Genomic DNA, 136,017 nt, shown 5'->3' on the forward strand with positions numbered 1-136,017 from the left:
GTGTAGTGTGCAGTCACTCTCTACTCAAAAGTGACTTATTCATAATGCATCTCACAGAATGCATTGCACTATTATAATGCTAAAGGACCTGCAGGGGTAGTCAAGAAAGTATTGATAAAGGTGGTGATTGCCCAATTTAAAATAGATCTTTTAGAACTTGAGTCCTTTGCAGGGGCGGACTGACAACTCATGGGGCCCCCGGGCAATAGGGGATCATGGGGCCCCTGTGTCCTTGCCCAAACTCAAAAAAGCCTATGAAAAAGGTACCAGGGTGTTACGTACCTGAGTAGTGAGCCTGACGCAAAGAGGCAGACCTCTCGTACAACCCCGGCTCGGGAACCTCTGAGAGTGGAACAGCGGTCGCAGGAGCTCGGTGGGGAAAGAGGGCCTGGGATCTGTCCGGTGAAGCAGTTGGACTGGTGAGAAGCAGACCAGAGCAAGGTGCGGATGGATCCGTGCAGGATGGATGGATGAGCAGATCAGAGCAGGATGCGGATGGTTCCGTGCAGGATGGATGGGTTCGAATGATTTTCTGATCATGTGTACTAGGCTTAAGGAAATAACACAAAAGGTAAAGGATCTTAAAACCTGTTACAAACATGTTACAATCTGTTTGTGCAATCTACTTTAGGTTTACTGATAGACATGTAATGCTGAAACTACTCCTGTAATATGTGTTGCTGCCTCCTACTATAAAGGAATTATAGAGAAGATGAAAGAGTTTACAATCTATGGAAGAGATAAAGAAAGTAGGAGAGCTTACAATCTGAATAGTTAAAACGCTGAGATAAAAAGGTAGAAGAATGTAAGATGTCTATGCTATAAGATAACTATACCAAGGGCATAAAAGTTTGCAATGGCTTAGTTTCTATAGGAAGTGCACAGCAGGCAAAAGACATTCAAAACCCTTAAACCTAGTACACACAGGCCGAATGTTGGACAGCATCAGCCAGTTCAATAAAAAGCGTCCGACATTCCGCCTGTGTGTATGGTGGCCGGTGCAACAGAAGCTAGATGTTCAGACAACTTCTATCAAAGGGGCATGATCAAAAAAGGTCTGCCGATCTGCATCTCATCAGCACTCTCAGCCAATGGCTGAGAGCATTGGCTGGAGTATTCTGGCAAGGGGGGCACCCCCCCTGTCAGAACACAATAGCTCAGCGGGGGAGATCACCATACTAACATTGGATTGTTAGTACAGCGGCTCCTCCTGGGCTCTGCTGTTCTTTTTCATTCAGTCTGCTGGGTTGAACGAAAATCAAAATATCTAGTGTGTACCAGGCTTTAGGCTTATGCACACTAGCTTAAAAAAACAGCCAGTGTTGTTGGCAGCAAAAAAAAGCTAATTTTGAGCATTTTTTGTACTAATGTTTAGGAGCGTTTAGAATTTTTTTTCTGCCAGAAAATGCTCTCAAAAATAAAAAAACAGAAGGGTTTTTTATTTTGCTTAAAAACGCTGAGCTAAGAAAATGCCTCTAGACTACCTAGTGTGCATGGACACATAGAATAACATTAGTTCTTTCTACAGGCAAAACGCTAAGCTCTACTAGGATCAGCAGTTTTTTGAGCCAGTGTGCATGGAGCCTTAAACTGGCCACAAACATCTTATTGTAAAATATCCTCTAAATCTCTCTTGTATTAAAATGTATTGTTGCTGTATTGTCTCCCATTATAATGTAAAGTGCTGAGCAAACTGTTAATGCTATATAAATCCTGTATAATAATAATATATAGATATATACCTCTTAGATTGTAAGCTCCAAGGAGCAGGGCCCTCCTAACCCTCTTGTATTGAACTGTATTGTTGCTGTATTGTCTCCCCTTATATTGTAAAGTGCTGAGCAAACTGTTGGCGCTATATAAATCCTGTATAATAATAATGTCGCACAACTATACAATGCTTGGAACTACCTGACTAGATATAAATTGAATAGCTGCTAACACTACTAACTGATGGCAAATGTAATGGACATTATACAGGGTTTGTATAATCGGAATGTAACATGCGTGACTTACACTTTTTTTTTTAGTGTGAGGCATAATAAAGATTAAAGACTAAACTCTTTGATTCTGGCCATACAGGTACAAAAAAGCAACCACTTGAAAGATAGAATTAAAGCGGTATGAAACTCAAAACCAAAAATGGAATGTATTTCAGATTACCATTCCTTAGATGTGATGGCTGAATTTCCTTTTTTAGCCTTTTCCCCTCTGTTTTCCCCTTTGATCTGCCCAGCAACACACCTCCAGTATTAGGGTCCCCCACTCAGGATGACGGAGCACAGAGGACCCTTGGACAGCAGCATTGTTAGTCTGGGGAGAGGGGAGTGTTGGATGTATTAGCAGATTTAGATACACTAACAAAGTGAAGCCAAACTCCAGCTCACACTTTATAGGCAGTGTGAGAACTAGCATCAAGTGTAGAGCTTTTAATGCACACAGCCACTCACTTTCTTCTTTTTAAGGGCCATTTTTACCAAATTTTTTTTAACCATTAGCCGCCCGGCCAAAATCCTTCAGCGTTCCGGGTGGACACCATATGGCCTCCTCCCGGGCATGCGCAGTTTGCGCGCCTGCAGAGCCACGCAGCAGCACGATCTGTCACCGGCCGTGTACCTCGGACACGGCCGATGACAGATCTGAGTACCGGTACCACGTGACCTGCTGTGACCAATCACAGCAGGTCACATGACAGTTGTATACAATGGATGGCTTTATTCATGCCATCCATTGTATACTAGTGTCTAGCTGTGAATGGTCACAGCAGGTCACATGCACATGTCATGTGATTAGCCGTGGCCAAATCACAGCTAAGCGCAAAAAAAAAAAAAAATCCTGAATGAATCTATGTTATTCAGGTAAATGCTTGCTTATAGCAAAGTAATTCTTTGCTATAAGCAAATTGTGTAAAAAAAAAATACTGATCACTTTGCCACAGTAGTACAATGTTACTATGGTAACATTATACTACTTTGGTCATAGTGAAATATGAAAAAATAATCTTTAAAAAAAAGAATAAAATTTAATAAATAAACAATAATAAAAAAAAAAAAAAAATTATACATATATTTTTTTCATACTGTTACCAGTCAGTGTCCCTGATCACCGCCATGCCAGTTATATGATGACGCTGTACTGCACTGTTGACAGTATGTAAAAAAAAAATAGTGAAAATAATTTTTTTAATTTTCCGAAAAATTATGACAAAAAAATACAAATTCAAAAAACTCGCCATGCCTCTTATGAAGTACGTCGAACTGTCTACTCTGCAAAAAGGGGTCATTTGGGGGATATCTGTACTGTTCTGACATTCTTGGACCTCAAGAAATTAGATTGGCCATCAGTACTTCAGGATTGATCAATATTCAGATCTATACCATAGTTTGTAAACTCTATAACTTTCCTACAAACTAAAAAATACATCCTAATTTGGATTATTTTCACCAAAGACATGTAGCAGAATACATCTCGGCCTAAATTTATGAAGAACAATTATTTATTTGCAAACTTTTATAACAGAAACAAAGAAAAACGTGTTTTTTTTATAATTTTCGGTCTTTTTTTGTTAATTTAGCAAAAAATAAAAACCCCAGTGGTGATTAAATACCACCAAAAGAAAGCTCTAGTTGTGTGAAGAAAATGATAAAATTTTAGTTTGGGTATGACCGCGCAATTGTCATTCAAAATGTGAGAGCACTGAAACCTGAAAAATGGCCTGGGCAGGAAGGGGGTAAAAGTGCCCGGTATGGAAATGGTTAAAAGAAAGCTCCATAAATTTCCCTCACAGGGGTTTTCAGCATTTCACTCTTCAAGAACACAGATATTTAGCCTCCTGGCCAGGGGCGGACTGACGACTCATGGGGCCCCGGGCAATAGGGGATCATGGGGCCCCTGTATCCTCGCCCACACTCAAACCACACCCAAAAAAGCCTATGAAAGGTACCAGGGCAATTCATGGGGCCCCCTACTGACTCCGGGCCCTCGGGCAGTGCCCGAGTTCCCAAATGGTCAGTCCGCTCCTGCTCCTGGCTTGTACACACAATTCTGCTGCTCTGGCCTTCCACTTCAGGCTGCAGACTCCTTCCTAATTGGCTGTTTTGCACACAGCTAGCAGCCCCTGGCTGCTCTGACTCCCACCTCTCCTAGGTGGAGCTCTCCTGACTCCTGGGCAAAGACCACCTTTCTGTCGGGGTGGAGCCCAGTACCCTAGTCAGGTTATTATTTAAAGCCCTGCACACACCTGTACAATTAGTGTGCTGGGGGCAGGGGCGGACTGACCATTTGTAAACTCGGGCACTGCCCGAGGGCCCGGGGTCAGTAGGGGGCCCATGAGATGCCCCTGGTACCTTTTTCATAGGCTTTTTGAGTTTGAGCAAGGACACAGGGGCCCCATGATCCCCTATTGCCCTGGGGCCCCATGAGTTGTCAGTTCACCCCTGGCTAGGGGTTCAGAAAACATGGACTCAGGATTGGAGATTTCATCCCTCCCAGATCACTGTGAAATCTCCAGGCTCCAGATCCCAAAACGGACTTTACAAACAGATGAGGAAACTGAAAAGCCAGTTTCCTCTGCATTAAGTAAACCCTCTGGAGCCCCTCAACCTGTTTAGTTGAGAATCCTGGGATATAACCTTGATTCTCACAGTGACAGTGCCCAGATCTGCCACAGCAGTTACAGCAACATTTTTTCTATTGGGACAAAAGTTTTACATAAATAACTAAACGCCGATCGTTGTAAGCATTGCTGTCAGTGGTAAATGATTTGTATGAACACTGTAACTGCTACATTTGCAGGAAAGATTGTTCTATTGAAACAGAACAGACTTACTGGCCAGATCACCATGTGAAAATAAAGGAATGAAAGCCTAAAAAGAATACGAATGCAGCCATTGCAACTAAGAATTTGTAAGCTGCAATATAATATGTTTGCTTTTGGGTTCAATACACCTTAAGTGTTTCAAATGATCATTTAATCAAAAATGGCCATTTATTACAACAATGAAAAGATCAGTTTGATTGGTATTTTATCAGATTGTCCACCATAAAAATGTAGTCTTGTCGAAAATAATAATTTATAATTTTTTTCAAAATTAGAATTGTTTTGCCAAAATGACCACTATATTGAATCATGTTGTTATGTGTACGGCAGCATTACTTTCTCTATAGACACACATAGAAAGCTTGTAAAATCTGCAACTCTGACAGGACCTCAGCACACACATCCATCTCTTATAAGTATCCACATTACTACACATGTTCTGAACCCCTCAGTGTCCAAGTCCCTCTTGAGGCAGCCATACATGGATTGAACCTCGGCTGGTTCAGCAGGGACCCACAGAGATTCGATCCATGTATGGGCAGCCTGATTGTACTGAAGTCAATCCATCAGTCAACTTGAGTACAACCGGCCTGTCAAACATTTTGCATGTGATTAGTGCCAGTGGCTAAAGCCACCATCAGTAATCATTTTGCTCTGCTGGCAGGGAAGGCTCTACTATAGCGCTGCAGTAGGAATTCCCCCATCAACATTGACGGTGTTGATGGAGAAATCGATTGATTTTCTTTCCTGCAACTCGTGGTTGCAGGAAATAAAATTGCATCTTCTATGGCTTGCCTTATATACATGTTGCAGCTCTCCCCACTATCTACACTAGCCTCTGTCACAACTGATGAATGTCTGTTCTCACCTCTCTCCACCCCAAACTCCTTACTGCATGCTGCATTAAGTGTGATACACCCTTTGATTGTCAAGCTATATACTGTATAGTATTCTGTAGTGAATCCTGCAGCTGCTGACTTATTGCCACCTTTAGACTTTGGATTCTGTGACCCCTCCTTTCCACAATGTTGTCCTTTGGTATCTGCATGCTATCACTATTGTTGCCTGGCTGCCATAGTGGAGATTTGCTTTCTTTTTTGAACATTGCAACACATTTTAGACAATGTTTTACATTTATATTATAAAAAGAAACTGTGGTTAAAAGTTTTGGATAGTAAATCTAGGTTCACACTGCTGCAATATGATTTTGATCTGACTTTCAGTGCAATTATGTAGTGCTACATGGATGCAACTTTAATAAGGTTTGTATATTCTATAACAAAAAAAAACCTAACTTTTCCTCTCTCTCCCTACTCTCTATCTTACAGAAAGAAAATAAAACAAAGGTGCTTTTATGACAACTGTAACTAATTGGTTATGATGCTGTATGTGCACATACAGGCCTTATTGATGTAAGCCTTGCTGGTATAACCGCTTTATAATAGTGCATTTAAATTAGTATATAAGCCAAGGTACTTACTCCACCCAGCGGAACAAGTAATGTACGCCATATCAAAGACACCAATAGTTTTCAATTACTTGCCCATTTCAAACCCCAAGCCCAATTGCTATTGGAGGTAATATCAATCAGAGTAATTATAATACCTTTGACAAACACTACAGTACCACCCTGAGATAAACAACATTGGATTTGCTCATCTCCTCCCACCTCCCCTCTCCATTCACATGGAGCAAAAATTTCCTGTTCATGAATCCCCCTCTAATCCTTCTGCCTGAGGGCTGTGTGATTGTTCACGCACATCCAACCATTGTACATAGGTTGGATGCCAGGGACCTAAAATCATGGGAGGCTGGTAAACACTAGTCTGAAAGTCATTAAATTCAGAAAGTATTACTGACGTATCTTAACAAGCATCAAACAGCTTTCTTGAATCTTTTACATTATTACAACTATAGGCAAAATAAAAACAATTTCCACTGAAAGATCACACTGACAAAAGAGCATTATTTGGGACTGGTTCACAGCAGATGCAGTCCAATGCATTTTTATTCTGCATCAAAAATACATGGACAGTGTTTAACATGGATTCCAGTGGCCCTAGTTCACACCAGTGCAGTATGTTGTGGTGCAGTCAACAAAAGTAGAAGGTGTTGCATTTTTTCCTGTATGGAACGCATTGGAATGTGCAAAATGCATAAAAAACACATCTTAATGCCTCAGTTGAGATTAAGAAAAACAGAGGGGGAAAGAAACGCAAAAAGGTATTAAAAGTGTACATGCAGAAATACAACTGGAACTCAGAAATTGTGGTATGAACCAGCCATAAAACTTATAAGCACTGTTTCATTACACAGCTAAAGAAGGTTTATCAGTTTTGTCGCCTCTGAAAATCCTCCTCCTCAATGCCAGTGTTGGCAAAGCCTATCTTCTTTACAGGCTTTGTAATTGCTATCCATACCTTCTAGAGCACAGAGTTAGTGACACAGGGTGCCCTCTTCTACCTTTCCTTCCAGATCCAGAGGCCAGAAGATTGCTGTAGCCCCAGTCATACTATGTCCCTATTGAAATAGAGGTCAGTAGGAGGAAGCACTGGCCATATCAGTGAACAAGAAGATTGACATTTCTGGAAGTGTATGTTTCTCTGCGGACATCATGAAAAGATTTTTCATAAACAGAGCAGTGTTTGTATGAAAAGCGAGAGAAGGGGGATCCTGGTGGTCCTTTGCTCCTCCCATCCTGCCCCTGACTAGTCTAGATATTCCCGGGCCTTCATGGGATGACTCGCAGAAACCCTCTTCTGTTCTACTCTACTTCTGCTCCTTTCTCTCTCTGTTCTTCCTTGCTCTTCTACTGCTTTTTTCCTCACCTATCTTCCCCCCCCGCTTTACCGTTTCCCTCCCCCCCCCCCTTCCACTTAGGGTTGGAATAATCTACCCTTACAAGCTACCACACCCTGGGTCCCCGTACCCAGAAATATGTTGCCATTTCCAGCACTGGCTGCTGGTTGCTTTTTGCTCTCTGTTTTGGATTTTTTAATACCGCAATATGTTTGTAATTGAATGTTTAATTTGAGCCTTAGTCCCCTGCATGGTACTCAACCGTTTAATTTTGCTTTGTAAACCTTTCTCAATAAAAATTATTGCACCAGAAAAGCGAGAGAAGTACATATTTTTTCCTCATCTTTTGCAAGACTTCTGACTTTCTTGATCTAATTGTTTGTCTAGGTCAATGACTCAAAATATTACGCCCATGGGTGAGAGGCAGGCAAATATAATTTTCAGAAAGAGATCAGCAATGGTGACCTTCATACTTGGAGGCATGACAGGTTGACTTTCAACATTGCTTAAAGCTTGCTAAAGCCTTCTAAAAGCTTATTCAAAGCTACAATCCGATCTTTCATTTTGATCTTTGTTCAGAACATCATAAACTGGAGCTATCCCTTAAAGGGAACCTATCAGGATAGAGAGACGTGCACAACAATTGCTTGGTTTTAAGTCGCTAGTTTATGGGCTGTTATCCTTATCCTGGCTTCCTTTTGTAGTAAGGCTTCCTTTACAAGTAAATCAAATTATATGAATATCTCCTATCGGCTTTCAGTATCACGCCAATGGCACAATATGTACATGAACATGTTTAAGTTATATGAATATGCTGAATTAGTAAAAATTTGAGTGTTAGTAGCCCTTAAGATGTCAAAATTGAAGGAGCCAAGGTGGAAAATTGTCAGCCTAACAACAACTGCTTCTAATCACATGCAGCCAGTGTTTGGGTATTTGGACAACTATGGTGTTGAAGCCATCTGAATACAAAAGCTGGCAGATTCTTCCATCCAAGTTGATTAGTATGGATGGGGGAATCAAGTAATCTTTCAGGTTCAGTCCCATGGGGCTGACCAAGAGAAATCTAGCAGTGTATAGCTAGCCACACACAAGTTTTTTCTCTGTCACATATTAAATTGTAAGGCTCCATGCGCACTAAGGATGACAAGCTTCTTGCTTCCACCTTGAAAAACAAGTCACCAATGGCAGCTCATATGCTATCCTGTGTGTGTTTAATTAAAGGAAACCTGTATAAAGAGAAAATTTGTGGGCTGACATTGCTGATTGTTCATATATAGCAATTAACTATAGCAACCATTCATCTATCTCTACAGTAAACTAAAACAATTGGTTGACATTTAATACCATATGTTGCACATTTGCTTTTCTATGTTCAGTAAGCCCAACTATGCTAAATAACGGATACTCGTGTTGTCAACTTTGCTACCCATATGTCTCAGTTATAAAGACAAGGTAAAGATTAAGAGAGTACAAAACATCAACAGGTTTGCTTTTTGATATGCCAGCCATGGAACACATTATTCAGGTTCAATGATGTGTTCTTTGAAATACTAAAGTGTTGAGAACTTCCATATTTACAGGGATTTTTATGATATGATTGCAATATGTCACTAGTGAGACACCGCTGTCCTCCTTCTTCCCTTAAGAATAATAAGACGTGTCAGGCTTCCTCTCCCTGTCAGCAACAATGTATCATTGTAAGCTTGACATAATACATCTACACCTCCTCCTTTGGCAAACTGATACACTCCCATGGCTTTAACTATCACCTCTACGCCGATGACACGCAAATTTACCTCTCCACCCCTCGCCTCACCCCTTCAGTCTCCGCCCGTATCACCCACCTACTGAACGACATATCAGACTGGATGTCGCTCCATTTCCTCAAATTGAACCTTTCCAAAACCGAGATCCTTATTTCACCCCCAGCTCGTGCCCCCTCCCCCCCATCCTCTCCATCACAACCAACAACGCCACCATCAGTCCCACCTCACAAGCCAAAGTCCTAGGTGTCACTCTAGACTCAAACCTGTCCTTCCAACCCCATGTCCAGTCGTTGGCAAACTCATGCAGGCTCCACCTCCGCAACATCTCCAAAATACGTTCGTTCCTAACCCCAGACACTACTAAACAACTCGTTCACTCCCTTATTATCTCACGTCTGGACTACTGCAACTCCCTCCTCACCAGCCTACCTCATCACAGATTATCCCCAGTCTATCTTGAACTCAGCGGCCAGACTCATCCACTTTACTAACCGCTCCGCTTCTGCCACCCCCCTCTGTCATTCCCTCCACTGGCTCCCGATTGCCCAACGCAATAAATTCAAACTACTAACACAGACATACAAAGCCATTCATAATGCTGCCCCAAACTACCTCACCCACCTGATACCCAAATACCACCCTACCTGTAATCTTCGCTCCTCACAAGACCTCCTACTTTCTAGCTCCCTGGTCTCCACCTCCCATGCCCGACTGCAGGACTTCTCCAGGACTTCCCCCATCCTCTGGAACTCACTACTCCAATCCATTAGACTGTCACCTACCCTCCTCACCTTTAGGCACACCCTGAAAACCCATCTCTTCAGGGAAGCCTACCCCGCCCTCACCTAACAGCCAATCTCCTCCACTCCTCCTACCACTCCATCCCCCACAGCCACTTCCTCCTGTACCACTATCACCTCCCTCCTAGATTGTAAGCTCGAAAGAGCAGGGCCCTTGAACCCCTCGTGTTCTGTTTTGTTACTGTATTGTCTCATGTACTGTCCCCCACTATAATGTACAGAGCTGAGCAAACGTTTTAGCGCTATACAAATACTGTATAATAAATAATAATAATAATAGCACCTACTCTTTAGTTTCCATGAGGTTAAGTTTATATTGAATCTGTTGGCACTAAATTAACAACAGTTTGAGAATGTTACCATATTAAAAATAAAGGCATCCTTAGCTAACTGCTACCACTACTTGAGACCTACCAGACTGGTACCTCAAAAACAGATGGCTGTACTTGGGCAGCTTGTAAATCTGAATAAAAAATTAAGACCAAAGAAGTAAAGCTGGCCAGAGATGGTTCGAATCTCAGCCAATTCAGCAGGGACAGGCCAGGATTTGAGCCTGTAGGATATTCATGTGATTATTGCCAGTGGTTATAGCCACTGGCAATAATCACTGTTGCCGTAAAGAAAATCGCATCGTCTATGACTAGCCTAAGTCTTCACAGTAGGTTAACCACTTTAAGACCAGACTATTTCTCCCCCTTCCTGCCCTGGTCATTTTTGTCATTTCAGCTCTGTCACATTTTGAATGACAATTACTCAGTCGTGCAACGCTGTACTGAAATTAATTTTATATAATTTTTTTTAAACAGCGCTTTCTTTTGGATGGTATTTAGCCGTTTGCCGACCGCCTCACAAGTATGGTGGCAAAGCAGCTTCTCTGAGCTGGATCACGTATCTGATATGTAATCCAGCTCTTCTGGGTAAGGGGAGCATGCCCACTGACCCTGCTGTGCTGTGATTAGGTACAACACAAGCCAATCAGTGGGTACCACCAATGATTGATGATCAGGACCTGCCGATCGGCGAAGCTGATGATAGGACAGAGCTCTACATTTGTAATGTAATGCAAAGCAGGGAATAAAAACTGGCACACTCCTTAGTGAATCAGCACACAGTAAACACACCAAGCATTGTAAGGCACACAGTTAACCCTTTGATTGCCCCTAGATGTTAAACCCTTCCCAGCCAGTGTCATTAATACAGTGTCAGTGTATATTATTAGCAATGATCACTATATTAGTGTCAGTAGTGTTGTGAGCTAGTCAGTTCCCACGAAGTGCCAATTAGGGTCAGATTGCCTGCTGTACTATTACATTCCTGCCACCATTACTATTATAAAAAATTAAATTAATAACAATTCCAGTATATATTCCATAGTTTGTAGATGCTATAACTTTCATGAAAACCAATTAATATATGTTATTGGGATTTTCTAACTAAAAATATGTAGAAAAATACATTTTGGACTACATTTATGAAGAAATCAGATTTTTTTAATTTTTTTATTGGATATGTTTTATTGCAGAAAGTAAAAAATATCGTTTTTTTTTTAAATGTTTGGCCTTTTTTCATTTTATATAACAAAAAATTAAAAACCCAGTGGTGATCAAATACCACCAAAACAAAGCTCTATTTGAGCGAAAAAAATTATCTAAATTTCATTTGGGTACAGTGTTGCATGACCGTGCAATTGTCATTTAAAGTAGCACAGGGCCGAATAGCAAAAAAATGTCCTGGTCAGGGGGATAAAACGTTCCAGAGAGCAAGTGGTTAATCACCACTGGGATTTTTTGCTATATAAACGGAAAAAAGACCAAATATTTTGAAAAAAAAAGCATTTTGTTAGTTTCTGTTATAAAACTTTGCAAACAATTTTTTTTCATAAATTTAGTATTCTGCTACAATACAAAAAATAGATGTATATTATTTATTCTGTGTGAAAGTTTTAGCGTCTATAAACAATGGTAAATATACCTGAAAATTGACCAGTGTACTGACTGCCTATCTAATTTCTGAGGCCCTAAAATATCAGGGCAGTAAAAAATACTTCCCAAATTACCTCTTTTTGAAAAAGAGACAGCCCAAGGTATTTAGCAAGAGAAATGCTGAGTTTTGAAGTTGGATTTTTTTGTCACTTTTTTTGAAAATTAAGAGATTTTTTTTTACAAAATTATCATTTATCAAGGTTTTTTTCTCACACTTAGCCAAGGCATACTTACAAATACACCCCAAAATACATTCTGTTACTCCTGAGATACCTTGGGCTTTCAAGGAGCATAAATTATGCTTTATTGCTATGTGGCTGCCCGCAGGAATGCCATGTTCACTGGCCAGGAAGTACATTAGGCTGAAGAAAGGAAGAACAAAAGAGTTCCTGTGGTTTTATGAGTGCAGTTTTTCAGAGTATGGGTGGGACTAGTGTCTCACAGAAGCGTAATCAGTGGAACTCACAGATGGGCTAGTGCAGGCAACAAACAGAGACAGGGTAAGCAAAAAACAAAGGCAGCAGGCAGAAACATGGTCTATAAACAGGTCAGGTCAATACAAGTGGCAGGCAAAGGCAACACTGCACTTGTGTGGCGATGATCAGGAACACTGATGTTGGATGAACTGGTCTGGCAAAGCTGGGGACTAGTGTGGTAGCAATCAGGAACACTGTTTCAGCATACACTGGTCTTGTGACACTGGGACTGGTGAGGTTGTGATCAAGGGCAATGCTGCTGGTTTACACTGGTGTGGTGATACTCGGACTGTTGTGGCAGTAATCAGGAACATTGTTGCTGGATTAAACTGGTCTGGTGGCACTGGGACTGGTGTGGCAATGATAAGTTACCATGTTGCTGGCTGCACTGATCTGGTATGCCAGCAATCAGGAACACTGTTTCTAGCTATACTGGTCTGGCAACACTGTTACTGATGTGACTGACTTGCTCACACATGAGGTTGGGGGTTGGTAAAATCTCCTGGGGGCAGAGGAGGTGTACTCATGTTGTGCCTGTGATACTTTGTTTTGCAGCGGTGACAAAAATTATACCCCCTGTACACCTGCCAATTGCAACATATTTAAGTGAATGGAGGTGCTTGCACAGGGTCCAAGGAGTAATATTTAGGCATTTCCAGTGAAGGGTATTGTTTTAGCTACAGAATTTAAAGGCATTTTAGGCAATTTTGCATTTCCAACCTTATGGTAATAGTTTGGGCAAGGTCCTGTTCTCTTTCAGCATGATTGTGGTCTGTGCACAAAACCATGGCCATAAAATTATGGCTTGACCAGTTTATTGGCTTGCATATAGCCCTGATCTCAATCCTACTAAAACACCTTTTGGATGAACTGGAATGCCCCACATCAATATTTGACCTCACAAATGCTCTTTTGGATGAATGTTCAAAAATTCCAACAGGCACACTCCAAAATCTGGTGGAAAGCCTTCTCAGAAGTGTGGAGGCTGTTATAGTCATAAATGGAAGGGATGACTCCATATTAAAGTCATTGGTTTGGAATCAGATGTCCAATATGCTCATATAGATATGATTTTTAGGGTTCCACAAGCTTTTGGCCATATACGTTATCTGATCTGTTACTGTGTGCCCAAGGGGTAGGAGAGGTGAGGTATGAGACAGTAGACCTAGAATGAAAGAAAGTATTAGTCCAGTCCTATTTGGCATCTAGTAGTTGGATAGCTATATTCAAACATTGTTAGAGCTCAGCCTTCTAAAGGAGACCCTGTGACCAGGCAATTTATGTCAACATAAACCTTTCTTTAACATTATATATGCATTTCATGTATTTTATGCATGTTATTTACCTGTACAAATGTCCCTTGTGTAGACATCCAAAAGCTCTGAGACTGCTGCTCGATTCTGCCATCTTTGCTGTAATGTCAGCAGCTTCAGCAGACTCAGAGCTGTCACCCAAGTGACACCCCATAGTATTCCCCTTTGCTCTTTCCCAAGCAGCTACATGGAGGAGTTGGGCCAGCACTGACAGTTATTAGACTAGGGGTTGTGCTGGGGAATTGACTTATGCAGGAGTGATTCATTTTCTAGCAAGTTCAAAGGCACATTGTGAGTACATAAAAAATAATTTATGGAAAGAGAAAACACTACAAGTATTTACAATATTATATTTCTGTATATTTCATAAGTTTGAACAGAGTCTCTTGAGGGTGTCTTTTCTCAACGTGATGCATTTCAAGGGATCTTCTTTCTCAAGCTTGTGGAATAAATGTGAACTGGCAGGTCTGCCATGGGGACAAGCTCAAGCAAGATATGTATATTACCTCCTATCTTTCAAGAAAGAAGATCTGCCCTAACATTAGAGATTGTCTTAAAATGTAAACTTGATTTGACCATTTTCTGCCACAGGAATATGTAAACTTTATACAGCTGAACTAAGAGAGATAGGTAAAAAAACATGGGGAACAGCATGAAACTGCTATCACAAGAGGAACAATAGTGAAAAGAACACATTTTCCAACCAGTTGTTCACACTGACAGCAATGCAATGGTGCTATCACAGAAATTTAATAATCTCATACTCTACTCATTCAGAGATTTCTCTTCACTTCCTGTTTTAGTGACAACATTGCAACTGTGACAGAAAGTTAGGGAAAATCTTCACTGGGGTCACAAATAATGATATAAAGCTGATGGAGATTATGGCATTTTCAAGTCTACCAAACATTTTTTTTTCACTGTTTACCAATGTTTTTACTGCTGTATTGTCCAGCTGATTTCCGATACTATTGATATTGTTGTTATCAGAACAGGAACTGAGGGAAAATCCCCCAAATGAGACCATAGACTGCAATAAAAACCTAGCAGGGGTTCTAACCCTTCCTTAACCACTTGACCTCCAGAAAGTTTTACCCCCTTCATGACCAGAGAATTTTTGCTAATTAGCTCTGTGCTGTTTTAACTGGCAAATGCTCGGTCATGCAGCACTGTACACAAATTAACTTTTTTATCATTTTTCCCCACAAATAGAGCTTTCTTCTGGTGGTATTTAATCACCGCTGTTTTTAGAATTTTTCTATATGAATGAAAAAATACCAACAATGTTGAAAAATGTTAAACAAATAAATATTCTTTCTTCACAAATTTAGGTCAAATTGTATTCTGCTAAAATTCAATACAAAATAACCAAAATCAGTGCATATTATGTAGTCTGTGTGAAAGTCTACAAACTATGGTATATATTTGAAAATTGATCAATTCTAATGTACTGACAGCCTCTCATTTCTTGAGGGCCTACAATACCAGGACAGTACAAATACCCCCAAATTACCCCTTTTTGAAAAGTAGACAGTCTAAGGTATTTAGTAAGATGCATGGCTATTTTTTTTAAGTAATTTGTGGTCACAATTTTTTGCTTTTGCTACAATTTTTTTATACATACTGTCATCATATGACTGGTGTGGCCAAGATCAGAGATACTTACTGGTGACAGTATATAAAAAAATGTAACATTTAAAAAAACATTTTCTAAATGTTTTTATTTTTTTTTTATTTTTTTAATTATTTTTTTTTACATGTACCATAGTGTCCTATTCTGGGGGGGTGATCAGGGACTTTTTTTTCTTCTCATAAGCAATAGTTTTAGCTGTCAATGGGTTTGCATTCATGACAGCTTAGTTACTGTTGACATGCTGTGAGTGGCTACAGCTAATCACATGGTACAGGTAGCTGCGGACCAATCACAGCGTCGCAACAGTAATCAAGCTGTGATGAATAGAAACCAAATTCTTGACAGTTTGATTACATAAATATAATGTGATCACCATGACTGGTCATAGTGATCACATGGAGCGGTTGTGTACCGAGCACCTTGATCCACTGTGTCCATAGTACACAGAAGTCATGGGATTGTGCCTCTGCATGGCCCAGGGATTGTGCTAGTGTGCATGTCCTGGGGGAAGTACCAGTATGTTTCCCAGCCTAGCTGTGCTACAAAACTACCGTGGGTGGGCAGCATGTAGTTAACCTATCAAAACCATATATACATTTAGATGAAGATCCATTTTCTCAAGAAGTCTGTCATGAGGGAAACATGCAGGAAGCCACTGACCTTTGCTTCTGCAAATGTTAGTTGCTTGGCTGTTTGCTTCAATACTTTGAAATGCTAGCCCAGATCAAGTATTCCAGTAAAGTTTAATGACTTTTCCATGACTTTCCCTATCTGTATATGCGTTATTAGCCAACAGCTTATAGAATATTATGATAGTGGGCCAGAATCACAGTCATCCAGCACTTTTAGAAGGAGGTCAGCGATGGCAGACTTTGTATTTCTGTCATCAAGAGAATTGTAAACAAAATACAAATTCAACAGAATACAACTACAGTAGTGTTGTCTATAAAACATTTAATTTATTCCAAGTCTAAACAGGGCTTGCCTTTAGCAAACAAAAACAATGTAATAAAATGAAACAAGGTAATAACAAAAAAAAACAAAAAAAGAAAACCTTGCAGATAAGAGGAAAAAGTCTCTACAGACATTAACATATAATGCTGTGCCCAGACCTAAAGTGATTTCTCCATTTACTTACAAGGAATAGTTTATTCTGTGGCACCGTTTAATAATAAAGTTATCAGATGTAACTATAGCACAAGTAGGCGACTATTTACAGTTGTCTTTGTTACCTGTTTTACTTACCAATCATTAAAGATATCATATCATCAATGGATATTTGCTTAAGTTTTAACAAGATTACTATTACTATTATCAATGTAGCTGACGTTCATTGTTATAAAGTATATTTTTCAAATTGTTACATGCTGAGAATTTCAAAATACTGCAACATAAAGACATTTTGAAATGCCTGATAAATGTACACAATCAAATGTTGTTTTGGGCTGGAATCAAATTGTTTTATGTTTACACAAGTCTGCTTAGCCTAAAGCTGGTTATACTCTAGTAAAATTTTGTTTGAAATTTTTAATTTTAAGGATGTTTGTTTCACTTTTCTGTTAGTGGAGTCAAATTGACGTTTGTGTTTGGTCACAATGATGAGAAAATTTGAAGAAGCAGGATGGAAATTTTTCTCTTGAAACAACAGTGAATGCAATTTTCGTTTGAGAAATTACATTCATTCCAAGACTGAATTCCAACACTGGAACCCTTTAACTTGTAAAACAACCCAGTCTGCATAAATAGAAATGCAAGGCAAAACATTTGTGTGTGTGTGTGTTTGTATGTATATACACACATATATACATACACAGACTGCTGCTACAAACATTTGTGAAAGAATGGGTCATTCTCAGGAGTTCAGTGAATTCAAGCCTGGTACCATAATAGGTTGTCACCTGTGCAATACGTTCATCTGTGAAATTTCCTCACTATTAAATATTCCACGGTCAACTGTTAGTGATATTATAACAAAGTGGAAGCAACTGGAAACAACAGCAACTCAACCATGAAATGGTAGACCACGTAAAATGACAGCAGGGTCAGCGCATGCTGAAGCACACAGTGCGCAGAAGTTGCCAACTGTCTGTAGAGTCAATAAGTAAAGACCATCAAACTTCATGTGGCCTTCAGATTAGCACAACAACAGTGCATAGAGAGCTTCATGGAATGGGTTTCCATGGCCGAACAGCTGCATCCAAGCTTTACATCACCAAGTGCAATGCAAAGCGCCAGATGCAGTGGTGTAAAGCACGCCACCACTGGACTCTAAAGCAGTGGAGACATATTCTCTGGAGTGATGGATAATGCTTCTCTGTCTGGCAATCCAATGGAAGTGTCTGGGTTTGGTAGTTGCCAGGAGAACGGTACTTGCCTGACTGTATTGTGCCAAGTGTAAAGTTTGGTGGAGAGGGGATTATGGTGTGGGGTTGTTTTGCAGGGCTTGGCCCCTTAGTTCCAGTGAAGGGAACTCTTAAGGCATCAGCATCCCAAGACATTTTGGACAATTTCATGCTCCCAACTTTGTGGGGACAGATTTGGGGATGGACCCTTCATGTTCCAATATGAATGTGAACCAGTGCACAAAGCAAGGTCCATAAAGACATGGATAAATGAGTTTGGGGTGGAGGATCTTGACAGGCCTAAACGGAGTCCTGACCTCAACCCGGTAGAACACCTTTGAGATGAATTAAAATGGTGACTGTGAGCCAGGCCTTCTCGTCCGACATCAGTGCCTGAACTCACAAATGTGCTTCTGGAAGAATGGTCAAACATTCCCATAGACACACTCCTAAACTTTCTGGACAGCCTTTCCAGAACAGCTGAAGTTGTTACAGTTGCAAAGGGTGGGCCAACTCAATGGTGAACCCTATGGACTAAGACTGGGATGCCACAGAAGTTCATGTGCGTGTAAAGGCAGGTGTCCCAATACTTTTGGCAATATAGTGTTATATATAAAAATATATATAATTCATAAAGTATTCAGACCCTCTTCGCTTTTTTCTTTTGTTATTTTGTCACCTGATACTGCAGTTGTTTAAAACCACATAATTACATAATTCTGAAAACAGAATTCTGGAAATGTTTGCAAATGTATGAAAAAGGAAAAACTGAATTATCACATTGACATAAGTATACAGATCCTTTGCAACACTACTGGAAATTTAGCTCAGGTGCCTCCCATTTCTCTTGATCATTGCTAAGAAGTTTCTGTGCCTCAGTTGTAGTCCACCTGTGGTAACTTAAATTGATTGGACATGATTTGAAAAGGAACACACCTCTCTATAAAAGGCCTCACAGCTGACAATACATTCTGTATCAGAGCAAAAGCCATAGGTCAAAATAACTATCTGCAGAGCTCTGAGACAAGATTATTGCAAGGCAGAAATCTGGGGAAGGCAACAAAAAAATTCTGCTACACCTGAAAGTTCCCAAGAGCACAGTGGCCTCCATAATTCTCAAATGGAAGAAGTTTGGCACAGCCAGAACTCTTCCAAGAGCTGGTCACCTGGCCAAACTAAGAATTCGGCGAGAAGGACCTTAGTAAGAGAGGTGACCAAGAACCTGATGGTCACTCTGACTAAGCTCCAGAGATCCTGTGTGGAGATGGGACAAAGTTCCAGAAGGACAACCATCACTGCAGTCCTTCAATGATCTGCGCTTTATGGCAGAGTGGCTAGATGGAAACCTGTCCTCAGTGCAAAACACATGAAAGCCCTCCTAGAGTTTGCAAAAAAAGCTCCTGAAGGGCTTTCAGACTGAGGAACAAGATTCTCTGGTCTGATGAAACCATGATTGAATTGTTTGGCCTGAATTATAAATAAATATATTTGGAGGAAATCAGGCACTGCTCATCATCTACCCAATACAATCCCAACAGTGAAGCATGGTGGTGGCAGCATTATTCTGTGGGGGTGTTTTTCAGCAGCAGGGACTGGGAGACTGGTTGAGGGAAAGCTGAATGGAGCTAAGTACAGAATCCTCAATGAAAACCTGTTCCACAGCACTCAGGACCTCAGCCTGGGCTGAAGGTTTACCTTCCAACATGACAATAATCCTTAGCACACAGCCAAGACAACACAGGAGTGTCTTAGGGACAACTATGTGAATGTCCTAGAGTGGCCCAGCCAGATCCCTGACTTGAACCCTATTGAACATCTCTGGAGAAACATGAAAATGGCTGTCCACTGATGGTCCCCATCCAACCTGACTGAGCTTGAGAGGATTTGCAAAGAAGACTGGCAGAAAATCCCCAAATTCAGATGTGCAATGCTTGTTGCGTCATACCCAAAAAGACTCAAGGCTGTAATTGTTGCCAACGGTGCTTCAACTAGACTTGTTCTGTAGTATTATTCTGTACAGGGGCAGACTGACAACTCATGGGGCCCCCGGGCAACAGCGGATCATGGCGACCCTGTGTCCTTTCCCAAACTCAATAAAGCCTATGAAAAAGGTACCAGGGGCATCTCATGAGGCCCCCTACTGACCCCGGGCCCTCGGGCAGTGCCCGAGTTTCCAAATGGTCAGTCTGTCCCTGGTTCTGTAGCAATCCGCCAAACATCAAGATGTAACACAACTCTGGAATCTCAACAGCTGATGCATGTCGAGGACTTATCTTCTTCCTCAGAGCCCACAAGACTGTTAGTTGCTCCTAGATTGATATATGGTGTATATCAGTCTGAGAGCAGTTAACTCTTGTTCAGGGGCAGACTGACAACTCATGGGGCCCCCAGGTAATAGGGGATCATGGGGCCCGTGTCCTTGCACAAACTCAAAAAAGCCTATGAAAAAGGTACCAGGGGCATCTCATGGGGCCCTCTACTGACTACGGGCCCGTGTCCTTGCACAAACTCAAAAAAACCTATGAAAAAGGTACCAGGGGCATCTCATGGGGCCCTCTACTGACTACGGGCCCTCGGGCAGTGCCCGAGTTTCCAAATGGTCAGTCCGCCCCTGGTCTTGTTAGCAGCGTCAGCCTGTTGAGATTCCATCGTTGTTACATCTTGATGTTTTGTGGATTGCATTGTGCTGCTTTCATGATATGAACATGTACTTGTATCCATTTGTGAGTATAATACTTACCATTTTACACATTAAAGCTAATGTTTAAAGGATAATGCACTAGGCCAGCACGCCCGGTTTGTTCATTATTGCAGTGTCTGTTATACATGGTTGGTGCCATGTGTTCTTACAAGCCAAACATAGTTTACTTTTTTTTTTTTAACTTTCTTGAGATCTGAGGTTGACATTTCTTTTTAGTCTATGCAGCAAAGCAGAGCCAGATGAATGAGCTGTGTTTTTACCACCCAAAGCTGCAAAGGGAGTTGGACGGGGATATACAGATGCTGTAGCATTTAGTGCGCATTCAAATAAACTGTGCCATGCCAGTGTGCAGCTGTGAGGGCTTTACAGGGTTAAAACAGGCACTGAGGAGGAAACATACCCCTCCTCACTGCCTGCCAGTCACATGTGTAAACTTCGCCTTTGTTAGTGGAAGGGGCCATTGTTTTATGTGGTTCCCCACCTATCCTCTAAGTGAGGGAATGGAGCCACTATTTCCATATAGCCGAGCTTCTCTCGTCACCCTAGCCCGATACCACGACACCACACTGCACACAGCGGAGGCCGAGCTCAGTGTACTCGAATGTACTCTGAGCTCGGCTGATAACATAGACGGCAAGGTGTGCTGCGGCATTTCTCTACACATGAGAACGCGCCTCATTGGATGGTTGCCCGGGTAACACTTGTAAAAGAGGGCGGAGCTCCTAGCATCCCCCTCTCCAGCAGCACGAGGGACACACGCGCACACAGCCCAGGAGGCGTGGTTTCCGCAGATAGTGGAATGCGCGCGCCACGCCCTGTACAGTCTCGCGGAACGCGCGCGCACGCGAAGGGTCCATTGAGCAGCGGCTCGCCACCGGTCTTCAAGCCCTCCCCCCGCCCTCGGCAGCGCGCATGCGCGACTCTCGACCGCTACAGGAGGGCGGCGCGCGCTGGAATGCTACCTTAGCACTCCTCTGGTGGAAAGACGGGCAGCGCGCGCGCAGGGGTGGGGAGTCACGGGGGGCCGGGTGTGAGAAGGCGGCGGCGGTGGGGGGGCCCACAGCACAAGAACGGACACACACCGGAGACGGCCCAAGTCCATGGAGAGGCGCGTCTGCTCCGTAGCGTCACTCCTGTCTGCCGCCAGCAGGCTGCTCTAACCCCGGGCCGGCTCTCCTCCCGCATCGGGCGCTCTCGGACGTGTAGTGAGCATAAGCGAGCGGCGAGAGTCGCGCTGACTGAAGCAGCACTCGGGGACGTCGGAGGAGCAGCCGCCTCTATGATGAAGTTCAAGCCGAACCAGACTAGGACTTACGACAGGGAGGGCTACAAGAAGCGGGCGGCCTGCCTGTGCTTCAGGAACGAGAGGGAGGATGAGGTGAGACTGACCGGGGGAGACCCTCCCCCTTCCTTCTACAGGCCTGCTGTGTCACTGCTACCCCGCCACTGGGGGGCTCCCGACAGCACTCCTCTGCACGGCTGCCCCGGGATGGATCCACATGTGTGTCTCCGCGGATCCCACCCCCAGCCCGCTGTGATCACTGCTCGCTGTATTGGTGTCTACATGTGTTACACCTCCGATTCTCATGTGTGTGTCCAGGGATCACTGTAGACGCACAAGTTTGGCGATGTGTAATGAAAGCTGTATGGTACGAGTTGATTGTGAGCCTTCTACACGTTAGCTGGAGCTCTTCATGGTTGATAGTGTAGTGATCATGCTCAGTTCAGTTAAATATGGTTGCCTTGGGTTTCTGCACATCTAAGCCCACTTTTGCTACTGTGAGTTATTTTTGCTTCACCAGTTATGGAACTTTTGTTGGGAAATTGAACTTTCCATAAAACTAGTGAGCGCAGTGTTGTGCAGGCTCTGATGTCCCAGACCGGTTTTCATCAACTACTTTCAGGGTCGTTTGGATTAAACAGGAACATGTGTATAGCAGGACGGGAGTTAGAACTTTGCTTCTTCTCATGTGCAGGTTCATGGTAGGTGTCATTAGTGTGACAGGGTCTCCTACCAGGGGGGAGATGTAAGCGTGTGACAAGGACGTATCGGAGATGTCACCAGTAAACAGAGGAAGGCAGATATAAAAGGCACAGCTTACTGGTATTACTAAAGCCTGCCTTGCAACAGCTCACATTTCAGCTGATTTCTGCTGAATCGGACGGAATTTAAGCCTAAGGTGACCCTGTCAGGACCAACTGGCTCAAGAAATTTGTTTTTTTTTAGTCGACTTGAAGAAACCTGGGTGGAAAACTGCACCCAAACAGTGGCTGCATCCAGTTGATGGACAATTCTCTCCCAGTACATGCATCTTTCAGAATACCATAGCAAGGAGATTTGCCCATCTTATTGTGGATGGAGGGATCTGTTAAATTTGTTTTATTTAGCTCAGTTGCTGAACAATATAGGTGTGCATGACCAGCTTTACATCCTGAGAGGTGCTTTTTGTTTTTGACATGATGAATGTTTTATATTTTGTCTTCTACAATATGGAAGTTGCCTGGGATACGTAAAGACTTATTTGTTTTGTTTGTTTTTAAATACTTTTACTAAAATAAGATATCTGATCTTCTGTTCTCCAGATTGCTCGCTATTTAATTAAGTTTGTGATCATGTAAACTGTTGAAGTTGGGGTAATCATGAAAGGTTCTCTAGCTGTTGTATTGTGTAGCAGTGCTAGATTATTAAAAAAAAAAAAAAAAAAAAAAGGTTTGCCGGTACTGTTCGCATTCGTAAACTTTGTTGGCCATTTAATTGCATCGCAGAGAAGACCATGGACTTGGATTGGTAGATGAGTGCCATGATTTTTTTCAGTAAAAGCACAGCTCACCCCACCACACAACACCACCCTTGTGCTGTGAACAGGGCACTTAAAAAAAAAATTTTGTTTTCTATATACTCTGCTTATCCAGTGCAGGAAAACACAGGTCATTGCACATAATGTTGAATGAGCCCTAAACTTTCTGGAGCCCTGAAACCTGGAGTGCACATACACCAACAGCTGTAACAGTGCTTGGGCACGGTCCCAAATCTCCCCCCCCGCGTATCTTTGTGTAGTGTGAGTGCTCTGAACCATGCCCAGGAACAGTTAAGTGTACCGTGCCACTTGAAAGAGGTGGCACTGGGCATGGTTCACTTGTGGTTTGGAATGGGTTGCTTCAGCATGAGTGCAGACTTTGCCTGAGCACACAACTCCATAGATCTCTGAGGTCAGAAGCAGGCATCACTGTAGTCTGGATGTCATAAGCATGCCCGGGAACACTTATTTTAAAGCACAATGTGAGTGCTGACCGGCAGGGAAGGGGGTACAATCAAATTCGGAAGGGTTAAGTTCAACTGTGATCTTGTGTGACTGAACCCTTAGAGTACTTGGTTATGTAAAACTCAGCCTAAATCACTTGGGTCCTATTCACTTGTTGGGGTAAAGCGCTGTAAAACACATGCTGGCTTAATGTGAAACTTTACTTCGAAAGTTAAGTCCTGATAGATTATTTCATGCTGGCAGCATTTGCAGGTATACAGGGGCGAACTGACCATTTGGAAACTCGGGCACTGCCCGAGGGCCTGGGGTCAGTAGGGGGCCCCATGAGATGCCCCTGGTACCTTTTTCATAGGCTTTTTTGAGTTAGGGCAAAGACATAGGGGCCTCATGATCCCCTATTGCCCGGGGGACCCATGAGTTGTCAGTCCGCCCCTGCAGGTATAGTTGTATAAAACATTAAAAATGAGTGCCTATACTGTTTCACCACTTCAGTACTGGGCACATTTACCCCCTTCCTGCCCATGCCAGTTTTCAGCCTTCATTGCTCTCACACTTTGACAATTAGTCATACTATACTGTACCCAAACCAAATAGTCCTTTCTTTTAGTGGTATTTAATCACCACTGGGTTTTTTTTATTTTCTGAGCTATAAGTGAAAATATACCAGAAATTGTTGGGGAAAAAACAGGGTTTTCTTATTCCCCCCCATGACCCCTTTTTGGAAAGTAGACAGTCCAGTGTATTTAGTAAGAGGCATGATTAGTTTTTTTTTTTTCTAATTTTGTAATTTTTTCCCTCCAACAGTTCTTTGGAAAATGAACAAATTAATTTTTTTTTTCATACAAAATTGTCATTTCTCACACACGGCATAGGCATACTTGCAATTGCACCCCAAAACACATCCTGCTACTCTTGAGTAAAGCAATACCACATGTGTGAGACACTGCCACAGCTTGGCCACATAGAGGGGCTCAAGTGAAGTAGCACCTTCAGGTGTTCTAGGGGCATAAATTACACCTAATTTTCTGACTAATCCGTTTTGAAGGCCCTGGAGCACCAGGGCAATGGAAACACCCACAAAATGACCACATTTTGTAAAGCAAACACTCCAATGTATGTTCTATAAGGCATAATGAGTCTTTTGAATATAACTTTTTTTTTCCACAAAGTTGTACATTTATAAGATATTGCTAACACGTAGCATGGACATACCAATGATTATACTCAAAAATAAATTTTTCTGCTCCTGAATATGACACTACCAAGTGTGAGACTTTTTCACAGCATAGCTGAACAAAGGGTAAACGAGTACCGGTGGTTTTAGTAGCGTAGTTGTCCTCAGAGGAGAGCATTGGTCCAGCGGGCTGGCAACAGTCAAAGGAATGTTCCAGGCAGCAGGCAGGAATATAGTGGATAAACAGGCCAGGCTCAAAACAGGCAGCAGGCTAACATGCAGGCAGGAACATGGGCCATAAAAAGTCCTGGGTCAGTACAGGCAGCAAGAAGAGATGGTCAGCACAACCAAAGTATTGGTCCAGGCAACAGCCGGGAACATGGTCCATCAAATGTCCTGGGTCAGTGCAGGCAGAGATATATGGTCAGCACAGTCAAAAGTATTGGTCCAGGCAGCAATATCAGGCTTAGGGCTTCAGTCAGGTGAGACCTGGGCACAGGGGTAGAGGCTTAGTCTGGAGACTTCGAATAGATTGGGTGGGACAAACAGGCTGTGATTCAGGAATTACAAAACCTGGAGAAAACCAAAAATTGGTTTTCTTTACTGGGAACTCTACTCTGAAGCCCCTCACTTATGTGAGACCCCTGTGTTATCTTGAGTCCCACTACTACAGTAGCAGGGCAAAAGATCAGTGCATGTGCCAGGTAAAAAACCTGGTTGATAGGCCGAGGCCAGTGCAGGTGTAAGGCAGAAATATGGTAGATAAACAATCCAGACGCTAGAGACATTGTCTGTAAACGGGCCAGGGTCAGTTAAGGTGGAAAGCAGGGACATGGTCAATCAAGACAGCAGGTAAATGATTAGTACAGGTAATAAAAATGGGGAAATGGCAGGCTGTTAAAAATAGGGGGAACTAATATTTTAGTGACAGGATTACGTCAGAAGCTGTCTCCGATGCATAGGCCTGGTTGGGAGGAACATTGGGGACAATGAAAACTGGTGTCTCTCCTAACTCCCCCTGTGCTGCATACCCTACATTTTTTTTTTTGGCTACTTCTTTCTGTTTCTGATGGTGGAATGTTCTCGGGGAAATAGAGCTCAAGAAGTCTGCTGAAACAATTTGAGCAAATGCTTTCTGGTGGAGATCCTTGCTGATAGATTAGGGCAGTGATGACATTTTCTGTAAATTTGAGGAAGGTGGTTGGTTTTTACCATCGACTTCTGATCGATGACATATGCATTAAAAATGGTCATATGGAAAAGGTATATTGCAGCCTTTTTATACCAAAAGAGGGACTTTCATGTTGATAAATAGGGCTGTATAGCATCTGTTCTATTTATGCACACAGATGTTTTGGTCAGGGACATAAAGTTCAGCAAATATCTTGACCTGGACATTACAGCTGAAAAAATGGGAATGTGATGGGGTGGGTGGACCAACATGAATGTAACTTGTTTTTTTTTGTTTCAGCCCCATGTTGATCATAAGGCCCAAAAACAATTTAAACTCCTCCACTGTTTGACGTCTCCATTCAAATGTATGGGCATAGCATGAATTGGGGGTGGTGTGAGATATATTGTTGGGCAACAAGGTTAGTCTGGTCCACAAGAAATTGAAGGAAATTATCAAGGAAAAATAAATGATAAAAATCGATGAAAAATGTTCTGTGTTGGGCTGCACACCTGGATGTGCGGTGAATGGGGGGGGGGTGTAGCTGATCCTGAGCTGGAATACACCTATATTGGGTTTGCTAGATGTGTGAATCCGGATTCTTGGGGTCTGGTGTGGTATTCCACTGCAGATACTGGGCCTTTCATCCTGCGGTCTAGCGCTGTTGGTGTTTGCCAATTGACGTGTATGGTGCTGCTTGTGGTTGCCTGGTCTTCAGTGTTTTATTCTTTTAGGAGGGTCTGCTTCTTCCTCCGATTTGATCACCGATCTACTACTTTTGATTGGCCCATATTCTGAATCCGAATCGGATGGTGAGAGCTCCCCGCTATTCTTGTCCGTCATACTGAGGATTTGAAATGCTTCTTCACTAGTATAATATTTTTTGGACATGGCGGCTGTATGATGGGCAACTGTGATGGGTAAACTGCTGATAGGCGGGAGTGATGGCGGCTCTGTGATGGGTACACTGATTAGGCTGTGTTGGTATATGGACTGAGAGGTACACGGCTAGGCTGCACTGATGAGCTGTGCTGTCAGGTACACAGCAATCGGGACACTGTAGTGAAGGTGTTAATGCTGCAACTCACTGTTCCAGTTCTCTTCCTAACACAGGATCCTTGTGTGAGGAGTAGAAACCAGTAACCGCAAGTTACCGCTGATTGTTTACAGTTGTGATTGGACACAGCCTATCACATGGTAAAGAGCCACCTCTGATCGCCACACTGCACGCCCCCAGTGGTTCTCATGAGGGGCATGACCTGGAGGATGTCATATGATGCCGTCCTGGAAAACAAAAGGCCTGCCTGGCCATCATTCTTCTATTGACCGGGCGGGAACAGGTTATAATCCAGTAATACACTCTCACTTTCATTTTGAATGGACTAAAATTTCACCACACCAAAAGTAATGTATGCACTACTTTTTAAAATGCACTGCAACTGGATTGCACGGTACAAAAGGGAGATGTTATCTGATGTGGGCAAACACACTGCGTTTTGCAACCTACGTTTGTGGTGTTATCTTTCTATTGACACCCACTGCAGATTGCAAATGGAATGTATTTTGCATGCGGTGCGAATTGCTTAGGAATGCACAGCCTGTTCCTGTGCAATGCATGCACAGGCATGGTGTGAACTGGCCCTTGATTTGAAAATGGCTCCCCAACACAATACTGTAGGTTCTGACAGTCCTGCACTGCAGGTATGTTTAGTAATTTCATACGGAGTAGCAGCTCTTATTCTTTGTTTTTGTGGTTTTATTTTATTTTTGTTTTTATTATTGTATGAAGAGACTGCTGTTTTTAATGCCTATAGTCTGGGTGCACTTATGATTTTGCTATCACATAGGGGACCGACCAATAGTCCCCTATGTGATAGCATATGAGGGACCGGTCCTCTTTGTGGGGGGTCAGTGTGTGCAAGGAGGGGGGCAGGAGAGGAGCAGTGTATACACTCACACTCCCTCACTGACTGCCCCTATGTCACTGCTGGTTTTTAAATCTAATTACCGGCTTTTTTTCCCCTTCACTATACAGTGAGGAACAGAAGTATTTGAACACCCTGCTATTTTGCAAGTTCTCCCACTTAGAAATCATAGAGGGGTCTGAAATTCACATTGTAGGTGCATTCCCACTCTGAGAGACAATTTAAAAAACAAATTCAGGAAATCACATTGTATGATTTTTAAAGAATTTATTTGTCTTGCACTGCTGAACATAAGTATTTGAACACCTAAGAAACTGCAAGAATTCTGCCTCTCAAAGACCTGTTACTGTGCTTTTTAAAAAGTCCACCTCTACTCCACTCATTAATCTAATTTAGTAGCACCTGTCTGATCTCTTAAAGACACCTGTCCACCCCACAGTCAGTCAGACATCAACTACTACCATGGGCAAGACTAAAGAGCTGTCAAAAGACACCAGAGACCAAATTGTGGACCTCCACAAGGCTGGAAAGGGTTACGGGGCAATTGCCAAGCAGCTTGGTGAAAATAGATCAACTGTTGGAGCAATTGTTAGAAAATGGAAGAGGCTAAAGACGACTGTCAGTCTCCCTCGGACTGGGGCTCCATGCAAGATCTCAACTCATGTGGTATCACTGATAAGAAAGGTGAGGAATCAGCCCAGAACTACAAGGGAGGAGCTGGTCAATGACATGAAGAGAGCTGGGACCACAGTTTCAAAGGTCACTGTCGGTAGAACACTACGCCGTCATGGTTTCAAATCATGCATTGCACGGAAGGTTCCCCTGCTCAAGTAGTCATGTCCAGGCCCGTCTGAAGTATGCCAATGACCATCTGGATGGTCCAGAGGAGGCATGGGAGAAAGTCATGTGATCAGATGAGACCAAAGTAGAACTTTTTGGTCTAAACTTCACTCGTCCCAGAATGAGCTGTCATCCTCTCCTCTGCTAAGGGGCGGGGTCACCCAGTGACATTACCCAGTGACCCCGCCCCCTAGTTTCCCTTAGTGGAGGAGAGGATGACAGCTCATTCTCGGAGCTATAGTGAAGGGTAAAAAAGCCGGTAATTATATTTAAAAACTGGCATTGTTTTTAAATGAAATTACTGGCTTTTTTCTTCGCTATAGCTCCGAAAATGAGCGGCCATCCTCTCCACTGAGGGAAACTAAGGGGTGGGGTCACACAGTGCATCAGCAGATTGTCCTACAGACTGTCTGTAGCCGTTTGCCCGGAACTCCGATATGGGCAGGAGGCTAAACTGACAGGAAGCTCAGTGAACAATCGAGTGCTCACCAGTGCACTGGTAGTTCCTTTTGAACTACAAGCAGACAATAGCAAAGAATGTTGGTACTTATAGTTTATTCACAGAACACTGAATGAATGTGGAAGATCCCCGTTCGCTATCAAAACAGGGATGGGAGAGCGGAGATAGGTGCATCTGTAACATGTTACACACTGAATATGGGTGTAACATGTTACGAAAGGTGAACTTCTCCTTTAATTCATAAAATGCGTTAAGGTTAAAAAAAAACAAACTTAAACTTTAGAACCACTTTCATGTCACCACAATACCTATAGCTACAGTGGTAAATGAGGGCTTTTGTTAGAGTGCTTTTTACAGCTTTTTCAGAAGATGGGACTAAAGTGGTTGTAAACACTTCAGGTCTGTAGGAGGCATTCCCATTGAAAGCAGTGGGAAGCTACCATTTCCCAAGGACTATGCAGACAGTCTGCATCCAGGGCCAGTCATTCGCAGGTAATCACTGCATAGTGCTTACATGTGATTGGCTACAGTTAGTTGTGGGAGCCAGCAGCCTCCCTTGCTTTCAATGGGGCTGTCTCCCACAGTTAATTGCCTGGACCTCCTGCTGATTTTGTTTCATATACATTCCCCAAGGTCCAAAGGCAGGTGTGAATGCAAATTCTACTTATTTAAACCTAAGCCCTCTTTAAGAAGAGTTAAATGAACCATTTGCCATCTGAGCCAATTTTCACTTTTCTCACATACATGTTAAAATCGGCATTTTTTAATTTTTTTCTTGATAATTGGAACCCCCAAACTTTTATATATCTTCTGAATACAGAGACCCTTGAGAATAAAATAACTGTTGTAATTTTTTATGTTGTGTGATATTTGCATAGCCATTTTTCAAATGTAAATTTTTGGAAAAAAAATACACTTAAATAGGTTTTAGTGCGCACACACAATTTAATACCTCATTTTTTGGGGGAAAATAAAAGATGATGATGTGCCGAGTGAATAGATACCATGTATGCACATTTTGCACACCTATAAAACCATGACAAACCTAAAAAAAAACAAAAAATCTCCATAGGCAACGCTTTAAAAGCCTTCACAGGTTACCATTACCTGTTTAGACTTAAATGTGAGCCACTTGCCTACTGGGCACTTATACCCCCTTCCTGCCCAGGCCAATTTTCAGCTTTCAACACTCATGAATGGCAATTGCGTGGTCATGCAGCATGGTACCCATATAACATTTTTATCATTTTTTTTTTCTCACAAATAGAGCTTTCTTTTGATGGTATTTAATTTATTTGTGCTATAAAGAGCAAAAAAGTTTCTTTATGTGCGATAAGACTGCACTGATGGGTACAGGTGGGTGGCACTGATTATCAGTGCTAATCTGTTCTTTGACAATTGCTGGTTATTGGCAGTACTTTCCTCACACTGTTACAGCGTGAGGAAAGTGCAGCTGATAAGCAGCAACTGTATTTATCCAGTGATTTGCTGTGTCATTAGACACAGCTGATCAAGTGGTAAAAGGCTGCTGTGATTGGCCTTTTACCACATCACGTGATCAGGATCATTGAGATCGCGTGAGAGGGAGGATGTCATATGATGCCCTTCCAGAACTGAACAACCGCGTTGTAGCTGTCATTTGGCTGTAGCGTGGTTGCCAAGTGGTTAAATGGATTTAAGTATAGAGCGGTAGGAAGCAGCATATACAGTGCTCAGCATAAATAAGTACATCCCTTTTTAAAAAGTAAGATTTTAATCAATATCTCAATGAAAACAAGAACAATTTCCAAAATTTTGACAAAACTGAGTTTTATAGAACATTTGTTTAGCTCATTACATGAGCTCATTACATGAAAGTAAGGTTAATAATCTAACATAGACTACAAAATCTTCAGTTTTACTCAAATTGATGCAAAAATGAATACACCCCACAACAAAAACTACTACATCTAGTATTTTGTATGACCTCCATGATTTGTAAGGACAGCACCAAGTCATATAGGAAAGGAATGAACAAGTTGGTGACATATTACAACATCTTTTTCCATTTTTCAAGAGCGAACTGTTTTTTAGAGCCTGGATGCTGGATGGAGAGTGATGCTCAACTTGTCTCTTCAGAATTCCCCATAGGTGTTCGATTGGGTCCAGACATACTCAGTCACTGAATCGCTTTCATCCTGTTCTCCTTCGGAAATGCAACAGTTTCCTTAAATGTGTGTTTTTGATCATTGTCATGTTGGAAAAGTGCACGATGACCAAGGGCACAGAGTAATAGTAGCATCTTCTCTTTCAATATAGAGCAGTATATCTGTGGACTCATGATGCCATCAATGAAATGCAGCACTCATGCTGCACCACCATGTTTCACTGTAGGTACCATGCCTTTTTCATTGTACTTCTCACCTTTGCAACTCCATACAGTTTTAAAGCTATCGGTTCCAAAAACATTTATTTTAAAGTCATCGCTCCAGAGTACAGAGTCCCAGGAGTAGTCTTCTTTTTCAGCATGGGTCCTGGCAAATTCTAGGTGGGCTTTTTTTTTTGCATGATCTTTAGGAGAGACTTCCTTTATGGACAACACCCATGCATGGCATTCCTCTGCAGTGTGTGCTGTATTGTGTTACGGGAAACAATCACCCCAGTTTGGCTTTCTGCTTTAGCTAACTGCAGTGAACTTGAATAGCTTTTTTTTTTTTCTTCAGCCCTTCTCATCAGAAGATGTTCTTGTCGAGGTTTTAACTTCTGTGGATGTCTCTGTGAGGTGGTTGCAGTTCCATCTTTGTTAAATTTTTGTCTTACTTTTGCTACAGTATTCTGACTGACAAGTAAAGCTTTGCTGATCTTCTTGTAGCCTTCACCTTTCTCTTAAGAAATTATTTTCTTTCTCAGGCCTTGTGAAATTTCTCTTCCATGTGGTGCCATTGCTGACAGCATGAAATGGGAAGGGGTTTTCTTTGTTAAGCAACGCTCTTTTATAATCAGCTGTCTGCTGGACACTTGTTTAATACAGTAATTTGAAAAAATATTCATACCCCTTGACATTTTCCACATTTTGTAATGTTACAACCAAAACCACAAATATATTTTATTGGGATTTTATGTGATGGATCATCACAAAATGGCACATAATTGTGAAGTGGAAGGAAAATGATAAATGGTTTTCAAAGGTTTTGTTTTTTGTTTTTTTCTTACAAATATCTGAAAAGTGTGGTGTGCATTTGTATTCAGCCCCCTTTACTCTACTCTAATACCCCTAACTAAAATCTAGTGGAACCAATTGCCTTTAGAAATCACCTAATTAGTAAATAGAGCCCACCTGTGTGTAATTTAATCTCAGTATAAATACAGCTGTTGTGAAGCCCTCAGAGGTTTGTTAGAGAACATTAGTGAACAAACCGTATCCTGAAGGCCAAATAACACACCAGACAGGTCAGGGATAAAATTGTGGAGAAGTTTAAAGCCGGGTTAGGTTAAAAAATATTCCAAGCTTTGAACATCTCACAGAACACTGTTCATTCCATCATCTGAAAATGGAAAGAGTATGGGACAACTGCAAAACCACCAAGACATGACTGTCTACCTAAACTGACAGGCCGGGAAAGGATTGCATTAATCAGAGAAGCAGCCAAGAGGCCCATGGTTAGTCTGGAGAAGCTACAGAGATCCACAGCTCAGGTGGGAGAATCTGTCCACAGGACAACTATTAGTCTTGCACTCCACAAATCTGGCGTTTTATGGAAGAGTGACAAGAAATCCATTATTGAAACAAAGCTATAAGAAGTCCCATTTGCAGTTTGCGAGAAGCCATGTGGGGGACACGGCTAGCATGTGGAAGAAGGTGCTGTGGTCAGATGAGGAAATATTGAGTGAAAGGGGTACTTTGAGTGTAAGGGGGCACTCTGATGGGAATCCCTGATGTAAGGTGGCAATGTGATGGGGACAACTGCTGTAAAGGAGCAATCTGATGGGCACACCTGATGTGATGGGAATACATGATGTAAAGTTGCACTCTGATGGTGACCTAATGTAAGGGGGCACACCGATGGGCACACCCTATTCGGACCTCGGCCAGAAGAAACTTTTCGTGACTGGACCTCCTTGAATTTTAATTCAATACCCCTGGTTTAGATCAAAGCATATTATGTGTTAGAATGGCCCAGTCAAAGTCCAGACCTAAATCCAATTGAGAATCTGTGGCAAGACTTGAAAATTGCTGTTCACAGACGCTCTCCATCCAATCAGACAGTGCTTGAGCTATTTTGCAAAGAAGAATGGACAAGATTTTCACTCTCCTAGATTTGCAAAGCTGGTAGAAACATACCCAAAAAGACTTGCACCTGTAATTGCAGCGAAAGGTGGTTCTGCAAAGTATTGACTCGGGGGCTGAATACAAATGCACGCCAGACTTTTCAGATATTTATTTGTAAAAAATGTTGAAAACCATTTATCATTTTCCTTCCACTTTACAATTACAGTATCTCACAGAAGTGAGTTCACCCCTCACATTTTTGTAAATATTTGATTCTATCTTTTCATGTAACAACACTGAAGAAATGACACTTTGCTACAATGTAAAGTAGTGAGTGTACAGCTTGTATAACAGTGTAAATTTGCTGTCCCCTCAAAATAACTCGACACAGTCATTAATGTCTAAACCGCTGGCAACAAAAGTGAGTACACCCCTAAGTGAAAATGTCCAAATAGCCATTTTCCCTCTCGGGTGTCATGTGGCTCATTAGTGTTACAAGGTCTCAGGTGTGAATGGGGAGCAGGTGTGTTGTTTGGTTTTATCGCTCTCATACTGGTCACTGGAAATTCAACATGGCAAAGAACTCTGAGGATCTGAAAAAAGAGTTGTTGCTCTACATAAAGATGGCCTAGGCTATAAGAAGATTTCTAAGACCCTGAAACTGAGCTGAAGCACGGTAGCCAAGACCATACAGCGGTTGAAAAGATATAATATTTAGAAAAATGTGAGGGGTGTACTCATGTGAGATACTGTATGTGCCATTTTGTGTTGGTCTATCACATAAAATCCCAATAAAATACATTTCCGTTTTTTGGTTGTAACATGACAAAATGTGGAACATTTCAAGGGGTATGAATGCTTTCACAAGGCACTGTAAATATTTAGACTTGCCTGTAGTTAAATTCTTATTAACCACTAGCCTACAGGGCACTTATACCCCCTTCCTTCTCAGGCCAATTTCCAGCTTTCAGCGCTGTCACACTTTGAATGACAATTGCGTGGTCATGCAACACTGTACCCATATGAAATTTTTATCATTTTTTTGTGACCGCTTTATTTTGGTGGTATTTAATCACCTCCTGGGATTTTTATTTTTTCTTAAACCAAAAACCACTGAAAATTTTGAAAAGTTTTTTTCTTAGTTTTTTGTTATACAATTTTGTAAATAAGTGATTTTTTTCCTTCACTGATGTGCGCTAATGAGGCTGCACTGATGGACACTGATACATGGCACTGATAGGCAGCTCAGATGGGCACTGATATGTGGCATTGATGTGGCACTGACTGCTGGCACTGATGGACACATTCTGGGGCTACACTGATCATCAGGGCACACTGATCATCAGTGCCCTGATGATCAGTGTACATGTCCCCTCCGCGGAAAGCCGATTACCGGCTCTCCTCACCTCTCGAGCTGTCAGCGTGACAGCTCGAGAGGAGAGAAATGCCGATAACTGGCATTTCCGTGTTTACATGTGATCAGCTGTGATTGGACACAGCTGATCACATGACTGAGCCAACATCTTCGGCACCTTCCGTGATCTGCTGTGTCCGAGGGACACAGTGCACCGGCGATCGCCACGCTCCCTGAGCCGTGCATGCACGGTGAGAATAGGACGTCATATGACGTCCTATCAGAACGAGAGAACCACCTTGCGCCTGTCATTGTACTATATGGCGGGCGGAAGGTGGTTAATTTAGTATTTTGTTGTCTAATATTTAGCTTTGCTCCTAAGACTTTCATTGGGGTGTATTCATTTTTTCAACCTCGTCTTGAATAAATTTGTTAGGAAAAATACTTTTTGTGTGTGCAACTGCAATCAATGGTCCGCATTTGTGGGAGTATTTTGTAGTATAGTGTCCCATAGAAAATGTTGATTCTGAAAAGAAAGTGAAGGTTTTCTGACGAAATTGTTGGGGTGTACTCACTTATGCTGAGCACTGTATATAATGGATTTCAGTCCACTTTAAAGTAAAATTTGTTTGAAAGAGAAGTTTGCAGCTAAGCATCCAATTTTGTTTTATTTGAATGTAAAAACTAAATCTATCACTTAGATTTTTGAAGAGTAAGGTATAGTTTGTGATTATTTTATAGTCTGGTTGTTTTTTAATTGGCACGCATATCATTTGTATGGGCTTATATCTTCTCATCTGTGTCTACTTTAAAGTGGAACTATGGGGAGAAATAACACTAGGATATATTTATAAATGTGTTTACATAAGTTGCACAACTTTCACCCAAGATTCATCTGAAGACCAAGTCAAATCTTTATCATGAATTTTGATCCTTATTACAAAAAGAAAATTTTAGTTTTTTTCACACTGCAATAGGTGTTTGTTTTTTGAGTGCTAGATTCTTCCTGGCTGCTTTTATTGGTGCATAGTAAAGTCACCTGAATGACAACTTGGCAGATGGTTTCATGTTCTATCTAGTCCGTTGGATTTATAATGGTAAACTTTACTGGGTTTGTTATCTGAGCTATCAAATGGTTTTGCTTTGACTCTGCTTTGTATACAGTGTATGCATAGTTTTGTATTTTTTTTTTTTTTTCTTTTTCCAAAGTGCAGCAGTTTTCTCCTTTAGTCTTGCCCTGACTAATGGGATGCATTTTCTGCTGTTTCACTTGTTTTTGTAAATGCTAGCTACAGTTTATTTTGCTATGGACCCAGGCTTTATACAATGGAAATACAGGAAAACATTTAAAAAGAGACGAGTGCACCACCTGCTGTTAAACTACAAAACTTCATGGTACATGCAGTATTTGACTAAATGTATTTATAAAACTTTTTTAGTTTGGACAATAATAAAGAAATTATTTGCAGAACACCTGTGGATTCCCTTCAAATCAAATCTGTGGCAAAATAAACCTTAATGTGATTCTAAAGGATGAGTACCCCTATAACAGGCAGCTTTCTATGGGGTCACAACTGGAGGAAGGGGGGGGGGGGGGGATATCAGGAGCAACGACCAGGGGACCCAAGTAGAGGAGGATTGCAGAAATAAAAGTTTTCAATCACTTTAAAGTAGAAGTCTAAACTTAACCTGCTCACACCCTCATTTCAAGCTGTAAGATCTCCCCAGCATCTGGCTGTAGTGAAAAGGGGATATGGCAACAATTCCTGTACAGTGACATCACCCAAAGACTTCCTATGGGGCATCAGTTGTCACTGAAGCAGCTGCTGGGAGCATGTCATGCGACCGGCCCAAAGTGGCCTCATTCTATGTAAGTATAGACATCTTCCCTTTTACAGGGTGGTTAATATAGGGCCTAAAAGGGGGTGGGAACAGGTTGGTTTCGGTGAAATTTGACCAGACTTCTACTTTTAAAGGGTAACTCCACTTTTATGGGAAAAAGCAAATGAGAAAAAAAAGTAACCTATACAGTTACTACACACGTCCTATTTTAATTGAATGTTATTAAAAATTACCTTTCCTTTCAATCTTTTGCACTGTAAATTTCTTCAAAATGCAATGTGGCACAGGGGTGTAGAAATTTTTGAAAAACCTACTTGTCCAGAGATCTGCTTTTAGGAATGTCGGGGGCTTTATGGCAACTTAAACGTTTAATATTTTTAACCGCGCTGTATATCTCCTCCTCCCCTCCCTGCCTGTCTCCAGCACCGCACACTGGGACTAGCAGGGAGGAGAGAGACCTTTTGGGCTCATCAGGAAAGGGGAGTGTCTGGCTTATACTTTATCCATTTTTGCTTTCAGAGCTGTTTTTTGAACACGTTTAAAAACTAATTTAAGGCCTGAACATTGCACAAAACCCCCAAACATATATTTTCTGAAATCAGAGACCCTAGAGAATAAAATAGCGGTAGTTTCAATTTTGTGTCTCACACGATATCACAAAGGTCTAGGAAATGCAACATTTCAGTAAAAAAATACTTGAGTTAATTTTAGGGCACAAAAAGCAATAAATCATCAAATTTTTTGTAAAATATAAAAGACGTTGCATCAAGTAAATAGATATCCAACATGTCAAACCTTCAATTTGCGTGCACTTGTGAAACAACAAACTTTATTTAGTACCCTAAATGATGTTTCGGTGACAGGTTATCTTTTTTGAGACATCCTGGGTCTAAAGGACTCTGGATATCTCCCCTGAGCTCCCCTGAATGTAATGCAGTGCACATTGCACCACGTTACGTTCTTTCCTGGCCTCAATGACCGGGAATCTGTCAGAGACCCGGAAGTGACGGCACATCACTTCAGGGTGAGGTCAAGAAGGGTAGGGGAGCGGATGTGTCCACTCTCCTCCCTCCCTTGTACCACATCCTGCTGGCACCCACTTAACCAGTATCAGGCTCTGCTTGCCCATCTGCCATATAGCACAGTGGGGAGAGGCTGGCACTGTGGACTATGTGGAAGCAGTTGGGCGGCAGCACTGCCGGCTAAATTCTTCCACCTGACAGGTGAGCCCTGCTGCTTACCCGCAGCAGGGCTAAAGGCGGTATGAATTGGCATCCTGGAGGCCTTCTGCGCACAGTTGCTGCACAGAACGTCCCCCAGTAATGTCCTTTTCCTACTTTGTGTGATTTGCTTACTTCTACACTAAGATACAGGTCAGATTTTGGGCATCCCCTGCATTAAAAATTGTTGGTGAGATACTCCGAAAGGGAAATGAGATAGATATAGATATATATAGCAGCAGCTGGGAGTGTACACATGATGCCATGGCTGGAAGCATACCACCAGGTGAATGGACTTCACTGCAACCACCATGCAACTGTGTGCATTACATGTTGTGGTGGGGTGATGCTGCATTTAAGAGGTTAAAACAGGTGGTGAGGAAGCAACACATTGCCTCTTTACCACCTGTCAAATGCCTCTGAAAAGCAATCTGAGCATGGACTGCTTTTCAGAGGAGCAGCAGTCCATGTTGCTATTATGAACAAGCCCTAAAAAGTGATAGTAAAGGAATAGGGGGTAAGGATTAAAAGTAATGTGCAAACACACATACATATAAACACATATAAGACACGTATACACACACACTCTCACCCACACTTTGGCAAAACTGCAGCAGGGCAGTGTGCATGAATCATACAAAATAAAGTGCTGCATAACACTAGAAGGTAATGAAAACCTTATAGCAAACAAACCAAAAAAAAGTGTGTATAGATAGATACAGATATAACCTTTTTTGGCACTGGGCTTTTTGAAAGCGATACAATATTTTTTACTTTTTTTCCTATTAAACATGCTCAGTAATTTTATTTATTTATTTTTTTTCTTCTTTTAAAAATCAAACTTCATCATAAATTTAGGCCAAAATGTATTCTGCTACATGTCTTTGCTAAAAATAAAATCCCAATACGTGCAAATTAATTGATTTACGTGAAAGTTATAGCATTTACAAGTGCTAGAAAGTGACAGCCGTGACCCGGAAGTGATGTTACACACGCTTCCTTCCAGGTCACAGAAAGAAGGGGAGAAGAGAGCTTTCTCTCCCCTCCACCCGCCATGGCTCTGCCTGGGCCCACAGATGGGCAAACGGTGCCTGGATACATGGCGGGGGAAGGGGCCCAGAATAGGTGGTACAGGAGTCTGCCTGTCAGTCATGCACAATCCAGGTGGCTGCAGCCGTATGACGTTCAAACCTGGCGACAAAAGGGTTAAAAAAATAAATAAAAAAAAACTAAATAATTTGTGCTTAGAAAAATAAGGGGTTGCCATAGCTGGCATTCTTTACACAACTGTAGTGGCATGGCTATCACCCCAATGCTAGGACAGACACTGACCTGTAAAAAGGATGGATTATATATCGGACCCAGGTCACTCATTGACAACAACTACTTAGACCATAGGATCGAATTAACAACCAGACAAATAACTTTCTGTAGAGGTGTGCTGTGTGAGTATGTAAATTCAACATTTCATATTCCTGATGTGTCTACTGTACCACATACCTGTAAAATGATCCTGTTCGCTTTGTATTGCTTCCTTTGTGTGAAATCCTGCCAGTCCGTCTGTTTTCCTATTAAAAACTGACCACACTAGGCAGGAAAGCACAGAGGTTAGATATTTATTTACTTGATACAACCTCGTCTTATATTTTACAAAAAATTGGGAAAATGCATTGCTTTTTGTGCCCTAAAATTAAGTGTATTTTGTACTGAAATTTTGTGATAGTATCGTGTGACATAAAAAATTGGAACTACCACTATTTTATTCTCTAGGGTCTCTGATTTCAGAAAATATATCAGTTTTTTATGTCCTTTTCAGGCCTTAAATTATTTTTTTTAAACGTGTGCAAAAAAAATGGCTCTGGCAGCAAAAGGGATAAAGGATAAGAACGACACTCCCCTTTCCTGACGCAGCCAATCTGTGCTGATTACACTGCAAGTTCTCTCCTCTCCCTGCTAGTCCCCGGGTGCTGTGCTGGAGAGAGGCAGGGAGGGGAGGAGATAAACAGCACAATGTTAAAAATATTAAAAGTTTAAGTCCCCATAAAGCCCCTTTAATTTTTAAAAGCCCCAGACATCCCATAAAGCACCTCCGATTTAAATACAGTTTTTTGGTTTAAAAATTTATTTTTTTTATATATCAGGACGAGTAGATTGTCATGAGGGACACCAATTTAGTCGCTGGACAAGTAGTTTTTTTTAAAAAAAATTTGCACACCCCTGGGGCCTTTTTACCAGTACCGGTGTGTTTTTTAGGTAGCAAAATGCACACTATATAGTTTCCAAGCCCTACTATATGTACAAACATACACGTATGTGGTATCGTTTCATTGTCTGGAGCAAAATTTAAAAAAAATTTGTTCTTTGGTAAGTTATGGTAATAGCAAGAAATATATACAGCTAAAGTAGAAGAAAACTTGTTTTTTGTTGTTTTGTTTTACTATTTTGGGCCAGTTTTTTTTCCTTTTTGATGATAAAAAAAAAAAATCTGGAGATATCCGTTCCCATTTACCACCAAAAGAAAGTCCAATTTGTCCTGAAACAAAAAGCAAACCTAACAGCTCAAACAATTTATCTCATCAGTGTTTGATGTGTAGTTTGAAAATATTTAATTGCAAAATACAGAGATTTTAATGGTTCAGAGAATCACCATGACTTATATTAACTCGCCAACAGACTTTGAAAAAGCGAACATAAGTTTATTTAGGCAGACATTAGTGTTTAGTAAGTACTATAAACCAGTCTAGTAGTCACTAAACACTCAACCCAAAGTACTATGCTTTTATGAGCATCTGTTTGAATTGGCTGTAGGGATTATCTAAAATGGCTCAAGTGTTTTTGGTATAATACCTGAAGGCTATCAGCCAAAACTTTTGTTTTGTAGTTTTTATAGAGTGAGGTAGAATTAGAGCATCTGTAAGGTTTTTGTCAGTTTGTGTCCCTGCAGGGGAGATTTGCTTTCTGTTTGTCCCAGCAACAATAGAAGTAAGGGAAATACACAATTTGCCTTAATCCTTAGTCCCATACTTTGTCTTCTCTCCCCTGCAACTTTTCTTGGCACCCGGAGCTGAATGATTCTGTGGGGTCAGGGTAACCTGCCTGAACAATAATGCAGATAGAGGGAAGAAAAGTGAGAGAAATTGCGCTTGGTGCTTTGGATTGCGGCTAGTACACTCTCTCTCTCTCTCTCTCTCTCTCTCTCTCTCTCTCTCTCTCTCTCGGGATATGCATGTTTTTCATTTCAGAGGAAAACAACCACTTTAACAACTATGTCTGTCTTTACAGTGCAATTGTGCTAGCACAGGGGTGTCCAAACTTTTTTCAAAGAGGGCCAGATTGGATGAAGTGAACATGGTGGAGGGCCGAACATTTTTCCAAACATTCTTTGAACCATTACAATTAAATGCAAATAAATTATTTTATGCCAAGTTAATTGCAAACGACATACTTTTCATTTCATAACATTAAGATCAACTGACAGCTGAGTTTTCACAATGTATTGAAAATAAATTTAAAAAAAACTTACCTGCACTAATGTGAAGGGTGAAAAAGGTAGCTGGAGCTGAAGTCTCTGCTCGGCAGCCGGGAGGGGAAGAGAAACACACTTCACGCTGGAAGCCTGGCCCTGACGTCACCGCCCTCTGTCGCTCCCAGCGCGGTGCAGTCACGCATGCGCACTGCTCTCAAGCAGAAGACTGTCTGCCACAGAAGGGAGGGCCGTGCGACAGTCGCATTTACACAGCAGGGAGAACGCGCCGCAGTCAGGCATGCGCACTGCCCTCTGCTCTCAAGCAGAAGACTGTCTGCCATAGAAGGGAGGGCCACATTACACAGAGCAGGGAGGGCTGTTAGAGGGCCGTATTAAACTGACCCCCGGGCCGTAAATGGCCCGCGGGCCGGACTTTGGACATGCCTGTGCTAGCATCTTGTGGGTTTTGTAAACAAAGTAGAAGGTTCTGTTTCTGGAATGAGCCTACACGTGCTTAGTGCTCTTGAGTTCAGATGACTAATCCTGGCACTAGCAATTGTGTATGATTATGAATTCAGTTCCCATTCAGTGTTGCCACATTAATTGGTCTGCATGTTGTCATGCTTTGCATACAGTTGTGCTTTAAATGACACTCCCCTCCCAAGGTCTTACACTTGCCTTTCCATGATCCTAGCTGATCCGTACTTTATGGCTTGCTTCAGTCTCATCCAAAACTTTGCTTTGTAAATGTCATCGGGAGGTAATGACACCAGAGCTGGTGTTGACCATAGCTGCCTGTTTGATGCCAGTGGTGGGGTGTCAAATGGGTTCTATTCCTTAAGTTTTCCTAAGTGGGCTACGATAAGCTCACCTTTTCAAAAAAATAATAAATGCGCATTGTTTTTGCAGGTATAAAAGATGCATTTATAATTTCTTTTTTTTTTTTTTTGGTGAGTCTGTAAAGTATTGTACCCACGACCAGCAGATCGTGGGTGCTATGCAGGGCTCTTGCAGGCTGTGTAAGCTGTCTGCTCGTACAGGCTGTCAGTTGCACACTGATAGGAAGCCTGAATGAGCTACCACAGCGCTGTGGTAGTTAATTGAGAACTACAACCCGACAGCTGTCAGACAGCTCTTGGTCTCTAGTAATGATTGGGAGTCACTGGGACTGGCTCCTGATCATGTGACAGCCAATCAGAGTGCTCATGTGATCATGCAGACCTGAGAGCTAGAAATAGATTTTTTTTTTTAATTAATATAGAATGTGTTTACTGTCACTTTAACCCCATAATGACAGTAACACACATATACGGTTATCCAGGAGGTGGGCTTTAAACCTGGCCGCAGATGTGTTCCTGTGTTTGTGCTAGGAGCATGCTGCATAGTGTGCTCCCAGCGCAGAGACCTGGCTCTCACTGAGAGGCCCGGGTCTTGTAGTAACAAATGGGACCTAGGACTTCCAGACTGCAGAATGAGGTGCACTCCTGTGACCCACAGGAGAAGTAGGGGGGAAAAATGGTTTTGGCCCTACATTTCCTTTAGAGCTGATTCACGTGTTTTGCAGTAAGGATTGAAGTTCAAATTTCACAGGTAATTGGCACAGTAGTTGTTCAGCAGTTCAGATTTACATCCGGTTCATGTCAGGATTTTATTCTGTTCACACATGTTCGGTTTAGAAACGGTTCCCATAGAAGTCAATAGCCTGTAATCCGCACCTGAGTTGGACCGCACTGCTAAGAAATCGCACTGAATCCACACTGCCAATGCACCAGACATATGTGAACAGGCACCATAGGAAGCAGTCTTTTTTTCATGTGTCATGTGGATTGGTTGGGGTCCAATCTGCATATGTGAACCGGCACTCAAGCAATTGGTTCTATTTTATCAGTCAGTGATCTTCAGAGGCTTTTGTTTGTATGAAACACTGTAATCTTTGCTCCTCACTTCGTGTGCATCAGTTTTTTTATTTTTGCTGTGGAGCTTCTATCATTTGTAGCACAAGTACTGGGCAGAAGGTGTGATTGTAGAGATGTGATTTCTATACATTTGCATTAAGCATAATTTCTTTCCTCTGCTGCTTAAAGGTTTTATTGCTCCAGTTTAAAGTAATGCTGCTGCTTCTTAGTTTTGAGTAACAATCTCATAGCTTTATATAATTGTTGCATGTCTGTTTTGGATCTTGGCACAACTTTCAGCTGACTGCACAGGATTGCAAGCTCATAGTTTTCAAATATATGCAAAACCTACTGCAAAATTTTTTTTTTTTTTTTTAATACACGTTGCAGATTTCTGTGTAGAAAAAATTTCCACATGATTCTAGTGTTGTGATGTGAGCAGGACACATAGAGAACTTTTTTTTTTTTCCTTCTTCCTTTTTTTTTTTTTTTTTTTTTTTTTTTTTTTTTTTTTTTGTGCCATTGCAGAACAAATGCAGTTAAACGGATGTCTTTGCATCATGGTGTAAACAAGGCTTAAATGAGAGGCAGCTGGCTTGAGCTACATGCACACGGGTGGCGTAGCCCATGTGTACTGTGTCAAATCTTGGAGTTTTGGTCACCCAGTCTGTCATAAATACTCAATACTCTACTGGGACAGTACATGTGTTTAGGGCCATATGCATTCAGGGCGAATTGCGCCGTAGGTGTGAATACTGCTTAGTACAGCATCAAGCTGTAGGATGCTGCATTTGTGCCTCCTGGATGCCTGAAAACCCTTGGATTTGATGCACAAAGGTCAAACCACCCATGTGAGGCTTTAGTATTCAACATGTTCCTAATTTTGTCAATTCCTTGATAAATCATTACTATAACCAATTAACAGTTACAGTAGGTCAGAATCAAATATGCAACCAAGGATATGTCTGCTTTGAGATTTTTTTTAAATGTTGTCCACCAAACACAATGGATAGACAATTCATGGTTTTGAATAAGCATGTTCAAATCCAATTTGGTCATCAGCAGATGTATGGAAGATGTTAGTCATGTGTCTGCTTGTCTGTCAGATACCTTTCATTCCTTTGAGAACCACATGTAAGGGAGATGCCTTGCATGCCTTTCTAAAGGTGGCCGTTATTGACAAGTGATGAGTAGTGCAGCACTTTATGAACCAGTTATTGCACATTGGATTTTAGTGGTGGATGAAAATGAATAACATTTCAAGAGTTGGAGATTTAGATTACGAATACTTATTGGTAACTGGATTGTTTTTGGAGGTAAAGGTGAAAGGTTCCCAGATGTTTGACACTTACTGTTTTGTCAATTGAGCCTGCTGAAATTACTTCGCTTTATTAATTTGTGCAGCTTGGCATATGTAAAATTTTATTTTACTTTCTTGTGGGTTTTTTCCTCATTCAATCTATTGCCAAATATATTGGGACACCCCTCCAAATCATTGGATTAAAGTGTTCCAATCACCTCCATGGCCACAGGTGTATTAAATGAAGCACCTAGGCATGCAGACTGCTTCTACAAACATTTGTGAAAAAATGGGTCGCTCTCAGGAGCTCACTGAATTCAAACGTGGTACTGTGATAGGTTGCCACCGGTGCAATAGGTCCATCCATGAAATTTTCTTGCCAGTAAATATTCCACGGTCATCTGGTAGTAGTATTATAACAAAGTGGAAGCAACTGGGGACAGGGTCAATGCATGCTGAAGTGTGCAGAATTTGAAAACTGTCAATAGCTGAAGACCTCAAAACTTTGTGTGGCCTTCAGATTAGCACAACAACCGTGCGTAGAGAGCTTCATGGAATGGGTTTTCATGACCGAGCAGCGGCATCCAAGCCTTGCATCACCAAGTGCAATGCAAAGCGTCAGATGCAGTGGGGTAAAGCACACCGCCACTCCACCCTAGAGCCGTGGAGACGTGTTCTCTGGAGTGACGAATCACACTTCTGTCTGGTAATACAATGGATGTATCTGGGTTTGGCGATTGCCAGGAGAATGGTACTTGCCTGACTGCATTGTGCCAAAGTGTAAAGTTTGGTGGAGGGGGGATTATGGTGGGGGTGTTTTTCAGGGGTTGGGCTTGGCCAGTGAAGGGAACTCTTAAGTCATCAACATACCAAGACAGTTTTAAATTCTCAACGTTGTGGGAACAGTTTGGGGATGGCCCCTTCCTGTTCTGGCATGACTGCGCACCAGTGCACAAAGCAAGGCCCATAATTACATGGATGAGCGAGTTTGGGGTAGAGGAACTTGACTGAGTAGGCGGTGTGGAAATTTAAAAAAACTACTTGTCCAGGGATTAAGTTAGGGTGCCAATCTACTTGTCCTGATTAAAAAAGAAAAAAAAAAATAACCAAAACCATATTTAAATCTGAGGTGCTTTAAGTAGTGTCTGGGGCTTTTATAATCAAACCGGGCTTTATGGCGACTTCAACATTTATTATTTTTAACTTTGCACTGTTTATCTCCTTCTCACCCCCATGCCTGTCTCCAGCACTGCACCTAGGAACTAGCACGGGGGAGAGACCTTGCAGTGTTAATGAGCACTGATTGGGTGCTTGTCAGGACAGGGGAGTGTTGTGCTTATCCTTTTATCCCTTTCGCTGCCAGAGCTGTTTTTGCATTTTTTGCACATGTTTAAAAAGTAATTTAAGGCCTAAAGATTACACAAAACCCCCAAACAGTATATTTTCTGAAAGCAGAGACTCTATAGAATAAAAGTGGTAGTTCCATTTTTTTATGTCACACGATATCACAAAGGTTTCAGTAAAAAATACACTTTAAGTTAATTTTAGGGCACAAAAAGCAATAAATTATACATTTTTTGTAAAATATAAAAGATGTTGCATTGAGTAAATAGATTTCCAACATGTCAAACCTTAAATTTGCGTGCACTCGTAAAATGGCAACAAACTTTAACCTATATTTTCTGACCCTTTCAAAGCCCCTTATAGATCATCAGTATAGCATTATGGAGAAGATCTGGGGCTAGAATTATTGCTCTCATTCTGGCATGTGTAGTCATATGTAACGTGTATTGCAATTTGTAGGTGTAGGCACCCCAGCGTGTGCTTTTACATTTGTGCGTATATGTTTTGGGGGGGGGGGGTTCACTCCCGCCCCTCTTTTTATCACATAGGGAACAAAAAAGATTTTTTGGTGACAGGTTGTCTTTGAGACACTCAAGGTCTAAAAGACCCTGCATGTTTATACCGTGAGGTATTATAAAAAATACAGCGAACTGTTAATACCTAAATTGAAGAAATATATGAACGCCCTGGGTGGGGAGATGGAGATGAGGCAAGAATCTTTACAGGCCCATGTGGTGCTTATCCAAAAGGTAGGGAAGGATGCTTCTCAGTGTTCTAGTTATAGACCAATTTCACTTTTGAACACAGACACTAAATTATATGCAAAGGTTTTTGCAAATAGGTTGAAAGATTTAATGCCGGAGTGGATCCAAGGGGACCAGGTGGGATTTGTACCGGGGAGAGAGGGTAGAGACAATGGGTTGAGAACTCTGTTGCTTATTCAGAAAGCTAGGAAGGGGAAGACTCCGAGGGTGGTGCTTTCAATCGATGCGGAAAAGGCGTTCAATAGAGTAGACTGGAGCTTTATGATGGATACTCTGGAGACATTAGGACTGGGAGTTAGAATGAGAGAGTGGATAGGTAAATTGTATAGAGAGCCCTCCGCGGTTATTTTGGTTAACGGAGAGAGGTCGGAACCTATTGGGATGGCAAATGGAACAAGACAGGGATGCCCACTGTCCCCATTGTTATGTGTATTGACATTGGAACCTTTACTGGCAACAATTAGGAAGAATACAGATAGGAGGAAATGAACATAAAGTGGCTGCCTTTGCGGACGACCTGCTGTTCTATGTGGTAAACCCCAGGATAACACTCCCAAATTTAATGAAGAGTCTAAAGGAGTATGGGGAGTTAGCAAATTTAAAAATCAACCCAACAAAAACTGAGATCTTAAATGTAAATCTACCAAATAGTGAAAAAGAAAAGATACAAAAAGAATTCCCTTTTATATGGAAAGATAGAGAGATATAAAATATTTAGGGGTTAAACTCACTGCTTCATATATGGATTTGTATAAGATAAATTATATCTCACTTTTAAATGAGATTAAGGAGGAACTAAAGAAATTGGGAGGAGGTAACCTGTCTTGGATGGGGCTCATAAATCTGATAAAAATGGTGATAGTACCTAAAATCCTATAGAAATTCCAGATGATCCCAATTAAACTTCCAGAGGTTTTTTTAAGGTGATTAAAAAGATGCTAATATATATTTTGGAAAAATTAAAAAACCCAGGATATCTTATGACAGGGTGGATTTGATTTAAATCACTAGTCAGGCTTGATTTAAATCATAGTTTTCTACATAAAGACTAATTCTTGCTGGTATAACTTTTTAATATGCAAGTAGATGAAGATTTTTAGAATAACAACTTTTCATATTCTTTTTTTTTATCCCTAGTTTAATAGGTTAATCATTCATATTTGGACAACTTTTCTGTTGTACTTAGGAAGGAGAAAAATAATCATTACCTTAATAACAATTTAAATAGATTTATTCAACTGAAACAATAACATTACAGCATATGTTATTTGCTCAACCTCCTCGGCGGTATGATTCTTTCCGATTTTTTTTTTTTTTTTTTTTTTTGTGCTGAAAGCGGTACCATTGTTTTTGCATGGAAATATGTAGTTTTTTTTATTGTAGGCTGTAATTGTTTGGAATAACTCACTGAAATCTGTACGAGTCTAGTAAACATTCCGGATATGATAAAACTTGAAACACAAAATCATAAATTATAATTTAATAAATAATCATAAAAAATAATATAATAAACTTAATTCAATAATATAATCAAACCAAAAACACTGAAATTTGAAATACAGAGGCAAATTCGCACATCGCTGAGCAAAGTCGCAAAATCGTTTTCAGTGTCTGATGACTAATTCCCCCACAAATCATCACTCAATTCTGCAAGTGGTTCTGATTTACTATCGCTGTTCTCTAACTGGTCTAAAACCGCTTTTGACGCAAAGGGACGCTTTTTGGACGCCATGGACTTTTCTAAGTTTGCAGGCAGAAAGAACAGTGAAAATGCAGGCAGGGCACAGGACAAAGCAGTAGGGACAAAATATATGTGAAATGCATTGAAACGGCAATGACAGCAAAAATGACATTTTTTTAAAATTTTGCCGCCGATTCCGGCGCCTGTACGTCCCGACGTCACAGGGACCGGAACACGGAAGCCAAATGCCGGCATCGGCCGGAGGAGATGGCCGGGGACGCTGCAGGGGACACATCGCAGGAGCGAAGGACAAGGTAAGTGCTGCAGGGACTCCCTGAGCAACGCCGCACGGTAAGCCCAAGTGGAGCTCTGGGTTACCGCTCTTGGTACTCAAATTTTACCCCGAGCTACACTCGGGAATACCGCTAAGGAGGTTAAACAAACATCCATGTTTGTTAACTAATTTGGCTAAACAAAATATATATATTTTAAGAAACTTACACTGTCAGCCCCTTCCTCCTCACACTTAGTTTCACTTTCTTCTTGTGCAGATCTATTCCATTCCAAACAATCAGAGAAATATTGTTTCTGTTCACTGAACTTCTTGAAACTTGGCACTGAAGGGGTTGATTCTGTATTCATAGGTTTGTAGAAGTTAGGATTAAGGTCTTTTTCTGTTCATGTTATAACATTTTTGCTGTGGAGAAGAGGCATGTGATCTCCGCTGAGTCAAATTCAGTTTTGAGAACTGCAAAAGTAAACCAAGCATCTGTGATAATATCTTGTAGGCAGAGAAACTGCCCAATAATCTTACAAAAACCTCTTTAAGAGCATGACATTGTGAATAGATTAATGGAATTTATTTACCAAAAAAATTAAACATATACTGCCTTATTCTACATAATTAAAAAAACTAATCTTTATTTCCTGATGGAATAACCTTTGGATGGTAATATATTTTTCCTGAAAAAGCATTTTATTTAAAAAATAAATAATAAAAATATAATAAAAACAATATATATTTTTTTTTTTATATCATTGATTTTTATCCACCCTGTCTTATGATCTGTTGAGTTGAAATAAAGAGAAGGGAGGATTGGGAGTGCCAGATTTTAAGAGGTATTATAGAGCAGCACGTCTTGCAAGAGTTTATGACTGGACACACAACCCAGAGGGGAAAAGGTGGGTTAAAATTGAAAACGAATTAAGTGGAGTTAATTTGAGTAAAATCATATGGTTTCCAGCACAATATAGAGGATTATAAGATACCATGAGTGTTTATACATTTAAATGTTTTAAAGGTTTGGGATAAATTGCATAAGCTCATAAAATGGGATTTTAATTCACAATTAATGTCACTAAAGAACACTGAGTATTTTCCTCCAGGTAGGGAGGAAGCCACAGGAAAATGGTTTAAAAAGGAGGATATCCAATTGAGGGATATCATGGAAGGACAGGAATTGAGAACACTTAAGGGTTTGAAAAAGGAAACTTTTTATTAAGATAGACGAGTGGAGATATCACCAATTAAAACACTGTTAGGAGTCTTCCGAAACCTTTGAGATCGAGAAAAGATTGGAACTTGTTTGAGAGGTTGTTGGAGTCACGTGGGGATGGGAAGCGGGGCACGGCAAAAGTTTATAAGATTCTCACTGAGTTAGATACACACACAAAACCAATGTATATAGTAAAATGGGAAAGGGAGTTGGGGATAGAGATAGATGAAGATAAACAGAGAAAAATATATAGATTAACACATGAAAATATAAGCATGAGAGAGGTGGAGGTTAATTATAAGTGTTTAACAAGATGGCACATTTTCACCGAATGTTGAATATAAGATGTGTGGGGAGAATACATTAGAGTGTTGGCGGGGGTGTGGAAAGATAGGCACGTTATATCACATATGGTGGGAGTGCCCAAAGATTCAAGATTTTTGGGAGATGGTGGTTTACTTAATTGGGAAAATCTCCGGGATAAAGATAGGATTGGATCCAGAGTTGTCTATTACATAATACAGAGATATCAGTGAACAAATATAAGGACTTGGGTATATGGTACTATCGAAATGCGGCAAAGGGTTTTATACCTAAGTTTTGGCATAACTCAGAGGTGCCGAGAGAAGAGGATTGGGTGGAAAGAGTTAATCAGATATGCAGGATGGAGAAATTGTATTATATGCAAGAAGACAAGATGGGGTTATATTATGGGAGGTGGAGAAAATAGGAAGATTTTGTGTCCAAGGTGAAAAATATGAAGCAGTAGAGTGGGATAGGTGGAAGTACCTCTTACTAAGGAAAAGATGCTATGGAGAAATGCAGAGTGGGGGGGGGGGGTTCTATTTAGAGGGGGGGTAGGTTTTTTAGTGGGTGGGGGCATGGAATTGGGGGGGGGTAAGGGTATAACGATAGGGATAGAAGGAATGATTTTGTATGGTATATGTGAGTAATGATGGAATATGTATTTCATATGGAAAATGAATAGATATTTAAATTAAAAAAAAAAAATAAAAGACCCTGCCTTTCTCCCCTGTACTACACTGGATGTAATGCAGTGCACATCGCACTGCATTACTTTCTTTCCCGACCTCGATAGCCGGGAATATGTCAACTGGGACCCCGGAAGTGACGTTACATTACTTCCGGGTCAGGACAGAGAGGGGCGCGGATGTGTTGGCTCTTCTCCCTCTATACCTGCTGGCACCCGCTGAACTGGTCCCAGGCAAGTGGAGCCCAGGACATATAGCAGACAGTGGGTTGAGGCTGGCACCATAGTGGTCTGTGTGGAAGCAATCGGGCGACAGCGCTGCTGTCCGAATGCTTTGCTTGCCCCCAGCCAGGGCTAAAGGTTTAAAAAAAAAACAAAAAAAAAACCTACCTGCCAGGCACCTGGAACTACATGTCCCAGGCAGCGGGAGATATGAATTTAACATCCCTGACAGAGTCCTGACCTCAACTCTTTGGAATGAATTGGAGCAGAGACTGCAAGTCAGGCCTTCTCCTCCGACATCAGTGCCTGACCTCACAAATGTGCTTCTGGAAGAATGGTTAAACATTCCCATAGACACCCTCCTAAACCTTGTGGACAGCCTTCCCAGAAGAGTTGAAGCTGTTTATAGCTGCAAAGGGGGGGGCCAACTCAATATTGAACCCTACGGACTAAGACTGGGATACCATTAGTTAATGTGTGTAAAGACAGGCGTCCCAATACTTTTGGCAATATAGTGTATATCTAGCATATACTGTGCATCTACAATAAGTATCTGTAAAGCGGAACTACACTCCATCTGAGCACCACAAACCAAAAATGCTATTGAATTCATTTTTCATATTCAAAGTAAACTCATCCATCCATGTCCCATTTTTTTTTTTTTTTTTCTGAGAAATCACTTTGAGAAACACCCCACCTAGCATTTGTGGTCATGGCCATCTTGAGCAAGGGCAGATTTATGTAGCATTTACTTCCTGCAATCGATCCATCCTTAGCTCAGGCAGGAGGGTGTGCTTAGCTGAGAACCCCACTCCCCTCCTGAAATGTATGACATTTGTCTAGGCAAGAAATCAGGAAGTAACTGCAGAAATGTAAAATATATAAAAATTTGTGAGAAATTAAGGCTTTCAGTAGATTGTTGATTTCATGTAGAAAAATAGTTGTGATATCACAGTTCTGTACAGTTTGATACGCTGTGTGCATAATTATTAGGCAAGTGAGGTTTTTTTTTAACAAAATAATAATTTTTATGCATATTGTCCAACTGGCGCCTGAGTCGAAGTGGAGATCTGTACCCGGTACTGATCCAGCCACTGGCCCATAAAGAGTCACTCATCTAATCCGTCCATAAAACCTCTGAAAAATCTGTCTTTCAATATTTCTTGGCCCAGTCTTGACGTTTCAGCGTATGTGACTTGTTCAGTGGTGGTCGGGTTTCAGCCTTCTTTACCTTGGCCGAGTCTCTGAACACCTTGTACTTCTGGGCACTCCAGGTAGGTTGCATTTCTAGAATATGACAGCACTGGAAGATAATGGGTTCCTGATTCTTCTCAAATCTTTGGCAATTAATTAGCGTTTTTTTTTTTTTCTCAACATGTTTCTTGCAACAAAACATTGGATCAGTTCTGTGATCACACCCCAATATCATAGCAATTTTAAGAGTGCTGCATCCCTCTGAAAGACGTTTTACAATTTGTGACTTTTCAGTCAGTTAAATCTCTTTTTTTGGCCTGTTTTGCCTGAGAAAAAGAGAGGCTGTGCGCAAACTAAGAAAATTTAAATAAGGGATGACTGTGCTTTCTCTGAATTGCTCAGCGTGCGGCTTGTAACCCTCACAACAATGGGGACGTATCTGTAGTAGAATCGCCAGGTACATTGATAGCTATGAAATGTAATTTGAGCAGAGTGGTAAATATGACCACATTTCCCACTATAAAAAGTGAAAGTTGATGGAAAAGAGACCCTGTCCAAGGGCACCTGGTGCAAACATTCTAGCACACAACAAAGCGGTTGTGGAAGTTTTATTCTTTAATTACACTGCAGTGGTATAGCACTCTATACTGGATTTGGAGGTTAGCTAATTCTGCAATTTGTCATTTTATCAGAATGTTTTGAAATCGCAGACAAAATCGTACTGATTCTGCCTGTAGTTCAAAACACCAATGTTTGAATGCAGCCTTAACAGAAAATGTACCAATTTAAGAAAAACGGTCATTTTGAAATTGATGTCAGCAACATTTCTGAGGGCCATGTTTATCACAGTGTAGCATCTCTTCTTCTTTTACCAACACTCTAAAAACTCCTGAGAACTGAGGAGACCAGTTGCTGGAGTTTTTTGTGAGAGGAATGTTTTCCCATTCTTATCTGATATAAGATTCTAACTGCTCAACAGTCCTGGGTCATCTTTGTTGTATTTTTATATACAGATTTTTCTGGCTGACTCTCGCCACACCTTAGCTAACCTTGAGTTGGCCATTCACAAGGTAATTTGTTGGAGCAACTGAACTTTTGATTGCAATTTTGCCAATATTGCAAAGCAATTGATGGTGGCTTTTGATCAACAAGGATATGGGATCAAAATTGCCCAGATTGAACCCAGTGGAAAAATCTGATTTACTTTTAAGGAAACTGTATTTCCCTCCCCCCTTTTCAGTTGGATCTTTCAAGAAACTGTATTTAGTATGTGTGGTTTGTCACTTGTTCACGATTTGGATTTGTGATTCCTAGAGGAAATGGAAAGTGGTTGAAATTGACAAGTATATGCTCAGCTTTATTGTTCTCTGGAAAAGTGTTAAGATTGTACCTGAAGTACTTAAACAAATGGGCTTATTTGTATGCAGAATTGTCACTGATCATTTAAGTTAAGCCTGTGTTGTGATCCTTTCTAGTCTGATGTTGGTTAAGAATGTTAGGCAGCCACTTTACATTGCCTGGATCTTTGGAGCAGTGACTGTTGTAATCAGGAATGTTAATGGCTATGTGTTGCTGCATAACCAGGCACAAGCTCATGAGGTGTAGGCAGTGTCTGTACAAGTTTGTGTTTTAAATACTCGCACCTCTTTTTTTACTTTTCGACTGTTTAAAAACATGAGCAGATTTAGGAATATTTTCTGTTTTTTAAAGGGAGTCCCAGTCTTTCAGATCTCTGCTCTACTATTGTGATCCAACTACAGCTCCCTTTACATTTTTTGCTCTTGTTATCACTGCATTAAAAACGGTCTCCTCCAGGGTGGATTTGATTTAAATCACTAGTCAGTAAGGCTTGATTTAAATCATAGCTTTCTACATAGACTAATTCTTACTGGTATAACTTTAATATGCAAGTAGATGAAGATTTTTAGAATAACAACTTTTCATTTTAGTTTTTTTATCCCCAGTTTAATAGGTTAATCATTCATATTTGGACAACTTTTCTGTTGTACTTAGGAAGGAGAAAAATAATCATTACCTTAATAACAATTTAAATAGATTTATTCAACTGAAACAATAACATTCCAGCATATGTTGTTTGCTTAAACAAACATCCATGTTTGTTAACTAACTTGGCAAAACAAAATATATATATTTTAAGAAACAGACTGTCAGCCCCTTCCCCCTCATACTTACCGTATTTGCCGGCGTATAAGATGACTAGGCGTATAAGACAACCCCCTACTTTTCCTGCTAAAATGTAGTGTTTGGGCTATACTCGCCGTATAAGACTACTCCTCTTCCAATGCACACCAGTGGAAGGAATAGTGCCCCATCATTGGTATCAGTGGGAGGAATAGTGCCCCATCATTGGTATTAGTGGGAGGAATAGTGCCCCATCATTGGTATCAGTGGCAGGAATAGTGCCCCATCATTAGTGTCAGTGGGAGGAATAGTGCCCCATCATTGGTATCAGTGGCAGGAATAGTGCCCCATCATTAGTGTCAGTGGGAGGAATAGTGCCCCATCATTGGTATCAGTGGCAGGAATAGTGCCCCATCATTGGTATCAGTGGGAGGAATAGTGCCCCATCATTGGTATCAGTGGCAGGAATAGTGCCCCATCATTAGTGTCAGTGGGAGGAATAGTGCCCCATCATTGGTATCAGTGGCAGGAATAGTGCCCCATCATTGGTATCAGTGGCAGGAATAGTGCCCCATCATTGGTATCAGTGGCAGGAATAGTGCCCCATCATTGGTATCAGTGGCAGGAATAGTGCCCCATCATTGGTATCAGTGGCAGGAATAGTGCCCCATCATTGGCATTAGTGGCGGGAATAGTGCCCCATCATTGGTATCAGTGGCAGGAATAGTGCCCCATCATTGGTATCAGTGGCGGGAATAGTGCCCCATCATTAGTATCAGTGGGGGGAATAGTGCCCCATCATTGGTGTCAGTGGGGGGAATAGTGTCCCAACATTGGTGTCAGTGGGAGGAATGGTGTCCCATGATTGGTGTCAGTGGGGGGTGGAATAGTGCCCCATGATTGGTGTCAGTGGGGGGTGGAATAGTGCCCCATGATTGGTGTCAGTGGGGGGTGGAATAGTGCCCCATGATTGGTGTCAGTGGGGGGTGGAATAGTGCCCCATGATTGGTGTCAGTGGGGGGTGGAATAGTGCCCCATGATTGGTGTCAGTGGGGGGTGGAATAGTGCCCCATGATTGGTGTCAGTGGGGGGTGGAATAGTGCCCCATGATTGGTGTCAGTGGGGGGTGGAATAGTGCCCCATGATTGGTGTCAGTGGGGGGTGGAATAGTGCCCCATGATTGGTGTCAGTGGGGGGTGGAATAGTGCCCCATGATTGGTGTCAGTGGGGGGTGGAATAGTGCCCCATGATTGGTGTCAGTGGGGGGTGGAATAGTGCCCCATGATTGGTGTCAGTGGGGGGTGGAATAGTGCCCCATGATTGGTGTCAGTGGGGGGTGGAATAGTGCCCCATGATTGGTGTCAGTGGGGGGTGGAATAGTGCCCCATGGTTGGTGTCAGTGGGGGGTGGAATAGTGCCCCATGATTGGTGTCAGTGGGGGGTGGAATAGTGCCCCATGGTTGGTGTCAGTGGGGGGTGGAATAGTGCCCCATGGTTGGTGTCAGTGGGGGGTGGAATAGTGCCCCATGGTTGGTGTCAGTGGGGGGTGGAATAGTGCCCCATGGTTGGTGTCAGTGGGGGGTGGAATAGTGCCCCATGGTTGGTGTCAGTGGGGGGTGGAATAGTGCCCCATGGTTGGTGTCAGTGGGGGGTGGAATAGTGCCCCATGGTTGGTGTCAGTGGGGGGTGGAATAGTGCCCCATGGTTGGTGTCAGTGGGGGGTGGAATAGTGCCCCATGGTTGGTGTCAGTGGGGGGTGGAATAGTGCCCCATGGTTGGTGTCAGTGGGGGGTGGAATAGTGCCCCATGGTTGGTGTCAGTGGGGGGTGGAATAGTGCCCCATGGTTGGTGTCAGTGGGGGGGGGGGTGGAATAGTGCCCCATGGTTGGTGTCAGTGGGGGGGGGGGTGGAATAGTGCCCCATGGTTGGTGTCAGTGGGGGGGGGGTGGAATAGTGCCCCATGGTTGGTGTCAGTGGGGGGGGTGGAATAGTGCCCCATGGTTGGTGTCAGTGGGGGGGGGGGGTGGAATAGTGCCCCATGGTTGGTGTCAGTGGGGGGGGTGGAATAGTGCCCCATGGTTGGTGTCAGTGGGGGGGGTGGAATAGTGCCCCATGGTTGGTGTCAGTGGGGGGGGTGGAATAGTGCCCCATGGTTGGTGTCAGTGGGGGGGGTGGAATAGTGCCCCATGGTTGGTGTCAGTGGGGGGGGGTGGAATAGTGCCCCATGGTTGGTGTCAGTGGGGGGGGTGGAATAGTGCCCCATGGTTGGTGTCAGTGGGGGGGGGGGTGGAATAGTGCCCCATGGTTGGTGTCAGTGGGGGGGGGGGTGGAATAGTGCCCCATGGTTGGTGTCAGTGGGGGGGGGGTGGAATAGTGCCCCATGGTTGGTGTCAGTGGGGGGGGGGTGGAATAGTGCCCCATGGTTGGTGTCAGTGGGGGGGGGGGTGGAATAGTGCCCCATGGTTGGTGTCAGTGGGGGGGGGTGGAATAGTGCCCCATGGTTGGTGTCAGTGGGGGGGGTGGAATAGTGCCCCATGGTTGGTGTCAGTGGGGGGGGTGGAATAGTGCCCCATGGTTGGTGTCAGTGGGGGGGGTGGAATAGTGCCCCATGGTTGGTGTCAGTGGGGGGGTGGAATAGTGCCCCATGGTTGGTGTCAGTGGGGGGGGTGGAATAGTGCCCCATGGTTGGTGTCAGTGGGGGGGGTGGAATAGTGCCCCATGGTTGGTGTCAGTGGGGGGGGTGGAATAGTGCCCCATGGTTGGTGTCAGTGGGGGGGGGTGGAATAGTGCCCCATGGTTGGTGTCAGTGGGGGGGGTGGAATAGTGCCCCATGGTTGGTGTCAGTGGGGGGGGTGGAATAGTGCCCCATGGTTGGTGTCAGTGGGGGGGGTGGAATAGTGCCCCATGGTTGGTGTCAGTGGGGGGGATGGAATAGTGCCCCATGGTTGGTGTCAGTGGGGGGGATGGAATAGTGCCCCATGGTTGGTGTCAGTGGGGGGGGTGGAATAGTGCCCCATGGTTGGTGTCAGTGGGGGGGGTGGAATAGTGCCCCATGGTTGGTGTCAGTGGGGGGGGTGGAATAGTGCCCCATGGTTGGTGTCAGTGGGGGGGGTGGAATAGTGCCCCATGGTTGGTGTCAGTGGGGGGGGGTGGAATAGTGCCCCATGGTTGGTGTCAGTGTGGGGGGGGGGAATAGTGCCCCATCGTTGGTGTCAGTGTGGGGGGGGAATAGTGCCCCATCGTTGGTGTCAGTGGGGGGGGGGGGGAGGAATAGTGCCCCATCGTTGGTGTCAGTGGGAGGAATAGGAAAAAGTGTCAGTATGCCGTATACCGGCGTATAAGACGACCCCCGGCTTTTGAGAAGATTTTCAAGGGGTAAAAAGTCGTCTTATACGCCGGCAAATACGGTAGTTTCACTTTCTTCTTGTGCAGATCTATTCCACTCCAAACAATCAGAAAAATATTGTTTCGATTCTATTCACTGAACTTCTTGAAACTTAGCACTGAAGGGGTTGATTCTGTATTCATAGGTTTGTAGAAGTTAGGATTAAGGTCTTTTTCTTAACTCTGTTCATGTTATAACATTTTTGCTGTGGAGAAGAGGCATGTGATCTCCGCTGAGTCAAATTCAGTTTTGAGAACTGCAAAAGTAAACCAAGCATCTGTGATAATATCTTGTAGGCAGAGAAACTGCCCAATAATCTTACAAAAACCTCTAGAAGAGAATGACATTGTGAATGGATTCATGGAATTTATTTACCAAAAAAATTAAACATATACTGCCTTATTATACTAATCTTTATTTCATTATGGAATAACCTTTGGATGGTAATATCTTTTCCTCAAAAAGCATTTTATTTAAAAATAAAATTAGATTTTTTTTTTATTTAAAATCGGATTTTATTTTTTTTTTTTTAAAAATCATTGATTTTTATCCACCCTGGTCTCCTCTAATAATTCAGTTTGGAATTCTGGAATTTGCCAGCATGTGGCACTGCAGGGCACCTTTACAAAGCCTGTAAAAGCCTAGGAATTGTGGCAGGGGAACTTTCAAATCAGTATGGATTTTCCATAAACGTTGGTAATTCCTTTCTTGTACAATTCAATCTTCTACAATTCAGAGTTTTTTGCCTGTTTTGGATTGTCTTGCTGAAAAATGTAAGCTAAACTCTGTGCACCACAATTTTAGTATCTTTCAGTAGCTATTCATTACATTGTGACCGTGTGCATCACACCAGTGCCATTATCACAGGCTGTGCTTTGCGAATGGGATCGCTTACACAGGGGGCTAAGAACTGACACCAACACTGCTATTGATCATAGTTTGGGCAGGTGGAAGTACATCAGAAGCTGTACCCACCAACATAAATTATAGGCGTATTTTTGTTTGTGCCATTTCGAGTATGGTCCTTTCACACAAGTGTTCTGATCAGATACATCTTTCAGTTGTTTATGTGATCTGGTAAAGGCTCAATTTTAGTATATGCGCCAGCATTCGTTTACATCCGCCAACCTATATTCTAAAATTGAGCTTCTTTTCAGATTTACCTTAAATACGGAGGAGGATCTGATCAGGAACACTGTGAAAGGAATCTACTTGATTATCATAAACAAAATAAGCTTACAGATTCCCCCCGAGTCTGTCTAGATCTGAAAAGGTTTTACTGCCTTTTTTTTTTTTTTTTTCTTTGGACCCAAGTGTTACATTGTAGGTAAAAGAATGTGAATGAATGTGCATCCACTTACATCTCTTTACATTCACCTGTCCAGCGACCTAACTTGGGTCTCTTTTTCATAATTATTATTTTACTATTTACTGAACACGGTTCACTATTTTTACATTTGTTCTCCACAGATAGGGTGTTCATGCCGAGGGAATAAGTGCTGGAGTGTCACATGTAGACAATTTCTGCACTCTTGTTCCCCTGCCTCATTTGACATGAAGTCTCATCTTTTCACCACTGTTTCTTTTCTCAAGAGATTTTAAGTTTCACCTCAATTAAGCCAGCAATATTGAAATTGTATGCTGGATTGAAATTCAGCTGATTCAGCAGGTACCAGCCAAATTTTGATCCATGCTTTGGCTGAGTGGTTGTACAGAATTCTGTGTACTGATCAACTTCTGTACAACCACCTTGTCTGATATTTGCCACTCGATCGTCGCTGCACGCTATAGCCAGCAGAACTGATCACTGTATTTTGTCAGCAGGAAAGTCTCCCTGCTGTCAGAATACAAAGGCTCAGCAGGGAGGATTCCCCTATCCACCACAAATGTGTGAATGGGTAATCCTCTATGGGCTGCTTTTAGTTCTTGCTGCTGCCTAAAGTCACCACCAGCCTAATTTTGTAATTGTTACATATCCCATGGAACCTTGCTGCCTGCAAGCAGGGATTGCTGTACTGACTCTTCCTCCATAAACTTCTACACTTCAGCACCTCTGTATTTTAGAAGGCAGACTCTGTCTTGTGGGTTGACACTGATGTGTAGCAGAGTTGACAGTGATTACGTGTCACAGGAAGTAAATGCCTGCAGATCTTCACAAAGTTAGTTTACAAACTTCAAGATTGTTCAGATTAGTAGGAGTAGGCTAGAAATAATTGAAATACCATGTGGAAATAAATATGATTATACATTTTTCATCAAAAATACTTGAAAGTGAAAAAAATTACATTTTTAGTTATGAGTAGCACTGTAACGAATTGAAATCATTCACATGGAATCTATAGAAGAGGACCCTCCATCCATGTCACCCGCTGGGGCTTAATCCTAGAGCAATCAAAATTGTTTTGAGCGATTTGGGTCAGCAGTGTCTTTTTATGTTTTGTTAGTTCATATTTCATTGAAAAATAAAATATGAAATAAATAATAAATATTTTTGAAAGTTAAAAAAAATTTGTATTTTATAATTTTTTTTAAAACTAGTCTGCAGGGCATTGCACCTGATGCTATCCGCATATTGCAGGTGCGGTGTCAGGCTCCTGCGCACACTGCCTACAGCTCTTTTGCTCATACCTCTGTACTGGCAGTCATTTTCAGGGCTTTAGGCAGTGTGAATTAACTATCAGTGTGCTCATCAGCATGTCTGCGGTTAACCCATACTCAAGTTTGTCTGCTGCAGTTGTGGATGAAACTTGTAGTTTTTCATTGAAAAATGTGGATGAATGATGACCCTGTGTGGCCGGAACATGTACAGCCGCGACATATTCAAAATATGACAGTGGGTGCAAGTAGAACCACAACCTGCCTACTGTTACAGTGAGGGGCGGAACAAGAACATGTTACATCCTAAATGCAGGTGTAAAATGTTCTAAAAGGTGAACTTTAAAGATGCATGGTTGATTCGTGATCAGATCTGCCTAAGGCTAGGTTCATACCTAATGCAGTTTGCGTTTGATCTGTTTCTGCAGTGCTTTTTGCTGGGCATTTTTGCACATGCGTCTTTTATGCTTTTTAATGCCTTTTGCATTTTTTCCCAGGAACTTTTGCTGTTCAGATAAAACATCATAAAAAATGCACTACATGCATTTATGCAGCATCTCCATTGAAGTGTGTTGAACCAAAAATGCAACATTTTGCATTTTAAAAAAAAGTCCCTGACCCTTGCCAAAAAACACACCGGGTGAAAACATGTCCCATAGGAAATCATGTTAAATGGACTAGTACATTTTTGCAAAATGCAAACCACACTGAAAAATGCTTAGTTGTAAACCTAGACTAAGAAAGCCTTTGAGCGTTTATACCCCCTTCCTGCCCAGGCCAGCTTTCAGCAATGTCGAACTTTAAATGGCAATTGCGCGGTCATGCAACACTGCACCCATATGAAATTTTGTATCATTTTTTGCACGCTGTGACAGCGTAAGGAAAGTGCAGCTGATAACCGGCAACTGCATTTACCCGGTGATCTGCTGTGTCATTGGATACAGCTGATCACGTGGTAAAAGGCCGTTGTGATTGGCCTTTTACCACATCACGTGATCAGCTGTGTTTGTAGGACACAGCGATCATGGAGATCGGCGGGGGCACGCAGGAATCCGCGTTCTGGGAGGACGTAATATGACACCCTCGCTGTAACAGTCATTCGTCTATAGTGCGGTTGGCAAGTGGTTATGCAAGGTTAAAAAGTTCTGCCATGTGACCATGCATCTCTTCTTCCAGTTAGTGAGGGGTGGGGTTACAGGACACACAACTGATAGTGTAAAATCATATGGCAATTTTATTCATGAAAAACAGTCCATAAATTACACTCACATTCTGTAGTGTCAAAGCCGACACTAGCTTGAATAGTGTATACAGCACATTCAGTGTCAGCTGATGCCGACAGCTCACAGGGCACAGTGACGTCACCCCAAGGCTCTACCCTACGCATTTCGTCACTTGATGTCCTCATGGATGTAATTTATGGACTTCTTTTTGTTTTTGTTTTTTTAAATTGCTGTACGATTTTACACTATCAGTTCCCTCTCTTCCTTTTTATGAGCGTGTTTGATGTCAAGAAGATATTAATGTGCATTGAATCTCCTCCTAATTGCCGATCATCAGTCTGCAGAAAGTTGCTCCCAGAGCGAAAGTGTGTGTGCTGGTTTATAATTTGACCAGCATGTTGCTCTGGTGAGTTTATTTAATTCATCTGGTGGTGGATTTTTCACGGTTTTATTTCAAGAATTAACAGTTTGGAGCACTGAAATTTAAGACACACCTTTTTTCTATATTAGTTTGCACATTGGAATTTGTGTAGTTTTTTTCACGTATAAAATTTTTTTTTTTTTTTATACCTACTACTACAATACTACTATTGGACATTTTTTTTGATGTTTTGATATTATTGATTTTTTTTTAGAGTATATGTTTTGCTTACTATGATACTGGATAATTCATTCAATGTCTAAACACACAAAAAAGTCCCAGGTGACACTGGTATATCCAGTTTAATTTGTTGCATTTTGTTTTGTTTTTTTTTGTTTTTTTATTAAAGATGTATGTTGTGCTCTTAGTACCTGTGAGCAAAACTTTTATATAAATTTTTTTTTTCACCTACATTTTCAATTCTACCTTTGGTTGTTTTCTGTCTATACTTGTAGGCTGACAAGTGCTTTTTAGCTATGATGGTTATTTTTCCATTCTGTAAAATCCCCAGTATTAAAGATTAACTGGAGCTGCAGGCACTTGCACATTTTATGCATTCCATGTTATCATGTTTGCATGACTCAGAAGGCAGGCTTATCTTGATTTGGCTGGAGATTCAGGTTCAAGGCTCCAAATTTATGAATTGTGCAGGGTGTAAATGATTGATCTGGGAGTGAAGCATGCTATTGGTTGTGTTTCTTTGGCAGTATTAAACAAAACTTGAATTTGAATGTTAGGTTGCATAATGGAATTGGAGTGCCCCTTATACAGATGGAGTTCTAGTCTGTTACTGCTTGAATTGTGTCTTTCTAGCACATGTCCAGCAAAACCTGTTAAATCTGACCTTACAGGCAAACCTATAAATATACTTGTGAAATGTATATGGGAACTGGTTTAACTGATAGAAATCTGTAATACTGTGCAGCATTTTTTGTGACCCAGACACTGCTACCAGTCATCACAGCTAGGTCCTAGACTGCCAGTGCAGAAGTGCAGTTTGGTCAAAACACTCCAGCTTGCTGTTTTGGCTATGAGGTCAAACCTAATGCTTTCACTCTTGTTAATGAGCCCACTCTTGGCACGTTCACTTCAACAGAGCTCACTGCTGCCAGTCTCTCTCCCACAGGAAGGGCAAAGCAGCAACCAGCTACAAAACAGAATAATAAAGTGGGGTGGCAGTCTCTTTTTAAGGGGAGTTCCCAGTGCTTGTCATAACAAGGCATTTTTATCACGTCATCAGCCATTTTAAGCTGGAAGTTGCACAGTAATTATGTCAGATCAAGTCCAGCAGAGCTGCAGTGTACTTTGTCTGGTTTTGGCAAAGTTGCATTTGATTTGGCATCATCGGTGTGTGATTTCCTGCTGAGTTTGTGATGTATGGTTGTTCTCCCTTTTGGGCATCACCCAGAAATCTAGAGGCAAGGGATTTTTTTTTTACAGATTTAGAGCAGTGACATCTCTGTACATGTCTACAAGTATGTGGACAGCAGAACACCTTGTTACATGTATTGTGGTGTGTTTGGTCAATGCCATGTAAAGTTTCTCCTGAAACACTGAAGTTACTTGGTACATACCCATTTTACGATAATAAGCAACCAAATTGTGGGCAGCTCATGCATACAGATCTGCATAGCAATTGTCTTTCTTGTGAACCAAATCTTCTCAGAGGTATTTTTGTCTGTAGAGGTGCATTGCTTCTGTAACCTGCACGGTGTCCATAACAAACATTGTTTACCATGGAAGTGAATGGTAGCTGTCCAGCCTGATCTAATTAACCTGGGTTCCAAAAACTTGTCTAAAATGTTTTCAAGAATTGGCTTGTTTTATCAAGGTATACTATATCTGTGGCTTAAACATCATTTCACATCTTTCAGGAATACTTTCTTTTCAATATAATATAATACAGTACAATCTTCGATACAGCTTCAGTACTTCATACTTCAGCACACCAACAATCGTGTTTGGTTTTTCCTGATGTTAGCATATACAATATAGAAATTCTATGTATTTTTTCAGTTTCTATTTCGCTTATTAAAAGGTGCAATTTAAAGCATGATTTGCTCTGTTTCAAAAAAAAGTTAAATTTTTGTTTGTTTACTGCAGATACTGTTGGTCAGCAGCAGTCGTTACCCTGATCAGTGGATCGTACCAGGAGGGGGAATGGAGCCAGAGGAAGAGCCTGGTGGAGCTGCAGTCAGAGAAGTGTATGAAGAGGTAAATGGAGGCTTTTATGTATGCTTTTTATAGAAACCTAGGCTAAAAATAGCCATCATGTTTCTCTCAGCATAGGTATCGTTTTAGACAGCCTTTACTGATGTAGATGTTGTATTTAACTGTTGATTTTTTTTGTGCCACCAGTGTAAGTAAGGAAACATAAAATGGCTTAAAGGATCAGTAAACACAAAACGTTTATCAGTCTTACAGTACAGGACACAAACTTGATATTCATAGACCCTGATTCATACCTTCAGGTAATTGGACACTGACAAAGCTTTTGAGGACAAGTCCCTTGGGCGTCCCTCATAACCCTACCCCACTCTGTGAGCCCTTCGTTTTATGCTATTCTAGCATGATGGACCTCTTCTCCCTAATGGAGAAATCACTTTTACCTTAACTAGTTTATTATTTTACTTTAGATTCTTCAATCAGCTGTTCATTGTCTTTCAATACAACAATAGAAGAAGTGCATGCAGATCCATTGATTTTGGATACAGTAGAGAGGTATTCAAACACCTGTCAGATATTTTTTTTTTTTCTGTCTGCTCCCTTATAAGAGAATCACTTTTTTCCCTGGTAATTGTTACTGAAAGTGCAAGAAAATCTCTCAAATTTTTGGGCTGTCACCAGAAAAGGAGTGGAGGAAAAATCTTCCAATGGTGACAACCAGGGATTCATCTACTTTTTGGAGGTATTTGTTTTTTCTCCCTTCCTATCAGCAGCTGCTAGATTTATCTGGATTTGTTAGATTATGGATCTCTCTCCAGTCATTGAGCATGATCTACCATTGCTTGATGGCCATGTAAAATTTTAAGTCTCTCCAGTTCAGCCTGTGAGCGCTGATTTGTCTTTCGGAAGTTTCTCCAGTCTTTTTTCAGCTATTGGTAGATTCACACCAGATAGTCTGAAAAGCTCCAGTTAGCCAAGCATTTCATTATGTATAATGGTGGTCTCTCTTTGACAGTCTTGCCGTCAACCATAACTACTGAAAACTGGAGAGTGCAAAATCTGGTGCAGCTGTGCATGGTAGCCAATCAGTTTCTAATTTCAGCTTGCTCAATTCAAGCTTTGACAAAAAATAAAAAATGGAAAGCTGTTTGGTTTCTATGCAGAGCTGCACCATATTTAGCATTCTTCCGTTTTAGCAAATCAACCCCTTGGAGTCAACATCAAGGCTGCATACTTCCATGTACCTATGTTTCCAGAACAAAGTTTCCTACTTTTTTTGCTTTGGGTTTCCTATACCACCAGTTAATTTCCTTCCCCTTCAGCCTCACTTCTGCATTTTAGGTGTTAACCAAGATGCTTGTCCTATTAGCCCTCTTGCATTCTCATGGCATCTATTGGGATACTAAGATAACCTCTGATTGAGGTAACAGTCTATGCAGACTCTGTTAGACAGGGTGGCTTTAGTTCCCCAGAAGTTGCAGCAGTTCAAGTGGATCCTGGACCTTCAGAAATTGTCACAGGAGCCAATTCTTAGTTTGGAGTATCTGGGTCTAGTTCTTGGAGTTTATGCCAGAATTTTTATTCCATTTGAAGAAAATTAAGTCTCTGGTCGTAGATCAAGCTTCTCCATTCAGGAGATACCAGACTCTGCTTCTGCATGAGCCTCCTTTCGAGGCAGTTCCGTTTGCCCAGTTTCACTCAAGACTTCTACAAAGTACAGATTTAGATGTAAAATATATAGACACAGTGCCAATAAATTATATATAAAGCTGCAAACCTAACCATAGAAAAGGTAAGTGACAAAAAATATATAAAGGAATGCGCTAAATACCAAATCACATGAAAATGCAGATAAATACATAAAATAAAAAATATATTTATAAATGTCCATAATTCATATAGAAGTCCAAACACCAATATAAGTGGAAAAAAAAAAAATCTCTTAAACAAGAAAAAACACTGTTGCAAAAATCCACCACCGAATGAAATGGGTAAACTCACCAGAGCTATTTGCTGATCAAACTATAAATCAGCAAAAATAGCAATTGCTCTGGGAGCGATGATCTGTTGGAGTATCCAGGAGCAATAGACTGCAATCAACCAAATCGGCACACATGGAACAGCCTTAACTGCAAGTGGTCATCTTGCCTTCATAACTTTGAAAATGGAATCAAAGAAGAGTATCATGGTGCAGTATGTTAAAAGAAAGATAATTTTTATTGTAGCCTTAAATATGCACTCACAAGAAAGGTGTCCAACTGACACCAGCAATATCAGTCTCAAAAATCTAAAGCAGGGACGAGCCTCGCTCACCGCAATCACAGCCGACAGTCTCGAGGAGTGTCTTCCACCCCTTGACGTCGGATGACGAAACGCGTAGGGCGGGGCTTAGTGGATGGGACGTCAGGACACTCCTGCCTGCATTTTTACCGTTCTTTCTGCCTGAAAACTGAAAAATGTCCATGGCGTCCAAAAAGCGTCCCTTTTATGTCAAAAGCGGTTTTAGACCAGCTAGAGAACAGCGATAGTAAATTAGAACTACTTGCAGAATTGAGTGATGATTCGTGGGGAAATTCGTCATCAGACACTGAAAACGATTTTGCGACTTTACTCCGTGATGTGCGAACTTGGTGCTATATTTCATTGTTTTTGGTTTGATTATATTTAATTTTTTATTATAATATTTTTTTTATGATTATTAAATTATACTTTATGATTTCGTGTTTCAAATTTTAACATACCCAGGATGTTTACTAGACTCTTGTTCGGACCGATTTCATTGAGTTATTCCTAAAAATTACAGACCTACAATAAAAAAAAATACATATTTCCATGCAAAAAGTACCGCTTTGAGCACAGAAATATGGACATAATCAGACCGCTAGGGAGGCTACAAGTCAACAGCTACAATATTTTTATAGCTGCTGACTTTAATTTTTTCTTTTAAACAATGGATATAGAGATATAGATATATATTACACAATACAAACCAGAGAAAGAAAATATAAAATTACCACATAGAAATATATAAAATGAAAGATAAAGGCAGACAGTACAGACCGCATACAACTATTCAGCACGTGAATTTAAGAAAGCATCAACCAAATGCCTAGCATATAGTAAAAAACTGAGTACACATTCAATTCCTCAAATTCTTATTACCGTGAAGCAGAAAGAGGTAATTTAGCAGCTGACCTTGTGGATGAGGCCAATGAAACCTAATAGGTCAAGCATCTGAATTACACTCAGCATCACTGCCGACCTGTAAGCGTGCTCCCACACTTACAGGTAGGGGAGTCTGTAGGAGTAAGGGCTTTGCAGAAAGCAATCCTATGGTTGCGCAGCTGTTTGCAAAATGTTGTAATTTTTTTGTTTGTTTTTGGTAACTTAACTGCTTCCCGACCGCCCTATAGCAGATATACTGCTACAGGGCGGCACGGGTGCGCAAAATCACAATTACACTGCGCCCCTACCCGGAAATACAAAATCACACATATATACACATGTGTGTGTATATGTGTGATTTTGTATTTCCAGGTAGGGGCGCAGTGTAATTACAGTGTAAAGCACAGACACAAGCAAAACGGCACACAGTTAACCCCTTTGATCTCCCCTCATGTTAACCCCTTCCTGCCCAGTGCCCTTAGTACAGTGTCGGTACTTTTTTTTTTTAAAGCACGGATTACTGTATTGCTGTCATTGACACCAAGTCAGTTCCCCCCAGTGTCAGAATGCCTGCCGCAGTCCCGCTATAAGTCGCTGATTGCCGCCGTTACTAGCAAAAATTAAAAAAAATTAAAATTCCAGCATCTATACCGCCATTTGTAAAAGCTGTAACTTTCATGTAAACCAATTAATTTACACGTATTGGGTTTTTTTTTTTTTTTTTTAGCAAAGACATGTAGCAGAATACATTTTGGCCTAAATAAATATTACGAATATTTTATTTTTTTTAAAACCTTTTTACTGGACATGTTTAATAGGAAAGTCAAAAATATTGGGGTTTTTTTCCTCAAAATTGTGAGGGTTTTTTTGTTGTTTTTTTTTTTTGTTTGTTTGTTTTTTATAGCGCAAAAAATAACTGCACAGGCAATCAATTACTGCCAAAAAACTCAATTTGTGGGGGGGAAAAAAGGACGTAAATTTTATTTGGGTGCAGTGTTGCATGACCGCGCAATTGTCAGTTAAAGTAACGCAGCACCGTAACGCACAAAGGCCTGGTCAGGCAGGGGGGTAAATCCTCAGGAGTGCAAGTGGTTATTATAAACAGGAGCACCAAGGGATACATATGACAAACGCAGTATTACAGGACAACTGTTGACAAATGGGGATTCTCTTGCCAATTTATGGATGTAGGCAAAAAAAGATCCCGTTGGGACCATCTATAATATCCCAGTATGTTCTGATATTGCCATGTCTTATTAGCTCTAGACAGAGAGAGGTCAGCTTGGACAAAAAAAACAAAAAATCGGATTCCTCCAGTGTCTACACCCCACTGCTGAGAAGGGAGAGTTGGCAAATATTTGACTGGTTGCTAGCACTAATGGTCCAGATTGACTTCATTACTTTAATTGCTGGACTCTAATCTAGTGTAGTTAGACAAAAGGAACTGGTGATCAGTTAATGAAGATTTATGTCTGGGGACCCAAACATCAGTGTGTGTGTGTGTGTGTGTTTTGTTTAGGTGGTGTAACAAAGTTTTTTTAAAATGCCCCAACGATTTGTTAGAGGTTTTCATTTACAGCAATTGACTCATGGGCAACACACCCAAGAAATTATACCTTTTTCAGCATCTGGGCTATTGGAATCTCCCTAAGAAACACTATTGGCATGTAGAAGATTGTGGTCTGTTTCCTTGCAGTGTTATTGGATGCCCAAGAGTACACTATACCTTGTGTTGGTTTTGTATATGTTAAAGTGGCTGTAACCTAAAAAAGAATGCTCCTGTCCCTTTTTAAGGCATGATATATAGCCTAGTGCTTTTACAGTGTTATGTCCCTTTCCATGTTCTACAATACCTGGTTTATCCTGCCTTTTCCTGTGTTCCCCCATGTGAACTGACCACACTAATAATGGCTGCTGATTCATGGTAGCATGGTCAATTTACATCCTTCTGTCATCCTGCTTCTCTCCTCAGCTGACTGCATCTCCCCCTCCCTTCCTGTCATTTCCATAGTTCTGTGTGAACTGTGAAGCTGATCTCCTCCCTGCCCCTCCTGCCTTGACTCTGTAATACAATTCCCCTGCAGCTGCTCCTCCCCTCCCTTTAAGGTGGTTGTAAAGTGTAATCTATTAAATACTTTTTATCCTCTGTTTTAGGTCCCTATTAAGTGTAGTGATTTTTTAATTATAATGCTACATACCTTTTTTGCACAGCACTACTCTGCAGTCATGTGTCTTCCCTCTGCCATCTTGCATACATCAGAAGGGAATCTCAGCCCCTCCCACTATACTCCTTTTAGATCAGGAAGGAGAGCAGAGGGAGGATACATGACTGCACAGCACGGTGCAAAGAAGATATGTAGCATAATTTAAAAAAAAAAACATGCCGCATTTAACATCGACCTAAAACAAGATAAAACTATTTTATAGTGCTGACTTTACAACCACAGTCAAGCATATTGATGTCTGTAGATGAAAAAGACAATGTCCGTTTTGTATAGGTAACCCCAATGATTTGGTATGGTTATCAATGAATGTAAGTTAATCTGGTGTGCTTGACTAGTCCAGCAATAAGTTATCAAACGTCTTTACAGTAAAATATCCAGGCCAAGTGCAGAAGAATAAAAGCAAAGGACACCGCACCTCTAAGTGTAGACTGTATAACAATTTAAATTAAAAGGTAAGTATAACAACTCACATCTTCGTATAGTGAAACGGGCTCATAGGGATAAAAAGCAGTACATCAGACACTGGATGTAAGGACTATATATATATATATATATATATATATATGTGTGTGTGTAAAATGCAGCGCTATTAATATATCATAAATGGTGAAATGATAATAAGACACAGTCCAGTGAAAGGTGCTTGTTGATTCCCGGTGCAAATGGTAGAAATGCGCACTATCCAGAAGCGTATAGGTAATACGCATGTGAATAAATATCCTGAAGATTCCCCTCTCCTTTCTGGTCTGATCACGGGAATAGCTGAAAAGAATGAAGATCAAGTGCCCTCGTGTGGTGAAGATGTGGTCCAGCAGGTCAGAGAAATCTTTGCCAAGATGTAGTTCCCCCTCTCAGAAGCTGACACAGGAATCACTCAGGGCTGTAAAGGTTGAAGAAGCTCCTCTGCTGCCACTTCCAACAATGTCTCCTCTCTGCTCAGGACTGTAAGGACTGTTTGGGAGAAGAGGAACCTGGTCGGTCAGCAGGATTCGCTGCAACAGGCATAGATGGTAAAGCCTGGCTGGGTCTCTAATATGTCCGGAGCTAGTGGCATTGGGTGTCTGACGTCATCGGGAGGCGACGTGTTTCTGAGCATGCGTGGGAACCAGCATGGGCCGATACGCTTTTTCATCTATGCCTCACCTGTTGCAGCGCCTCCTGCTGACCGACCGAGTTTCTCTTCTCCCGAGCAGTCCTTACATCTGGCGACTGACTTACCGCTTTTTATACCCATGAGCCTGTTTTCCTATACGAAGATGTGAGTTCTATTTGCCTTTTAACTAAATTGTTATACAGTCTACACTTTGCTTTTATTGTTCTATTCTAGAGTTTGCTTCACTCCATCGCAGCCTGCCCGAGTGGATTGCCCTTGTCCTATCTGGAATTTTATCCATTTATTCATCACTACATGGACTGCATCAGTATGCGCCTGCTGTTCCTTTTGCAAGTGCAGAAGAAGAATATTTCAGTCATACTGGTAATACATAAACAAATTGGCAAATGAGCAGGTGACATTTTAAACACATAGATGACCCCACAACCTGCAGGAAAACAGTTTTTCAAATTTTAAATACTTGAATATGTAGGTCGGGTAAGTATTCAACTGGTGGTGAGCTATGCTCTGACATCAAGGTTTGCCAAACTGCATTATTGCTAACATAGTAACATTACTTCATTAGAGATAATGGTGCAGAAACTTTTTTGCTTCTCGTGTAGCCAAAATACTTTTGGAAGAAATGGGCCCCATTTGACTTAAGATGTGAATTACAATATTAGAGTCCATTAGATAGAAAAAGTCTACACACCAGCGGTTGCAATGGAGACACATGGACTGAAATAATGGGCCAGCCTAGAGACCGATTGAGTGCTTATGGATTTTCAGTAACTCATAAATGATTGGAATTCATGAAAACTTAGGTAGAGAGAATGCCCAGTTCATCAGAAATCTTTTTTTTACCTCTTATTTTTGTACTGTATTGTGGAATCTGAAGTAAGCCTGCTGTACTGTGTCCATTTCGGAAAGTTGTGTTTATAGTTCTTGTCTATAGTGGGACCTGTCAAAGACTGCAGTAGCCCCACCTAATGTCTTCTTTGGCCAACTTCCCCAAAATAATCCTTTCAGCTTGGAAAAATTTGTGTTTTAATTTCAGGCAATCAATGTACAGCTGTCCGATGGAATAACTTTATCGAATTTGATATGGTGGAAGTGTCAGCTGTACTTTTTTTGGTTTTAACCTTCCCTGAGAGCTAGATTTCTTTTGAAATTTGTACAGGTCTACCTAAAACTCCAACTCTTTAAATACGGGTAGAACATGCAACATGTTTCAAAGGTGAATTTACCCTTTAGAGTGGAACATGCAACATGTTCCAGCTCCTGCCCCCTTCTTCCTGTTTTCTCCCCTCTCTCCCTATGACAGCAGATGGGGTGGTTCTCCCTGCATCTGCTGTAACTTTTTAAAAGTAGCTTGGTGAGGCAGGGCTCCGCCCACACAGCCACATCATTCATTAACAGTTTTCTGCCACCACAGTTCAGACTTGTAGTTTCAATGGGCTGAAGAGTGCTCTCGTAGTTCATTGACATGTCATTTGGCTTTAAAATGGAGCCCGTACAGAGGTATGGGCTGAAAGCTGGAGACATGTCTGTGGCAGTCCACCACTTATGCTGCAGGGAAAAAAAATAATGCACCTTTTTTTTTTTTTTTTTTTTTGCAAAAATATGTGCATTTATTTTTTTTCTGTACAGGTGAAATTGGCGTTGGGAACAAAAGAGGCTTCTGTAAAGTATTCTCAATAGAAGACCATATATAGTGACTGAGGTTAAATATTACTGTGTTTTTGATTATCCAGTTTTGGTTGCCCCTTGCCTCATCCATGAGGCTTTCCTTTTTAGTTGAGAGATAGTCTAGGGCAGGGCTTAAAATTTTGAGTCTAGACCTACTAGCCAGGCACAAACCTTACTCTCCATCAGTTGCCCCACCCAACCTTGCCCAGGTCCGCCTCCAACCCTGCCCCCAACCAAGCCCCCTTAAAGCTTATGAAATTACATTTTTCTTTAGAATAAAGAGTCCAAAGTATAGAAAACTGCAATTATGACATAGCTTTATTATGTCAATTTAAACATAACAGCAATAGCTTAATAGCAATAGGGTGCAATCAAAATATCAAGTTTTACAGCTTTAAACCTGAAGTGAACATTTTGTATTTTTTTTTGTTTATCTCCTGCATCTTTAAAAAGAGACTTTTTAATATGACGATATGATTTTTGTTAGTGAGCACATATTTTCAGTTATTGCAGTTCTTTTCCTTAAACTGATTTTTGTATAATACTTTTATATTTTTATTATTCATTTATTAATCACTTGCCTACCAGGCACTTATACCCCCTTATTTACCAGGCCAATTTTCAGCTTTCAGCGCTGCCGCACTTTGACAATTGCGCGGTCATGGAACATTGTACCAATATGAAATTTTGATCATTTTTTTCTCACAAATAGAGCTTTCTTTTGGTGGTATTTAATCGCCACTGGGCGCTTTACTTTTTGCGCTATAAATAAAAAAAAGTGCAAAAAATTTGAAAAAAAAAAAAATTTTCTTTGTTTCTGTTATAAAATTTTTCAAACAGGTAATTTTTCTCCTTCACTGATGTGCGTTGATGAGGCAGCACTGATGGGCACTGATAGGCACTGATAGGCAGTACTAATGAGGTGGCACGGATAGGCGGCACTAATATGCAGCACTGATAGGTGACACCGATGATGGGTACTGATAGACGGTACTGACTGGCATCACTGCTGGGCACTGACTGGCGGCACTGACTGGCACAACCGCTGGACACTGACTGGTGGCACTGACTGGCAGCACTGGTGGGTGGGCACTGGTGGGTGGGCACAGGTGGGTGGCACTTCTGGGCACAGGTGGGTGGCACTTCTGGGCACAGGTGGGTGGCACTTCTGGGCACAGGTGGGTGGCACTTCTGGGCACAGGTGTGTGACACTGCAGAGTGGCACAGGTGGGTGATCTGCTGGGCACAGGTGGGCGGAGCTAGTGGGCGCACTGCTGGGCACAGGTGGGCGGAACTTGCGGGTGCCACTGCTGGGCACCGATCATCAGGGCACTGATCATCAGTGCCCTGATGATCGGTGCCGATCCTCGCTCTGACAACTGCCGGTTCTCGGCAGTACTTTCCTCACGATCTGACAGCGTGAGGAAAGTGCAGCCGAGGACCGGCACTTGCATTTCCCTCTGATCAGCGTGTCATTGGACACCGCTGATCACGTGGTAAAAGGCCGCTGTGATTGGCCTTTTACCACATCACGTGATCAGCTGTGTCCGTAGGACACAGCGATCACGGAAATCGCCGGGTGTGCGCCCCCTGGGGCGCGCAGGAGAGCGCGTTCTGGGAGGACGTCATATGACGTCCACTCAGAACTGGCCGGCCGCAGTGCAGCCGTCATTCGGCTATCTGCGGTCGGCAACAAGTTAAAGTCAAGTTGTATTTTAGCAGAAAATTATACAAAGAAAATCAATGTTTTGGAACCGTAAATAACAAGTGTCTTACAGTTTATTTTGTAGCCCTATGCTCAGAGGTATACTGCAGTATACTAAGGCCACTGAGCTCTGTGTGAGGGCAGTGCAGTGGTTTCTCTACAGTGATCCCCCAAGGCGGGGGAGAGCGGACCTCTCCTCAAGTCCCCCGCGGCGGTGGAGAGGGTGTCTCCTCTCAGCAGAGGAGAGCGGACCTCTCCTGCACCTGTCCCCTCGGTGGCGCTGTCAGTGTAATAGCGGTGCTGAAGAAACCGGAACTCTTCACAATGAGGCTTGGAGCACAGGTGCAGCCGCTCCATCCATTTGTGCTCGCCACACAAGAATTTCTCATCACATTTGGCAAGCGGCTTTTTCAAGCCCTGGTCTAGGGAATAAGGGTTACTGATGGGACCTGTTGGACGTATTGCCTAAATGTGCCGTCCATTGGGATGAATTTTTGCCTGGTTCAGTGGATGAGTTTTCAGAACTGAAATCCATGTTAACAGTATTGGGCAGCGGTGGGTAGGGTACAGGATCCTCAATAGAACCGTACGTTGTGGTGTTAGCTTAGTCCTCATGGCTTTAATTTCTTCTTCTTACTGCTCTATGCACAATGGCTTAAAAATAGCTTCTTCTACAGGAGTTTTGCATTTTACCTGTAGAAGCAGCTCAATGTTGTGCTAGCATATTTTAAGCTCAATGTGTAGAGGCAGGAAGAAAAACCCTTCTGGTTTGCATTTTTGATTGGAGCTTTCTGGCAGAAAAAAAACACCAAACTCCCCTAAACTGTGTACACAAATGCTGTATATCAGCGGTTTTTTTTTTTTTTTTTTTTTTTTTTTTTTGTTTTTTAAGCCAGTGTGCATGGAGTCTAATTGTCTGCTTATAGTAGGTTTTGTTAGCACTTCAAGTGTTTTTTGTTTTTTTTTGTTAATGTGTGTTTTGTTTTGTACTAAAACCAATATAGCAATAGTAGTATTTAACAGCCCAGGCAGCAGAAAATTAAAGAAGGCTATTAGTAGGGTGTACATTTACTTTTGATACAGTATACCCTATACAGGCTGTTGGGTGCATGTTCCTGATGTGTAAATGGTTTTATAATGGTCTGATTAATTTTCAATACTTGTAAAATGAGGTAACATTTGGCACTCTTTCCCCATTTTCAAGGGAATAGATAAAGTATATACTCTATAATGAAGTACTTAAGTTTTGTTTTTGTTTTTCTCTAGTTCAGATCAAGATTAGTATGTACTTTATGTATTGCCATAGATTTAGATTTATGAATACTGATTGTACTACTTTCTATTTTCTGTTGATTGTAAATTTTTGATTTTCAGTCATAAATCATAGTAAAAATCTCAGTTTCCAATACAGTGCAGTCTTTTGGCAATCTTCAACTGCTTTTATAAGGAGTTTGTAGAGTTGAGAATCTTCTTACAAATTTCTGTGAATCGATACTTCATGTGAAAAGCAACTGCATGTGATTGGTTATTCAAAGTGAACAGGAATTTGCTTTGTATATTTATTGGATAAAATAAAATCAGTATTTACACATTTTTATAATGAAGATGCTTCAGTCCTCAAATTCGCCTTAGTATTTAGGCACTGTGCATTTTCTTATTATTGTTAATACCAGTATTTTCTGGCGTATGACTACTTTTTATACTTAAAAATATACCCCACAAATTGGGGGTCATCTTATACGCAGGGTATAAAATGTGAACCTTGAGTTTGTTTGGGTCAAGCTGGCTGGATGTGTGGTAATACTGTACATACAGTATACTGTGCTGAACCAAGCTGGCTCAAAACAAATGTCCCTATGACAGATTAATCTGTCAGCCTGCTGGATGTGCGTTATATACAGTATACTGCGCTGAGCCAAGCGGTTTCAAAACGGCTACATGCCGTATACACTGGGCCAATCACAGCGAGTAATGTATTCTACTAATGAATACAAAGCCTGCTCGGATTGGCTGAGTCAGAGAGGTGGGCTGATGTCACAACCTCAGCCAATCCGAGCAGGCTTTGTATTCATTAGAATACATCGCTTGCCGTGATTGGCCCAGTGTATACTGTATGTAGCCTCAGCTACTGTACATACACACATCCAGCGGTCTGATTACCGTAGGGACGTACCGGTACGTTTTGAAACAGCTTGGCTCAGTATACTGTATATACCACACATCCAGCGGGCTGACAGATTAATCTGTCATAGGGACATTTGTTTTGAGCCAGCTTGGCTCAGCACAGTATACTGTATGTACATTACTGCACATCCAGCGGGCTGTATATATACTGTATACTGTATGTAGCCGAAGCTACCGTATTACCGCACATCCAGCGGGCTGTATATATACTGTATGTAGCCGAAGCTACCGTATTACCGCACATCCAGCGGGCTGTATATATACTGTATACTGTATGTAGCCGAAGCTACCGTATTACCGCACATCCAGCGGGCTGTATATATACTGTATGTAGCCGAAGCTACCGTATTACCACACATCCAGCGGTAACCATCTGATTTGGAATTTGATCCATATGATGACTGTCTTACAAATGTATCACAAGATGTCATTCATGAACTTATGATGTCAGAGGATGAACATGATTAGGATTTTGAAAAATTTTAAGTACCGGTAAGTCATAACCATTTCAATTAAAAAATCTGATGTTTTTAAATGGTGTTGCCTCGGAAGGGGGGTAGTCTTATACGGCGAGTATAGCCCAAAACCTATGTTTTAACTGGAAAATTAGGGGGTCGTCTTATATACCCAGTCTCCTTATACGCCGGAAAATACACTAATTTAATTTAAAAAAAAAAAAATTATAGTACAGATACGCATGTTTGTGACCTAGGGGAGGGATAGACATCTAAGGGTGGCCTGTCTAAACTTTTATAATTCAACATTTAATAACCATTTTCTCCTGCAGGCTGGTGTAAAGGGGAAGTTAGGAAGACTCCTGGGAATTTTTGAGGTAACTATTTTACTGTTTTGACTTCTTTATGCCCCAAAAATGTTTCCTAGAAGAAGGCAATGTCATGGCTTTCCACCAAGATCCTGGGAAAGCCGATAATACCAATCTGCTTAGATGCTCAAACACTTTTTGTGAGATTTGAAATCAACTTTCCCAGGATCTTGCCAGAAGACCAATGATCACAGCCTCGCCTAGGTGCCGTGTTTTCCTCAAGTGTTTAAAATGTTTTTGCTTACATCATGCTGCTTTATAGAATGTGAGGGGGGCTAGAGGGTCGACAGAGTCTCTGCTTGTTCATTTTACATGTGTCAAGAACAAAAAAATCTAATTTTTAATAGGAATATTTCACATTAAAGATAAGTATTTTTTTCCATTTAAGCAGAACCAAGATAGGAAACACAGAACGTATGTGTATGTTCTCACCGTGACAGAAGTGCTTGAAGACTGGGAGGATTCTGTGAGCATTGGTGAGTTCTTTGGATTTATTGTTGGACCTGGGAGAAATGGTATTTTCTATTCCGTTCTCTGCTTTTTTTTTTTTTTTTTTTTTTAACTAAGCTGTCAAATAGTGCAATACTTTTGTGGGTTTTGTTTTGTTTTGTCACTGACTGAAAAGTGGTAAACTGGGTGTGCTACTTTTTTTTTTCATTGCAGTTAACTGTGACAATAAATATCTTTATAACCGGTTATTCAAAGTGATAAGTAATTGAACTTGGACACTAAATACGCCTTTTGACATTTTAGAGATACCATTCAGCGAAATGGAATTTGAACTTTCTGACTTATTTCTTATCTCTCTATATACAATTATTCTGCTAGATTACCTGTTCCTCTGGCAGCCAGATGTGGGTATCCCCTTGAATAGCCTTTGGACTGAGTGCTGTTTAAAATGGATGTTTGATTGCCTTCAGTTTATAGATTTCAAATGTTAGCATATAGTGCTCAGTAGCAATGTTGTATACACCATGCAGCACATTACAATGAAGATATGGGGTGCTGGTGGTGATGTGGAAGCACTAATGGCATCATGTGAATTTTGTTTTCAGGGGACATATCGATTCAGCCCAGTAGTAATCCAGCACTTCCCTTTATTTTCTAAAAGAATAGCACTTTTAATCTTGTTCTAATCTCTCTTCCATGTCTGACTGAAGCACAATGAGTACATTGTATACAGTGTGATAGTATTTATGATTTTATTACCAAAATATCAAACTGTAAAAGTCCTTTTGTCATATCGATCCTCCTCCTCAAAGGTAAAACTATTGAACATGCTAAAATTGTTTTAAAAGATGATTGGTCTGGGTATGGTCATTACTTGGTCAGATTCTGGATGTACCCTGCTTGTCATCACAGAAACTAGTCTTGTGGGCAGTAGTGAATTAAACACACCTTGCACCCTGGGCTGCTTTTAACCCACTTCTCTGAGCCTTGCCAGCCTTTTAATCCACTAATCACACTGGAGTAGCCTGCAGTACTTGGTGATATTTTAGTCTTTTACATTTTCTCCTTAGCTATACAAACAGGAAAACCACACTTTCTAATGCTCTCCTTTTTGGTGGCCCCACTTTCCTGCTTCAGGGTGGCTGTTTTCCCTTGTAGGGTACTATGGAGCCACCCTGTCGTGCATGCTCTTGGTATTTGACGACAGGGCTGTGCCAACGTGCACAGTGAAGAGGCGCATCGTATATTTTTGTGTATCATGAGCTGCCTGTGCATGTAGACAGGCCTTGGGGAGCTGCTGTTGTCATTTCCATTGGAGGGAGGGCTAGAGGTGTGGCATGAGTTGCCTGTTCATGTGAACACAGTGATTATTGCTAGCGGCTATAGCCACAGGCTATAATCACATGAAAAATCTGAAAAACTGGTTGTACCAAAGTTGTACAACAATGGAATTGGGTACAATCAGTCTGCCCATAGATGGTTCGAATCATCTATGGCCGGCTTAAAGCTGGGTATACACTTGAAGGGTGTTTTTTTGTTTTTTTTTTTTCAATTCAACTCACTGGGTTGAATGAATAAAAAAAAAAAAAAAAAAAGAGGTTGCAATATTACAAGCGATGTTGGTACAGCAAACTCCCCTGCTGTGCTTTTGTGTTCTGTCGAAGACTACACCCCCCCCCCCCCCCCCCCCCCCCCAAAACACACTGATCAGATGCTGGTATTCCAGCATACCCGTTCGACAGAAGTTGGTCACGAGACCACAGTCTGTAGAACCAGACAGCTGTACACACCGGCTGAAAGTCAACTGGTTCCTGCTGAGTGGATGGATTTCAACCAATTTTTGGCCTGTGTGTACAATGCATTATTATTATTATTATTATTATATAGGATTTATATAGCACCAACAGTTTGTGCAGCGCTTTATGCTGACTCGCTCACACCCTTCCAGTCATTCCTGAAGGGTCCCGTAAAGGACAGGCTACTTTTCATTCTCCTTTCCAGATGGAGTAGGCAGCTCGCCATTAAAGCGGATTTTCCCCCCCTAGATGCACTGTGCATCATTGATGTCATCCTGCACCCATCCCCCCAGCAATCTAAAACGTGTGTTTTTTTGGTTTTTTTTTTGTTTTTTTGCGTGCCTCCAGCTGCCATTCTTTCCTCTCCACCACTCTGAAGCCCTCTTTTGATATCCTAAGGTGCTCCACTTTTCATTCAGAGGCCAGAGTGTGGGCCTGGTTCACATGGTTAACGGGACCAGGCTGCTTGAACCAGGAAGAGACAGTCATGATGGGAACAAAGATGGCAGTGCGGTAGAATGATGGATCTGCTGGGCAGGTGAGTATGTGAATTAAGGGTAACCAACCCTGGATAACAGGTGAGGGAGGGGGGGTCTCCTTCTTTGCTGTATTTTTTTTTTCTCGTGAATTAGAAAGTTTCTACGATCAACTACCTTAGAGTTATTGGCTCTAAAGATGTGATCGTTCTTGTCTACTCATCTTTGGAGAATTATTGCCCATGTGTGTTCCAGTAAACATAGGACTCTGCAAATGAGGTTGTGCCAGTATACCTAGGGGTTCTTGCCAAGTTGTCAATCAGAGCTGTGGCAGCTCCACTATCCCTGTCTTTAAAGACTCTCACTTTTAAGTGGCTTGCTGTGTACATGCATTGTGTGATCTTGGGCTGTAAAGTATCTGGCCAGGCTGTATTTTTTTTTTTTTATTCTCATATCGGCCTGGACCTTTTAGTCTTAGGTGGCCACGGTCTGTTCTTCCCGAGCACCATTTTAAAAGTCCTGCCATCTTTTATGCTTGGCGAGGACTTGTGATGCTGTTCATTAGTGGCGTGTGTGCTAGCCTCTTCCTTTTTTCATTGCTGCTAAGTGACGGGCATTTTTCTGCAAACTGTTACCCCCCTGCAGTTGATGAGTGGTCACAAATTCATAGTTGCCTTATTTACCCCTGGTACATCTGACTTGGTTCTTGTAGTACTCTTAGGGATTTGGGTAGCTCCTTCAGGGTATTTATTTTTCTGATTGTTTGCAATATCTTGTGTGCCGAACGGTTTCCTCGTGCTGGTGATTCTTTTAATTGGGACCTTGTTTGTACTACTTGCAAGGGTGAACATGGCACAGGAAAAGTTGGTGTCTTTTTCACTTTTACATATCCCATCTACACCTTAGTGGAATCTGATGCAGAAATTCTGCATTCCATATGTGTTTTGTTTTGAAGATTTCCCATTCTTTTTTCTAACATGGTGTTTGGGCTTAGTTTTCATGGATCTAGCATTCCAACAAGCTGTTTTTCATCTTCCTGTATTCTGTAAGTTGTCTAAAAGATCAAAACCACTAGGCTAAGCAAATCCTGGATACCAAGCAGATCCTTAGGGTCCCTACTAACTTAAATTTGGCACAAATTTCTTTTTGTACTTATTGATTGCGTTGACAGATGTTTTTCTGTCAAAACCGCATTTAGTACCAACTGGGTCAGGTCTCGGATAAACCTGTCTTCTATTCACATCTGTAGGATGCTCTGACTTCTGTGCAGCAGTGCAAGCGCGTAAGAAGTCTCTACATCCAATAGAGTCCAAATGCATATAAAAATATACTCCGTATGCCGTCCCTTCAAAGTGCAGTGCGCATGCATCTATGCCTAAATGGTGAATATCTCCTTAAAGGTACACATTCAGGAGAAATTTTTTATACCTACAGGTAAGTTTACCATGTAGATACAAGTCACCACGCAATGTGTACTACTGTTTAAAAGGGACAGGCCTTCAGTTTGTGTACCTAGAGTCCATGTGTGCTGTAGGCTACAATATAACCTTTACGTTGTTGCTTATAGTGGTATTTTCTCAAATTTGCAAAAGTGGAAATACACTTTGTTTTAGTGTGTGTGTCTCTATACATAGATATATACATACTATATTGCCAAATGTATTGGGACACCCCTCCAAATCATTGGATTCAAGTGTTCCAATTACCTCCATGACCACAGGTGTATTAACCACTTGACAACCGGGCTATAGCCGAATGAATACAGCACGGTTGTCCAGCGTGAGGAAAGTGCAGCCGACAACTGCATTTACCCAGTGATCTGCTGTCATTGGTCCAATGACACAGCAGATCACCGGGTAAATGCAGTTGTCGGCTGCACTTTCCTCATGCTGTCACAGCGTGAGGAAAGTACTGCTGATAAACGGCAATTGTCAGCGAAGTGATCGCCACTGATCATCAGAGTGAACTGCGGTCCTGCTCCTCTGTCTGCCTTCTCATTTTGCATGCTGATTGAAAGCGTTTTTAGATGTAAGTCTTCTGTACTAAAGTTTACATGTTTTACTCACCTTGACCTGTGCCCTCCTTTCTCTTCTGCTTGTCTCACTGATGATCAATGCCCAGCAGTGCCACCTATCAGTGCTGCCTCATCAATGCACATCAGTGAAGGAGAATAATTACCTGTTTGCAAAATTTTATAATAGAAACAAAGAAAACAACCCCCCCTCCCCCCTTTTTTTTTTTTTTTCTTTTCTTCTTATAGCGCAAAAAATAAAACACCCAGCAGCGATTAAATACCACCAAAAGAAAGCTCTATTTGTGTGAAAAAACAGCCACGAAAATTACGTAAAATGACAGAGCAGGGTCCGCACATGCTGAAGCGCACAGTGCTCAGAAGTCGCCAACTGTCTGCAGATTCAGTAGCTAAAAACCTCCAAACTTCATGTGACCTTAAGATTAGCACAACAGTGCGTAGAGCGCTTCCATGGGTTTCCATGGCCGAGCAGCTGCATCCATGCCTTACATCACCAAGTGCAATGCAAAGCATCGGATGCAGTGGTGTAAAGCATGTTGCCACTGGACTCCAGAGCACTGAAGACGTGTTCTCTGGAGTGATGAATCTTGCTTCTCTGGCAATCTTATGGACGTGTCTGGGTTTGGCGGTTGCCAAGAGAACGGTATTTGCCTGACTGCATTGTGCCAAGTGTAAAGTTTGGTGGAGGGGGGATTATGGTGTGGGGTTGTTTTTCAGGGGTTGGGTTTGGTCCCTTAGTTCCAGTGAAGGGAAATCTTAAGGCGTCAGCATACCAAAACATTTTGGACCATTTCATGCTCCCAACTTTGTGGTAACAGTTTGGGGATGGCCCCTTCCTGTTCCAACATGACTGCGCACCAGTGCACAATGCAAGGTGGATGAGTGAGTTAAAGTGGAGACTGCGAGCCAGGCCTTCTCATCCGACATCAGTGCCTGACCTCACAAATGCGCTTCTGGGAAGGCTGTCCACAAGGTTTTAGGAGTCTGTCTATGGGAATGTTTGACCATTCTTCCAGAAGAGTTGAAGCTGTTATAGCTGCAAAAGGTGGGCCAACTCAATATTGAACCCTACAGACTAAGACTGTGATGCCATGGGGGGGGTGACTGACTAACTGCCATTGACGTCCCCACTGACACTAATACAGTGATCAGTGCTAATAAAGCATTGACACTGTACTAATGACACTGGGCAGGAAGGGGTTAACATCTGGGGCAATCAAAGGGTTAACTGTGTGCTGTTTTACTGTGTTGTCTGTGTGCTTTACTGTGTAAGCATGCTGCTTTGCATTGCTCTATGCAGAGCAATGCAAAGCAGCGTGCTGGTGCGGACAGGGGAGAGTTCTGTATTGTTTACATACAGACCTCTCCTCTGTCAGTGTTCTTTGCTAGTGGGGAATCGCTGGCCAGGACCCGTAGATTGACAGCTGTAGCCACCAATGGCGGCTGAGGTAACTAACCATAAGTACAAAATCACGTGTATGTGTACAGGGGCGGACTGACAACTCATGGGGCCCCCAGGCAATAGAGGATCATGGGGCCCCTGTGTCCTTGCCCAAACTCCAAGCCTATGGAAAAGGTACCAGGGGTATCTCATGGGGCCCCCTACTGACCCCGGGCCTTCGGGCAGTGCCAGAGTTTCCAAATGGTCAGTCCACCCCTGTATGTGTGTATATATACTGTTAGGTGTATATCCAAATGTACTGCCTTTCGCGTCTCATCTGGTAATAATTTCTCTTAGAATATATAGATCAGATCCTTAACTTTCTAAGATTTTGGTTTAGACACATTGTGAGTTTTAATAATGGAATTCACCAGTTTTGCTTATTAAACTTTTTTTGCGTTTTGTTTTTTGTTTCTTCTTTAGGACGAAAGAGGGAATGGTTTAAAGTTGAAGACGCTTTGAAAGTGTTGCAGTGCCACAAGCCTGTACATGCAGAATATTTAGAAAAACTGAAATTAGGATGTTCCCCAACTAATGGAAACTCTGTGGTCCCACCTATATCAGACAACACATCTCTGTATGTAACCTCTGCACAGACTTCTAGCTTACCCTCAAGTGTGAGATAAAACTGCACTTTAAGGCATCTTACCTATACAAGTGGGGAGGATGCCATTTTGTGTTCTCATGAAAACATCCTGATGAATAAACCTGGATCCTCTTGCAAGATGTGCTATAAACTATATCGCTTGCTTAATTCAACACTTTTTTTTTAACCATGTATAATAGTGTTCATCCAACAAAAGCCATATGGATTTTTCTTTTTTTTTTTTTTTTTTTTAATGCCTTAAATGGCCATTTTTCTGTCTTATGTTCTGTCACTCCCATTGTAATATGGCTTCTATGCCATGGCAAATTTTTACAACTGCTAGTTCCAAAAGGGCTTTAACTTCTGCTGGATGCAAGATCAGCCTTTAGTGTGCTGTGTGAAAGTTTTTAGATTGAGAGAGAAATGTGGCCTTCACCAGGTTCAGCTCTAAACTGTTATGTCGCTGGCTGCTTTGTAATATGGGTGTTGTCACTAAAGATTTCAGTCTGAGCATGTTCCTTGATATCAATTTTATTCACCATCTTAGTAGTTTCTGCACTGGTTCTCCTTCTTTTAAGCTATAACTAAAGTCAAAACTTTATTTGGATAGAGGGGGATTAGAACACCTGTCAGGTTTTTTTATTGCAGTCCGTGCCCCTGTTAGGGAGATTTACCCTCTCTGGATTTGTCCTGTTTACCATTATATCACTGAAAGTGAAAGCAAATCCCAAGTATTGGGTTGTCCCCAGTTCTGGTGACAACCAGGGATTCCCTCACTTTTAAAGACTTTTTCTCACTTGCTATTTTAGCCATGGGACATGAAGTAAAGGCAAATCTCCCCAGTGTGACACAGATGGCAAAAAAAACCCTTGCGGGGATTATAACCCTTCCTTACTCTATTCAAAATGAAAAAAAAATTCCTTTAGTTCTAATTTAATGCCTGAGTCAGCGAAATTAATTTTGATATTTGTGATGTTTGAATAATTTCTTAAGCTTCTCAACTTTAAGGACATTCCCCAAACCATACACATGTTTTTACTGCATAAATGCATCCTCTCTTGTTTATAGAGAGTGAATTCTGTTGATTGTGATATGCTACAAGAGGATGCCTAAACTACAGTCCTCTAAGAGCTGCTAATAACATTCACGTGCAAATGTTCAGTTCTTTTCTTGAACTTGACATAATTACATTTGTTATGCAGTTAACTACAGAGTGATTCTGTCAGCAGTCTTATCTGGCTACTGCCATCTGAGTGGCTTGACACTGTTGAACTTGGAAACATTCACCTAATCTTCATATGTGTGTCCTTAAAAGAGAAGTATGGCCAAAGCTCTTTTTGCCATACCTTTCTTCAGGGTCACAGAAGTGCACTTCAAGCTCACGGTCGGCTGACATCACAGAGCCAGTTCAGTCTCTGCAGGGATCTCAACAATGATGTTGAGCCTCTCAACGTGCCTGCTCCCACCCCCCTCCATAGCACAGCACTTAAGAGGGCACTGGGGGGGGGGCAGAGCAGAGAGCTGGATGACAGTCACCGCTGTCTTCTCAGTTAAGATCGTGAATTTCACAATCGGCATTCATGTGATAATTTGCTTTTTGGACTCAGAGCTGGCAGGGACAGCTGCAGCATTGAGCCGATGTTGCATCCACATAGGGGAGTATGTAGGTATGGGGTTTTTTTTTTTTTTTGTAATCCTGCACTTTTATACATTTTCAGAGCTCCTTAGTTCAGATATACAGCAAGTTGTAATATTGGCTGTATATGTTTCACTATGGCTTGTTTCTGCAGGGCTGGCACTATGAATCTGCAGCCCTAGCCATTTTGACATTTATCTCTGATAAAGAAGTTGTATCCTAAGATGCACAATTTAGGAAAATTGTTTTTTTTTTTTCTAATATACATAGCCCTTCTGCAGACAGTTACCATAGCCGTTATTGCAGAAAACATTGACCCCTGCGTTGTTCACGTGAAACATTTTTGGAAATGTGAAATGTTTGTGTGGACAGAACATTGAAGTACATCTAGATGTGGGTTTAATAGCTGCTTATAGGTAGTTTTGTTATGGTTTTTATAGTCATTGCTTAACTTTCCGCAAACGTGCACAACTTTCAAGGCTGTGGATGGAATACTAGCAGCAGCTGGCAGTCAGCAGTGTCTGTGATGGCTAAATGTTTAGGGTTTCCCAGTGACTTACTTGACAACCCAGACAAATGAACAGCTACCCAAGAGCTCATTTTGGTTATATTCTTCTGTAAATGGATTTTATTGGTGGCTTATTATAAGTAAACCAGCTTGTATACATACAGTATGTGCTATACATTTATTGGACAGCACCCATATTTAAAACATGCTTATTCTTGGTTTGGTAGGGTTTTCAGTTCTGGAAATATTATTTTCCAGCAACTGTTTCATTAGCTCTTATTTGGCTAGTCCACCTAAAAGTGACATTTTGGTACTGCTTTGAATTTGGTGCTCTGAATCACTCACTGGCTTGTTGTATTTTGGGAGGAGCCAGTAGTAATAATCTTCCACCATAGTTCTAGATTCTCTGTATACTAAAATTACTTAAAAACCCAACAGAAGAACAGAATCCTGGAAAATGTGCTTAGCCAGAAACATAAGTATATAGATCATCACCACCGAAGACTGCAAGAAAAGCAAACAAGGAAATTTTAAAGGAACCTGTCTGGAGAGGAATATGGGTTCTTTCACTGATGTATTTAAGGTGTCGGCTCAGATTTTTGTTCTTGCTTCACTATTTAGTGAGTGGCTGAGCTGGAAAAAGCATGTGCATTTATAATTCTATATTAGGTAGTGTCCCTATCTAGTATACAAAAGGTTTTTCCTTTTGCAGTGTCTTACCAATTAGTGAAAGAACAACAGAAATAATGTCTCAGACTGGACACTCATAGCAACAACAGCTCCATTATTTATCTCCTGGTGGGTTCCTCTTAGCTGACATGGTTTTTTAAGCCTAAAAATGCATATAGTAATTGCCAGTGTATGCACTTTGCATCTGAAACTTGGAGAATGTTTATTGTATTAATGAAAAAGGTGGGAGAGTTTTAAGTCCAAAGAAAAGTTCATGTGCACACTGGTATCTTTACTTCAGTCAGGATTAGGATGATTGATCCCTACTGAGGAATGTAGTGACTGTGTGCAGACTGCTCATTGACATGATTGATTTAACATGCCTGCAAAGGAATGAAACATACATGATAATCCTTGTATTTTTTTTTTTCCATCATTCATGCTCAGACGGGATCATTGAAAGCAGCAGACTTTCTTGTGTTCATTTTCCATTGACAGAACAATCAAGAATAAAATCTATCCATCTGTATGTAGCTTTCCACATGTTCTGTTTATAATTAATGTAAATGCATTTGCTACATCAGGTAAAAAAACACACAGATCCAAGAGCCCAGTGCTTTTGTGCAGGATGCCAAAGAAATGTACATTTTGGTTTTTAAATATTATACTGGGCAAGTAATCCTATTCTGCATGGTACTATCGTATAGTTAGTCTATCCTTGTGGACCCTTCTAGTTCTGTAATGCTAAGGAATTTGAACAGAAGATTATTATGATGCTCTTCCCATGCACACTGACACAGCAGTTTCTTCTCTCAGGTTAAATGCCATTGATCTGTATATAGTAAATGAATATGGTACTTTCTGTCCTCTACATCTCCCGGTCCTGATATGATTACCTTTTTCATTCAGTAGTCTGTCATTGATGTACTCTTCTGTATATCTGTGTGGTGTGTGTGTGTGCGTGTGTAAAATATATATATATTTTTTCCCCCTCCTCCTTTTTTTTTTTTTTTTTTTTTTTTCCCACAAGTTACCTGCCACCTTCTCACATGCTTCCTTGACATCTGCTTATGTTCACACAAGCACTGCAGTGACAGGTCATCCATTGGTATGCCTGTAGTGCTTTGGTTTTTTAATCTTCACCATGGAAAACTGATTCTTTTCTGGCTGCTTGGACCTTTGCAGTATAATGTACATGCACTGTTAAGCACAAGTCAGAGACTTCCCATAGGCTGTGAAGACTTCAGCTTCTCTACACTGTCAGCAGAGAACATCATAGCATCAGTTAGTTTTATACCCACAGATCTATTACTCGTAATGACCATCTCTCAGGGTTTTGTGTTCGAATAATTTGCGGCCAATACTCTGAGATGTTCTCATATAGTAGGCTAAACACTGTGTGTACCTTGTTACAACAAATGTAATGTATACAAGGTATTCTACAAAAGAAAGTGTTTTGATTGCTCTTAGTTTCCTGTCAGACTTTATAATCTTGAAGTAACCGTAGCTGATTTATTGCTATGGGCAATTAATGCTTTCTTGAACACCTTTTCATGCAGCAGGTTCCTGATCTGTATGTGTCCTACTATAGGAGAATTGTTGAGCTAAAACCTCTGTAGTCTTGCATCTTTAAGACCGCGTCTGAAACAGAAAAGTTTAATAAAACACATTTCCCAATAAAATAACTGAGGCATGGTATAGATAGTTATGATTTTTTTGCATTGTTCCATTTAACACTGGCCCCAGATTGTTCCAGAATAACTGTAGATAAGTTGTAATATTGCTTTCAGTGTTAACAATATATTCTGTGTAAAAATGCAATTTTTGTAAATAATCAAATCCGTAAATATGGCGAGTGCACAAAAGGATTGTTGTAATTTAAACATTTTGTTACTCAATACATTTTTTAACACAAACTGTGTAAAATGCTGCTATAAATTAAAATCATTGTGAGTGCTGTTACATTTTTATTTTTTTGGTTTAAGAATGGTGCCACAATTGTTTTGTAAGTTAAATATACCTGTGCCATATAATTTGATTTTATACCTTTTTGAGTAATGTATGTACCAAGCATATTTACTGCTCAATCTTTCATTTCATTCAAGTCTTTGTTTTGTCCAGAGAATGAAAGCTGTTCTTGTTCTCTGGGTATGGTATAGAAACTTCAGAAGGTGCAGACTGTGGACAAGGGTGTGTTGTGATATGTGCCCACATTTCTCTAATATGCAGCTCTAGTTTCTTAGTCCTAAAGGGCTTCTGGTAGCTGTGTAGTGTTCCTCTGTCCCTTATGCATTTTGTAAAGCCTATATGTGACGGAAGATGGTAGCATTGGGAACACTGAAGAATACGCTTATTTACCAAGTTTCCATAATTCCCACATCCTACACTTACTGGATTCTGTAGCTGTACCAATGTTTCTTTAGAAAGCTTTATTTAATAGTTTTTTGGGTTTCTTTCTCTCACCCCTCTCACTGTTGAATGTAAATTCTGTAATGTGTATTTCGCAGGAAGGGGAAGGAGTGCAACATATCATAAGTTTTAAAATTAGCCTTTTAGATCTACAAACAAGAAACTACGACAAAATAGTTTATGAATGTAACATCTTCCTAATGTAGTGGTCCAAACCCGATTCATAAATCCCTGAAACCATCCTTCATGTTTGAGGCATCTCATGATTCTAATATCCAGTACTGAAAAATTTAGAAAGGAAAATGTGCTCTAAACCAGACTGCCAATTGACTAGCCAGTTAGATTAGCATCTCTACAGCAGGAGTTGAATGCAGAGAGGACGAATATCTTACGTTGCAAAATGTTTTCTGAATATGCGGTTCATAGTCTGCATACTTAAGGAGTACGTAAGGAGTCTGTGCAGGGAGCAAGCACTTACTGCATCAACAACTGGGTGTTTTTTATATTCTAGTCTACCAATAAGCCTTAAAAGTGTATCTAAAGCCAAACGTTTTTGGTTTTGGATTTAGCGTGGAAGTGTTAACTTCTGTAGGATTCTAATATTGTCTTTCCCTGCTGGGGAAGTTCACCCCCTGTATGACCTAGTAACCTTGTTGCTGGGACATCTTTGTTGCTGATGGGAAATCCCAAGTTTTTACAGTTGTCACCTGAGCAGTAGTCTTCCAATGGTGAAATGGGGCAAAACTAAACCCCTACAGGGGAATTAACCATTCCCTAATGTATATGAACTAGCATTAGATATACTTTATTTACATCATAAATAAGGAAACTTTTTGGTGACCTTCACAAAAAAATGTGTACAATGTTTAATTCTTTGATATCTGCAACTTGAGATATTTGTTACTGTTGCATGTTAATTAATGCCTTTAAAACCTAGGCTGTGGACACATTTATTAGAAATTTTATCAACTAAATATACATTGGTGGTTGCACTGAAGGAGGAAGGCTTAGCTTACACTTGCTTTTGGTGGGGGCACAGTAAAAAATAGGCAATTCAGCTGTGTTTTTACAAGCAATACCTGTATCGATTTAATTTGAAGGATAAGTTCACCTTTCATAACATGTTACATATAACACCCATGTTAAAGGTGTAACATGTTATGCTCTGGCTCCTGCTCCCTGCCGATCCTCCCCATTTTGACAGCTAGTGAGGGGCTTTTCGCCCCCTCCCTAGCTGTCAAATTAAAAAAAAAACAAAAACCACAGCCGTGTGTGGCTCCACCCACCCACGTCACTTATTCACTGTGTTCTGTGAAAGATAAACTAAAATCCTTCAACCTTAGTAGCTGTAGGCTTGTAGTTCTCAATGCGTTTTTCAATGGGTAGTTCATAGAATCTTCCTGTCAGTATATTTGCTTGCCCATACAGGATGTACAAGCAAGCAGATATACTGACAGATCTACAGGAGACCTGATCACTGGAGCAATGGTTTACAGGCTTCTGCAGCAAAAAATAAATGCACATTTTTTTTTACCTGGGAAAAAGGTGAACCTATCCTTTTTAAGGTATAGGTTCTAGCAAACTGATACTGCAGGGAATCTAAAGCTGGGTACACACAGATTCCCACATTAGCAAATACATATTCTAAAGGATAAAAAAAAAAAACACTTGTCAAGGGATTTCACCTCTGGGAAAAGTCATTCCTACTGTGGCAAAAGCTAATCAAAGTGGGCAACAGCAGGGCAGTGATGTAACATCTCTGTAATGCCAAGGTTGGATTCAGAGAGGGAATGCTGCTCTCTGGATTAAAAACTGATGATCCTGCAAACAGCATAGCTTGTTACTTTTTTTAAAAGGTAAAAAAATGCTTTTTATTTGTGGATTCAGGGCTGGGTCACACCATAGAAATCCAGTCCGGATGCGTTGCTGATGTGTTTTTGATGCGTTCTGGTTAATTTTTTCCCCCTTGCTTTTTCTTCAATTTAAATAAGGACGTGTGTTTTACTGCGTTCCAGTACAGTTCAGTGCTGAAAAAATGCAGCATGTTCTACTTTTTTTTTTTTTTCTCTTTCTGGAACACACTGGAACTGACCACAATGGTGTGAACTATGCCATTGGAAACCATGTATCCTACTAGCAATGCATTTTTGATGCAGAAAAAAACCACACTGAACTGCATGTAATATGAACTGGCTGTAAATACATGTTTTATCTAGGTAAACTTGGGTGGCCACCAGCATGATTGACCTTTTCCAGAATAAGTGCAATGAAGGGGTTACAAGGGTTATGAATAACATGGGTAAATAGAAATGTTTCAGAAAGTATTCAGCTCAATGTTTCACAAAATATTGCAGGCAGCCACTGCCTGTCCTGAATGGCCTTGCTTAGACTGGGTGCAGTGCAATTAGTAACATGTAAAATACCTCAAGTTCTATCAAAGTATTGGATATTATACATATGTTGGTGTTGTAGTCAGAGGACTACTGTGGAAGGGAATGCTGATTCCTTTTTATGTCATAGTCTCCCTATAGAAGTAATACCATAAGTAAGCTTAGATATGTTGTGTTCATATCATTTAGAACATACCTTTGTGGTTTTTACAGACCAAAGGAATGTAGACGTGAGCACATACCTTGTCATCATACAGAGACGACTCATTCATATTTTATCCCTTGCATCAAAAATGTCACCTCATCCTCCCAAGATCTGCAATGTCATTATAAGCAGTCGACCGTTTTGTATGGGATTCTGTGTAAAATGGAGATGAGTAATGTTGTGATAAATGTCCTTAGAGCTTGTACTGCATGGTTATTTAAAAAAAATATGTAATATGTATTTGACAAATGTAAAGAAACATGTACAGTATTGATGTATAATAACAACTTAATAATCTGTACATTTTGTTTCACTTGGGTTTTTGGGTAGGCCTATTAAACTTTGGCTGTTAATTTGTGCCAAAGTCAGTTACTACACAATCTCTCTATGCAACTTGAGCGCGTATCCTTGAAGGCTGCACACATGAACACTGGCATTTGTCTGTATATAGTTTTTTTCAAAGTCGTAGTCTGCTTATGATGCCCTTGAATTTGATTTTTATATTTCTACAGCACACCTGCTTGAACCACCAGCCTGTAAATTTGGTTGGTCCTTCCCCCCCCCCCGTTTAGACTGACTATACGTATGGGAATTTTGCTGGAATTTCAAATGTGTTGCTATAACTAACAAGCTCTATTGCTTATACTGTAATTGGATTTGTAAAAATGCAGGACTACTATAGTTGTTGCACCACTCCTGCACCTGCCACAATACACTGATCAGTGCTCACTGGCCATTGGGTACAAGTGTTTATCGAATGCTGCTTTTCCAACATGACCATTTAACAGAATCCATTCGTTTGATCACCGTCTGTTGGACAGCTGTACATATGGACTGAAAGTTGGCCAGTTCCTCCTGAACCGCCCAGTTTTTGACCCATGTGTACTGAGCTTTAAAAGATAAGTTCACCTTTTGTAACACGTTGCATGTTACACCCATATTCAGGGGTGCACTGACCCCCGATCCCCCATTGTGAACAGTCACCTTCGTGACTGTTGGCTTGTAGTTCTCAACTACCAGAGTGCTGTTGATCGCTCTAGGTCATGGGTGCCCAATCTGTGGCTACTTGTAACTGGCAGCCTAGTAATGCCTCATAAGACTTGTAGTTCTGCAACACCTGGAGGGCCACAGGTTTTGCTCCCATGGCCTAGGTAGTTCATTGAACTTCCTGTCAGTGTAAGACCCCAGTTGCACTGGGTGCGACTTGGCATGTGATTTGCATGCCGTGTGACTTGCAAATTGCATGCCAAGTAACACCTTATTGTCTGCAATTACAGTGGTCATATCATGCACTACTTTGTGAGATCTGACACCGATGTCTATGCATCGCACCTGAAATTAGCATGTCCCCCAACTTTGAAACTGTGACTTCACTGTAAATCCCATGATTTCAAAGTTGGGCTTGATGTGACCGGGGTGTAACAGTCTGCCTGTATCGGAGGTGTGGGTTGACAGATTCAGTTTGCAGAACTGTAGCGTTACACCCACAATCTGCTGATTATGGGTGCAGTGCTTTACAGGTCTCTTAAAAAAAAAAAGCACTTTTTTTTTTTTTTTTCTGTTACCTGCAAAAAAAGTGCTGCTGCGTTTTTGTTTTTTTTTGTTGTGGTGAACTTATTCTTTAATCAAACTTTTCAAAACTGATACAGCTGCTTGGATAGTTCTTTGATTAGGAAATTTTGCATAAATTAGATGAGATCCTGGCTCTTTGGCAATGTGCTTTTGAGGCTATAGTGATCTGTTGCAGCTGGAATATACCACATTGAAATGTTTGAATTGTAATGTTACCGATGTAAATAGTACCTAAAGGCCATACAGCAATTTTCCCATAGAGGGAAAGGGATTGTTTGAGATATTGTGTGCCATACACACTAAAATATAAATCCAGTTACCCAATTAATGTTATTAGTTTAGCAATTTACATTTAACTTATGGAGGTCTTTGATGGATTTTTCTCCCCAAATCAAGTTTCACATTTGTGTTTTTAGGAACACTGCACTTTAATGTTTGCAGTACAGAAGAATAGAAAGACCTAAAATGTGAAATGCTTGTGTCATTCGTTGTCATTATACAGGTATAATGTGTATAGCACATGGGAACATGTATATATTTCAGTAACCCATGTCTAATGTACAAACTTTTCAGTATACAGAATGGGCTGTATATATCTTTTTTTAGTGGAACAATGAAATGTTATTCAGCTTCTGAATTTGTTTATTGAGAAATAAATCTGTCATTGAAATTTAACAAATGATCAGTTGTGCTCTTAAGTATTTAAATTGTTTCAAGAGCCAAATTTTGTTTTGTTTTTTATTGTGTGCCTTTTGAAAGAATCTATCCTTTGTGAAGTTATGTAGTTCAGATGACTGAAAGGAGGTGTAGAAAATCGTGTGTGTGTGTGTGTGTGTTTAAAAAAAGAAAAAAAACATTTTAAATTTGACATCAAAATGTCATACAAGGCTGAACTCCAGACAGATCTAAGAGACCAATGAATCAAGCTCTGCAATAAACAATCATTAAACTTTTTTTTTTTGTAATGCAAACATCTGAATGTTTGCTTTTGTATCCACCTCCTTAAAGCATTCATACTGGGAAAAGGAGAAGAAACGTAAGAACAAAGTCGGTTGTGCTGCATCGCTTATGTGCAAACTAGACATGCAGCTAGGAGAAGGTTTAGTGGCAGATTTTTTTATGTTCAGGTTGGTTTGGGACAATACCAGTAAATGTAACTTGTAACTAAAAATCTGCTCTCCTGCTTTACCAGACAGATAAAAATAGGTAAGTGGCTTTCTCATATATTTTTGTTTGTGTGTTTTGCTATTTGCTGGGTGTTCAGCATTAACATTTTTAACAAGTTTCTGCATCATATGCTAGTGTTGCCTAACTTTTAAAGTCAGTATCCTCAGGGCTTGAAAAAGCCGCTCGCCCGCTCACCAAATGCGAGGAGAAATTCGAGCGGCGAGCACAGATGATGGAGCGGTTGCGCTCCAAGCCTCATTATGAAGCTGAGTTCCGGTGTCCGGCTTCTTCAGCACCGCTGCTGAGGGGACAGGTGCAGGAGAGGTCCGCTCTCCTCCGATGAGAGGAGACACCCTCTCCCCCGCCGCGGGGGACTCAAGGAGTAAGTACTGTATACATGTCATATCACTATAATGGAGTACAGGGGAGCTGGGATATACATTACTGTATACATGTCATATCACTATAATGGAGTACAGGGGAGCTGGGATATACATTACTGTATACATGTCCTATCACGATAATGGAGTACAGGGGAGCTGGGATATACATTACTGTACACATGTCATCACTATAATGGAGTACAGGGGAGCTGGGATATACATACTGTATACATGTTATCACTATAATGGAGTACAGGGGAGCTGGGATATACATTACTGTACACATGTCATATCGCTATAATGGAGTACAGGGGAGCTGGGATATACATTACTGTACACACGTCACATCGCTATAATGGCGTACAGGGGAGCTGGGATATACATTACTGTATACACGTCACATCACTATAATGGAGTACAGGGGAGCTGGGATATAAATTACTGTATACAGTTTTATATTTTGGACTCTATTCTAAAGAAAAATGTAATTTCATAAGCTTTAAGGGGGCGGTGTTGGAGGTGGACCTGGGCAAGGAAGGGTGGGCCAACTGGTGGAGAGTAAGATTTGTGCCTGGCTAGTAGGTCTAGACTCGAAATTTTAAGCCCTGGTATCGTCATTGTGCACGATTCTTCCTAAATCATGGCAATGGTTCTGATCCATCTGATGAGTGATTACTGGAAAACAATATCTGTTGAAATCAATCCTTGGTCACCTCTGCTCTCCCAGTCTGCTGATTGGAAAGTGAAGGAGCAGCCAATCGAGATTATACCTGTGCTCTCACCTTACGTATGCATAATTACTGTTATATTGACAACACTTTGCAAAGCATTTTACGCTCTGAATGGCAGTACTTTAGAGCCTCTCACATATCAGGTGATGCCTGGAGATGTAAAGTTATCCAAACAGCTAGGTTCACACTGATGTGGTGCGAGTTGAATCTGTTTTGCAGTGCAATTTCAGGAGCAGCTCCAGTGTGAGATGGTACTGAAATCTAGAGTCCACAGCATATAGTTTAAGTTTGTAGAGCTACAAATTGCACTGCGCTAAACTTAAGACCCTTTTTCAAATTGCATTGGCTTTGCACTGCATATATGTGAACAGCCTCCAAAGAAACTCATGTTCATCTACTTCTCATGTGATTCTATGCTTTCTGGAACTCATCAGAAATCACATATAAAAAAAAAAAACTCATTCAACCATGAGCTAACAGCACATCAATCTTAAATCTTATACCGTGCCCTCATAAAGTATTCAGACCATCACTTCTTTCAATTTTATGTTGTAGCCTGATACCACAGTTTTTACAAAAAATTTTTTCTCAATCTCTCCGCCGTACCCTATAAATGACGACATAAAAACAGAATTTTAGAAATATTTGCAATTTTTGAAAATGGAAAAAATCTGAAGTATCACATTGCCATAAGTATTCAGACTCTTTGCAACAACACTTAAATTTTAGCTCAGGTGCCTCCCATTTCTCTTGATCATTGCTGAGATGTTTCTACACCTTACAGTCCACCTGTGCTAAATTATAGAGATGTGTGCCTTTCCAAATCCATTTAAAAGGCCTCACAGCTGACTAATGCATACTATTTTAGAGCAAAAGCCATGAGGTCAAAGGAACAAGATTATTGTAAGACACAGATCTGGTGAGGGCTACACAATGTTTCTGCTGCTCTGAAGGTTCCCAAGAGCAGTAACCAAGAACCCAATGGTCATTGAGCTCCAGAGATTGTGTGGAGATGGGAAAATGTTTCAGAAGGACAAGCATCACTGCAGGCCTCCTAGCCACTCTGTCATAAAGCCCAGATTGTTGAAGTAAACCTCTCAGTGCAAAACATATGAAAGCCCTCTTGGAGTTTGCAACATAAAATTGAAATGGTGTTCGGGGTCTGAATACTTTATGAATGCACTGTATAAATGATTTACTGTGTTTCTCATCCACCTTTTCCAAATACTTGGTGTATCTAAACCCAAAAATAAAATTTGAGTCCTTAGATGAGGTGGTTGCATTGTGTTCATGGTTTTTACTTTCTTTTTACCTGTTGACTTTTCAGAGCTGTTCTCCATTTTTTTTTCCCCCGTTAGATCAGTCACAATTGTCATACAGGTTGGACATTTAACATCTCTACTACAGTGAAGGAAATAAGTATTTGATCCCCTGCTGATTTTGAATGTTTGCTCACTCACAAAGAAATGATCAGTCTAAAAATCTAATGGTAGGTGTATTGTAACACTGAGAGACAGAATAGCAACAAATAATTCAAAAGAAATGCATGTCTAACAAATTATGTACTGATTTGTATGTTCATGAGGGAAATAAGTATTTGATCCCCTTCACAAAACATGAGTTAGTACTTGGTGGCAAATCCCTTGTTAACCACAGAGGTCAGACGTTTCCTGTAGTTGGCCACCAGGTTTGTACACATCTCAGGAAGGATTGTGGCCCACTCCTCTTGGCAGATCCTCTCAAAGTCATTAAAGTTTGGTGGCTGACTTTTGGCAACTTGAACTTTCAGCTCCCTCCATAGATTTTCCATCGGATTAAGGTCTGGAGACTGGCTAGGCCACTCCAGGACCTTAATGTGCTTCTTCTTGAGCCATTCCTTTGTTGCCTTGGCTGTGTGTTTTGGGTCATTGTCATGCTGGAACACCCATCCACTACCCATTTGCAATGCCCTGGCTGAGGGAAGAAGGTTCTCACCCAAGATTTGACGGTACATTGCCCCGTTCATCGTCCCTTTGATGCGGTGCAGTTGTCCTGTCAGCAGAAAAACACCCCCAAAGCAGAATGTTTCCATCACCATGTTTCACAGTTGGGATGGTGTTCTTGGGGTTCATAGACAGCATCCCTCCTCCTCCAAACACAGCGAATTCAGTTGAAGCCAAAGAGCCCGACTTTGGTCTCATCTGACCACAACACTTTTAACCAGTTCTCCTCTGCATCATTCAGATGTTCAGTGGTAAACTTCAGACGGGCCTGGACGTGCTTTCTTGAGCAGAGAGACCTTGTGGGCACTGCAGGATTTCAATCCTTGTCGGCGTAGTGTGTTACCAATTGTTGGTGACTGTGGTCCCAGCTGCCTGGAGATCATTGACAAGATCCTCACGTGTAGTTCTGGGATGATTCCTCACTGTTCTCATGATCATTGATACTCCACGAGGTGAGATCTTGCATGGTGCACCAGACCTAGGGAGACTGACAGTTGTTTTGTGTTTCTTCCATTTGTGAATGATTGCACCAACTGTTGTCACCATTTTACCAAGCTGCTTGGCGATAGTTTTTGGTAGCTCAGTCCAGCATTGTGTAGGTCTACAATCTTGTCCCTGATATCCTTGGACGGCTCTTTGGTCTTTGCCATGGTGGAGAGTTTGGAATCTGATTGTTTGATTGCTCCTGTGGACGGGTGTTTTTTATACAGGTAACAAAATGAGATTAGCAGCACTCCCTTTAAGAGACTGCTTCTAAGCTAAGCTTGTTACCTGTATGAGACACCTGGTAGCCAGAAATCTTGCTGAACGATAGGGGATCAAATACTTATTTCCCTCATGAACATGCATATCGGTGCATAATTTGTTAGACATTCATCTTTTTTGAATTTTTTTGTTGCTATTCTGTCTGTGTTACAATACACCTACCATTTGATTTTTAGACTGATTATTTCTTTGTGAGTGGGCAAACATTCAAAATCAACAGGGGATCAAATACTTATTTCCTTTACTGAACATGGTAGATTGATGGGACTAGTTGTCTACACAATAAATAGAAGTGTTTTTTTTTTTTTTTGTGTTTTTGCTTTTCAGTTCACAGGAAACGGTACTGTATGCTGCTGATGACTCTGACAGAATGATTGACCTGATTCTCAGTGTGTGAACAATAAGTGGCATCTTCACAATACAGTAATAAATGAAAAAAGTATGCAAAAATGGTTTAAGAGCCAATTCTTAACCCGTTCCTGCCTAAGGGTATAAATAACTTGATCTCTAAGCACGATTTTGCAAGTTGAACATGTGTTGGTAAAACTACATATCATCACAACTATTTTGTGCATCCAGGTAGATTATACCTTGTTTTTTTCAGGACAAATTGGGCATTCATTTGTTGGCAAATAGAACTGATGTGTTTTTTTTTTTTTTTTTTATCAAAAGAAAACTAGTCCAAAATAGCAAAAAATATAGATATATTTTTTTTTTCATTTACCTGTGTATTTCTTGCTACTACCAAAACCTACCACCAAAGAATAACCCAAAATAAATTCTTATGATTGCAGCAATATCCTATTTTGTTTTTCTTTGTATCCTACCTAAAACACACTGACGCTAATTTAAATTGTTTTTTTTCCCAGTGCAAACAAAAAAAGACCCTGAACCTGACCCAAAACACTAACCTATATCACACCTTGAACTAGGTGTGTGGTTTTTGTTTGGTTTTTTTTTTATTTTTTTTTTTACCTCTGCAAGGAGAGAGCGGGATATGCTGGTCAGCCTAAGGGTGGGTGTTGGCTAAAGCTGTACAGACTGTGCACAAACTACTCTTGCAGAGTTGTAGCAGAGGGCCGAGTGCTGGAGTGGTCCCTATACCCGGTCAGCACTAGTCTAGCACCCATACATTATGCTCCTCTTGTCAGTCGAAGTGATCTCTGCCCGACAGATGATTACTAGTTCTGGCCTCTGATATGACTCTCTCAGGGGCCGGGACAGGAAGAGAGCGGGTCTGTGCAGCAAGGGAGTGTTGGTCGAATTTAAGGTAACCAATAATTTAACAAAATTATTGGCTGTGCTTGACAAAGACTGTGTAATGTATTACAGTGACTCAATAATAAGTCTGTTCCTGTGAACTGGATTGGTTAACTCTTTGAGGAGTGCGGGGAGTTCTGTGATGGGGTGAAGGGGTTAAAGCCATTAGTAATATGCAGCAGGATGGAGTTAATGTACTGTCACTGAGGCATTAGTGGCCAGAGGCAGTTAACCCCTTTGTGCTATATTAGTGGCACCAGTGTCAGTGTAAATGAACCGCTATATGCTGTAGCATGAATGGCTTAATAAATACTGCTACTTACCACAAATTGAACACAAAGGGGTTAATACTGCCAGTGCCCACCAATAGGCAGGGATTGTTTAATTAGAATGACTACTGACCATCCTCCTAGGGTCACATATATGTGGGGGGGGGGCAGACTCCATGTACAGTTAGGTCCATACATATTTGGACACAGGCACAATTTTCATACTTTTGGCTCTGTGTGCCTCCAGAGTAATTTAAAACTAAACAATCCAAATGAATTTTAAGTGCAGACTTTCAGCTTTATATCAAGGGGGTGAACATAAATGTCAAGTACAAATTTTAGGAACTGCAACCATTTTTATACACAGTTCCTCCATTTTCAGGGGCTCAAATGTAATTGGACAAATGAATATAATCATAAATAAAATGTTCATTTTTAATATTTTGTTGAGAATCCTTTACTGGCAATGACTGCCTGAAGTCTGGAACCCATGGACATTACCAAAGGCTGGGTTTCCTCCTTTCTGATGCTTTGCCAGGCTCTAACTGCAGCTGTCTTCAGTTGTTCTTTGTGGGTCTTTTTGCCTTTTAGTTTTGCCTTCAGCAAGTGAAATGCATGCTCAATTGGGTTGAGATCAGGTGATTGACTCGACCATTGCAGAATATTCCACTTCTTTTCCTTCAGAACTCCTGGGTTGCTTTTGCAGTGTGTTTTGGATCATTGTCCATCTGTACTGTGAAGCGTGGTCCAATCAACTTTGCTACATTTGGCTGAATCTGGGCTGACACTATATCTCTGAACACTGCAGAATTCATCTGGCTGCTTCTGTCTTCTGTCCTATCATCAATAAACATCAATGACCCAGTGCCACTGGAAGTCATGCATACCCATGCCATCACACTGCCTCCACCATGTATTACAGATGATGTGTGCTTTGGATCATGAGCTGTTCCAAGTCTTAACACTTTTTACTTCCCATCCTTCTGGTACAGATTAATATTAGTTTCATTTGTCCAAAGAATGCTTTTCCAGATTTTTTTTTGGCAAAGTCTAATCTGACTTTTCTGTTCTTCAGGCTTATGAATGGTTTGCACCTTGTGGTGAACCCTCTGTATTTGCTTTTGTGAAGTCTCTTGATTTTAGACTTTGACAATGATACTCCCACCTCCTGGAGAGTGTCCTTCACTTGTCTGGATGCTGTCAATGGGTTTTTCTTTACCATAGAGAGGATCCTGCGGTCATCCACCACTGTTGTCTTCTGTGGACAGCCATGCCTTTTTATGTTGCTGAGCTCACCAGTGCGGTCTTCTTTCCTCAGAATGTACCAAACTGTGTATTTGGCCACTCCTAAGGTGCTATCTCTCTGATGGATTTGTTTTGTTTTTGAAGCCTTACAGGGGACTGTTTCACTTGCATGGACAGCTCTTTTGAACGTATGATGTAGGTTCACCGCAATAGATTTGAAATGCAAACACCACACTTAGAATCAACTCCAGATCTTTTACCTGCTTAATTGATGAAGAAATAATGGAGTACCCCACAGCTTTTGATTCAATTGTCCAATTACTTTTGGTCCCTTGAAAAAGGGATGGCTACTCTTAAAGAGCTGTAATTGCTAAACCCTTCCTCCAGTGTGGATGTACATACCCTCAAATTACAGGGGTGAGTGCACTTTCAGCCCATATCCATTATATAACTATAGCTTGAATATGTTTAGGTATATACCTGGAAAAAACTAAAATTGTGTTTGTGTCCAAATATATATGGATCTAACTATATCACACGCGTCCCTTCACCTGCATGCAGACACACACAAAACATGGTGCTGCATGGAAAATGTGGGGGTGCCATTATTCTTTAATGGCACCCTTCATGCACTGAAAAATGCAGTGTGGTTTGCCGCACATGGAAATCGCATGGTGCAGGGACCTTTTCCCTGCAGAAAATGAATAGGCTGCTGTGCCCACGCACAGCCGCATATATGTGAACTGGGTCTCAGTGCAGAAATATTAACCAGTTCAAGACCCAGGTCAATTCTAACAATTCTCATATGTAAAATTCAGCGGTTTTTTTTTTTGCTAGAAAATCATTTAGAACCCCCAAACAGTGTCTATTTTCTGAAAGAACGGCCCTGGAGAATAAAATGGTGACAGTTACAAATTTTTATGTCTCACTGTATTTGTGCAGCAGTTTATCAAAAGCAAATTTCCAGGAAGAATACACTTTAATAAATTTTAGTGCACATAAACACAATATAATACCTAATTGTTTGTAAAATATAAAAGATAATATCCATGGGTGATGCTTTAAAAGCCTTTATAGGTTACCAGTTTAGAATTAAACAGGAGGTCTGGTGCTAAAATATTTACTGCCCCCTGACCACCCACCTTAACAAGGAGATGCAGATGCACAGGGCTGCACACATGCCATAGCTGGATGATTAGCTTCATGACAAAAATTATATGGAATGGGGCCATGCTACAAATGCGTGTCATTGGGTTAAAACAGGCAGCCGGGGGAGATGTGTGAAATATGGCCTCCTTACCACTGCCTATCAAATGCCCTCTGAAAATTGATCTGCCTTTGTTTTTCCTAGGGGCAGCAATGATAGCTGCACATCTGAATGAGCCCTTTCAGCCCTTCTTCTTCCCCTATAGCACTCTTCAGCGTCCAATTCCCCTCCCCTCTTTTATCCCATTGCCAGTCGTCCGCCTGACATGCAGCGCCATTGTTCCTCTTGGCAACATCACTGACACATTTTTTTCCTTTCAGTGACACCACCAAAGCAGGAACATTGTTTTCACTACTGTTAGCCCCATATTTGTGTTCTGATTTTAAACTCTTCAGTTTGCTGCAGTGTACCACAACTATTGGCAGTTTGCCATCTTCTCACTGGTCGCTGGATGACCCTGCCCCATCACCGGATACAATATATCTCTCTCCTCCATTCAGAGAGAGAAAACGGGGGGCGGGCTTCACAGTGAATGATCAGAGGATATTACAGCTATCAGGTGGTTCCAGTCTCTGTGCTCGAAATGTGTCCTCTTTCAAATCTGATAGGTCACAGAGACCATTGTTTGTGCTTTAATTCCACCCTTTGAAAATAAACTGTGGGTCTGATTTCCTAAAACAGAAGTCTAGAAACCGACATAGCACCCAGCCAGGTTTCACCTATGTCTTTTAATTTTGTAAATCAGCCTCTACCGTGAGGAAAATAATTCTTTGATCCCCTGCAGATTTTGCAAGCTTTCCCTCTGACAAAGAAATGAAGGTTCTATAATGTTTATCATAGGTGTATTTTAGATAGAAACAGAATATCAACCTGAAATCCAGAAAAAAACACGATACAAATGTTATAAATTGAGTTGCCGTTCAGTGAGTAAAATAAGTATTTGATCCCCTAACAACCAACAATAATTCTGGCTCCCAGACTGGCTATGTGGTACACAGATTAGTTCTGTCAAAATAAGAAGGTGCTCCTAACGACAACAGGTTATATGTATAAAAGACACCTGTCCACAGAATCTTTTTCTTCCATTCAAACGTCACCATCATGGGCAAGACCAAAGAGCTGTCAAAGGACGTCAGGGACAAGATTGTAGACCTGCACAAGGCTGGAGTGGGCAAACTTACAAAATCTGCAGGGGATCAAATTATTTTCCCCACTGTGTGTTGTTTGCTATCACATAGAATAGACGGAACATCTGACAAGCACTTCCAATTCAGATACTTTTAAATGCAAGCTCTTCTTTCACAATAATACATTAATTGTGGCTGTATTTCCATATGAATTGCTGTTTAGTGTCTGTAATAGCCATCTATCTAAAATGTTTTACAAAACTGTGAATATTCTGATAGGGTGCCAGGGCCATTCCACTACAATACAAACTCTACTTCCCACCTGGGCCATAGACAAAAGATGTTCTCGGTTGGAAGTGGAATACCAGGGTTATGGCTTCAGCAAAGTTCTTTTTTTTTTTTTCTTTTCAATCTTTTAGCTAAAAGTGGTCTGAGCAAGAGATTCACCGCTAGATCACTTTTAGAAGTAGAGGGGACCACCCCACCCCCCCACCGCTTTAGGGTGGTTCTCGGGCTCACCTGGAGGATTGGTAAGCTAGGGAACCTATCTGAGCATCGAGGCGGCTGGGCAGATGAATGCAGGAAGGAAAGATGGCCTAGGAGGACTAGAGTGACGTCATTACGTCATTTCCGGTTCCTGCCTAATATAAACAAGGCCATTTTTTTAAAGCATTATATCAATGTTTTTTTTTCTTTCTTTTTTTAATCTAATGCTTTGCATTGTAGAGGACCTGTCACTGCTTATTTCTATCACAAGGAATGTTTTGTCCTCTCCCCTGAAGTTGGTTGCTCGTGAGATCACATGACTGGAGTGCCCACTTTCTTTTCACAGGGTTGTTATAAAGGGGATGAGAGCTGGTTTAAGCATAGACAAGAATAGCCTTGACATACTTTGACTTCAACATTCCTTTGTAAATAGCACTTCTTCTTTTGTTACTTGCAAATGGTCAACAGAGTCTAACGGTGTGCTCTGGGCAGATTGCCCATTATTCTGTCTTCAGCTGTAGCATTATTATTATACAAGATTTATATAGCGCCAACAGTTTGCTCAGCGCTTTACAATATAAAGGGAGACAATACAGCAACAATACAGTTCAATACAAGAGGGGTAGGAGGGCCCTGCTCCTTGGAGCTTACAATCTAAGAGGTATATATCTACATATTATTATTATACAGGATTTATATAGCGCCAACAGTTTGCTCAGCACTTTACAATATAACAGGAGACAATACAGTTCAATACAAGAGGGATAGGAGGGCCCTGCTCCTTGGAGCTTACAATATAAGAGGTATATACAGTCATGGCCGAAATTGTTGGCACCCTTGATATTTCTCCAGGAAATCATGTATTTCTCACGAAACGTATTGCATTAACACATGTTTTGCTATACACATGTTTATTCCCTTTGTGTGTATTGGGACAAAACAAAAAAAGGGAGGAAAGAAAGCAAATTCGACATAATGTCACACAAACCTCCAAAAATGGGCTGGACAAAAGTATTGGCACCCTTTCACAACTGCGGATAAATAAGAATGTTACAAGCATGTGATGCTCCTGTAAACTCACCTGGGGCAAGTAACAGGTGTGGGCAATATAGAAATCACACCTGAAAGCAGATAAAAAGGAGAGACGTTCACTTAACCTTTGCATTGTGTGTCTGTCTGTGCCACACTAAGCATGGACAACAGAAAGAGGAGACGAGAACTGTCTGAGGACCTGAGAACCAAAATTGTGGCAAAATATCAACAATCTCAAGGTTACAAGTCCATCTCCAGAGAACTAGATTTGCCTTTGTCCACAGTGCGCAACATTATCAAGAAGTTTGCAACCCATGGCACTGTAGCTAATCTCCCTGGTCGTGGACGGATGAGGAAAATTGATGAAAGATTGCAACGCAGAATAGTCCGGATGGTGGATAAGCAGCCCCAAACATGTTCCAAAGACATTCAAGCTGTCCTGCAGGCTCAGGGAGCATCAGTGTCAGCGCGAACTATCCGTCGACATTTAAATGAAATGAAACGCTATGGCAGGAGACCCAGGAGGACCCCACTGCTGACACAGAGACATAAAAAAGCAAGACTACAGTTTGCCAAAATGTACTTGAGTAAGCCAAAAGCCTTCTGGGAAAACGTCTTGTGGACAGATGAGACCAAGATAGAGCTTTTCGGTAAAGCACATCATTCTACTGTTTACCGAAAACGGAATGAGGCCTACAAAGAACAAAACACAGTACCTACGGTAAAATATGGTGGAGGTTCAATGATGTTTTGGGGTTGTTTTGCTGCCTCTGGCACTGGGTGCCTTGACTGTGTGCAAGGCATCATGAAATCTGAGGATTACCAAAGGATTTTGGGTCGCACTGTAGGGCCCAGTGTCAGAAAGCTGGGTTTGCGTCCAAGATCCTGGGTCTTCCAGCAGGACAATGACCCCAAACATACGTCAAAAAGCACTCAGAAATGGATGGCAAAGAAGCGCTGGAGAGTTCTGAAGTGGCCAGCAATGAGCCCAGATCTAAATCCCATTGAACACCTGTGGAGAGATCTTAAAATTGCTGTTGGGAAAAGGTGTCCTTCCAATAAGAGAGACCTGGAGCTGTTTGCAAAGGAAGAGTGGTCCAAAATTCCGGGTGAGAGGTGTCAGAAGCTTATTGATGGTTATAGGAAGCGACTGATTTCAGTTATGTTTTCCAAAGGGTGTGCAACCAAATATTAAGTTAAGGGTGCCAATACTTTTGTCCAGCCCATTTTTGGGGTTTTGTGTGACATTATGTCATATTTGCTTTTCTGCCTCTGTTTTATATTTGTTCCAATACATACAAAGGGAATAAACATGTGTATAGCAAAACATGTGTTAATGCAATACCTTTTTTGTGTGAAATACTTGATTTTCAGGAAAAATATCAAGGGTGCCAACAATTTCGGCCATGACTGTATCTATATATTATTATTATACAGGATTTATATAGCACCAACAGTTTGCTCAGCACTTTACAATATAAAGGGAGACAATACAGCAACAATACAGTTCAATACAAGAGGGATAGGAGGGCCCTGCTCCTTGGAGCTTACAATCTAAGAGGTATATATCTATATATTATTATTATACAGGATTTATATAGCACCAACAGTTTGCTCAGCGCTTTACAATATAAAGGGAGACAATACAGCAACAATACAGTTCAATACAAGAGGGATAGGAGGGCCCTGCTCCTTGGAGCTTACAGTCTAAGAGGTATATATATATTATTATTAGAGATGAGCGAAGTATTCAAAAATTCGATTCGGCGAATTCGCGGAATAAATTCGATTCGAGTCGAATATATTCGCTGCGAATTTAACTTATAAAAAGGGTGTTTCTAGGCTTCAGAGAGCCTTTATATTAGTGCAGAACACTGTACCTTTAATATAAATGCCCTTGGAGTCTGCTGGGGAAGAGAAATAATACTGTCAGTCAGTATGACATGCAGATGAGTGCTGTCGATCTTAGAATCACCGCACACTTCACTCATTTGGGCAGTCACGGGGCCAAAACCAGAGTGTGGAGCCACAGTGTGGCGGTGGAGACAGCAGCAATGGGAGGCCATACAGCACCCTATGACAAAATGGAACCCACCAGCAGTGTGAGGAGACCTGAAAGTGGCACATGGCAGAGTGTGGCGATGGAGACAGCAGCAATGGGAGGCCGTACAGGGACCCATGAGACACTCTGGACCTGGCAGCAGCATGAGGAGGCGGTACGGGGGCCCATGGCAGATTACGGGCCTGGCAGCAGCAATGGGAGGCCCGTAATCTGCCAGCACCCTATGACAAAATGGAACACACCAGCAGTGTGAGGAGACCTGAAAGTGGCACATGGCAGAGATTGGCGATGGAGACAGCAGCAATGGGAGGCCGTACAGGGACCCATGACACACTCTGGACCTGGCAGCAGCATGAGGAGGCGGTACAGGGGCCCATGACAGATTACGGGCCTGGCAGCAGCAATGGGAGGCCTGTAATCTGCCAGCACCCTATGACAAAATGGAACCCACCAGCAGTGTGAGGAGACCTGAAAGTGGCACATGGCAGAGTGTGGCGATGGAGACAGCAGCAATGGGAGGCCGTACAGGGACCCATGAGACACTCTGGACCTGGCAGCAGTATGAGGAGGCGGTACGGGGGCCCATGACAGATTACGGGCCTGGCAGCAGCATGAGGAGTCGGTACGGGGGCCCATGGCAGATTACGGGCCTGGCGGATGACGACGAGGCTGCCAAGTGCGATCAGCCTCATCATCATCAATTAGGGTCTCCGCCTCACTACTAGCCCCCTCGGCTGCGTGTGGGTCAGGAGACAGACCTGTCTCTAGACCGGCTACCGAGCCACTCTCCTCGCCAGTACTTCTTCGCCTGGCTGCTGAAGAGGCGGATGTCTCCCCCCGTTCCTGACCGCCCTCTGTTAGCTCTTCCTCACTGTACAGTGGGGCTAAGCCCACAGCATGCGATACTTCGCTTGGTGAGGGAACACCAAAGGACAGGGGCAGGTAGAGGACACGTGATTTCAGTGGGCTTGCTCCCGGGCCATGCCAACTAACGGTTGTGTCTGACGTACCCACCGACCGTTGGCTGTAGGTGTCAGAGGTGACCTGGGAAGAGGAAGACGACCGAGCCAACCAATCGATGACGGCAGGGTTGTCGGTGGAGACACGACCGCTGGATGACACCGGGAGCACTGGCCTCTGGCTGCGACTAGTGCTGCCTCGACCCCTTCCTCTGCTGCCACGTCTGCTCGCTCCTGAAACATTGCCTCCTCTGCCACTCCTCTGCGTGTTGTCTGACATACTCTTTAATTCAACGATTCTGTGTCCCTGAGTAACAATTCTGTGTCCCTGAGTAACAATTCTGTGTCCCTCAGTAACGATTCTGTGTCCCTCAGTAACAATTCTGTGTCCCTGAGTAACAATTCTGTGTCCCTGAGTAACAATTCTGTGTCCCTCAGTAACGATTCTGTGTCCCTCAGTAACAATTCTGTGTCCCTGAGTAACAATTCTGTGTCTGTCCCTGAGTAACAATTCTGTGTCCCTGAGTAACAATTCTGTGTCTGTCCCTGAGTAACAATTCTGTGTCCCTCAGTAACAATTCTGTGTCCCTCAGTAACAATTCTGTGTCTGTCCCTGAGTAACAATTCTGTGTCCCTGAGTAACAATTCTGTGTCCCTGAGTAACAATTCTGTGTCCCTCAGTAACAATTCTGTGTCCCTCAGTAACAATTCTGTGTCCCTGAGTAACAATTCTGTGTCTGTCCCTGAGTAACAATTCTGTGTCCCTCAGTAACAATTCTGTGTCCCTGAGTAACAATTCTGTGTCTGTCCCTGAGTAACAATTCTGTGTCCCTGAGTAACAATTCTGTGTCTGTCCCTGAGTAACAATTCTGTGTCCCTCAGTAACGATTCTGTGTCCCTGAGTAACAATTCTGTGTCCCTGAGTAACAATTCTGTGTCTGTCCCTGAGTAACAATTCTGTGTCCCTGAGTAACAATTCTGTGTCCCTGAGTAACAATTCTGTGTCCCTGAGTAACAATTCTGTGTCCCTGAGTAACAATTCTGTCTCTGTCCCTGAGTAACAATTCTGTGTCCCTCAGTAACAATTCTGTGTCCCTGAGTAACAATTCTGTGTCTGTCCCTGAGTAACAATTCTGTGTCCCTGAGTAACAATTCTGTGTCTGTCCCTGAGTAACAATTCTGTGTCCCTCAGTAACGATTCTGTGTCCCTGAGTAACAATTCTGTGTCCCTGAGTAACAATTCTGTGTCCCTCAGTAACAATTCTGTGTCCCTCAGTAACAATTCTGTGTCTGTCCCTGAGTAACAATTCTGTGTCCCTGAGTAATGATTCTGTGTCCCTGAGTAACGATTCTGTGTCCCTAAAGTCTCTCTGGCCCTAACTCTGTCCCTAATACAGACAGGTCTGTCTCTCTTGAATGACCGGAGGCTAATGGAGAATTGTAAGATGGCCGCAATTTATAGCTCCACCATTACACAGTGCTGGCTGGCTGCTGATTGGCTAATGCGATCACATGTCATGAATGAATGCATTATGGGTCAGCGCGCCTTGTCTGCGCGCCTTCCCAGAGATCCCCGCTCCGTCGCCACACATGTCGCCGCCATTTTTGGGAAAATTCGATTCGTGCATCCGAAGTTGGCTAATTTTCGGATTCGGCGCGAATCGAATATTTCCCAATATTCGAAACGAATTCCACTTCGCCATGTTCGATTCGCTCATCTCTAATTATTATTATACAGGATTTATATAGCGCCAACAGTTTGCTCAGCGCTTTACAATATAACCGGACAATACAGCAACAATACAGTTCAATACAAGAGGGTTAGGAGGGCATGAAAGTAAACCTTTCTCTAATGTACAATAAAAACCAAGATACATTATTGTTTCCTTTATCAGTTGGTGGACCTTGGACATGCAATGTATGTCCTAAACAACTTCATCTAGGTACCTTGGGCATGGCCCCATACACCCTACACTTGCTTCCGATTGCAGCCTTAGTATGAAAGGAGGATAAGTAGTTAGTTGTGGACCAGAGACATACAACGCATGCAAAAAATAAAACATTGGGCCAGGGGCGGACTGACCATTTGGAAACTCGGGCACTGCCCGAGGGCCCAGGGTCAATAGGGGGCCCCATGAGATGCCCCTGGTACCTTTCATAGGCTTTTTTGGGTGTAGTTTGAGTGTGGGCTAGGACACAGGGGCCCCATGATCCCCTATTGCCAGGGGCCCCATGAGTTGTCAGTCTGCCCCTGCATTGGGCATACTCATTATGTCACTGCTCCCCCTTCTCCTTAGCAGCTGTGGTATCTCATGAGATCAGTATGATCATCTGATAGTTTGACGGCCAGTTTCCACTCTCTGCTTTAGGAGCTCACACAGTACCTCCTATTTAAACAAAGCCACAAACAAACACTGCCGGCTTCATTGATACATTTTTAGTTTAGGCAACCCCTAAGAAGCTCTATAGAATGCCTTCCTTTTTTCCATTCACCTAGTAAACCTTTTTTTAGTTTGTTTTGCTCATTTTTGTTACAGCATATTACTCTAACATCTGCATACTTTATTGGCAGTGACACTAGATGTATGAAAACAAACCATGTTGAAACTAGAAAAAATATTTTTTTTAGAATGCATAGAAAATACAACTTTGCAAGACTGTATTGCCAAAAGAAAGACTTGTCTGGCCTCAGTAATTTTAGAATTAATGACAAATCTGTAGACTTGTCATGTAATCATAAACATTGGTCTGGTCCAAAAGCGAATATACACATGTGGAAACTGAAATGGTTAAAGGATGCAAGGCAGTTTCACACTTACATATATGTAAGATTTGATCATGCTAAAAAGAGATTTTTTTAGTCTCAAGCCAAGACTAGTATAGGTTTGGTAGATTTAAAGTGTTACTAAACCCACAATAGTAAAATCAGTCTGTATAGGGCAGTAAAGCATGCTTGTTATACCTCCCCTTCTACTGTCCCCAAACCATCACCTGATAGAACAGAGCCTTGGGGGCAAGAATACACATGCTCAGTTTGGTGTGTATTGCTAGAGAGCTTTTTTTTCCTCTTGCGAGAGTGCATGTGATCAGCACGGGGTCAATCGGCACTGTCCAGACAGAGGGTCAGGGGTTATGCAGCCTCAGGGGACAATGAAAACTCCTACAAACTGCAACCAATGCTCTGCTGGATACTGATCGAAGTCACAAGGCTGCTTTAACTTCTGATGAGAAAAGGTATTTAGCAGTTTATATATACTAAAAGAATTTGCATTTCCATGTTCTGTGTACTGTGGAAGACCATATATGTTATTATACAGGATTTATATAGCGCCAATAGTTTGCTCAGCGCTGTACATTATAATGGGAGACAGTACATGAGACAGTACAGTAACAATACGATTCAATACATGAGGGGTTAGAGGGCCCTGCTCCTTGGAGCTTACAATCTAGGAGGGAGGGGATAGTGGTACAGGAGGAAATAGCTGTGAGGGATGGAGTAGTAGGAAGAGTGGGGGAGTTCAGTAATTAGCTGAGGGCGGGGTAGGCTTCCCTGAAGAGATGGGTTTTCAGGGTGCACCTAAAGGTGAGGAGAGTAGGTGGTAGTCTGATGGATTGGGGTAGGGAGTTCCAGAGGAAGGGGGGAAGTCCTGGAGATGGGCATGGGAGGAGGAGACCAGGGAACTAGAGAGTAGGAGGTCTTGTGAGGAGCGGAGAGTACGTTTTGGGTGGTATTTGGATACCAGATCGGTGATGTAGTTTGGGGCAGTATTATGAACCGCTTTGTATGTCAATGTTAGCATTTAAAATTTTATCCGTTGGGCAATCGGAAGCCAGTGGAGGGATTGGCAGAGAGGGGTGGCAGATACAGAGCGGTTTGTAAGGTAGATAAGTCTGGGCGCAGCATTCAAGATAGACTGAAGCGGGGATAGCCTGTGGTGAGGTAAGCCGATGAGGAGGGAGTTACAGTAGTCAAGGCGTGAAAATATAAGAGAGTGAATGAGTTGCTTAGTGGTTTCCGGGGTTAGGAACAGACGTATTTTGGAGATGTTATGGAGGTGAAGTCTACATGAGTTTGTCAGCGATTGGACCTGGGGCTGGAAGGACAGATTGGAGTCAAGGATGACACCTACCACTCTAGCTTGATAATCAAAAGTTGTATTATTGTCTAGAGCAGCCACTGAGTTATCTCTGACCTAAAACTTGAATTTTCAGTAATCTTTCAGGCAACTGCAGAATTCATAAATCAGCTCCTTATATATTTGGCAACAGCAATCCTATGTGAACACTTATCTCGCATGACCCTCTACTCTATCACTTGTGGGTCTGGAATGCACTGCTAAAGATTTGCACAGGACCCTTTTCATAATGGCACTCAAAACAAAATGCGTTTGGATTGCATCTGTGTGAACCACTCAGTAGGAGCACATAATATCTAGCCTGTCATGCAAATATGTGAGTTTGAAAATGCATCCACAATCGCATATGTGTGAACCAGGGCTGCTCCATTCACACCTGAGCATTTTGGGATCACGGCAGAATCTCTGTGATTGCAGATCGCAGGTATGGATGCCATTATTTTCAATGGCACCTAAAATGTGGTGCGATTTTGCCGTGATTGTCGCGCAGCAAATCACATTCCATGAAGCTTGTCACCCAAAAGTTGCCCTGCCCTGGGCGCTGACAACCCACTCTCTGTTAAAAAACAAACAAACAAACAAAAACTGGCTTTTAACTTTTTTAGCTGGCTCCTAGTTTCAAAGCAAATTTGTCAAGCCCTGGTATACATCAGCCCAATCTAAGCTAAAAAACACACCTTTCCTTAATTGTAAAAAATACAAGATGGTAAACTGCACAAAGCATATATGTTGTACTCACTAATAAATAACACATTTACAGAGAGCAACACTATAGCATCCAGTTCAATGGCAGCAGCGGAGAAGTTTCTTTAGTGTCCATAAAAAAAATGTAGGAACCTCCTTGGAATTTTCAAGGTACTGAATAGAATTTCAGCAGCCCATAAGATTAATGATTTATTAAAAAACCTATTTAAAATCTCATACTTAAAACAAAAGGCTAATATAAGTTTGAGAAACCATCTCACCACATCTCCCCCGCAGTAGCCCCATACCTCCATAAACAACATTCTTAATAGAATAAATACATTTATGACTACTTTGTGTGTTTTGCAAATAATTCTTTTGGGGCTTATGAGGGTGCATATTCTATAAATACGTAGGCAGTCAAGATTATCCCATATTTACAGTCATGGCCGAAATTGTTGGCACCCTTGATATTTTTCCTGAAAATCAAGTATTTCACACAAAAAAGGTATTGCATTAACACATGTTTTGCTATACACATGTTTATTCCCTTTGTATGTATTGGAACAAATATAAAACAGAGGCAGAAAAGCAAATATGACATAATGTCACACAAAACCCCAAAAATGGGCTGGACAAAAGTATTGGCACCCTTAACTTAATATTTGGTTGCACACCCTTTGGAAAACATAACTGAAATCAGTCGCTTCCTATAACCATCAATAAGCTTCTGACACCTCTCACCCGGAATTTTGGACCACTCTTCCTTTGCAAACAGCTCCAGGTCTCTCTTATTGGAAGGACACCTTTTCCCAACAGCAATTTTAAGATCTCTCCACAGGTGTTCAATGGGATTTAGATCTGGGCTCATTGCTGGCCACTTCAGAACTCTCCAGCGCTTCTTTGCCATCCATTTCTGAGTGCTTTTTGACGTATGTTTGGGGTCATTGTCCTGCTGGAAGACCCAGGATCTTGGACGCAAACCCAGCTTTCTGACACTGGGCCCTACAGTGCGACCCAAAATCCTTTGGTAATCCTCAGATTTCATGATGCCTTGCACACAGTCAAGGCACCCAGTGCCAGAGGCAGCAAAACAACCCCAAAACATCATTGAACCTCCACCATATTTTACCGTAGGTACTGTGTTTTGTTCTTTGTAGGCCTCATTCCGTTTTCGGTAAACAGTAGAATGATGTGCTTTACCGAAAAGCTCTATCTTGGTCTCATCTGTCCACAAGACGTTTTCCCAGAAGGCTTTTGGCTTACTCAAGTACATTTTGGCAAACTGTAGTCTTGCTTTTTTATGTCTCTGTGTCAGCAGTGGGGTCCTCCTGGGTCTCCTGCCATAGCGTTTCATTTCATTTAAATGTCGACGGATAGTTCGCGCTGACACTGATGCTCCCTGAGCCTGCAGGACAGCTTGAATGTCTTTGGAACATGTTTGGGGCTGCTTATCCACCATCCGGACTATTCTGCGTTGCAATCTTTCATCAATTTTCCTCATCCGTCCACGACCAGGGAGATTAGCTACAGTGCCATGGGTTGCAAACTTCTTGATAATGTTGCGCACTGTGGACAAAGGCAAATCTAGTTCTCTGGAGATGGACTTGTAACCTTGAGATTGTTGATATTTTGCCACAATTTTGGTTCTCAGGTCCTCAGACAGTTCTCGTCTCCTCTTTCTGTTGTCCATGCTTAGTGTGGCACAGACAGACACACAATGCAAAGGTTAAGTGAACGTCTCTCCTTTTTATCTGCTTTCAGGTGTGATTTCTATATTGCCCACACCTGTTACTTGCCCCAGGTGAGTTTACAGGAGCATCACATGCTTGTAACATTCTTATTTATCCGCAGTTGTGAAAGGGTGCCAATACTTTTGTCCAGCCCATTTTTGGAGGTTTGTGTGACATTATGTCGAATTTGCTTTCTTTCCTCCCTTTTTTTGTTTTGTCCCAATACACACAAAGGGAATAAACATGTGTATAGCAAAACATGTGTTAATGCAATACGTTTCGTGAGAAATACATGATTTCCTGGAGAAATATCAAGGGTGCCAACAATTTCGGCCATGACTGTATATCAATTATACTGTTTTAAAAAAAGTTACAGCAGAGCTTCACCCAAAAGGGGAAGTTCCGCTTTAATGCATTGTCCCCCGCTCCCCGTTAAGGATTGGCACCTTTGGGGAGCGGGTACCCGAATTGGACAGGTACCCGCTCCCACTTCCAATGCGATCGCCTAAGGCGATCATAAGCGGAAGTTGTCTTCCCCCCTCCCTCCTCGTAGTCTTCTGGGACACGTGACAGGTCCCAAAAGACTACGGGACCATTCACAAAGCGCAGTGCTACTTGCGCATGCGCAGTGAGCACCCGGCTGTGAAGCCGCAAACTGTCACAGCCGGGTACCCACGCTGAAGATGCCAGCGCAAGGGAAACAAAACAGCAAAGGTGAGGACACCACTGGACCGAGGGACAGGTAAGTGGCTGCTATTATATATATATATTTTTTTTTAAATCAGCTGGAACTCCACTGGCACTAAGGCTAGGTTCACACTAGTGGTGCTGTATAATCCTATTACATGTTTAATTGGTACTTGGAAACTGTTAAGCACAAAATTGCATGTACATGTGTTTTTCATGCCCTCCCTTTGAAGTCAAGGGGGCCATATGTGCAGTAGGCTTCCGTTTCAAAAACTGAATTGCACCATGTTACACTGATGAGATGTGCAGTGATGGTACCAAAGAGAATATTGTTATTTCCAGTGTTCACTGCAGTGCAACAGCAGATGCAGGAGAAATTGCTCTAGTGTGAACAGGGCCCTTAGGCAGGCCATAGACGGGCCGTTTATCGGCCGAATTGTCGGTCGATAAACGAATAATCGGTCAGCCCCGTTGCCGATGCTGCCAGCAGTGTCCACGAAAAACGGCCATTTTTCGTGGATTTTCCAGCATGACCGATAAAAAATAAATGTGAAGATCCGCGAAAAACGGCTGCCGGGCTGGCCCCACTAAGGGCGTGAATATCGGCCGATTTTTCGGCTGATAAACGACCTGGCTATGGCCTGCATTACCCATATCATGGTAAATCTAAACCAACCAAAGATAAAAAGTTATCTGTCTCTCCTGCATATGTGAACCCAGCAACCCTAGTCTGAGCATCAAAGCCACAAGGGACCTTAAAGACACACCACTCCCCTTGTACCTTCTGTTAGGATATATATGTCCTGATAACAAAACTATTCCAAGGGATTATAATCTAAACCCAATATTTACCTCCACTCTGAACTCTCTACCTACTTAATCTGCTATTGCAGTCAGTCACAGCAGGCATAATGGGCTTTCAGGCTTGTTCTGATATCTCTCTTTAGTGTAGATTGCCCATTTTCCACATGAGTGGATACATCTAGGGATAATGTCAAAGTGTGCCTCTATTGTCAGAGAGTCCTTCCCAAGTGGGGTATGTCCAAGACATATAGACAAAAAAAATCCAGGTACATACTTATATGTGGCTATTGACATTATAATGAACAGAACTAATATCCCTTCGGGGTAGTGTCTACAGATGGACAAAAATCAGGTTTTAAATTACCCACCATTTATCCTGTATTCATTTCTGTCCCCCAGTCGTGAGGTATTCATATGGGGGTCATATCAGTTATGACCAGTTCCCATACAGCATGAATCTAAATGATAAGGGGTAGGAAACTCCAAAATATTCCTGCCTCTGCAAATACATAGGCAGTATTTGTCACATCCACTATCTCAGAAATATTCTGTTCCCAAAAATTGTAAATAAATTGCCTTATCCTTTATGGTTTTAAATACTGAATACATTCACCAGCCACTTTATTAGGTACTCCTGTTCACATGCTTGGTGATACAAATTCCTAATCAGCCAATCACATGGCAGCAAATCAATGCATTTAGGCATTTAAATGTGGTGAAGATGACTTGCTGAAGTTCAAACTGAGCATCAGAATGGGGAAGAAAGGGGATTTAAGTGACTTGGAATGTGGCATGGTTGTTGGTGCCAGATGGCTAATCTAAGTATTTCAAAAACTGCTGATCTACTGGGATATTCACCCACAACCATCTCTAAGGTTTACAGAGAATGGTCCAAAAAAGAAAATATCCAGTGAGTGGAAATGCCTTGTAGGTGTGAGAGGCGAATGGGCAGACTGGTTGCTGTGACATTCAGATGGTAGAGTCAGAATTTGGTGTAAACAACATGAAAGCTTGGATCCATCCTGCCTTGTATCAATGGTTCAGGCTGCTGGTGGTGGTAGTGTAATGGTGGGGGGGATATTTTCTTTGCACTAGCAAGGTGTACCAAATAAAGTGGTGCCAATTGTAGGCTTCAAATGGCTATTAAGATGCTTTTATTTTACCCAACATTTATATGTTTTTGGGGGGGTTTTTTTAGGGCTTACCTGCAATGTCCGTGTGCACTGGATAATAGTGTCCACGGGTAACACCCAAAAGGCTAGAGGGAGAAGGATATTCACTGTCTCCTTAAATTGATACCCTGCCATATGAGCAATTCCCACACCATCGAGTCACTATGCACTCACAAATTGTAGTGTAGTGTGCACAGGAGTGGAGGGGGTGTCTCTTCAGAATAACTTGTTCTCATCCAGATAAACCAAAATGTGTTCTTAGTCTGGATATCACTGCACAGATACTACTGTGAGCAACTTCTCATGCTGCAGAGGATTTGCTGACTCCTGAGATTCAGTGTGTATTTGCATCCAAATGATGCTAACTTATAGAAGTTGTATGCACCAAATAGCACACATCAATGATTTACACCGACTACAACCCAGGGAATTTTATGAAAGAATGGGCAGCACCAAGAGCAAGTGTGAATGCTGCAATGCCCTTCAGTATGAATTCAGAAACAGCAGGGAGGGTAGGAGGGCAATATTAAAGAGTGGCAAAGTCAGCAACCTTGTCCTGGGGGATTACTAGCCTCAGCTGCACCATTTCCACCCCGATTATACCGTTACTAGGGCTCTGGCTCACTTTCCCCCTTCCTCTTCACCTGGGTATACCTGGCTATCCCTGGCTCAGCTCACAGGCTTTCTCCATAGACTTTAAGTGCCGGTTCACACTGCTGCGAATTCTAAGTAGATCAGATGCATTCAGAAAAGCATAGTTTTGCATGTAGTATCAAAAAGCACTATTTCCAATGAGGCCTGTTCACATATACGCAAATTTGATGTAGTTGAAAAAAGGGTCCTGTGCAAGTTTCATCTCTTTATATGCCCAGTCCCCTCAGAAATCACATTCTATTCACGCCTGTCATAGCAGAAATTGCACTGTGAAACCGCATCAGATTCCTACCACATCTGTGTGAACCGGCACTTAAGGATAAGTTCACCTTTGTAATATGTTACATGTTCCACATATTTTTAGGATGGAACATGTATAACGTTCCAGCATCTGAAGCCTCTCCCCCCCTGATCCCCTCTCTCTGTGACAGCAGGCAGAGGTATCCTCTCCCTGCTCCCGCTGTCATAGTTTTAAAATAATGTGGCCATGCGGGGCTCCACTAGGGTTGCTACCTCATCCCTTTAAAAAACACATTAATTACACAGGTTCTGTGGCTGATTAAGGTGGTAATTAAACTCACCTAATGTCTTATCTACAGTAAATTAGCCTCTTAACTTGTGTAAATAATATGTGTTCGGTTTTAAAGGGATGAGGTGGCAATCCTAGGCTCCACCCACATGGTCATGTTATCCATTCACTGGTTCCTGAAATGGCGCTGGTGAGCACTCTCGTAGTCCACTGACCTTCCTATTCGCAGGTATCCTGAGAGTCTGCAGGAGCCTGAGATTGCACCTATAATCTGCTGGTCGCAGGTGCAATGCTCTGCAGGCTCTGTAGAAAAGAAAATAATGCACATTTTCTTTACCTGCAAAAATTGGGCATTTATTTATTTATTTTTCTTAAGGTGAACTTATCCTTTAAAACAGACACCCAGCTAGTCTCCACCCTTCTCCCTTGGAAACGTTTCTCTCCCGACTCAACATCCCTGACCATACAATTTCTTGGTTGTATGTCATATGTTGAGAGAGGGGATCTCTTCTAGATATTTGCTGGAGTTGCCACCTGATTGTGCCATCTTGGCAAAAAGTATTTACCTCCTACAATTCTATGTATATCACTGACATTCTCCTAAGGTTGCCCTTTTGATGATGATCCCTGGGTCCTTCTCTAAAATTAAAAAAGGCATCTTGGAGCATTGCCTTGGCTGTTGGCTGCTTGGGTTGCCATCTCTCGCCATTGGAAAACTACTTCTCTACATCTTTTGGAGTGGGCCCAAATACTCAACAACATCATGGCAATGGAGACCCTGATAGCAGAGGACAGCACTGACTCAGAAAGAAAACGTACGCATTACAAGGGCCTGTTGGCAGGCATACAGTGACTTAGATAATTTCTGAGCCTTAGTCACACAGTGAACTAGACATATCCCCATAGATTATTTTGTTCTTAAAGCGTTTCCTGGAACTCATAGGGTCCTCAGACAATTCTCTGGTTCCAGAAACACGGTAGACCCTCTACCCCCTTTACGTCTAAATATACCACTTCCCTTGTTTTCCACCCAGTTCTATTCCCTAAACTGAAATAGCACAGGCGGGCGGGCGTGCATGCACGCCCCCTACCCGGAAATGCAGTATCACGCATATACACTGTGTGCACAATTTTTAGGCGAATGAGTTTTTGGACCAAATCATTCTTTTTATGCATATTGTCCAATTCCAAGCTGTATAACTGTGAATGCTTATTGGATTTAAGCATATCAGGTGATATGTATTTGTGTAATGAGGGAGGGTGTGGTCTAAGTGGATCAACACCCTATACCAAGGTATGCATAATTATTAGGCAGCCTCTTTTCCACAGACAAAATAGGCCAAAAAAGAGATTTAAAGGATAAGTTCACCTTTAGAACATATTACATGTTCCACCTATTTTTAGGGCACCCAGCGATCGCCAAGTATCACCAACGGGGGTGAGACCTGTGCATAAACAACACAGATCTCTCCCCTGTCAGCTTCTGCACACTGCTTTGTATGGCTCTGCATAGCAGAGCCATACAAAGCAGTGTGCTTACAGTGTAAAGCACACACACAGCACACAGTTAACCCTTTGATCGCCCCACATGTTAACCCCTTCCTGCCCAGTGCCATTGGTACAGTGTCAGTGCTTTTTATTAGCATTGATCACTGTATTGCTGTCACTGGGGATGTCAGTGACACCAAGTCAATTCCCCCCCAATGTCAGAATGCCCGCTGCAGTCCTGCTATAAGTTGCTGATCATTACTAGTAAAAAAAAATTCCAGTATATATATCGCCATTTGTAAATGCTATACCTTTCACGTAAACCAATTAATTTACACATATTGGATTTTTTAGCAAAGACATGTAGCAGAATACATTTTGGCCTAAATTTATAGCAAAATTTGATTTTTTACATTTTTTACTGGACATGTTTAATAGCAAAAAGTCAAAAAATATAGTTTTTTTTCAAACTTGTTGGTATTTTTTGTTTATAGCGCAAAAAATAAAAACTGCACAGGCAATAAAATACCACCAAAAGAAAGCTCCATTTGTGGGAAAAAAAGGACATAAATTTCATTTGGGTGCAGCGTTGCATGATCACGCAATTGTCAGTTAAAGTAACGCAGCGTCGTATCACAAAAAATGGCCTGGTCAGGAAGGGGGTAAATCCTCTGGAGGGCAAGTGGTTAACTGACTCTAAAAAGTTAAAAAAAAATTATAAAGTCTTTCAGAGGGATACAGCACTTGAAATTGCTAAGATTTTGGGATATGATCACAGAACCATCAGACGTTTTAGTGCAAATAGTCAACAGGGTCACAAGAAATGTGTTGAGGAAAAAAAGGCACAAATTTACTGCCAAAGATTTGAGAAGAATCAAATGTGAAGCTACCAGGAACCCTTCATCCTCCAGTGCTGTCATATTCCACAACTGCAACCTACCTGGAGTAACCAGAAGTACAAGGTGTTTAGCACTCAGAGAGATGGACAAGGTAAGGAGGGCTGAAAACCACTACTTAACAAGACACATAAGTTGAAACATCAAGACTGGGCCAAGAAATATCTGAAGACAGATATTTGTCCACCACTCTTGTTGGGTACATTTGGGTACATTTGTGGCTGTCCCACTGATATTAAACGATCTTGTTTTTATTTTGTTTGTTTTTTTGAGGGGGGGTGTTTATTTTGATAATTTTTTTTTGTCTGAACATAGGTCTATGCTTGTCCCAAGCATATTTGAAGCTATTTACTGTTGACTGGCTCACTGCCTTTGCTGAAAATTTGTTCCAAGCATCAACTACATCACTACTTTTTGTATTGGTTGAGCCAGTTGCTCTTTTTTCTTTCCTCTGCTTGCTCCTGACAGACTTTCTGTGCCAATGATGGAATGTGACCACTGGATGGTGCCATCCCACTGAATACTTTTTTTTGTTCCACTTAGCATCCTACTATTGTAGATGGCACTATAACCCACTGGTTATGATTGATCTTCAATAAAGGCTGTGTCTCTCAGTGAACTCCAAAGAATTGTACAGTGAGTACAAAAGCTATCTATATTTGGATGAAACATCTGTTGCATACAGAGCATTGGCCTTTACAGATGAGGGTCACTCTATCTCCTTATGTTAAATATATTGGCCATCTGTAATAACAACAGAGTGCCACAGTGATATAAAAAGCAGACATCTGTAAAGTTAGTTGACAGTAATATTTTTATTACTCAAGCTTGCCTACAATTTTTTTTACAGTCATATCCAGGTGTGTTACATTTATTGTCATTTATGAATTACATAGCAATAGTTTTAAACTAACTAATTTGCTCTTGACCTATTTTCCTGATGTAAATTAATGAATGACACAACAGATCACATACTAAGATGCTTATATTCCTTTCATTGCCAAAAGTATTAGGACACCCCTCCAAATCATTAGATTCAGGTGTTCCAATCACCTCCATGACCACAGGTATATAAATTTAAGCACCTAAGCATGCAGACTGATTCTACAAACATTTGTGAAAGAATGGGTCCCTCTCAGGAGCTCACTGAATTCAAGCGTGGTACCGTGATAGGTTGCCACCTGTGCAATAGGTCCATCTGTGAAATTTCCTTGCTACTAAATATTCCACGGTCAACTGTTAGTGGTGTTATAACAAAGTGGAAGGAACTGGGAACAACAGAAACCCAGCCACGAAGTGGTAGGCCAGGTAAAATCAGAGCAGGGTCAGCGCATGCTGAAGTGCACAGTGCGCAGAAGTCTCCAACTGTCTGCAGAGTCAATAAAGACCTCCAAACTTTGTGTGACCTTCAGACTAGACAACAGTGCGTAGAGAGCTTCATGGAATGGGTTTCCATGGCCGAGCAGCTGCATCCAAGCCTTACATCACCATGGAACAACAGCAACTCAGCCACGAAGTGGCAGGACACGTAAAATGACGTGCAGGGTCAGTGCATGCTGAAGCGCACAATGCACAGAAGTCAACAACTGTCTGCAGAGTCAATAGCTAAAGATCACCAAACTTCATGTGGCCTTCAGATTAGCACAACACCAGTGCGTAGAGAGCTTCATGGAAGGGATTTGCATGGCCGAGCAGCTGCATCCAAGCCTTACATCACCAAGTGCAATGCAAAGTGTTGGATACAGTGGTGTAAAGCACACCGCCACTGGACTCTAGAGCAGTGGAGACGTGTTTTGTGGAGTGAGAAATCACGCTTCTCTGTCTGGCAATCCAATGGATGTGTCTGGGTTTGGAGATTGCCAGGAGAACAATACTTGCCTGATTGCAATGTGCCAAGTGTAAAGTTTGGTGGAGGGGGGATTATGGTGTGGGGTTGTTTTTCAAAAGCTGCGCTTGGCCCTTTAGTTCCAGTGAAATGAACTCTTAAGGCATCAGCATACCAAGACATTTTGGACAATGTCATGCTCCCAACTTTGTGGGAACAGTTTGGGAATGGCCCTTTCCTGTTCCAACTTGATTGCACACCAGTACATAAAGCAAAGTCCATAAAGACATGGATGAGAGAGTTTTGGGTGGAGGAACTTGACTGGCCTTCACAGAGTTCTAACCTCAACCCGATAGAACACCTTTGGGATGAATTACAGCGGAGACTGCAAGTCAGGCCTTCTCGTCCAACATCAGTGCCTGACCTCACAATGCGCTTCTGGAAGAATGGTCAAAAATTCCCATACACACACTCCTAAACCTTGTGGACAGCCTTCCCAGAAAAGTTGAAGCTGTTATAGCTGCAAAGGGTGGGCCAACTAAAACTTGGGATGCCATTAAATTTCATGTGCGTGTAAAGGCAGGCGTCCCTATACTTTTGGCAATATATTGTAGCTAGGATGTGTCACATAGATGTGCTAGTAAAAAGTGACTCCTCTAACTCTGACTGCCACAAAATCTGATAAGTCATGGCAGTGAAAGGTTCTGAAGTACCATCTTTGTATACTGTCACAAAAGGGGGCTAGTTTCAACACTTGGAATGCTTATTTAGACAACCATAGTGCCAAGAAAAAGTACTGGAAAGAGGAGGGTTGTGTTACTTACCTGTTTCTCCAAGCATGTATGCAGGTGCTTACTGAAGTACTACTGTGTGGGTTATGTTCATTATTTCCTGAGTTAAGTGTTTTTTTTTCTGCTGGGTAAGTTGCACTGTTTATTTACCGTTGCCCAGCAGGAATGGTGCTGTCTGGTAGGCAAGGGTTGCCCTCTGCTGAACAAAGCATATAAAAAGGGTACTCTATCTTGGTCAGGGTCTTGTCTTTGCTCTCTGCATGGTAAGAGAAGGAGATTGCTGCTGAGCATGTAATTGCCACATTGTCACCATTACCACCCCTTGCTGGAGCCGATTCGGGGTTCCATTTGATATGGACTTTGCTGGCAAATGGACTATTGGCCTTTCTCACTTACTGTATGTAATGGGGCATAACAAGGACACACAAAAAGGGCACTTAGAGGACTTTGTACCGGAATGTGTATGGAAGGCGTTTCTGAGAACTGGTCACTGTCACATTTAACTACTTCAGAAAAATAACTTTGTTGTTAATTCACTCTGCCTGATCTGCAGTCAATAAAGGGGTGCATGCATGGTGTAGCAAAGAACAGGGCTTAGAAGGGCAATAAAGAGAAATAAGTGCGGACACATTATAAGGTTCCAACCTGCAGTGGAAGGAGAAGAAGCTACTTTGCCATTGCTAGAGGCAACCGGAATAATGATGGGTGCTTTAACAGCCAACCAGCAAAAGTCTTGGTGACATGACCTGGGTGACAGAGGGCCCTGCTAGTGAGGAGGTTTCAAAGCTTAGCCCCCTTCCTAACAACTGGTACCGCACATACAGGGACAAATATCATGGCACAGGGTATAACCAGGGGTATATTTACCACAAGGCAAACAAGGCATTTGCCTAGGGCAGCATTTTTTACGGGGGCAGTACTGCCCCATGGAAAAAGGGACATATGTAGCATGGGAACCAGGTGGGATCAGAGAGAGGCTGTGGACTATTTGATGGTGTTTGCAGAGCCCGACTGGCGTTCCTGGGGATGGCCTGAGATGTGAAGGCGAGTGTCTTTCTCTCTGTCGCTGGGGGGTGGGTGTTAATGGAAGGCTCTCGGGTGGGGGGGGGGTAGAGCAGGGGTGTTATTGGTCACTGTCAGGCTCTAGCCGCGGGAGGGGTGCATCCGGTGTTGGTCGGTGTTCTGCTCTCTCCACTGTGGAGGGGGGGGCGTCCGAATTTTGTGTTGCCTAGGGCAGCACAAAGCCTAAATACACCACTGGGTATGACATGTAGCTAGCCAGGAGTATCATGGAAGAAAAGTAGTGAGAGACCTTGGGAATAGAGTAGCCCAGAAACCTGTGAAGGGATGATCCCTATGTGTAAGGGAGAAGTCTCATAATGTCAATGAGAGTGAGGTGACATGCCGGGCTATGCTGGTGGAGTGTGGTATTCGTTGTACCCACTTGGAATTGCTGCATCCATTAGGAGAAATGAAACATACACAAAGGGTTAGCTGTGCAAGTAGAGCATGCTCTAGCGAGTCCCCAGCTCCGGTGCCGTAAGCCCCACCCACAAACAAGTAGGTGCCTCTCCCCTCCTTTTGGTGAGGATTCAATATGATAGCAGGTATGATATGGATAAAAGTCAAAAGTGAGCCTGTTACAGGAAATGTGGGAGCTGCCTATGGTGAACTCTTTCTAAAAATGCTACCTGTTTTTCTAAGCAACTGGCCACCTCTACCTCCAACAAGCTCTTCTTTTTAAAAAAAGCTTTATTCTTAATTTAGCGTACTAATTACTAAAGGCAAATACGTTCCTGTTAGCTTCTGGTTAAGTAATGAAGGGGATAACTATTGAACAAACTTGGCTCTGATTGCAACCTTTCAGATTGCTTTTGACATTGCTCAACGTAGAGGTGAAACCATAACCTTGTGTCCCGGAACATGGCGTCAGGCTAGTACAGTTGCCTGACATTCACTGGCTTCCACACTATAAATATGATGAAAGTGACAATTCAAACTTGTTTATACATATGCCCTTTAGTGTATTTTGTTTTATTACTGCCCATTTTTTACTAACTTTTTAACAAGTAGTGTGATGCAAACAAAATCAAGAATACAATTCTTTACTGTTGTACTGCTGTTTAGAACATATGGTTTGGGGCAGGGCTTTTTTCAGTGGGAATGTGGAGGAACACCGTTCCGGAGCGTCCAGCACTGAATGTATGTAATGGCAAGGGGTGCTGGAGGTTCTATGGATGCTGGCTGCTGGGGTATCTGTTGTTGGAGGGGATCTGTTTTTGCATATGGATGTATTGTTGCTGGAGTCTATAGTTTCTGGTGGTGAATCTATTGTTGCTAGGGGTGTCTTATGTTTCTAGGGGGTCATTTGTTGTTGGGAGGGATCTGTTGTTGAGGGAGGGCTCTATTGTTTCTGGCTGCTGGAGGGTTTATTGAAGTTAGCTGCTGGGAAATCTCTGGTTGCTGCTGAAGGTTAATATTGTTGGGGTGTCTCTATTGTTGTTGGGGTGGACCTATTGTTGCTAGGAGGGATCTACTGTTGAAGGAGGGGTCTGTTGTTGCTGGCTGCTAGGAAATCTGTTGTTGCTGCTGGGGGTTATTATTGTTGGGGTGGATCTATTGTTGTTGGGTGGATTTATTGTTGCTGGGAGGGATCTACTGTTGAGGGAGGTTCTATTGTTGTGGTTGCTGGATGGTTTAATGTTGGCTGCTGGGAAATCAGTTGTTGTTGATGGGTTATTGTTGTTGGGGTGGATTTCTACTGTTGTGGGGGGGTGTCCATGTTGCTGGGGGGGTCTATTGTTGCTAGCTGCAGGGGATCTATTTCACTGCTTTGCTCGTTATCAATAACATATTCCATATAAATTGCTTAGCACCATAAAATGACACTTGGTTCTGTATTCTCTAAAAGGGGCAGTACTGGGAGGTGTGTAGAGGGTGGAACCTAGGGATGGTGCTCGGAGGTTGGTAGGGGGCAGAACCTAGGGATGGTGCTCGGAGGTTGGTAGGGGCTGGAACCTAGGGATGGTGCTCGGAGGTTGGTGGGGGCTGGAACCTAGGGATGGTGCTTGGAGGTTGGTGGGGGGTGGAACCTAGGGATGGTGCTCGGAAATTGGTGGGGGGTGGAACCTAGGGATGGTGCTTGGAAGTTGGTGGGGGGCGGAACCTAGGGATGGTGCTCGGAGGTTGGTGGGTGGCGGAACCTAGGGATGGTACTCGGAGTTGGTAGGGGGCGGAACCTAGGGATGGTGCTCGGAGGTTGGTAGGGGGCGGAACCTAGGGATGGTGCTCGGAGGTTGGTATGGGCTGGAACCTAGGGATGGTGCTCGGAATTTGGTAGGGGGCGGAACCTAGGGATGGTGCTCGGAGGTTGGTAGGGGGCAGAGACAAGAATGAATCAGAAAGGGGGAGTTTCTGCACCTATTCTCTGAGAAAAAAAGCCCTGATTTGGGTTTGGGGTAAGGTCATCCGTGAATTTTCACATGTGCTTTACACTGTGCATGTGAAAAATGTATGCAAATTCCCCATCAGCAAAAGGATTATAATGAGCAACTTGAATTGTGTACTACTTATGTAAACTAAACAGATTAGTTGTAGTTCAATGTACATAAAGTCATTATTACATTTATTATATACTGTGGTTTGTGAGTCATAAAACATGAATCATTTGAGAATTGAGATCTGTGCCAAATGGGTGTAAAGCCACTGATACTGATACAGGTTGCAGCTGTCTGGCTTTTTCTTTGTGAATAAGTAGGCTATGACAAAAGTGCTAGTCTGACACCTATGTGCTTGATGAAGAACTGCACTTCCCAAAAATAATATGTGACTACTGCCTGTTATGTGACTACAGATGATAAATGCATGTGCAGGTTTTGTGTTTGAAAACAACAGAAACAGCAAAACATAGTTCTTTTCAGGTTAACTGAAAGCAACAACACATAACTGTGCTCCAGACAGTTTTGGCAGTCAAGAAATAAGAGAAAAAAAATCTATGTCTACAGCTGTTGTATTATACCAATATTTATGGTACTTATATAGCGCCGTCAATTTACGCAGCGCTTTACATATATATATTGTACATTCATATCAGTCCCTAGCCCTCAAGGGGTGTACAATCTAGGGACCCTAAATCACATTCATACATACACATACTAGGGCCAATTTAGACAGGAGCCAATTAACCTACCAGCATGTCTTTGGAGGGTGGGAGGAAACCGGAGTACCCAGAGGAAACCCACACAAGCACAGGGAGAACATGCAAACTCCAGGCAGGTGGTGCCATGGTTGGGATTCGAACCAGCAACCCTAGTACTACCAGGCAGAAATACTAACCATTTAGCCATTGTGCTGCCATACTTTCCTAGAATAGTGATAGGAGGCTGGCTGTCCTGGTTACAGAGATAGGTTTAAAAAAGAAATTAATTTAGTTCAAACAACAGGAAAAAAAAAACCTCTGGATATAAAACGGAAAACATGTCAGCACAGCTGGGTAAGAGCTCCATCCCCCCCGACCCCAATGCTTACAGGACAATCAATTTGAGTCCACCCGCAGCCTCAATTTTCTGTAACTAGTCCTACCATGCTGGCTGGGAATTGTGCTGACATGGAGATCGTCAGGAACGGAAAATTACGGTAACTATCATTGAATTTTCCGTTTTCCTGACAACTCCATGTCAGCACAGCTAGGAACTAACTAGCCACATGGGATAATGCTACACACTCCTTAATTCTGGCTTACAGCAGAAGCCAGAATACCTCTGTCAAACGCAACTGTCATTAAGACTGCTTCTATACAGTAATGAGCCATATTGGTGCCCACGTAGCTGCCTTGCAGATAGTGTCTGGGAACACTCAGCTTGCTGCTGCTCACAAGGTCAAGACCCTTCTAGTGGAGAGTGACATGCATGTGCAGGGTTTAGGGCATAGCCAACCCTTTCAACTTGTAGGCCAATAAGATGAGCTTCACCGACCAAGAGGCAATAATCTTGCTGGAAGCTGTGAAACCATTACTCACTCCACATGGAATGACAAACAAGTGCTCTGACTTCCTGATACCAGATGTCGCCTTGATGTAACATTTTAAAGCTTGGCCCACATCTGATGAGCTAACTTTTTGGGTACTCCCCAAGAGGGATGTAGGAAGAACAACTTCTTGTGTGATATGGACTCTGAAAGCCACTTAGGCACGATCTTGAGCAACAGCACGAATACCACCCTGTTTGGGATGAACGTAAGAAACCTCAGGGCCACTAATAAGGACACTCTACTGGTTCAGGTATTTGCAACCAGGAAAGCAGTTTTCAGTAAGAGGTACCACAGGGGGCCACTTTGATTGAGGGCATCTGATGTAATCAAATCGAACACCAATCGGGGGATCCAGTTTGCAAACAATACTCCCTTAGGTAGGTTTCAACAAAGTTGCAGCTTGAAGAACAGTATAACTGGATGCCCACTGTATGCTTGCGAAGGCATATATAGCTGAAATATGGGCCCATAGCATAATTACACATAAACCTATATCAAGCCCCACCTGCAGAAACTTCAGAATGTGACAGACTTGTGAAGAGCGCAGTGTAAAACCTTGATCAGCAATCCTGTGACTTTGTCAATCTACTATAGGCACAGTTAGTGCTTTCCTTCTTTGCTTTCATAAGAGTATTCACAGCCTTTACAGAGCACCCGAGATCTATTAACCTCTGCCTTTCAAGACCCAAGCCAACAGCTTGAGTTTGTCAAGTGTTGGACAAATGGGACTTTGGAGAAGATCCAATCTTACCGGCAGAGGGAATGGACCTTGACAATCATTAGGAGTGGGTACCAAGGCCCCTTCGACCAATCTGGGATCAGCACCAGAACTGTCACCTTCCCTTGCCATAGCCTCAGCAGGAAGCTGAGAAACAGAGGGAGAGACAGAAAGGCATAAGCTATCCTGGAGATCCACTCTGCGATCAGCACCTACCCCTCGATTGCTTATAAATGCTGGACCCTGGAATTGAACTTCAGCAACTTGATGTTGGCTGGGGATGTGAACAGGTCGACCTCTGGAAGAAATTACCAAGCTCTGTTAGTTCTCGAAAGACTTGCAGCAGTCTGGACCATTCATTGTCTTCCTGGACTGTCCTGGACAAATAGTTTGCCTGAAGATTCTTCTGAGTGGGCACATAAGCCACAGATAGCTGCAGGCTATAGACTTGGGACAACTCCAGAATCGGAGAAACCTCCTTCAGGAGGGAGAGATTGTGAGTGCCCCCATTTCCAGATGTAGGCCACAGTCGTTGTGCTGTGTAACTTCACCAGGACAGGTCCACCCCAGATGAGGTGACTGAAGGAGAGCCTGAAATGCTGTTCTTAACTCCAGGATGTTGGACACCATCTATGACCCATGAAAAAGGCAATTGGTCCTGAACCCATTGCTCCTGAATTAAGGCTTCCCAACTACTTTGCTGGAGTCTGACTGCACCACCAGACACTAGGTCGTCAGATGGGAATGACATCACAGAATAATCTGCTTCTCCAGCCACAAGTTTAGGCTCGTTTTCATACAGGGAATAATCCATATCTTCTTACTTAGGCCCTCTGACTGCTACCATTCCTGAAACCCGACTTGAAAGGTGGTGAGAGTTCAACTGAGTCTACCTGAACTGGTGAAGCGAAGCAATTTACAGTCATGGCCGAAATTGTTGGCACCCTTGATATTTCTCCAGGAAATCATGTATTTCTCACGAAACGTATTGCATTAACACATGTTTTGCTATACACATGTTTATTCCCTTTGTGTGTATTGGGACAAAACAAAAAAAGGGAGGAAAGAAAGCAAATTCGACATAATGTCACACAAACCTCCAAAAATGGGCTGGACAAAAGTATTGGCACCCTTTCACAACTGCGGATAAATAAGAATGTTACAAGCATGTGATGCTCCTGTAAACTCACCTGGGGCAAGTAACAGGTGTGGGCAATATAGAAATCACACCTGAAAGCAGATAAAAAGGAGAGACGTTCACTTAACCTTTGCATTGTGTGTCTGTCTGTGCCACACTAAGCATGGACAACAGAAAGAGGAGACGAGAACTGTCTGAGGACCTGAGAACCAAAATTGTGGCAAAATATCAACAATCTCAAGGTTACAAGTCCATCTCCAGAGAACTAGATTTGCCTTTGTCCACAGTGCGCAACATTATCAAGAAGTTTGCAACCCATGGCACTGTAGCTAATCTCCCTGGTCGTGGACGGATGAGGAAAATTGATGAAAGATTGCAACGCAGAATAGTCCGGATGGTGGATAAGCAGCCCCAAACATGTTCCAAAGACATTCAAGCTGTCCTGCAGGCTCAGGGAGCATCAGTGTCAGCGCGAACTATCCGTCGACATTTAAATGAAATGAAACGCTATGGCAGGAGACCCAGGAGGACCCCACTGCTGACACAGAGACATAAAAAAGCAAGACTACAGTTTGCCAAAATGTACTTGAGTAAGCCAAAAGCCTTCTGGGAAAACGTCTTGTGGACAGATGAGACCAAGATAGAGCTTTTCGGTAAAGCACATCATTCTACTGTTTACCGAAAACGGAATGAGGCCTACAAAGAACAAAACACAGTACCTACGGTAAAATATGGTGGAGGTTCAATGATGTTTTGGGGTTGTTTTGCTGCCTCTGGCACTGGGTGCCTTGACTGTGTGCAAGGCATCATGAAATCTGAGGATTACCAAAGGATTTTGGGTCGCACTGTAGGGCCCAGTGTCAGAAAGCTGGGTTTGCGTCCAAGATCCTGGGTCTTCCAGCAGGACAATGACCCCAAACATACGTCAAAAAGCACTCAGAAATGGATGGCAAAGAAGCGCTGGAGAGTTCTGAAGTGGCCAGCAATGAGCCCAGATCTAAATCCCATTGAACACCTGTGGAGAGATCTTAAAATTGCTGTTGGGAAAAGGTGTCCTTCCAATAAGAGAGACCTGGAGCTGTTTGCAAAGGAAGAGTGGTCCAAAATTCCGGGTGAGAGGTGTCAGAAGCTTATTGATGGTTATAGGAAGCGACTGATTTCAGTTATGTTTTCCAAAGGGTGTGCAACCAAATATTAAGTTAAGGGTGCCAATACTTTTGTCCAGCCCATTTTTGGGGTTTTGTGTGACATTATGTCATATTTGCTTTTCTGCCTCTGTTTTATATTTGTTCCAATACATACAAAGGGAATAAACATGTGTATAGCAAAACATGTGTTAATGCAATACCTTTTTTGTGTGAAATACTTGATTTTCAGGAAAAATATCAAGGGTGCCAACAATTTCGGCCATGACTGTATGTGTCCCAATCTGAGACATGAAGGATGAAAGATCTCCCTAATATGGAATGAAATGCTTGCCTTGAGGGACCATGTATCCTTCACCAAAGCTGTACTTCTGTCCAAATAGGAGCCACCAAGTGCAAATAAGACATGTATGGGTAGCACAATCCCCAAAATACCAGAGAGCATCATGACATGAAGCTCTTCGCTTACTTCTTGTGCTGGCTTTTTCTTTGACTACCAGCCAGAATTGCAGAAGCTACCCTTGTCGCAAGCGTACACTCAGAGACTGACGCAGTCTTCCATTTTGTTAAGAAATCTCAATGTTGTCCCTCATTCTCCCCCTTTTCTCTCTGTTAATCCACAGGGACATGTGTGTTGGAAGGGTCACAGGCTGGGCAGAGCACAGCAGGGAACCCCAAAGCTATAAAACATTGTTGAGAGAAGGTGCCTGGTTTTCTGAGAGAGCTGTGCGATATAGCACCTCGTAAAAGCTAATGCAAGCCTTCCCAGGAGTTCAAAGAGATTCTAGCTAAGCACAGCCCAGATAGCACTTTTAAAATCCATTTTTCCCCTATGTTTCATATCTTGGAATATGAGGGACTTACATAAAAACCAGGCATATCGTCAGATTGGCCAAGAGGAGACGAACAATTTGATAGGTCTCCTTGGCTGGGATACATAGGAAAGCAGAAAAGTAGATCTCATGAACCATTCAGTGTATAATTTCATATTTCATATGTAATCAATCCTCAGAACTGTCTGCATAATAATCTACCCACGGGTGGAGTGTCACTTGTGCAGATGGAAAGTTATGAGCCAAAATATGAACTAAAAGAGATTTTGGCTCTAGTTTAGGTCTATGCCCAGACCTTCACGCCCTAAACGGGGTATTGGTCCTTGACTTCAGAGACACCCCCTGCTGGGGAACTACAAAATGAGCTGTCAGGCCTAAGAGAGTGAAGTTGAAGAATTCTCCCGTTTAACATCAGAACCAACTTGGGAGACCGCCCTTTCACTCTGAAACTTGATCTGCTAACCCAGGACTTTGGCAAGTACCTTAACCCTCTCACTTCTCTCTGTTATCTCTTTGCTGCACTGTTGCTCTCTGTATATTTATATATATTGGTTACATCTTTTTTCTGTAAATATTTTTATTGCACCCTTTTAACCTTTTAGTAATAAATCTTTCCTTATGAAAGTGTTGAACTGTTTCTATAGCTCTTTATTGCAATTTCCAAATTCCTGCCTCTAAAAAGAGCGCTACTGTGTTTGTTTAACCCTCTGTATAACCTGCCTGCGGGGACCGTGTTATACAGACGATTACCTCAACCATTATAGTGTTATTGCGGATATCTCAGAGTCTCCTCTTTCTCTGTACAAAAAGGAGGTGGTGGCAGTGTGAAGGGTTAATTGCGTAATTAACCTGACCCAGTAACAATCGCCCCCAGGCTGCCGGTACATAGATTGTGGCCCAATTAGCTGGAAAATCGTTGTGCAGGGTGCGGCTGGGCGTGACATTGTTACGCATGTGACATCGCGGTTTTAGATTGGCTAGTCCTTCGGTCACGGGTTTGGGGAGAAGGTCAGGGGTCTGACGCCACATTCATCACAACCCTCTCTGGAGTGAGTGTGGAAACTGACCCTTGAACATCTGTTGAGTTAAAGGAGACTGAAGTTCATCTTGAGGCAGGAAGCCAAACTGACCGTTATTAATTTAGGCTTCACCTTCTAAGATCAAGAACAATGCAGTGATTGAGTATATCCTTGATACATGACCTTTCTAATGGTAAGGTCATGTATCTGACCAATCCCATTAGGCAGGGGTGTCAATCTCAATTTCATCGCGGTCCACATCAGCAATATGGTTTCCCTCAAAGGGCCGGTTGTATCTGTAAGACTATACAATAGGTTCTACCCTTTATCACAATAAATAATTGCCTCTGCCTTTAATTATTACTGGTTTTATTGACAACTTAAGACTTAAGCTGTGAAGGACAGGTGCAGACCGGCACGGTGCCCACTCACATGCCTGTAGCAGATGATGCAAGTCTGAAAAGAAAGATCGCACACTGCTGGTATCATCCACAAGAAACTTTATTGGAGACTATGGTTCTACCATAGTGTTCTGTCTGAGCAGTAGGGCTTTTTTCAGGGGGACGCAGTTCTGTCACCTCCAGTTCTGAATATATGTATTTATTTGCAAAGGGTGATGGGGTGTGCTGGAGGGTTTATTGTTACTGGTTGCTGGAGGATCTATTGTTGCTAGAAGGGATCTTTTTTGCGGTGGGTGATCTGTTGTTGCTGGGGATGGGCCTTATGTTGCTTGGGGGGGGTGTCAATTCTTGCAGGGAGGAATTTACTGTTGAGGAAGGGGTCTATTGATGCTGGCTGCTGGGGATGGATCTATGGTTACTTGGGGCTTTATTGTTGTGGGGGGAGGGGTCTATTGCTTCTAGCTCCAGAGGATCTACTTTACTGACGTTTTTGTTATCTTTAACAAATTCTGTACAAATTACCACCACAAAATTATACTTGGTTCTGTATTCTCTAAAATGGGCAGTACTGGGAGGTTGATAGTGGAACCAAGGAACAGTGCTCGGAGGTGAGTTGGGGTGGGGACACGGGGGGTTTCCGAAGGGGAAAGTTCCTACACCTATTCTCGGAGAGAAAAAAAGTCCTGCTGAGCAGTCTCCACTAAGGTTTCTTGTGATTGAGACCAATGGTATGCAACCCACCTTTTTAACTGACATAGAATTGTAGTATTATTATTATTATACAGGATTTATATAGTGCCAACAGTTTGCTCAGCGCTTTACAATATAAAGTATTCTCATAATAATTATAAGCAGATGTCCACAGCCCCCCACACTTGCTTACATCACCCTCCCTTACCTTGTGTTGCTTCCAAGAAGCAGCTGGGTTAGAGCTGCAGGAAAGGTGCGAGGGCCACATGAAATGGCCTGGAGGTCCGCATTCGGTCCCCAAGCCTTGTGTTTGACACATGTGCCATAAGGGAAACACGGGCTGAAGGAGTGATTCAAAACCCTTGACATCCTGCTGTGACAACATGCTACAATCTTGTAGAACGAGCACTTGATTCAGTCACCATAAGGGAATTGTCAAGTTGTCCTCTGGAGGCACTTGAAATACTTCCACAGCTTTGCTTCTATTTAAAGGCATTTCATCAACCTTACAAAACGAGGAATCCAAAAACTGGACAAAGGTCATCCTCATCTTCTTGTTCGGAAGAGACTGAAGAGGATTGATTGGCTTGAGAAGGCTCTGCCAGGGTATGCAAACTTTAGAGCACAACTGTATAGCATGAAATTCCCTTTTCCTTCTCTCACTGATTTTCTCTGTCTAAACGTAGTTCACAAAATGCTTGGGTCACACTGATCAAAATCTTGCTTGCTCAGCAGGGACTGGACAAATTTCGATTTGTGTGTGACTGTCCCTATTAGACAGTCAAACATTTGATTGACTTCTCTTGAAGGAACATTGGAAAAATGTTCTTTGATCAGCAACTGTATCCAATCAACTTCAACCACTGATTAATGAATGCAGGGGTCGGCAACCTGCGGCATGGGTACCAGGCTTGGCACAGGCAGCCTTTTCAGTGGCATGTGCTGGGTTACCCGAAATGATTACATTTCCACTGACCTAGCACAGCACTTATAATGTATTTTTTTTTATTACTGCTGTGGACATGGAGCTGGAGCATGTGGAGCAGAGAGTACAGTGCCAGAAACTAATAATCAGGAGGCACAGTGTAATGTACAGATGAACAGGAGGTGCAGTGCCAGGAACAGAGCAGCAGGTACAGATGAGAAGTGGAGTACAGTGGCGGGGGGTGGATGAGCAGGAGGTAAAGTGCCATGTATAGATAAGAAGTGGGGTACAGTGTCAGCAACAGATGTGCAGTGGAGGCGTACAATGGTGGGGCAGAAGAGCAAAGGGGAAAAGCAGTAGGGCAAAATAGCAGGCATACAGTGGTGGGGCAAAAGAGCAGGGGGTACAGTGGTGGGGCAGAAGAGCAAAGGGGAAAAGCAGAAGAGCAGGGGGTATAGCGGGTGGGGCAGAGGAGCAGGAGTTAAAGCAGTAGAGTAGATGAACAGGGGGGGTAAAGCAGTGGGGCAGATGAGAAAGGGGGTACAGCAGTGGTGGACCAGAAAAAAAAGGGGGTA

The 136,017-nt window shown here is 42.0% G+C and overlaps 1 protein-coding gene across 2 annotated transcripts; it reads left to right on the forward strand.

The window, feature by feature from the left end:
* Positions 1 to 21,659: 21,659 nt before the first annotated feature.
* NUDT4 (nudix hydrolase 4) lies at positions 21,660 to 94,150 on the forward strand. 2 transcript variants are annotated; one of them, XM_089652666.1, is made up of 5 exons: positions 21,660 to 22,012; positions 64,355 to 64,465; positions 77,266 to 77,310; positions 77,690 to 77,777; positions 83,920 to 94,150. In XM_089652666.1, the coding sequence occupies exons 1-5, from the start codon at positions 21,914 to 21,916 to the stop codon at positions 84,120 to 84,122; spliced, it is 546 nt and encodes a 181-aa protein (XP_089508792.1). In that variant the 5' UTR covers positions 21,660 to 21,913; the 3' UTR covers positions 84,123 to 94,150. The 2 variants fall into 2 exon arrangements, with proteins under 2 accessions (XP_089508792.1, XP_089508793.1); XM_089652667.1 differs by having other exon boundaries at positions 21,663 to 22,012; positions 77,693 to 77,777.
* Positions 94,151 to 136,017: the final 41,867 nt, after the last annotated feature.

The sequence above is a fragment of the Staurois parvus genome, unplaced genomic scaffold, assembly GCF_062004578.1.
Source record: "Staurois parvus isolate SC_StPar_1 unplaced genomic scaffold, SC_StPar_1.0 ptg000025l, whole genome shotgun sequence".
NCBI classification, from domain to species: Eukaryota; Metazoa; Chordata; class Amphibia; order Anura; family Ranidae; genus Staurois; species Staurois parvus.

Coding starts and splice junctions, on each gene's coding strand:
- NUDT4 (XM_089652666.1), top strand. CDS start 21,914: ATGATGAAGTTCAAGCCGAACCAGACTAGGACTTACGACAGGGAGGGC. Junction 64,466..77,265: donor TCAGAGAAGTGTATGAAGAG/GTAAATGGAGGC, acceptor TTTCTCCTGCAG/GCTGGTGTAAAGGGGAAGTT. Junction 77,778..83,919: donor GGAGGATTCTGTGAGCATTG/GTGAGTTCTTTG, acceptor TTTCTTCTTTAG/GACGAAAGAGGGAATGGTTT.